The 121,896-nt window shown below is 37.5% G+C and overlaps 1 protein-coding gene, 1 long non-coding RNA gene and 1 pseudogene across 7 annotated transcripts; 2 read left to right on the forward strand and 1 right to left on the reverse strand.

Annotated features, from left to right (window-relative positions):
• Window positions 1–51,153: 51,153 nt before the first annotated feature.
• Window positions 51,154–66,284, reverse strand: LOC141278379 (uncharacterized). 2 transcript variants are annotated; one of them, XR_012331033.1, is made up of 4 exons: window positions 66,201–66,284; window positions 63,456–63,670; window positions 57,234–57,386; window positions 51,154–51,806 (listed from the first exon to the last, which is right to left on the reverse strand). It is a non-coding gene; the product is annotated as an uncharacterized lncRNA (long non-coding RNA). The 2 variants fall into 2 exon arrangements; XR_012331031.1 differs by having other exon boundaries at window positions 57,230–57,386.
• LOC101318043 (small ribosomal subunit protein uS7m pseudogene) lies at window positions 55,788–56,975 on the forward strand (annotated as a pseudogene).
• An 862-nt stretch (window positions 66,285–67,146) lies between the features above and the next one.
• Window positions 67,147–117,435, forward strand: RCOR3 (REST corepressor 3). Of its 5 annotated transcripts, none has more exons than XM_033852999.2 (12): window positions 67,147–67,315; window positions 67,709–67,765; window positions 76,064–76,141; window positions 78,793–78,845; window positions 80,474–80,635; window positions 81,565–81,689; window positions 82,449–82,527; window positions 92,150–92,368; window positions 97,320–97,397; window positions 105,317–105,374; window positions 114,153–114,394; window positions 114,854–117,435. In XM_033852999.2, exons 1-12 carry the CDS (start codon window positions 67,147–67,149, stop codon window positions 115,196–115,198), a joined length of 1,665 nt encoding a protein of 554 aa, XP_033708890.1. In that variant the 3' UTR covers window positions 115,199–117,435. The 5 variants fall into 5 exon arrangements, with proteins under 5 accessions (XP_033708890.1, XP_033708898.1, XP_033708899.1 ...); XM_033853007.2 differs by having other exon boundaries at window positions 67,147–67,312; XM_073802983.1 differs by lacking the exon at window positions 67,147–67,315 and adding an exon at window positions 76,515–76,697 and having other exon boundaries at window positions 67,707–67,765.
• The last annotated feature ends 4,461 nt before the right edge of the window (window positions 117,436–121,896 follow it).

The raw sequence follows: 121,896 nt of genomic DNA on the forward strand, positions 1-121,896 counted from the left end.
ACTAAGTATCTGTAAAATTCATAAAGAAACAGAAAACAATATAAATCTTTCATACACATACACGTGCACATGCACACACATACATATACATACACCATTCTAGAAAAAGTAATTAACTATGGTGGAATATTTGTAATTCTGCCCCCTTAAACATTAAAGTTTATTTGAAACCTAGCATCTGTATCAGACAGTGAAGTTTAGCTATTGATAAACTCTCTGATGAAAAGAGGTTAACATACCAGAAAGGATACCTTTCAAATTCAAAGTCAACCATAGGACCATGAACCTATGATCAAACAGCTGAAATTCATGGCAATATTGTCCAAGTAGTAAACCTGACTATAGAGAGGTGGGAGATAGGTATTACAGGAAAAGTGCCCAAATGTTAGAATAAGCTAAGAAGAGCCCAAGCCACAGTAGATAGTAAAAGAGGAGGATCCCCCCAGAAAATCAAGTGTACTATTTCTCATTCATACTGCAAATAAGACCTATAACTTAAGTGCTCTCACAATATTGAATGCTAAACGGTTCCTTGCAGGTGAACTGTCCAGGTTTCAGCTCTGTAGCTCTGAACATTTGTTTGTTCAGCAGATACTGAGCATCTCGGTGTGCTATGCCCTGTACCAAGGCCAGAGATAATGAGTTAAAAGGTGCTTAAGGGCTCTTGGGCTGAAATAGGAGCAAGCAAAGGAAAAAGAAACAATTAGGTAGTATGCTTGAGCAGAGTTCCACAGAGTACTGAGCGTTGGAAGATAGCATAGAAGACAAAAAAAAGTAGCTATGTTTAGTGTACACTTACATGCCAGGCACTGTTGTAAACCTTTTATGTGCATCAACTCATTAAATCTTCACCACAACCTAAGAAATCCACATTTTATAGAGGAGGAAACAGAGGTTCAGAGGGTTTATGTTATCTGCCCAAGGTCACACTAAGTTTCCCACCAAAAGTTCAGGTTTCTTCCAGAAAAATGTTTGGGTCATTTCCAAGAAAGCAGTGGAGATAATAGTAATAATAACAATATTATTATTACTATTTATAAACTTTTATTCAGTACTCGCTATGTGCTAGGCACTTGTTCTGTTTTATTTATAATAACTCATCAAACCCTCCCAATAACCCTCTTTTTTTTTAAGTAGACTTTCTCTTTTAGAGCAGTTTGAGGGTCACAGGAAAATTATGTAGAAAGTACAGAGAGTTCCCTTATACCCTCCTTTTCCTCCTCCCCCTTCCACCCCACCGTAAACACAGTCTTCCCTATTACTAACACCTTGCATTAGTGTAGTACTTTTATTACATTGATGAGCCAATATTGATACATTATTATTAACTAAAGTCCCTAGTTTACATTAGGGTTGACTCTTTGTGTTGTTACAATCTGTTGGTTTTAACAGATGTGTAATGACATGTATCCATCATTTCAGTATCATACAGAAGAGTTTCACTGCCCTAAAATTCCCCTGCACTCCATGTATTCATCCCTCTCTTCCTAACCCTGACCCTCTGGCAATCACTGCAATTTCTACCTTCTTCATAGTTTGCCTTTTTCAGAATGTCATATGGTCAAAACCATACAACGTGTAGCCTTTTCACAGTGGCTTCTCTTTCATCCAACAGTATGCATTTAAGGTTCTTCCATGTCTTTCATGGCTTGATGCTGAATAATATTGCATTGTATGGATGTCCCAGTTTGTTTGTCCATTTACCTACTGAAGGGCATCTTGGTTGCTTCCAAGTTTTGTCAATTATGAATAAAGCGGCTATCAACATTCATGTGCAAGTTTATGTGTAGGTATAAGTTTTCAACTCATTTGAGTAAATGTCAAAAAGTATGACTGCTAGATCAGACGGTAAGAGTATGTGTAGCTAGGTAAGACATTGCCAAACTGTCTTCCAAAATGGCTACACCAATTGGCACTTCCCCAGCAATGATGAGAGTCTCTGTTGCTTTGCCGCCTCCCCAGAGTTTGGTATGGTCAGTGTCCCAGATTTTGGCCATTCTAACAGGTGTGCAGTAGTAGCTCATTGTGGTTTTGATTTGCAATTCCCTAACGACATATGACCTTGAGCATCTTTTTACACACTTATTTGCTATCTGTCCAAATATTTTGCCCATGTATTAACTGAGTTAAGAACCCCATTTTCAGATAGGGAACTGAGGCACAGAGGGGTTCAACAAATTGCCCAAGGTTACAAAGCTGGGGCTGAGCCCAGCGCAGGTGGGCTCAAAGTCCACAGTCCTAACTACTAATCGGTGAATCCTTCAGCATACAGGTCTTAGAGCTAAAAAAAACCTGGATCTCAATTCTAGTTATGCAATTTATGTGATGTCTAACCTTGGGTAAGTTATTTAATTTCTCCAAGCCTCAGTTTCTTCTTATGTAATAAAAGGATAACTGATCTCAGTGTTGTCGTGAGGATTAAATGAGACAGAGTAGAGAAACTGCTTAACTTGTTCTAAGAACATAGCAAGTGCCAATAAATGGTAACTATTATTCGTCCAATGCCACAGGAGAGTGTGAGAGAGGCCTGCAGTAGCCATAAGAATTAGCACCTGCTTTGAAACTAAAATAGATCAGTCTGGGGCTTTAAATTCTATAGAAACTCAGACATTTCTTGATGAGGTTTTCATAATCAGTTGTCAGGTGACACCTCAAATCCTTATATATAGTGCACATGAATGAATAAAGGGGATTACAATTCTTAAAAGAAGAATAGAACTTTACTGTATTCATTTTCCTTTTCCTATTCATCTTACCCTCCTGCTGTCCCTGCAAAAAAGAAAAAGTCACAGTTGTATTATCCTTGCAACTAATGAAGCATGCCTGTAACCAGATGTGCCCTGCTTGCTTCCACTGAAACTGGGATGCCTGTAGAAAAGAAAAACATCCAAGCACTTGCACCTGATGTGTGTAAATGACTCTCAGAGGATGCCGGTCTCCTCTGAAACCACGGGCGTCCTGGGTTGTGAGTGCCCTTAAGACCTTAATCTTCAGAGAGTGGTTCCCAAACCTGGTTGATCACCAGGATCTCTTGAGGAGCTTTTAAAAAGAACAGATTCCCAAATGCTTGGTTTAGACTTAACTCCATCAGAATCTCCTAGGGGTTGGTGAGGAGAGAATGGGATTCTGATATGTGTGCCTTTAAAAGATCTGAGAGCCTCTAATGATCAGGGAACTGCTGACTAACGTCATTTCCATCTGATGTTAGGATCCTCCTTTTGTGTGTGGGAGGGCCTGGGGGTAGAGAAGAAAACAGGTGAGTACTGTGGGAAAATAGAGCATTATGAGATATGAGCCTCTATCGATAAAAGTAGACGCAAACAGAATGAGCATTTACTGAAACTGTTTTCTAATAAGAGTGATTTAAAAACTAAGGCTATCAGTTCAAAGATGAAAAAATGCTAAAGAAGGAAACTGATCTTCAGACCTCCCACTTTATTCTGATGCTACAGACTCTTTAGAATATCTTAAATAACGACTCCACTAATTTGGATAATTTTTTCCCCACAAGAGTTAACAAAGACAAATAATTTACCTAAATATTTGGGATCAAAATCTAAGTGCTTTCCCTTGGGTTTTCAAGTTTCTAGAACTTTAATAAGTTAATGAGAAAACTGCATTTGGTAAGGCAATAAATTAATTATGTTTGGAAAAAATCAGGTTTCATGGGCTTCAACTAGTATTAAAACTCTACAAAGTACTTTGCTTTTGATTTTTTAAAATTTTACATTTTGATTTTCATTTACTCATTCAACAAAATTTTTTGAGTACTAATACTATGGTATTAGTACATAGTACTAATACTATGGTATACCATAGTATTCATTAATATGAAGATGAGATCCCCATATAAGCAAAGGTGGAAGGGTTGGGGAGCAATTGGTGTGGGAGAGAGAAAAACTAACATTTTGATGAGGACTTAGTGCCAGTCTCATTTACATACTGTATTCTATTTAACACAACAATCTTATGACCTAATTTGATCACTGAGAACAGAAACTAACACACTTCCTAAACCTATGTTAAACAGTCCTGGAAATGGACATACCTTCCTATCCCCATGTTAGTCAGTGCTGAAAAGAAGCAAAAATGACCTAACTACTCGCTCCAGGAAAATAAGAGTATGAGACAACTAAAATAGGTTCATTCTAAGATTAACAACATGCTTGTCCCACTGGGCCCACCAATTCAAAGCTATTATGTCATCATTTCTGCCCAATCTCAGCTAGTTCTCCACCTTAAAAAATTTGCAGCCTAACTCTAAATCCTATAAATATCCTCCCTGGACCGCTCTCTTCTGAGATGTTCCTATGTCTGTCAAGGTGATGTTCACCCTTACCATAGTAAATTCAATACACTTAGATTTGTTTGATCAATAGTTGTTTGTTTCTTCTGGTGGTCTTTTGGGGAGTCACAGTCAATATCACTGTTCTTTGATGAAGACATTTGCTCAAGTTCATGCAGCTACTATGAACTACATTCTTGAAGAACCAGGTGATAAACACAGCTGTGACTGACTCTGAAGTACATATTCTATCCACAGATGTATACATTTAGCCATAAGTGCTAGATGAGATAAAGGACACACAGATTTTTACTGTAGATTCTCAGATGTTTACAAGCAAGCAACTTCAAAAGAGAAGGCAGCATTAAATATGGCAATCCATAAATGCAAGGGAAATTCAAGTCCTTAAATCATGTCAAAATGTACTTACTGCCATCTGCTCTTCACAGTGACATGGCAATAGATGCATAAATAAGTGACTCACAGACGTTAAAAGAATTGCCTAAATGAGTCCCATAAACAGAAGCAAACAAACAAGAACTGAAATCTAACTATTGATTGGTAACAATAATTAAAGCTCAGAATTTTGCACATGATCCTAAGAAAATGACATAAGCCCTCCTCTGTCAGTGTTCCATGTGCTCATAATCTTAGACTTTTTGAGGCCTAAGTTTTTGAATGGGTATTGGAAATATAAAACATCAAATAACAATGCAAAAGTATTTAAGTTTCAAATGCATTGAAGACACTGTGTAGACTTCAAAATGGAATATGGTGAGCCAACAAGTAAGAGCCAACTAAGAAGACTGATTTCTGATTTGAGAAGACTCAAATCAACAGAATCAGAAATGAAAAATGAGAAGTAACAACCGACACTGCAGAAATACAAAGGATCATGAGAGATTACTACAGCAACTCTATGCCAATAAAATGGACAACCTGGAAGAACTGGACAGATTCTTAGAAATGCACAACCTGCCAAGATTGAATCAGGAAGAAATAGAAAATATAAAGAGACCAATCACAAGTACTGAAATTGAGACTGTGATTAAAAATCTTCCAAAAAACAAAAGCCCAGGACAAGATGGCTTCACAGGCGAATTCTATTAAACATTCAGAGAAGAGCTAACACATATCCTTCTAAAACTCTTCCAAAATATAGCAGAGGGAGGAACACTCCCAACCTCATTCTACGAGACCACCATCATCACCCTGATACCAAAACCAAACAAAGATGTCACGAAGAAAGAAAACTACAGGCCAATATCACTGACGAACACAGATGCAAAAATCCTCAACAAAATACTAGCAAACAGAACCCAACAGCACATTAAAAGGATCATACACCATGATCAATTGGTTTTATCCCAGGTATGCAAGGATTCTTCAAGATATGCAAATCAATCAATGTGATACACCATATTAACAAATTGAAGGGAAAAAACCATATAATCATCTCAATAGACACAGAAAAAAACTTTTGACAAAATTCAGCACCAATTTATGATAAAAACCCTCCAGAAAGTAGGCCTAGAGGGAACTTTCCTCAACATAATAAAGGCCATATATGACAAACACACAGCCAACGTCGTACTCAATGGTGAAAAACTGAAACCATTTCCACTAAGATCAGGAAAAAGACAAGGCTGCCCACTCTCACCACAATTATTCAGCATAGTTTTGGAAGTTTTAGCCACAGCAATCAGAGAAGAAAAAGAAATAAAAGGAATCCAAATCAGAGAAGAAGAAGTAAAGCTGTCACTGTTTGCAGATGACATAATACTATACATAGAGAATCCTAAAGACTCTACCAGAAAACTACTAGAGCTAATCAATGAATTTGGTAAAGTGGCAGGATACAAAATTAATGCACAGAAATCTCTTGCATTACTATACACTAATGATGAAAAATCTGAGAAAAAAATTAAGGAAACACTCCCATTTACTATTGCAACAAAAAGAATAAAGTACCTGGGAAAAAACCTACCTAAGGAGACAAAAGACCTGTATGCAGAAAACTATAAGACACTGATGAAAGAAATTAAAGATGATACAAACAGATGGAGAGATATACCATGTTCTTGGATTGGAAGAATCAACATTGGAAAATGACCATACTACCTAAAGCAATCTACAGATTCAATGCAATCCCTATCAAACTACCAATGGCATTTTTCACAGAACTAGAAGAAAAAATTTTACAATTTGTATGGAAACACAAAAGATCCCAATAGCCAAGCAATCTTGAGAAAGAAAACTGGAGTTGGAGGAATCAGGCTCCCTGACTTCAGACTATACTACAAAGCTACAGTAATCAAGACAGTATGGTACTGGCACAAAAACAGAAATATAGATCAATGGAACAGGATAGAAAGCCCAGAGATAAACCCATGCACATATGGTCACCTTATTTTTGATAAAGGAGGCAAGAATATACAATGGAGAAAAGACAGCCTCTTCAATAAGTGGTGGTGGGAAAACTGGACCGCTACATGTAAAAGAATGAAATTAGAACACTCCTAACACTGTACACAAAAATAAACTCAAAATGGATAAAGACGTAAATGTAAGGCCAGACACTATAAAACTCTTAGAGGAGAACCTAGACAGAACACTCTATGACATATATCAAAGCAAGATCCTTTTTGACCCACCTCCTAGAGAAACGGAAATAAAAACAAAAATAAACAAATGGGAGCTAATGAAACTTAAAAGCTTTTGCACAGCAAAGGAAACCATAAACAAGATGAAAAGACAGCCCTCAGAATGGGAGAAAATATTTGTAAATGAAGCAACTGACAAGGGATTAATCTCCAAAACGTACAAGCAGCACATGCAGCTCAATATCAAAAAAACAAACAACCCAATCCAAAAATGGGCAGAAGATCTTAATAGACATTTCTCCAAAGAAGATATACAGATTGCCAACAAACATATGAAAGGATGCTCAACATTACTAATCATTAGAGGAATGCAAATCAAAACTACAATGAGGTATCACCTCACACAGGTCAGAATGGCCATCCTCAAAAAGTCTACAAACAATAAATGCTTGAGAGGGTGTGGAGAAAAGGGAACCCTCTTGTACTGTTGGTGAGAATGTAAATTGATACAGTCACTATGGAGAACAGTATGGAGGTTCCTTAAAAAACTAAAGATAGAACTACCATACGACCCAGCAATCCGACTACTGGGCATATACCCTGAGAAAACCGTAACTCAGAAAGTGTCATGTACCAAAATGTTCATTGCAGATCTATTTACAAATAGCCAGGACATGGAAGCAACCTAAATGTCTATTGACAGATGAATGGATAAAGAAGATGTGGCACATATATACAATGGAATATTACTCAGCCATAAAAGGAAACGAAATTGAGTTATTTGTCATGAGGTGGATGGACCTAGAGACTGTCATACAGAGTGAAGTAAGTCAGAAAGAGAAAAATAAATACTATATGCTAACACATATATATGGAATCTAAAAAAGTAAGTTTATGAAGAACCTAGGGGCCAGAGAGGAATAAATACGCAGAGGTAGAGAATGGACTTGAGGACTTGGGGAGTGGGAAGGGTAAGCTGGGACGAAGTGAGAGAGTGGCGTGGGCTTATATATATTAGCAAATGTAAAACAGATAGCTAGTGGGAAGCAGCTGCATAGCACAGGGAGATCAGCTCAGTGCTTTGTGACCACCTAGAGGGGTGGGGTAGGGAGGGTTGGAGGGAGACGCAAGAGGGAGGAGCTATGGGGATATATGTGTATGTATAGCTGATTCACTTTGTTATAAAGCAGAAACTAACACACCACTGTAAAGCAATTATACTCCAATAAAGATGTTAAAAAAATAAATTAATTAAAAAATAAATAAATAAAAGGAGGTAAAGAAGAGCCCAACATCTTAAAGGCAGAGTCGAATGAAGGAAAACAATGAACCATTTGCCAGAAAATAAAAGATATGTCCTGGATATACTGGCTAAGGGCTCCGAGCTCAGCCAATGGGATTCTAGGATCAGGATGAAAAGCTGGGGTCAAGCCATGTTGGGTACTGACACTCTGCCATTAAGGAGGGACCAAAGGGACACAGGCTGGGGGATGGGATAATGAATTTCCACAGCAGGGAAAGTTTCTCTCAACTCCTCGTAGGGAGATGCACCATGGAGTCAGTGTTATTAATATTGAAGAATGCAAACTGTACTTTTGATGAATGAGTTAATAATAACAACAACAATAGCTAATACTTTTATGTCACTTGTTTTGTTCCGGGCAGTGTTCTAAGCATCGTACACATACGAATTCGTTTAAGGTTCATTCTGTGAGAGCCTACGAGGTAGGCACTATTATACTTATTTTATCTATGAGGAAACTGAGGCACAGAGAGTTTAAGTGATTCGTCCAGATCTTACGCTAGTAAATGGCAGAGCCAGGATGAATCAATCAATCAATTAATTAACAGTGAAGCCACTTGTGATGCTCTGTCTTAGCAGACAGATACACATGCTATTTTCTACTCTAATGATGTAGAAATATGCTCTGCACTCAGCTGTCCACTTTAGCCCCCGGTACTGAGTACTCAGTGTTCCTACGGAATGTAGGCATCTCTCCTTGCTCTGCGGTATTTTGTGATTATTTATCTCTTAGAAGGCACACAGTTTCTTGCATTTTTATCTCCCATTTCATTAGAACAACCTGAGCAGTCCTACTTAAAACTGTGCTCTGAAAATGTCATTAGGTTAGTTGGCTAAAATTGATTTGTTATATTCTATTCATTTTCTGAATTATATTAGCCAACTGGAAGGATTATTTTTATTTTTTATATTTAGTACAAATTTTCTGTCTTGGAACAATCTCAAACTTACAGAAAAGTTGTAAGCAGAATTCAAAGGTCTTTTCTTCCTGAACCATTTGAGAATAAGTTGCCAACCTGATGCCACATCACCCCCCAAATACTTCAGTGTATATTTTCTACAAACAAGAACAGCCTCCTACAGATCCACAATACAACCATCACAGAAAGTTAACAGACACTACACTCCCATTTAATCTCCAGACCCCAACTGTCCCATTAATGTCCTTTATAGGTATAGCTCACAGTCACGTACTGCATTTAGTTGTCCCTTCTCTAGTCTTCTTCAGCCTAGAACAATGCTTCAGTCTTTCCTTGACTTTCATGTCCTTGACACATTTGAAGATTACAGGCCAGTTATTTTACAGAATGTCTCCCAATGTCTGGTGTTTTCTCATGATTAAATTCAGCTGATGCATGCTTGGCAGCAATATTATGAAACAATGCTGTGATCTTCTGATTGCATTCTATCAGGGGTGCAGGATTTCGATTTATTCCTTTACTGAGAAAGTCAGCCTTAATCATTTGATTAAGGTGATGTCTGCCAACTTCTCCACGGTAAATGTACTCTTCTCTTTCTAATAAATAAATAGTTCCTGTAGAGGCACTTTTATTTCAAACTTTATCAAAAGTTTTTATTTAATTAAATCCACTTTTAAAAAATTAAGCAGAAATTCTATTTCCAAGCACTTCAAAGATTATAACAAACACAAATAAAGTATCCTTTCAGAAGTGTCCCAAATTAAATCAAAGGAACATCATCAAAGTAAAACACTTGTGACATTAAGAATTCATTTAGGTTGTAATATTTTCACATTACTTTAAAAAAATCGTTTGTGGGTCTTCCCTGGTGGCACAGTGGTTGAAAATCTGCCTGCTAATGCAGGGGACATGGGTTCGAGCCCTGGTCTGGGAAGATCCCACATGCCGTGGAGCAACTAGGCCCATGAGCCACAACTACTGAGCCTGTGCATCTGGAGCCTGTGCTCCGCAACAAGAGAGGCCACGATAGTGAAAGGCCCATGCACGCGATGAAGAGTGGCTCCCGCTTGCCACAACTAGAGAAAGCCCTCACACAGAAAGGAAGACCCAACACAGCCAAAAATAAATAAATAAACAAATGTGGGTTTAAAAAAAAAATCATTTACAATGTTCTATAGATCACATTTAAACATTGTTTTAAAGACGTGAAATAGTATTTAAAAATATTTTTACTTTATATTGGAGTATAGTTAACAATGTTGTTTTAGTTTCAGGTGTACAGTGGAGTGATTCAGTTATACACATACATCTATCTATTCTTTTTCAAATTCTTTTCCCATTTAGGTTATTGCAGAGTATTGAGCAGAGTTCCCTGTGCTGTACAGTAGGTCCTTGTTGGTTATATATTTTAAATCTTAAATTTTAAATCTAGCAGTGCACACATGTTAATTCCAAACTCCCAACCTGTCCCTCCCACCCACTCTTCCCCCCTGGTAACTGTAAGTTCATTCTCTAAGTCTGTGAGTCTGTTTCTGTTTTGTAACTAAGTTTGTTTGTATCATTCTTTTAGATTCCCCATATAAGCGATATCATATGATATTTGTCTTTGTCTGACTTACTTCACTTAGTATGATAATCTCCAGGTCCATCCATGTTGCTGTAAATGGCATTATTTTGTTCTTTTTAATGGCTGAGTAATAAATATTCCACTGTATATATGTACCACATCTTCTTTAACCATTCATCTGTCGATGGGCATTTGCAAATATCCCATTCTTCATCAGACTTTCCATGTAGGAATTTACATTAGCATGGACTCATGACCTCCTCTTATATTCAAGGGGTTACCACCACTTAGATAACAGATGTCATTATCTTTCTGATGCTCAAATTAATCAGTGGGATCTCCTTTCAGCTGGCTTCTGTGTCCTTTGGACATGGTCCTATCATTCCCAGAACACTTGTACTCTCTGGCTCAATAAGATGTCCCAAAAGTTTTGACAGAGCCCTGAAATCAGTCATCTCCAAAAAGCTCTGATTCTTTTGAGTATAAAAGGATACTTAGAAACTTGGGTGAAAAGGGTGTTCATTGCTATTGGGGAGGGAGGGAGCAGGTGCTACTGCAAGGCGATGGCACACACACACCTTCACATCTATATTTAATTCTATATTTATTTAATTAATTTAATTTATTATATGTATTGAAATCCATGAGTTCACAAATATACAACCACAGTGTTCTTTCTAGTTTTCTCCCTTTCCATTAAACAATGAAAATTCTGATTCCTATTTTTTCTGGATATCTTTACTTTTTTGATCAATCCCCATTTTTAATCCATCTCCCATTAGCATTGCCACATCTCCCCTGCTTAATGCCCTCTTTATTCTGTTCAGGCTCTGGAACCTCTTGCCAGGCTGCCCTACATTGGCACCCTTCTCACACTGCTTGGCTCCAAAATTCCCCTCTGGGATGCCCCCCACGTGAATGCCCTCCTCACCCAGATCAGCTGTAAAACCCACACTGTGCTGCCCCCAAACATAAAGGGCCCCCTCCCATTGGGGCTCTTCACTCCTCACACTGGATGGGAATGGGATCAAGTCCAGTTGGATGCACTTCGCTACTGCGTGGGCTTTGGTTCTACCCTCCCACCCCCGCCCCAGGCCAGGCCCACTTTGCTCTGCATCTCATGACTTTACATCCCAACTCTTCAGAGAGCAGAAGGGAAATAAATTGATAAATTTTCTAATGCTATTTAAATACATGGAAGTTGTTCAGAAGAAAAGGAAATCACTGGAGATGTTGGTTTAAAACTGCTTGAAAAAAGATATTCAACAATTCAAAGCAAGATTTGTGTTTTTTTAAAAATGAAAACAGTTATAACCATGAAGAAAATGTTTATTTCCCATGAAGATCTTATGTCAACCAATAAACAAAAATGTATTCATCATATATGACTTTGTAGAACTTTCCCTAGTATTTGCTCGGCCCCTGGCAAGAGTACTAATGGAGACTCACATACAAATAGAGAAAATACTTGAAAGTTATACAACACATGAATAAGCTTTCAACTAAAATATGTTCTATCCTCTCACCTTGACAAATTGCCTTTCATAGCAACAAAAAACTTTTAATAACTAAAACTATGTTTTCATATGACCAAAAGTCAGCTAAATATCAAAAGCAACTGAAGTTAATTACTACTGGATGTGTCTGGGTGTTGTTCTTTTGATGAGCCAGTGATTACCAATGAAACAGAACAAAGGCATACACAATTCATTAATTACATTTTTTGTATGAAATTTACATTTCTAGTTTTCATTCTAGCAAAATCACTAATTACGTGGTCATAATCAAGATTTTCACATAATTTGCTTTTACTTTAAGTTATCCCAAATTAGATGACCTTTCTTGAACAACAGAAGTTCTTATATAAATTTTGGATTTTTTGTTTGTTTGTTTTTTACTAATTTCAATTTAGAGAAACTTTGCTGAGGTAACAGCACCTGAAGTAAAATCTCGAAAGCAGGGCTTCCCTGGTGGCGCGGTGGTTGAGAGTCCGCCTGCCGTTGCAGGGGACGCGGGTTCATGCCCCGGTCCGGGAAAATCCCACCTGCCGCGGAGTGGCTGGGCCCGTGAGCCATGGCCGCTGAGCCTGCGCGTCCGGAGCCTGTGCTCCACAACAGGAGAGGCCACAGCAGTGAGAGGCCCGCGTACCGCAAAAAAAAAAAAAAATCTCTAGAGCATTACTTAGATTAAGAAACAAATCATGAACTTTATGTATCATGTTCAAACATGATAAATTTGTTAACATAAATATAAATAAAATATAAATAAACTTATTGTAATAAATGTATAATTACAAATTATTGTAATTGTTAAATATTACAAAGTACTTTAATTTCATCACATAAATTATTATCATATAAAAATATTTTACCATCTCTTAAATCAATATTTATATCCGAGCTTTTATGTAAAGGATCAGTATCACACTTCACCCATGTTATATCTAAACCTACATATATATCAATCTAAGAGTAACGTGAATCATTTAATATTACAAAATGTTTCTCAGATGCCATGTTCAATTGTTGTGAGCAAGAAAGTGGATGCTGAGTAATATTCCATTGTATATATGTACCACATCTTCTTTATCCATTCCTCTGTTGATGGACATTTAGGTTGCTTCCATGACCTGGCTATTGTAAACAGCGCTGCAATGAACACTGGGGTGCATGTATCTTTTTGAATTATGGTTTTCTCAGGGTATATGCCCAGTAGTGGGATTGCTGGGTCATGGAGTAGTTCTATTTTTCTTTTCTTAAGGAAACTCCATACTGTTCTCCATAGTGGCTGTGTCAATTTACAGTCAAAAAGGAAATTGTGCCATTTGCAGAGACATGGATGGACCTAGAGACTGTCATACAGAGTGAAATAAGTCAGAAAGAGAAAAACAAATATTGTATAATACCGCTATATTATTATTCCTATAATCTGAGAGTTAATTTGTTTTCTTTCTCTTACTTAGGAAATTTTACTGCTCAAATCCTTCCCTCAGAAATGCTGTTTGATTCTGATATTGGCAATGGCACAACCTGTCACCTTCACTGCACTCAGATATGGTCAACTTTTATTCTGAGGACATTGAGCAGGTTAGTCTTGAGGGAGGCTGTTTAGGATTACAGGTTCTGCTCTGCCACAGCTCAACAAATCACAAGTGACATACTGCCCATGGGTTACTTAACACATTTATATTTTGTGTGTATGATAAATGGAGCCCTCTGAGGCATATGGTCCAAGGCAAAGTCCCCTTTGTTGGAGTCTAAGGACAGTAATGCTATACTGCCTACAGTGCCTTAAGTGCTGTGTAAAATTAAAGATGAAATTATAAGACATGGCATGTTTCTTCATAAGAGTGTGAAATCTAACTGTGGAGGGGGAGAGTACTAGGATCCGTAAGTAAACAAACATAGTAAGACAGAAGTTGCCCAAATGTCCAGAAAGATGACGCACTTTGTACCTATACACCTGCAGTATCCCCATGAGTCCCAGGCTACCTAAAGGGCAGGGACTGTCGCAATAGTCATGGAGCTTTGCGGAACACCTGGTACAAAATCAATACACAAGAAACGCTGAGGATGAAAGAAAGGAGCATACAGCTCCTGAAATAATGAGATCAATTTTCTGATGCCTTAAAAATAAGTCCTTCTCACCCCAATTTTTCCTCCACTTCTTCTCTTTCTCTCATCTGCCCTCTTAATTCATCTTGTCCCCCACAAAGGCATATTCTTAGAAGTTAAACTTATCGGCTCTCAAGTTTGACTCCAATGCGTATTTGATATTTCCCCCCTATTTGATGTTCTTTTAATTAATATTTACCATGAGCATGTTGTATATACTTGTATACATATTAAACTATTTCACTGACATTAGGGAATTTTTTCCTCTGCATCCTGTGTGATTTCTATTTGTGATTTCATTTCTGTTCATGAAGTTTCTGACAAGAAAGTGAGTCATAGTAATCTTTAACTTTGTTAAACATTTTTATAACAAAGTAACATTCTTGAGATGACTTTGTAGACTCATTGAAAACGGAGAGTGTTAATCATGCCTGGTATGGATGAGAAAAGCAATAGCTAATGTGAAATGAAACCAAATCGTTGTTCATCTGTTTTGGAACAAAGAGCTATATGTGCACAAACACTCATATAACCACTTGCGGCTATGCTCTAATTCATTCTCTTAAATGCCTGATATTTGACCCTATCTTGGTTTAGCTCTACTTGCTTTAATTATGATCAAAAGCTGAGAGTCAAGAAATAATCCAGATATTTGTCAAGCACCCACAAAATTCATGGTACCATATGAGGTCCTCGGAACATGGCATACAGAAAGGGCAGTCCTTTTCTTAAAGACCTTATAATCTAGGAAGAAAGGAAATAAGAATATACAATTATAGTAACTACAAAATGAATAGGTCAAAGATTGCATTTGCAAGTTAGAGAATGGGTTGAATAAATTCAATTCTTACCTAAACCTGGGTTTGCACAAAAGTATACACAGAAGGAAAGAAAGAAGCCAACTAAGAGCATGATATACTCAATTTAATTTTTTTAATTTAAGGTACAACTTACAGTGAAATGCATAGGTCTTACGTGCACAATTCAATGAGTTTTAACAAATGTACACACCATGTAACAAAATAACAATTATGATATATAATATTTCCATCACCCCAGATAACATTGTAGAATTTATATAGTGATCTCCCCTCTTTCATTCCTGATTTTAGAAATTTGTGTTTTCTCCTTTTCTTTTTGTCAGTCAATTTTATTACTTCTTTCAAAAAACTAACTTTCAACTGTTAATTATTCTCTATTGCTTGTACTTTTTCTATTTTAGTGATTTCTATTCTTTATTATATTTTTTTCTTGTACTTTATTTGGTTTTAATTTGCTCCTGATTTTCTAACTTCCTAAGGTAGAAACTGAGATCATTGACTTGAGAACTTTCCCATTTTCTAGCAAAAGCATTAAAAATATAAATTACCCTCTAAACATTTTTCATAACTTTAATGTTTTATTTTTTATTATCATTCAGTTTGAAATATTTTCTACTTCCCTCTATGATTTTTTTATGGTTTAGAGAAAAAATGTGTTAACTTCCAAATATCTGGAGTTTCTTTAGATATTTTATATGTAATTAATTTTAATTTAATTCCATCATGTTCTGACAATATACTCTGTAAGATTTCAACCTTTTGAAAAATACTGAGAATTATTTTATGATCCAGCATATGGTCCAGCTTAGCAACCATTCCATATTCACTTTGAAAGAATTCATATTCTGCAGTTGTTGGGTGAAATAGTCTATAAATTTTAAACAAGTCAAGTTGGTTGACCTGTCTTCTACGTCCTTATAGATTCTTGTCTGCTTGTTTTATCCACTTAATTACTGAGAGAGGGATGTTAAAAATTGTGGGGACTTTCCTGGCAGTCCAGTGGTTAAGACTCCACACTTCCAATGTAGGGGGCATGGGTTTGACTCCTGGTTGGGGAACTAAGATCCCACGTGCCGTGTGGTGTGGCCAAAAAAAAAAAAAAAAAAAAAAAAATGTGGGTTCATTTATTTCTCCCTTTTGTTCTGCCAGTTTTGCTTCTCATATTTTGAAGTTCTGTTATTAGGTTTATAGATACTTAGGATTGTTATGTCTTACTAATGAATTAATCCTTTTATCATTATAAAACATTCCTCCTTTACCATATGATCCAGCGATTCCACTCCTGGGCATATATCCAGAAAAGAAGAAAACTCTAATTCAAAAAGATATATGTACCCCAATGTTCATAGCAGCACTATTTACAATAGCCAAGACATAGAAGAAACCTAAGCGTCCATTAACAGATGTGGATAAAGAAGATATGGTATATATATACGACGGAATATTACTCAGCCATAAAAAAGAATGAAATAATGCCATTTGCAGAAACATGGATGGACCTAGAGACTATCATACTTAGTGAAGTGGGTCAGACAGAAAAAGACAAATATCATATGATATCACTTATATGTGTTATCTAAAAAAATGATACAAATGAAATTTCTGTTTATAAAACAGAAAATTTCTGTTTATAAAACAGAAAAAGGGGAAGGGGGAGGAGAGACAAATTAGGAGCTTGGGATTAACATACACACTTCTATATATAAAATAGATAAATGACAAGGATTTATTGTACAGCACAGGGAACTATATTCAATATCTTGCATTATAATAACCTATAATGGAAAAGAATCTGAAAAATTATATATATAAAACTGAATCACTTTGTTGTACATCAAAAACTAATACAACATTGTAAATGAACTATACTTCAATTTTAAAAAATGTTCCTCTTTATCTATGGTGATATTTCTTTAAGTCTACTTTGATATTAATACAATCACGACTCTTTTCTTATGCTTATTACTTCATGGTGTATTTTTTCTCATCCTTTTACTTTGAACTTATCTGTGTATTTATATTCAAAGTACATTCTCTTGTAGACAGTTGAGTCATTTTTTTTTAAATCCATTGTGACAATCTTTTCCTTTTAATTGAAGTATTTAATCCAATTACAGTGAATCTGATCATTGATATAATAGTTGGAATTGAGTTTACCACCTTGCTTTTAGTTTTCTGTGTGCCACATCTATTATTTCATGTCTTCATCATTTCCCTTTTGGCTTACTCTAATAGTTTTAATATTACATTTCAATTCCTCCTTTGATTTTGTTTGTTTGTTTTTGAGTTATTTTCAGTGGCTGTTCTAGGAATTACACTGTACACTTTTAACTTACTATGGCCTAGTTAAGGTTAATATTATACAATGTAAGAAGAGTATACAGTATGATTCCTTTCCTATCCCTCCATATTTTGTGCCATTTTGTGATGTATTTTATTTCTATATAAATCCCAGTATGCAATGTTACTATTTTTGCTTTAAATAATATTCTTTTTAAAATACAATAAGCAGTCTAGTGTGTGTAATTGGAATCCCAGAAGGAAAGAGGACAGTGAATGAAGAGAACATACATTTGAAGGAATAATGGCTAAAATGTCCTCAAATTTTGTGGAAAAAAAAGATGTATTTAGACACATATTTATCCAAGAAGCTTAGTGAACCCCAAGCTAGACAAATTCAAAACACACACACACACGCACATACCCCAAGCTGGAGAAAAAGAGATACATTACATACAGGGGAACAATGATAAGAAACATCAAATCAGCTAAATTGTCACTAGAAACGGTGGAGGCCAGAAGTCAGTGAACAGATCTTAAAGTGCTGAAAAAAAACCAAGAAAATGCTGTCAGAAGAGAATTGTAAATGCAGTAAAAATACTTTTCAAAAATAAGAGAGAAAGTCTGGTTTCCCATATTTGTGGGGTGACGTGTTCAAGCAAATCCACATACCATAATTATGAAATCTGGATGAAATATTTTTTTAAATCCATTATTTAAAGGCTTTCAGAAGAAACCAGATGAGAATTTATGCTTGAAAATCCACAAGTGAAATGAGTAAGAATATGAGTTTCTGGTGTTTTTGTCTTAAAATATTCCCTTAAACTCCATATTTCCAGAAGCAGAAAACTGAAGCCTTAGTCATTCAATATGACAGAGGACAGAGTTCAAGGATGAAAGAATAGCTAGAAGTTTAGAAACAATTCTAGAAGTGCAAAAGTGTCAAAATATGAACATAGGGCTTCCCTGGTGGCGCAGTGGTTGAGAGTCCGCCTGCCGATGCAGGGGACACAGGTTCGTGCCCCGGTCTGGTAAGATCCCACATGCCGCGGAGCGGCTGGGCCCGTGAGCCATGGCCACTGAGCCTGCGCGTCCGGAGCCTGTGCTCCACAACAGGAGAGGCCACAACAGTGAGAGGCCCGCATACCGCAAAAAAAAAAAAAAAAAAAAAAATATATATATATATATATATATATATATAAACATAAATCTGCCCATATTACTGGCCAACGACTAACTTATGAGTGCCTGGGAGATACCAATGGGACAATAACTGTTTTAGCTCAGTCAAGTTAACTGCCTATTAAAATAAAAACCCAACAATCCTTAGAAAACTATAAGAGTATCCAGCATGGCTACAATGTATTATCTACAATCTTCAGTTTTCAACCAAACATTATTAGCTGTACAAAAAAAACAGGAAAGCATGACCCACTCAGGAGGAAAAGAAGTCAATAGGCAATGATCCCAAGTGGGCCCAGATTTTATATATAGAAATCAAAGATATCAAAGCAAATTTTGTAAAGAATTAAACTGTGTTCAGAGGACCTTCAAGATGGCGGAGGAGTAAGAAGTGGAGATCACCTTCCTCTCCACAAATACATCAGAAATACATCTACATGTGGAACAACTCCTACAGAACACCTACTGAACGCTGGCAGAAGACCTCAGACTTCCCAAAAGGCAAGAAACTCCCCACGTACCTGGGTAGGACAGAAGAAAAAAGAATAAACAGAGACAAAAGGATAGGGACGGGACCTGCACCTCTGGGAGGGAGCTGTGAAGGAGGAAAGGTTTCCACACACTAAGAAGCCCCTTCACTGGTGGAGACAGGGGGTAGATGCCGGGGAAGCATAGAGCCATGGAGGAGAGTGCAGCAACAGGGGTGCGGAGGGCAAAGCGGAGAGATTCCCACATAGATCGATGCCGACCAGCACTCACCAGCTTCTCTCCTCACCCGCCAGGGTGGGTGCAGGCTGGGAGCTGAGGCTCAGGCTTCGGAGGTCGGATACCAGGGAGAGGACTGGGGTTGGCTGCGTGAACACAGCCTGAAGGGGGTAGTGCACCACAGCTAGCCAGGATGGAGTCCGGGAAAAAGTCTGGACATGTCTAAGAGGCAAGAGACCATTGTTTTGGGGTGCATCCCAATATTGGATAGTCAGAGCACCACCTAAACGAGCTCCAGAGACGGGCACAAGCCGCAGCTATCAGCGTGGACACCAGAGACGGGCGTGAAACGCTAAGGCTGCTACTGCAGCCAATAAGAAACCTGTGTGCAAGCACAGGTCACTATCCACACCTCCCCTCCCGGGAGCCTGTGCAGCCCACCACTGGCAGGGTCCCGTGATGCAGGGACAACTTCCCCAGGAGAACACACGGTTCGCCTCAGGCTGTTGCAATGTCATGCCGGCCACTGCCGCCACAGGCTCGCCCCGCATCCGTATCCCTCCCTCCCCCCGGCCTGAGTGAGCCAGAGACCCCTAATGAGCCCCCATTAACCCCCTCCTCTCTGGGCAAAGAACAGATGCCAGAGGGCGACCTACACGCAGAGGTGGGGCCAAATCCAAAGCTGAACCCCAGGAGCAGTGGATTAAATCTCCACAATCAACTTGATGTACACTGCGTCTGTGGAATACCTGAGTAGACAACGAATCATCCCAAAATTGAGGAAGTAGACTTTGGGAGCAACTGTAGACTTGGGGTTTGCTGTATGCGACTGACTAGTTTCTGAGTTATATGTTTATCTTAGTTTAGTTTGTAGCACTCGTTATCATTGGTGGATTTGTTTATTAGTTTGGTTGCTCTCCTCTTTTTTTAAATTACTTTTTAATTTTTTTTATTTTAATAATATATTTTTTTATTTTAATAAGTTTATTTTATTTTATTTTTCTTTCTTTCTTTTGTCCCTTTTCTTCTGAACCATGTGGCTGTGGTGCTCTGGCCGGGTGTCAGGCCTGAGCCTCTGAGGTGGGAGAATCAAGCTCAAGATATTGGTCCACCAGAGACCTCCTGGCCCCACGTAATATTGGCGAGAGCTCTCGCAGAGATCTCCATCTCAACGCTAAGACCCAGCTTCACTCAACAACCAGCAAGCTCCAGTGCTGGACACCCTAAGCCAAACAAATAACAAGACATGAACACAACCCCATGCATTAGCAGAGAGGCTGCACAAAATCATAATAAGTTCACAGACACCCCAAAACACACCACCGGATGTGGTCCTGCCACCCAGAAGGACAAGATCCAGTCTCATCCACCAAAACACAGGCAACAGTCAGTCCCCTCCACCAGGAAGCCTACACAACCCACTGAACCAACCTCACCCACTGGGGGCAGACACCAAAAACAGCAGGAGCTACGAACCTGCAGCCTGAGAAAAGGAGACCCCAAACACAGTAAGATAAGCAAAATGAGAAGACAGAGAAATACGCAGCAGATGAAGGAGCAAAGTAAAAACCCACCAGACCTAACAAATGAAGAGGAAATAGGAGAGAGGGCGAAGATGGCGGAAGAGTAAGACGCGGAAATCACCTTCCTCCCCACAGATACATCAGAAGTGTTTTACGTGGAACAACTCCTACAGAACACCTACTGAACGCTGGCAGAAGACCTCAGACCTCCCAAAAGGCAAGAAATCCCCCACGTATCTGGGTAGGACAAAAGAAAAAAGAATAAACAGAGACAAAAGAATAGGGACAGGACCTGCACCTCTGGGAGGGAGCTGTGAAGGAGGAAACGTTTCCACACACAAGGAAGCCCCTTCGCAGGCGGAGATTACGGGTGGCAGAGGGGGGAGCTTCGGGGCCGTGGAGGAGAGTGCAGTCACAAGGGTGCGGAGGGCAAAGCGGAGAGATTCCCACACAGAGGATTGGTGCCGACTGGCACTCAACAACCCTGGAGCCTTGTCTGCTCACCCGCCGGGCCGGGCGGGGGCTCGGAGCTGAGGCTTGGGCTTCCGTCGGATCACAGGGAGAGGACTGGTGGCGTGAACACAGCCTGAAGGGGCTAGTGCGCCACAGCTGGCCGGGAGGGAGTCCGAGGAAAAGTCTGGACCTGCCGAAGAGGCAAGAGACTTTTTCTTCCCTCTTTGTTTCCTGGTGCGCGACGAGAGGGAATTAAAAGCGCTGCTTAAAGGAGCTCCAGAGATGGGCGCGAGCCGCGGCTAACAGCGCAGACCCCAGAGACGGGCATGAGACGCTAAGGCTGCTGCTGCCACCACCAAGCAGCCTGTGTGTGAGCACAGGTCACTATCCACACCCCTCTTCTGGGGAGCCTGTGCAGCCCGCCACTGCCAGGGTCCCGGGATCCAGGGACAACTTCCCCAGGAGAATGCACGGCGCGCCTCAGGCTGGTGCAACGTCACGCCGGCCTCTGCCGCCGCAGGCTCGCCCTGCATCCGTACCCCTCCCTTCCCCCGGCCTGAGTGAGCCAGAGCCCCCGAATCAGTGGCTCCTTTAACTTCATCCTGTCTGAGCAAAGAACAGACGCCCTCCAGCGACCTACAAGCAGAGGCGGGGCCAAATCCAAAACTGAGCCCCGGGAGCTGTGCAAAGAGAAAGAGAAATCTCTCCCAGCAGCCTCAGGAGCAGCGGATTAAATCTCCACAATCAACTTGATATACCCTGCATCTGTGGAATATCTGAATAGACAACCAATCATCCCAAATTGAGGAGGTGGATTTGGAGAGCAAGATTTATTATTTTTTCCCCTTTTCCTCTTTTTGTGAGTGTGTATGTGTACGCTTCTGTGTGAGATTTTGTCTGTATAGTTTTGCTTTCACCATTTGTCATAGGGTTCTGTCCATCCGTTTTTTTTTTTAATTAAAAAAATTTTTTTTCTTAAAAATTATTTTTTATTTTAATAACTTTATTTTATTTTATCTTACTTTATTTTATTTTATTCTCTTTCTTTCTTTCCTTTTTTCTTTCTTTCTACTTTTTCTCCCTTTTATTCTGAGCCACGTGGGTGAAAGGCTCTTGGTGCTGCAGCCAGGAGTCACTGCTGTGCCTCTGAGGTGGGAAAGCCAACTTCAGGACACTGGTCCACAGGAGACCTCCCAGCTCCACATAATATCAAATGGTGAAAATCTCCCAGAGATCTCCATCTCAACACCAAGACACAGCTTCACTCAACGACCAGCAAGCTACAGTGCTGGACACCCTATGCCAAACAACTAGCAAGACAGGAACACAACCCCACCCATTAGCAGAGAGGCTGCCGAAAATCATAATAAGGCCACAGACACCCCAAAACACACCACCAGACGTGGACCTGCCCACCAGAAAGACAAGATCCAGCCTCATCCACCAGAACACAGGCACTAGTCCCATCCACCAGGAAGCCTACACAACCCACTGAACCAACTTTAGCCACTGGGGACAGACACCAAAAACAACGGGAACTATGAACCTGCAGCCTGAAAAAGGAGACCCCAAACACAGTAAGATAAGCAAAATGAGAAGACAGAAAAACACAGAGCAGATGAAGGAGCAAGATAAAAACCCACCAGACCTAACAAACAAAGAGGAAATAGGCAGTCTACCTGAAAAAGAATTCAGAATAATGATAGTAAAGGTGATCCAAAATCTTGGAAATAGAATGGAGAAAATACAAGAAACGTTTAACAAAGACCTAGAAGAACTAAAGAGAAAACAAGCAACGATGCACAGCACAATAAATGAAATTAATAATACTCTAGAAGGGATCAATAGCAGAATAACTGAGGCAGAAGAACGGATAAGTGACCTGGAAAATAAAACAGTGGGAATAACTACTGCAGAGCAGAATAAAGAAAAAAGAATGAAAAGAACTGAGGACAATCTCAGAGACCTCTGGGACACTAAAGGCACCAACATTCGAATTATAGGGGTTCCAGAAGAAGAAGAGAAAAAGAACGGGACTGAGAAAATATTTGAAGAGATTATAGTTGAAAACTTCCCTAATATGGGAAAGGAAATAGTTAATCAAGTCCAGGAAGCACAGAGAGTCCCATACAGGATAAATCCAAGGAGAAACACGCCAAGACACATATTAATCAAACTATCAAAAATTAAATACAAAGAAAACATATTAAAAGCAGCAAGGGAAAAACAACAAATAACACACAAGGGAATCCCCATAAAGTTAACAGCTGATCTTTCAGCAGAAACTCTGCAAGCCAGAAGGGACTGGCAGGATATACTTAAAGTGATGAAGGAGAAAAACCTACAACCAAGATTACTCTACCCAGCAAGGATCTCATTCAGATTTGATGGAGAAATTAAAACTTTTACAGCCAAGCAAAAGCTGAGAGAGTTCAGCACCACCAAACAAGCTTTACAACAAATGCTAAAGGAACAGAAAACACGAGAGAAGGAAAACACCTACAATAACAAACCCCAAACAATTAAGAAAATGGGAATAGGAACATACATATTGATAATTACCTTAAATGTAAAAGGGTTAAATGCTCCCACCAAAAGACACAGACAGGCTGAATGGATACAAAAACAAGACCCATATATATGCTGTCTACAAGAGACCCACTTCAAACCTAGGGAAACATACAGACTGAAAGTGAGGGGATGGAAAAAGATATCCCATGCAAATGGAAACCAAAAGAAAGCTGGAGTAGCAATTCTCATATCAGACAAAATAGACTTTAAAATAAAGACTATTACAAGAGACAAAGAAGGACACTACATAATGATCAAGGGATCGATCCAAGAAGAAGATATAACAATTGTAAATATTTATGCACCCAACATAGGAGCACCTCAATACATAAGGCAAATATTAACAGCCATAAAAGGGAAAATTGACCGTAACACATTCATAGTAGGAGACTTTAACACCCCACTTTCACCAATAGACAAATCATCCAAAATGAAAATAAATAAGGAAACACAAGCTTTAAATGATACATTAAACAAGATGGACATAATTGATATTTATAGGACATTCCATCCAAAAACAACACAATACACATTTTTCTCAAGTGCTCATGGAACATTCTCCAGGATAGATCATATCTTGGGTCACAAATCAAGCCTTGGTAAAAGTAAGAAAATTGAAATTGTATCAAGTATCTTTTCCAACCACAACGCTATGAGACTAGATATCAATTACAGGAAAAGATCTCTAAAAAATACAAGCACATGGAGGCTAAACAATACACTACTAAATAATGAAGTGATCACTGAAGAAATCAAAGAAGAAATCAAAAAATACCTAGAAACAAATGACAATGGAGATACGATGACCCAAAACCTATGGGATGCAGCAAAAGCAGTTCTAAGAGGGAAGTTTATAGCAATACAATCCTACCTTAAGAAACAGGAAACATGTCGAATAAACAACCTAACCTTGAACATAAAGCAATTAGAGAAGGAAGAAAAAAAACCCCAAAGTTAGCAGAAGGAAAGAAATCATAATGATCAGATCAGAAGTAAATGAAAAAGAAATGAAGGAAATGATAGCAAAGATCAATAAAGCTAAAAGCTGGTTCTTTGAGAGGATAAACAAAATTGAAAAAACCATTAGCCAGACTCATCAAGAAAAAAAGGGAGAAGACTCAAATCAATAGAATTAGAAATGAAAAAGGAGAAGTAACAACTGACACTGCAGAAATACAAAAGATCATGAGAGATTACTACAAGCAACTCTATGCCAATAAAATGGACAACCTGGAAGAAAGGGACAAATTCCTAGAAATGCACAACCTGCCAAGACTGAATCAGAAAGAAATAGAAAATATGAACAGACCAATCACAAGCACTGAAATTGAAGCTGTGATTAAAAATCTTCCAACAAACAAAAGCCCAGGACCAGATGGCTTCACACCTGAATTCTATCAAACATTTAGAGAAGAGCTAACACCTATCCTTCTCAAACTCTTCCAAAGTGTAGCAGTGGGAGGAACACTCCCAAACTCATTCTATGAGGCCACCATCACCCTGATACCAAAATCAGACAAGGATGTCACAAAAAAAGAAAACTAGAGGCCAATTTCACTGATGAACATAAATGCAAAAATCCTCAACAAAATACTAGCAAACAGAATCCAACAGCACATTAAAAGGATCATACACCATGATCAAGTGGGGTTTATTCCAGGAATGCAAGGATTCTTCAATATATGCAAATCAATCAATGTGATACACCATATTAACAAACTGAAGGAGAAAAACCATATGATCATCTCAATAGATGCAGAGAAAGCTTTTGACAAAATTCAACACACATTTATGATAAAAACCCTGCAAAATGTTGGCATAGAGGGAACTTTCCTCAACATAATATAGGCCATATATGACAAACACACAGCCAACATTGTCCTCAATGGTGAAAAACTGAAAACATTTCCACTAAGATCAGGAAAAAGACAAGGTTGCCCACTCTCAGCACTATTATTCAACATAGTTTTGGAAGTTTTAGCCACAGCAATCAGAGAAGAAAAGGAAATAAAATGAATCCAAATCAGAAATGAAGAAGTAAAGCTGTCACTGTTTGCAGATGACATGATACTACACACAGAGAATCCTAAATATGCTACCAGAAAACTACTAGAGCTAATCAATGAATATGGTAAAGTAGCAGGATACAAAATTAATGCATAGAAATCTCTGACATTCCTATATACTAATGATAAAAAATCTGAAAGTGAAATCAAGAAAACACTCCCATTTACCATTGCAACAAAAGGAATAAAATATCTAGGAATAAACCTACGTAAGGAGACAAACGGCCTGTATGCAGAAAATTATAAGACACTGATGAAAGAAATTAAAGATGATACAAACAGATGGAGAGATATACCATGTTCTTGGGTTGGAAGAATCAACATTGTGAAAATGACTATACTACCCAAAGCAATCTGCAGATTCAATGCAATCCCTATCAAACTACCAATGGCATTTTTCACAGAACTAGAACAAAAAATTTCACAATTTGTATGGAAACACAAAAGACTCCAAATAGCCAAAGCAATCTTGAGAACGAAAAATGGAACTGGAGGAATCAGGCTCCCTGAGTTCATACTGTACTACAAAGCTACAGTAATCAAGACAGTATGGTACTGGCACAAAAACAGAACTACAGATCAATGGAACAGGATAGAAAGCGCAGAGATAAACCCACACACATATGGTCACCTTATCTTTGATAAAGGAGGCAGGAATGTACAGTGGAGAAAGGACAGCCTCTTCAATAAGTGGTGCTGGGAAAACTGGACAGATACATGTAAAAGTATGAGATTAGAACACTCCCTAACATCATACACTAAAATAAGCTCAAAATGGATTAAAGACCTAAATGTAAGGCCAGAAACTATCAAACTCTTAGAGGAAAACATAGGCAGAACACTCTATGACATAAATCTCAGCAAGATCCTTTTTGACCCACCTCCTAGAGACACGGAAATAAAAGCAAAAATAAACAAGTGGGACCTAATGAAACTTCAAAGCTTTTGCACAGCAAAGGAAACCATAAACAAGACCAAAAGACAACCCTCAGAATGGGAGAAAATATTTACAAATGAAGCAACTGACAAAGGATTAATCTCCAAAATTTTCAAGCAGCTCATGCAGCTCAACAACAAAGAACCAAAAAACCCAATCCAAAAATGGGCAGAAGACCTAAATGAACATTTCTCCATAGAAGATATACAGCTTGCCAACAAACATATGAAAGAATGCTCAACATCATTAATCATTAGAGAACTGCAAATCAAAATGATAATGAGATATCATCTCACACCAGTCAGAATGGCCATCATCAAAAAATCTAGAAACAATAAATGCTGGAAAGGGTGTGGAGAAAAGGGAACACTCTTACACTGTTGGTGGGAATGTGAATTGGTACAGCCACTATGGAGAACAGTATGGAGGTTCCATAAAAACTACAAAAAGAACTACCATATGACCCAGCAATCCCACTACTGGGCATATACCCTGAGAAAACCATAATTCAAAAAGAGTCATGTACCAAAATGTTCATTGCAGCTCTATTTACAATAGCCAGGAGATGGAAACAACCTAAGTGTCCATCATTGGATGAATTGATAAAGAAGATGTGGCACATATATACAATGGAATATTACTCAGCCATAAAAAGATACGAAATTGAGTTATTTGTAGTGAGGTGGATGGACCTAGAGTCTGTCATACAGAGTGAAGTAAGTCAGAAAGAGAAAGACACATACCATATGCTAAGGCATATATATGGAATCTAAGAAAAAAAATGTCATGAAGAACATAGGGGTAAGACTGGAATAAAGACACAGACCTACTAGAGAATGGACTTGAGGATATGGGGGGGGTAAGGGTAAACTGGGACAAAGTGAGAGAGTGGCATGGACACATATACACTACCAAACGTAAAATAGATAGCTAGCAGGGAGCAGCTGCATAGCACAGGGAGATCACCTCGGTGCTTTGTCATCACCTAGAGGGGTGGGATAGAGAGGGTGGGAGGGAGCGAGACGCAAGAGGGAAGAGATTTGGGAACATATGTATATGTTAACTGATTCATTTTGTTATAAAGCAGAAACTAACATGCCATTGTAAAGCAATTATACTCCAATAAAGATTTAAAAAAAAAAAAGAGTAAATAGTCAGTCTACCTGAAATAGAATTAAGAGTAATGATAGTAAAGATGATCCAAAATCTTGGAAATAGAATGGAAAAAATATAAGAAACTTTTAACAAGGACCTAGAAGAACTAAAATGCAAACAAACAATGATGAACAACACAATAAATGAAATTAAAAATTCTCTAGAAGGAATCAGTAGCAGAATAACTGAGGCAGAAGAATGGATAAGTGACCTGGAAGATAAAATAGTGGAAATAACTACTGCAAAGCAGAATAAAGAAAAAAGAATGAAAAGAATTGAGGACAGTCTCAGAGACCCCTGGGACAACATTAAACACAGCAACATTTGAATTACAGGGGTCCCAGAAGAGGATGAGAAAAAGAAAGGCTCTGAGAAAATATTTGAAGAGATTATAGTTGAAAACTTTCCTAATATGGGAAGGGAAATAGTCAATCAAGTACACGAAGTGCAGAGTCCCATACAAGATAAATCCAAGGAGAAACATGCCAAGACACATATTAATCAAACTTTCACAAATTAAGTACAAAGGAAAAATATTAAAAGCAGCAAGGGAAAAGCAACAAAAAACATAAAAGGGAATCCCCATAAGGTTAACAGCTGATCTACAGCAGAAACTCTGAAAGCCAGAAGGGAGTGGCAGGAAATATTTAAGTGATGAAAGGGGAAAACCTACAATGAAAATTATTCTACCCAGCAAGGATCTCACTCAGATTCAATGGAGAAATTAAAACCTTTACAGACAAGCAAAAGCTAAGAGAATTCAGCACTACCAACCAGTTTTACAACAAATGCTATAGGAACTTCTATAGGCAGGAAACACAAGAGAAGGAAAAGACCTACAATGACAAATCCAAAACAGTTAAGAAAATGGTAATAGGAACATACATATCAATAATTACCTTAAATGTAAATGGATTAAGTGCTCCAACCAAAAGATATAGACTGGCTGTATGGACACAAAAACAAGACCAGTATATATGCTGTCTACAAGCGACCCACTTCAGACCTAGGGACACATACAGACTGAAAGTGAGGGGATGGAAAAAAATATTCCATGCAAATAGAAATCAAAAGAAAGCTGCAGTAGCAATTCTCAGACAAAATATAATTTAAAATAAAGACTATTACAAGAGACAAAGAAGGACAGTACATAATGATCAAGGGATCGATCCAAGAAGAAGCTATAACAATTGTAAATATTTATGCACCCAACATAGGAGCACCTCAGTACATAAGGCAAATGCTAACAGCCATAAAAGGGGAAATCAACAGTAACACAATAAAAGTAGGGGACTTTAACACCCCACTTTCACCAATGGACAGACCATCTAAAATACAAATAAATAAGGAAAAACAAGCTTTAAATGACACATTAAACAAGATGGATTTAATTGATATTTATAGGACATTCCATCCAAAAACAACAGAATACACTTTCTTCTCAGAATGCTCATGGAACATTTCCAGGATAAATCATATCTTGGGTCACAAATCAAGCATTGGTACATTAAAAAAAAAAAATTGAAATTGTATCAGGTACCTTTTCTGACCACAACACTATAGACTAGATATCAATTACAGGACAAAACTGTAAAAAATACAAACACATGGATGCTAAACAATATGCTACTAAATAACCAAGAGATCACTGAGGAAATCTAAAGATACCTAGAAACAAATGACAATGAAAACACAATGACCCAAACCCTATGGGAGGCAGCAAAAGCAGTTCTAAGAGGGAAGTTTATAGCTATAAAATCCTACCTCAAGAAACAAGAAAAATCTCAAATAAACAACCTAACCTTACAACTAACGCAATTACAGAAAAAAGAAGTATCAACAACAAAAAACCCAGGGCTCCCCTGGTGGCACAGTGTTTAAGAATCCACCTGCCAATGCAGGGGACACGGGTTTGAGCCCCGGTTGGGGAAGATCCCACAGGCCACGGAGCAACTAAGTCCATGTGCCACAACTACTGAGCCTGTGCTCTAGAGCCCATGAACCACAACTACTGAGCCCATGTGCTACAACTACTGAAGCCGCGTGCCTACAGCCCGTGCTCCACAACAAGAGAAGCCACTGCAATGAGAAGCCATGCACCGCAACGAAGAGTAGCCCCCACTCGCCACAACTAGAGAAAGCCCGTGTACAGCAATGAAGACCCAACACAGCCATAAATAAATAAATAAAATAATAATAAAAAAGAAAACAACAGGCCAAAATCACTGATGAACACAGATGCAAAAAACCCTCAACAAAATACTAGGAAACAGAATCCAACAGCACATTAAAAGGATCATACACCATGATCAAGTGGGGTTTATCCCAGAGATGCAAGGATTCTTCAATATACACAAATCAATCAACGCGATACACCATATTAACAAATTGAAGGAGAAAAACCATATGATAATCTCAATAGATGCAGAAAAAGCTTCTGACAAAATTCAACACACATTTATGATAAAAACCCTCCAGAAAGTAGGCATAGAGGGAACTTACCTCAACATAATAAAGGCCATATATGACAAGCCCACAGCAAACATTGTTTTCAATGGTGAAAAACGGAGAGCATTTCTTCTAAGATCAGAAACAATACAAGGGTGTCCACTCTCACCACTATTATTCAACATTGGTTTTGAAGTCCTAGCCACGGCAATCAGAGAAGAAAAAGAAATGAAAGGAATACAAATTGGAAAAGAAGAAGTAAAGTCATCACGGTATCCAGATGACATGATACTATACATAGAAAGTCCTAAAGATGCTACCAGATAACTACTAGAGCTAATCAACGAATTTAGTAAAGTTGCAAATACAAAATTAATACACAGAAATCTCTTGGGTTCCTATACACTAATAATGAAAGATCAGAAAGAGAAATTAAGGAAACAATCCCATTTACCATTGCAACAAAAATAATAAAATATCTAGGAATAAACCTCCCTAAGGAGACAAAAGACCTGTATGCAGAAAACTATAAGACACTGATGAAAGAAATCAAAGACGACTCAAACAGATGGAGACATATACCATGTTCCTGGATTGGAAGAATCAATATTTTGAAAATGACTATACTACCCAAAGCAAACTACAGATTCAATGCAGTCCCTATCAAATTACCAATGGCATTTTTCAAAGAACTAGAACAAAAATTTTACAATTTGTATGGAAACACAAAAGATCCCAAATAACCAAAGCAATCTTGACAAAGAAAAACAGAGCTGGAGGAATCAGGCTCCCTGACTTCAGACTATACTACAAAGCTACAGTAATCAAGACAGTATGGTACTGGCACAAAAACAGAAAAATAGATCAATGGAATAGGATAGAAAGCCCAGAGGTAAACCCATGCACCTATGGTCACCTGATTTTTGATAAAGGAGGCAAGAATATACAGTGGAGAAAAGACAGCCTCTTCAATAAGTGGTGCTGGGAAAACTGGACAGCTACATGTGAAAGAATGAAATTAGAACACTCTTTAACACCATACACAAAAATAAACTCAAAATGGATTAAAGACCTAAATGTAACCCAGACACTATAAAACTCATAGAGGAAAACACAGGCAGAACACTCTATGACATAAATCACAGCAAGGTCTCTTTTGGCCCACCTCTGAGAGAAATGGAAATAAAAACAAAAATAAGGAAATGGGACCTAATGAAACTTAAAAGCTTTAGCACAGCAAAGGAAACCATAAACAAGATGAAAAGACAACCCTCAGAATGGGAGAAAATATTCACAAAGGAAGCAACTGACAAAGGATTTATCTCTAAAATTTACAAGCAGCTCATGTAGCTCAATATGAAGAGAACAAATAACCCTACCGAAAAATGGGCAGAAGACCTAAATAGACATTTCTCCAAAGAAGACATACAGATTGCCAACAGACACATGAAAGGATGCGCAACATCACTAATCATTATAGAAATGCAAATTGAAACTACAGTGAGGTATCACCTCACACAGGTCCGAATGGATATCCTCAAAAAGTCTACAAACAATAAATGCTGGAGAGGGTGTGGAGAAAAGGGAACCCTCTTCCACTGTTGGTGGGAATGTAAATTGATACAGCCACTATGGAAAACAGTATGGAGGTTCCTTAAGAAACTAAAAATAGAACTACCATACGACCCAGCTATCCCACTACTGGGCATATACCCTGAGAAAACCATAATTCAAAAAGTGTCATGTACCACAATATTCATTGCAGCTCTATTTACAATAGCCAGGACATGGAAGCAACCTAAGTGTCCATTGACAGATGAAGGGATAAAGGAGATGTGGCACATATATACAATGCAATATTTCTCAGCCATAAAAAGAAATGAAATTGAGTTTTTTGTAGTGAGGTGGGTGGACCTAGAGTCTGCCATACAGAGTAAAGTAAGTCAGAAAGAGAAAAACAAATACCGTGTGCTAACGCATATGTATGGAATAAAAAAAAAAAAAAGAAGGTTCTGAAGAACCTAGGGTCAGGACAGGAATAAAGACGCAGACGTAGAGAATGGACTTGAGGACATGGGGAGTGGGAAGCGTAAGCTGGGGCGAAGTGAGAGTGTGGCATGGACATATATACACTACCAAATGTAAAACAGATAGCTAGTGGGAAGCAGCCGCATGGCACAGGGAGATCAGCTCGGTGCTTTGTGAGGACCTAGAGTGGTGGGATAGGGAAGGTGGGAGGGAGACACAAGAGGGAGGAGATACGGTGATATATGTATACATATAGCTGATTCACTTTGTTATACAGCAGAAACTAACACAACATTGTAAAGCAATTATACTGCAATAAAGATTTTTTTTAAATGTGTTCAAATATTAAAGGAAAACATGGTCTTGATGTGTGAACAGATAGATAATCTCAACAGAGATGTGGAAATTATATATATTTTTAAGAACAAATAGAAATAAAGAGTAGAATGATAGAAATGGAAAGTTAGCTAGATGGACTCAACATCACATTTGAGATGGCAGTAGAAAGAATCAGGGAACTCTAAAAAGATCCAAAGAAATTATCCCATACGAAGAACAAAGAGAAAAAAGAATGAACCATTTCAAAACCCTATGGGACCATGTAATTGGAGTCCCAGAGTAAGAGAAGAGAGAGGAGGGGATAGGAAAAATATTTGATGAATAATAGCTGAAAATTTCCCAAATTTGGTGGAACATGTTAACTAGCAGATCCAGTAAGCTCAACAAATCCCAGGCAGGATAAATACACCGAAAACCACAGCTAGTTAGCATATCAGAGTCAAACTGCTGAAAACCAAAAATAAAGAAATATCTTGAAAACATATGTTTTGTCTGGTTTTCTTATTGTAGGTAGGATAGGAAATTCAAGACCAATTATTTCAGTAATGGTTGGAAGTAGAAATCCTATATATTCCTTTTAAGTCTGGTTTTCACAAGACCAGCTGATTAACTTGTACCTATTCTACTTTATTTCTGTTATGCTCGGGCTACATGTCCCATCACTTACTTTTAAGATTGTCCTGTACATCCCATGACTTTAACCTATCTGTATTAATCAGCTCAGGCTGTTATAACAAAATACCATAGACTTGGTGACTTAAACAACAGACATTTGTTTCTCAGAGTTCTGGAGGCTGCAAGTCCAAGATCAAGGTGCGGGCAGATTCAGTTTCTGGTGAGGACTCTCTTCCTGCTTGTAGATGGCTATCTTCTTGCCCTTATGGGGGAGAGAAAAAGAACTCTAGTGTCTCTCCCTCTTCTTATAAAGATACTAATCCCACCATGCAGGTCCCTCTCGCATGATCTCATGTAAACCCACTTACTTCTCAAAGACACCACCTCCAAATACCATCACATTAAATATTTTGGAGAGACAGACATTCAGTCCCTAACACTATCATTGGTCCCTTTAAAACAATGAAAACAATCTGAATTGCTTTGCTATTTTGGTTGAAGTTTTGGTTAAGTTCTTAGCATTAAAAAAAATAAACTCCTAGGACTTCCCTTAAGGCAAAATAAACTCTGTTTGTTTGAGAAACAAGATGCATTCGAGGACTTGAATTTAGGAAGAGCAATGGGAGGAATGCTGCCATCTGACCCAGTTTTCAAACATTCCAAAATCGTTCTTTGGCTGAATCTTTCCTTTCCTTCTTTTATCTCTTTCTGGGTCACTATCTTGGAAATTGGAATAAGAGTATGGCTTAACATATTGTTAAAATAATCACCTAAAGCATTCTCCTTCCTTTCCCCACCTCCATTTCAAAGCATCAGATGATAAGCTGTATTAACAACTTTTTAACTCATAAACATCATTGACATAGCACTTCCCAACCTGCTGTCCCTTTATCAGAAGGAAAAAACTCTTCTCTCAGTGAGACCAAATATAACACAAAAATATTTATTTAACTGGACTCATCCTTTTATTTCTAAGACTGTTTTAATTGTGGCAGCCTAGCCTGACACTGGAACAAAACTGAAACAATTGAAATCTGAAAACAAATTGCACACATTTACTAAATTGGAGCACTATATTTAACTGCACTTCAAATAAACTTAAAAGATTTTAAAAGCACTTCGCTAGTTCAAATTGGAAGTGAGTGTGCAGCTGTTTTTATAAAATTACTAAGTAAATTTGGTCTACAAAAAATATTCTCCAAAACAACCTAAAGAGAAATGATATTCATGTGGTTAAGTTTCTGCCCCTTGAGAAGGGAAGGCAGTGCTTTTAACCTTGAGTATTTTATGGTATATGTCTAGGAGAACTGGAAGTTTTGTTTTGCTTTTGTTTTTATGAAGACATCACCACGTTTAATATAGTGGTGAATGGCAGACGTTAGGGAAGAATAATGGATGGAAAAGTTGAGGGAGAGAAGGGGCCGTGTTTGAACTCCTTGGGTCTAGCCACAGTAGAGTGGCATTTCCCCCAGACCAGAGTCAGCACATTTCAGTAGAACCAGACCCTAGTTTGAGTTTCGTGACTTGTGTTTTCTTTTGTAATTCTAATCACATTTTTATTTGTTCTTCACTCTTTTCTTGGCCCTCTTAATTATTGACACAAGGGACAAATTGGTCAAATTTGTGGCTAAAAATTGGGATCTTTGTACCTGACAGGACTTTGTGTTTATCTTTTATAGCCTGGAGTATAAGACTCCATCCAAAAGTGAGCAAGTGAGATGTTTAAGATGCAATGGGTAGAAATGGAATTTTTCAGCCCTTAAGAAGGGCAAGAGGACAAGAAATATGTATTCTGTACTTTTAGTCTAGGTTTACTTTTCTCAGCACATTTTACCCATGTGAAATACAAGGAGGAAATTACTTTACCTTGGATGGCTGTAAATTTCAAACTCCTTTGGCTGTAATACAAAGAACTTTTGAAAACTGGTCCAGATTGTTAAGTGTCTGTCAGTTTGGTTTTGCTTCTCCACATTGAGACAAACTTGACAAGCTTGTCAGAGGAGCTGCATCTTCCTTGGTTTTCCTCCACTTTCTCTCTCATGGAGTTCCCTTCCTGCATATCCAAGCATTCTCAACATTTCCATCTCCCCTATCCCCCCAAATTATGGTCATTAGTTTCTTCCTTGCTTTTTTCATCTGTGTGGAAGAGGGCATGCAGGAAAACTCTACAAAATTATCTTTATACAAGGGTTTCCAAATGTGGGTAATCATAAAAATTGTCTGGGAGCTGGGCAAAAATGCTGATTTCTAAGCCCCATGTCATGGACTTGAGTGAGCAATAAGGCTTTGAAATTTATTTAATTTGAAAATCTCCCTGAGGGGTTAGAGATCAGTTACGTTCTGGGGATCCACTGCTTTAGTATATTTTCTTACAGCGTATAAAGTAATTATTAAATTAAGTTAGGATGATAATATACCAAGTTATAGTTGAGTATCTACTGACTCAACGCAGTGGTTTTGCATGATGACAGAAAATATTTTGCTTAAGTTATTTATAGATTCATGGCTGTGTGTCAAGCTGGCCTGAATCTGGAGGGCTTTCTCTGCTTACACTGCTCTTCCCTCTCCCCACTATACCCTCACCTGAAAAAATTACTTTTATCCCCCAGTAAAATATCTTTATTGTTATGGTAAGATTATACAAAAGTGTATGGCTGGCAAAAATTTAAACAACACATAAGTAAAAAAAACAAAAAGTAGGGGACTTCCCTTGTGGTGCGGTGGTTAAGAATCCACCTGCCAGTACAGGGGACATGGGTTCGAGCCCTGGTCTGGGAAGATCCCACATGCTGAAGAGCATCTAAGCCCACGAGCCACAATTACTGAGCCCATGTGCCACAACTACTGAAGCCCACATGCCTAGAGCCCGTGCTCTGCAACAAGAGAAGCCACAGCAATGAGAAGCCTGCACACCACAACAAAGAGTAGCGTCTGCTCACTGCAACTAGGGAAAGCGCGTGCACAGCAACAAAGACCCAACACAGCCAAAAATAAATAAATAAATAAATAATTTTTTTAAAGTAAAAACGATTTCAAAATCTACCATGTTCACAAAACTATTAATTTGAGGTCTAGCCTTTCATAAAACTCTTTATGTACACATAGAAATGCATAACTCTAAATATAGATTTATATTTACATTTGTAGATTAGATCAGAATTATTAACTCCCTCTCCTATCCCCAAGTCTAGGCTTAGAGTACACTTCCTCATCCCTTGATTTTGTCACTTTCTTTGGCCAATAAGTGACAATGTGCCAGTGTCAAGCCGAGGCCCAAAGATGCCTCTCACATCTCCTCTTGACCTCTTGAGCTTCTGCCATTCCATGAGAAGAGCCTGTCCCAGCTTCCCCAGGAAGAGGGTGAGAGCCACATTGAGTGATGTCTTCCCTGCCAGCCCAGCTAAGCCACAGATATAGAAGATAAAGAAATGTTTATTCCAATGTCACTTAGAGTTTGCAATTCTTTGTCCATACAACAATAGATAGGAAATGAAAAAAATTTTTTGAATAATAAATTGTATAATATTATCAATGCATACATGGACATCATATTTCTTCAGCTCTTGTTGTTGATTTAGGGTTTTTTTTTTTTGTTTGCTTGCTTACTATATCTCTCCCACTCTTCTTACTGGACCCTCCCCTCTAGTCCCCATGTAACCAATGTTACCAGTCTAGATTGTATCTTTCTATACCTTTCTCCATTTTCATATTATTACACACAAATATACAAACTTTATATAAAGGAGAATATCATGGTTTGTTTTACAAAAATGAGATAATATTACAATTATGATATGTCATAAAGGAGAAGTGTAGGAACATTTATGTATATGTGTGTGTGTGTATATATATAAAACAGAGGGATGCAAACTTCTTTCAGAGTCAGAAAGTGTTTCCCTGAGGAAGTGATATTTAAGCTAAGCCATAAAGGATGGTGTTATGGGATGGTGTTATGGGCTGAACTGTGTCTTTTCCCCAAAATTCACATGTTGAAGTCCTAACCCTCAGTACCTCAGAATGTAACTGACTATATTTGGATATAGGGTCTTTATTAAAGAGGTAATTCAGTTAAAATGAGGTCATTGGAGTGGGCTCTAATCCAATATGACTGGTATCCTTATATAAAGGGGAAATTTGGATATAAACACACAGAGTAGAGACCATGTGAAAACATATGAGGAAGTCAGCCAACCACGAGCCAAGGAGGGAGGCCTCAGAAGAAGCCAATCCTGTAGAAGACCTTGATCTCAGACTTCTAGCCTTCAGAAATGTAAGAAAATAAATGTCAGTTGTTAAGCCATCCAGTCTCTGTGGCCTTGTTATGGCAGCCCTAGAAAACGAAAACAGATGGATAGGAGTAATTTGTTACAGGGATGTAGGAAAAAGGGTACTTATACACTGTTGTGGAAATGTGAATTATAACATTTCCATTATACTCGTTTTGGAGAGTAATTTGCCAATAGCTATTAAAAATTTATTTCTATGGGCAAATTCTCAAGAGTGGAATTTCTGACACCAGATCATTTAAAAAGATGCTTTCCTTGTGGGTTCCCCAGAGTCCCATTTTTCCTGCGATTACACTATAAAACTGCTGCTCTCAAAATATTTCATTTTCAAAAACTCAAGCAGCATACTAAGTATGAAAAACAGTTAGGAAACTCAATATCAACAAAATAAAAGGTATCAAAATTCTGTAACAATGTAGATTGTATTAATTTTCTATTGCTGCCTAACAGATTACCACAAACTGAGTGGCTTAAGGTAACATACATTATTATTTCACAGTTTCTGTGGGTCAGGAGTCTAGGAATGGCTTACCTGGGTCTTTTGCAAGGCAGCAATCAAGGTGTTAGCTGGGCTGTGTTCTCATCTGGAAGCTCAACTGGTGGAAAATTTGCTTTAAAGCTCATTCGAACTATTGGCAGAATTCAGTGTGTTGTGGCTATAAGAGCCCAGATTCTTTTTTTTTTTTTTTTTTTTTGGTACGCGGGCCTCTCACTGCTGTGGCCTCTCCCATTGTGGTGCACAGGCTCCAGACGCGCAGGCTCAGTGGCCATGGCTCATGGGCCCAGCTGCTCTGCGGCACGTGGGATCTTCCCAGACCGGGGCACGAACCCATGTCCCCTGCATCGGCAAGCAGACTCTCAACCACTGCGCCACCAGGGAAGCCCAAGAGCCCAGATTCTTACTGGCTGGAGGCTGGAGGCCACCTGTAGCTTCTTGCCAAGTAGGTTTCCCCAACATTGCCATTTACTTCATCAAGCCAGCAAAAAGAGCTTGTAAGTGAATCTGCTAGCAACACGGAGTTTTACTTAACCTACCATAGTCACAGGAATGGCATCCCATGACCTTTGTCATATTTTATTGGTTAGAAGCAAGTCATAAATCTTGTCTACACTCAAGGGGAAGGGATTACACAAAGGTGTGGACACCAGGAGACAGAGGTCATGGAGTGACCTTACAGTCTGTCTGCCACACAAATTTAAAACCTTCCTTTTCTGTGAGTTAAGACATACCCTCCTTTTTTGTACTCCACTAATCAAATTTATTAGTGTGCCTGACTTCCCAAAACTAGTCAATAATGTTACCTTTTGTTTCTTGCTTCCTTCCTGGGCTTTCTATGGCTTGACGTTGCTTTCACTTGCTTTGTTACAATTAAATTCGAATCAGTAAACATTTGTTGAATATCTTCTAAGCAGCAGTCTTTCCAGAGGTTGTGGGAGGTCTGATGACTTCCATCTTTTGAGGCTACTATTATACTAAAAAATTAGGAAGAATGCCTAATAAGGGTTATAACATGGTTGCATATTTTGAATGGGAATCTTAGAACTGAAAAATATAATATCTGCAGTTAAAAAATTCATGGGTGGACTTAATAGCAGAACAAAGATGAGAATAGAAAGGGTTGGTTAATTTCAAGTTAGATCACTAGAAAATATCCAATCTGAAAACAGAGGGAAAATTATCAAAAAATTAACAGAGCCTTAGGAATCTGAGGGATAAAACCAAAAGGTCTGACATACAGGCAACTGGAATTTCAAAAAAAGAGGAGAGAGAATGAGATAGGAAAAACGGTGAAGAAATGATAACAAACTTCACAAATTTGGTGAAACACATACATTTACAGATTCAAGAAGCTTAGTAAATCCCAGTCAGGATAAACACAAAGAAAATCAGGTCTAGACATATCATAGCCTAACTGCTTGTGGTAGTTTCTGACATGGTTCCCAATGACCCCAACCTCCTTGTATTTATTCCTTTGTGTAATCCCTCCCCATGAGTGTGAGCTGAATCTTGTGACTTTCTTTTGATGAATAGAATACAGAAAAGCTATGCGATGTCACTTCCATGATTAGGTAACAAAAATTATAACTCTTGGTAGCACTCTCTCTCTGTGTCTCTCTGCCTCTGTCTTTCACTCTCTCTCTCTTTCCCTCTTGCTTGCTTGCTTTCATGAGACAAGCTGCCATGTTGTGAGGTGCTGTATGGAGAGGACCATGTGGCAAAGAACTGAGGGAAGCCTCTGGACAATAGTTCATGAGAAACCGAGTCATCTGGCCAACAGCCCATAAGGAACTGAATGTCGGCAACAATCACATGAGTGAACTATGTGCAGGTTCCTCACAGTCAAACCTGAGAAGACTGAAATGTGTGAGAGACTCAGAAAGTTCTGCCCAAATTCTGGATTCCTGACCCATAGAAACTGTGAGATAATAAGTGTGTATTGTTTTAGCTGGTAAGTTTTGAAATAATTTGCTACACAGCAATAGGTAACCAATGCACTGCTGAAACCAAAGATAAAGAGGAAATTCTGAAAACAGCCAGGAAAAAAAACCAAAAAAACCCCAATACATTACACACAAGAGGAAAAGTATTCAATGATTTTGGACTTTTCCAGAAAATATGAGGGCCAGAAAACAGTGAGCAATATTTTTCAAGTGCTTAAAGAATGAAACTATTGATTTACCATGCTGTATCTAACAAAAATCTCCTATGAGAATTAAAGAAAACTAAAAACATTTCCAAGTAAAGTTAAACTAAGAGATTTCACTACCACCAGATGTGCACTAAAGAAGAAATGCTAAAGGGATTTCATCAGACTGAAGAGAAATGACACCAAAGGAAAGCTTAGATCTTCAGGAATGAATTAGGACTATCAGGAATGGTAAATACCTGATAAACATATACGTCTATTTTTCCTATAATTTGTTTAAAATAAACATGATTGTTTAAAGCAAAAATTATAGCATTATCTTTTGGGGTTTATAACATGTATGGATGTAATACACATGACAACCAGAACATAAAGGAATGGCAGATAGAGGGTTAAATGGAACTATACAAATGGAAATTTATACATTTTTTTGTGTGTGTGACATGATACACTAAATCCAAACAGACTGTGAAAAGCTAATGCTATGTATTATAACCTCTGGAGTGAACAACTAGAAATTAATGCAAAATATAGTTAAAAAGCTAGTAGATAAATAAAGGTAGAATTCAAAAAATTATTCAAATAATTCAAAGAGGGTTGAAAGTGACGAAATAGCAAAACAAACAAACAAAACAGAGGATACAAATAGAAAATAAATAATAAAACACCATACTTAAACCATATCAATCATTACATTAAATGTTAATGGACTAAACACTTCAAAAATGGGGAAGGGGAGAGGAATTATCAGAGTAGATAAAAAATCAAGGCCCAACTCAGAAATGTATTTAAAACCATGCTTGTTAGCTATTATCCAGTACTTCTAGATGTTTTTAGCAGAAAGGTTTTCAGGTCTACTATTTTTCAGGGACCTGAAAACTTATTGTCCTCCTTTATAAAAGAAAACTTATTGTCCTCCTTTATAAAAGATTACTAGGAAAAAGAAGTAGAATGACAACCACTACGTACCAACTCACTCCCTAAATTCTATCCATGGTTGGTGATATCCTTAAACAACAGGCAAGGAAGTTTACAGAAAAATGATGTCCTAGGCATATGGACAAGTTAGTGACTCTCAAAAAGGAACATGTTGTACAATATGTCCCCTGTGGGCTTTAGACTTTAAATTATCTTTTTTCCTTCTGCTTCCCATTTGACAAATATTTTTTGACCACCTTTCTGCCAGCCACTGTGCTATGAATTTGAAATATGGAAAGGAACAAAACAGACATAGTCCCTGCCCTTAACAAGCAGCCCAGTTGGATAAATAAACATTTAAAAATTACTCAAATAATTATTTAATAACACATTATGACAAGTGCTAAGTATAAACTACTGTGAAAGCCAGAACTGCAGCTGACTTCAACTGAGTTTCCAAGCCTCATCCATTTGGAGCACTCCATTATCTTCAAGAACCAAAAAAGAAAGCTCAGTGGGGGGCTTCCCCGGTGGCGCAGTGGTTGAGAGTCCGCGTGCCGACGCAGGGGACACGGGCTCGTGCCCCGGTCTGGGAAGATCCCACATGCCGCGGAGCGGCTGGGCCCGTGAGCCATGGCCGCTGAGCCTGCGTGTCTGGAAAGCTCAGTGGGTTGTAACAAACCTCATTTGCCATGCTGTCATCAGTTTTCTGTGTTGGGCTGAATTTATTACGAGAAATTTCCGTGCTATAGAAATCAGTGATTATATACTACCTTGTTCCTGTCTGATAAGGAAAGCTTTATGTAACTGTATATGCTCCTCACCCGGAATCCAGAAGGTATGGAGCCCCATTGATAGGAATATTGGCCACCTTCTATATGCCTTTAGTGTGCCATAAACCTATGGTACTTCTTAGGGAAGAAAAAAGATGGCACATATGCATCAGTCAGGGTCCAATTCAAAAGAGAGAAACTACACAAATTATTCAACAGAGAGAATTTAACTTAAATAGTTGTTAGTCATTTGTAGGACACTGAAAAGGCAAACATGGAAGCTAAGTTTTCACAAAGATAATCATTAAGGGAAGCAAGCACTGCTCTTAGGGCTGTCACTTTTAAGGTGAAGAATCACTGCTTGGTGACAATGATCATAAACAGGAAGGAGGAAGTTTCTTTTTCCTCCAGACTTATAGCTTTCCTCTAGCATCCCCTATTATCAAAGCCTAAGGTGGAGTGGGTCAGCTGGTAAAGCAAAAACTGTAGTTTGCAGGGCCCAAGAACACAAAGCAGAGAATAGAATGGTGGGTTTGGAGAAGAAACTAGTTGATAACTGTCACAAAGTGAAAGAGCAGATTAAAACTACAGAATTAAGGTCAGTGGGAATTTAGGAAGCTGAAAGTGGACTGATCAGCTCATTGAAGAGAAAAGTTGAACAGGATGAAGTTTGCTGACTTTATCCAGTGAGTGGCCTTTCTTTCCCACTAGTCCTTTACCACTTGGGAAATAAAAGCAGAGGCTGCCAAGAATGAGTTAAAAAATTACCCTTAGGTCTGTCCTTATTCATTCATATTATAGTATTTTTTTCAATTAGGACCATCTAAAATATGCCATAGTGCTTGTCTTCCTCCCCAATCTCTCCAACTACATTGTCTGGACTTTCTCTTCATACATATCACCCTATTTATCTGGTACTCAGACTTCCAGGAACCCCCACTCTGGAACAGCCCGACAAAAGGCTTAAAGTAAATGCAGAAAGTGCCTGAAGCTAGTTTGAAATAGATGTCATAAAAGTCATGCACTTTATCTCTATCCAGACACAGAATATTTAAATTAATATTACACTTAATACTTACTTATCTGGTTTCCATTGGCAACCATGCAGAAGTGGCTGAACAAAAAAGAAAAGAAAAAAAGTTACATCATTCTGGCAGCTTCAAGAAGTTACCATGGAGAAGAGAGATGCAACAAGACAGAAAAAAAAAACATTATCACCACCAAAAAGAGAATGACAGCATGCAATGTGGAAACAGCCCTACAAACCTCACAGTTTCAAAAGCATCAGTGATGGAGAAAACAGATCAACTATAACTCAAGACAGTGCAACAGCATGGCAGTATTCAAGAATAAGAGTGGTTAAGTTCTACGTGTTTCAGACCCCTGAGGCATGTCATTTTTGTCACAGACTAGAACAGCCATGTGTCTATTCACCATTTGTATGCTCAGTGCCTGAAACAAGACAGGCATTCAGTTGAGGAATCGTGGATAACTATATGGATGCCAAATCACAAAAAGAGTTTAAAATTATGATGAATATAGTCTACTGGCAAATGCAAAGATGTATCAGTTGCCTTTTGGAAAGTCACTACTATGATAAGCTACTACCTGAGGGCTATAGAAAGTAGGACCAAAGAAAGTTATTTCAAGAACAAAAATGCACTACTATAGGCCACTACCCTGATTCTAAATGGGAAAAAGGCAAGGATTTGGTTCATCATGATTTACTTAAGAAAGAACTGTATTTCTCCTGCTCAGCTAACTATTTGGCCCCTTTTGTTTTGTTGCTATTCAAAGACTCTTCTGTTGGGATAGATGTAATAGAAGAGATAGATAGATACATAATGAACAGTTATATGATTATCTCACAAGGAGAGAACAACTGAAAGCCATCTGCTGTTTGGTGTAACAGAAGATACTAAAAATCTAAGAGTCTAATAAATAGTAATTGGAAATGGTATGGTTCTTTTAACATTAAAAGGCTGCATAGGCTTTAGACTTCCAGTTTTTAAGTCTAAAGTTAAGCTTCTTAAGAGAAGCTCTTCTCAAATTAACACTCCCATCAAGGACAACTATAAACGTAGGTAAAACACAAAAATAAGTCAGTTATTTGAAGACATTGAAGAGCAACCAAGGTAGCCAGGCCCAAGAAGTCAAGATCATAGAGGAAAGGGAAACAAACTGGAATAAATGACGTCCTCCACCAGTTTTTCCTCTGAAGGCTTCTTCCATTTTATAGCTAGGAGATAGAGGCACAGCAAAGAGCAGTGGCCAAGAGCTTTTAACAATCACATGGGGATGGAAAGACCAAAGTTGGAATTCAGACAAGTGGAGTAGCTAAGACTTGAACAGCCAGGATCCCATAGAGAGTGTAATCACAGAGAAATGAGTATGACATTCTGCAAGGATTTTGCCTCAAGGACTATTCTGAATCCTAAGTCTCTAGATAATGGGGGAAGGAAGAGGAACAGTTGCAGTAAAAAGAAAAAGAAAAAACACCTCACAGTTGTTAAGGTGTTTAAAAGGTAAATGGAGATTTGGGCAGTCTCTTGAAGCTCAACATACAAAAACAGGAGTTCAGAGCCTGAAATGGAGAAGGAATCCTAGACAATATGCCAGTTTTCAAGCCAAGACCTCTGAATGACTATTCCCTAGGTTAAAGACTACAACATAGAGATCTGAGATATATAAAAGTAAATCAAGTAGCAATCTTAGAAATTAAGAATAAAATTTCAGAAATAAATACTCAATATATAGGATTAACAACAAATTAGACACAACCATAGAGATCATTAGTGAACTGAAAAATAGGACAGAAGAAACCATACAGATTAAAAAAGAGATAAAAAGATTGGAAAACAAAGAAAATTATAAAACAGACTTGTAAGACATGACAAAAAATCAACATATGTAGTCCCAAAGTGACAGGAGAAAGAGAAGGAGCAAAAATCATGTTTGAAGAGATACTGTCTGAAAATTTTCCAAAATTGGTGAAAGACAAGCTACAGATTTGAAAAGCTCTAAAATCCTCAAGAAAAGCAAATATAAAGAAAATCATAACTAGACACATCATAGTAAAACTGTTACAAGTTAAAGAAAAAAGAAAAAGTCTTAAAAGCAGCAGAAGAAGAGAGGGAGATGCATAATTTTAAAGGTGTAAAAACAAAACTGATGGCTGACTCTTCAAAAGAAAATATGGAAGCCAGAAAACAATGGAATAAAATCTGAAGGAGAATAACAGCCAAGCTAGAAAGTTATATCCAGTTAAAATATCCTTTTAAAGGTGAGGGTAAAATAAAGACATTTTCAGACACACAAAAACTTGTGGGAATTTAATGTCAGTAGACCTACACCAGAAGAAATACCAAAAAAATTTTCCAGGCAAAGGAAAATCATCCCTGGTTGAAGCTCAGTAACACAAGATATAAAAACAGATGAAGGGGGATTCCCTGGTGGCGCAGTGGTTGAGAGTCCGCCTGCCGATGCAGGGGACACAGGTTCATGCCCTGGTCCGGGAGGATCCCACATGCAGCAGAGTGGCTGGGCCGGTGAGCCATGGCCGCTGAGCCTGCGCGTCCGGAGCTTGTGCTCCACAATGGGAGAGACCACAATGGTGAGAGGCCCGTGTATCGCAAAAAATAAATAAATAAATAAAACAATAAAAAAACAGATGAAGGACTTCCCTGGTGGCTCAGTGGTTATGAATCTGCCTGCCAATGCAGGGGACATGGGTTCGATCCCTGGTCTGGGAAGATCCCACATGCTATTGAGCAACTAAGGCTGTGCACCACAACTACTGAGCCTGTGCACCACAATTACTGAAGCCTGCACACCGCAACTACTGAAACCTGCATACCCTGGAGCCTTTGCTCTGCAAAAAGAGAAGCCACCACAATGAGAAGGCTATGCACCTCAACAAAGTGCAGCCCCTGCTCACCACAACTAGAGAAAGCCTGCACACAGCAATGAAGACCCAATGCAGCCAAAAATAAATAAATAAAACTTTAAAAAAGTAAAAAAAAAAAAAAAACAGATGAAAGGGTAGATATATGGTTAAAAGTAAATGAATACTGACTGTTTAAACAATGGTAATATCTTGTTGAGGTTAAAATATATGTAAAATACATGTAGAGTTAAAATACATGGTATTGATGACAAAAATAGATGTGAAGGAAAAACAGAGTTTACCACACTATTTTTCAAGAATAAGTGTAAAATGAAAGCATTTTCAGTCATAAAAGGATTATGAAAGTTCAGTAGTAATAAGTTCTTTGTGAAAGAAGAACTAAAGGATCTTCTCTGTAAAATGAAAATGAGCCCAGAAAGAAATAGTGGAAGCGAATATATTAATAAATTTTTTTTATACATGAGAACTTCCTACAATCCCCTCTTTGGCTTTGATTAATTTATTAGAGCAACTCACAGAACTCAGAGAAACATTTCACTTACCAGATTACCAGTTTATTATAAAAGGATATAACTCAGTAACAGCCAGATGAAAGAGATGCATAAGGCAAAGTATGTGGAAAGGGGCACAGAGCTTCCATGATCTCTTGGCACACCACTCTCCCCCCATCTCCAAGTGTTTACCAGCCCAGAAGCTCATCAACTCTTATTGTTGAAGAGTTTTATAGAGCTTAATCTACGGCTGCCCTTCTCTTCCTCTTCCCAGAGGTCAGTGGGTGGGTCTAAAAGTTCCAACCCTCTAATCATTTGGTGTTTCTGGTGACCAGCCCTATCTCAAGGTTCTCTAGGGACCCCACCCTAAGTCATCTCATTAGCATAAACTCAGGCACTCTCAAAGGGACAGCTAATGAATGACAAAAGACATTTCTATCACTCAGGAAATTTCAAATGTTTTTCTTGGGGACAAAGACCACATATATTTCTTACTATACTACTCTAGTCAATGCAGCTACCTATTATCTATCAGATGAGGCTGTTAGTTTAACAGTGAAGACCTTGTCTCAATGTCCTTTATGCCTTTCTCATATACATATCTCATTGCTCCAGTTTCATAACTAGAGCTGAAACTCAGCTAGTATTACCAGTGAAGCTACACTGGTTGCTCATAACTGGAATCTATTTTGATTAGCTTAGCATCTCCTCTGATTGAATGGTGACCATACCTAAATAGCTGTCAATAACTAGAGTCAGACCATAGTCTATCAGTCTATAGTCAGGAAACAGAAACCTCTCTAGGCATTTCAGGCAGGAGGGTATTTAGTGAAAGGAATTAAGTGTTTACAAAACTTTTGAAAGCACCAAAGAGGGCAATAGACAGGGAAAGTCAACAGTTATCTTTGGAAATCAGAAAATTGCAGGAAACTACCACTAATGATCTCAATAGCCTATTGCACCAAAGCAGATGGTGCTCAGTAGAAAGCCCAGAAGTCACTGCAAAATCTCACATTTAATGTCTGCTGAAGACCACATGCCTGCTTGTTGAGGCTGAGCAATAATAATTTCCATTGTCTTCCAAAATCTAGCATGAATAACTCTTATTGGAAGAATCAAAACCATAACTCTGCTGGCAAGGGGTTCTGGGAAACATAGTTTTCAGATTCTGAAATATAAGGGAACTCTTAGAAGGGCAGGGATGATGCTGAGTTACCATCAGACAATATCTGGCAATGCCAGAAATCCCGAGAGATGATTACAATTTTTCTTATTAAAATATAGTTAATTTACAATGTATTAATTTCTGCTGTACAGCAAAGTGATTCATATATATGAATACATATATATGTACTTTATACATGTATATATATATTTAAATATTCTTTTCCATTATGCTTTATCTCAAGATATTGAATATAGTTCCCTGTGCTATACAGTAGGACTTTGTTGTTTGATAATTACAAATTTAAAACAAGAAGAGAAGGATTACAGTTCTCAATAATTGCACGATTTTGCTAATTTATGCTGGCAGAAGTCTGGAGAGTAAATGTGAAAATGAATTGTGAAGGTGGTAGACCAAGAGAGGAAGAATATAATCTTAGATGCTCACTGAATTTACTTGTCGACCTAAATAAAGAGGTAAACTGAGGTAAGCTCAAAGAGATGAGTTTATTCGAGAATAGCAGAGAAACTGCAATTCAGGACACACAAACTATAGCAAGCTACAGATGAGTCCGTTGAGGGTTTGGGGTAGGCTGTATTTATGGGAAGGGAATGTAAAGAGGGGAGGGTTCTGTTGGAGTCTGTTAAAATCAAAACAAAGAGAGAGCAGCTTTGAAAATTCAAGCAGACAAAACCAGTCCAGTCATACAAACAAAGCTCCCTTCAGCTCCCTTGGCAAGACCAACTCAACCTGGGTCATTTCCCATTCATAACTCTGGAAACCATAAGCAAAAACTTTCCAAAGTTGATATGACATAACCCCCGATTAACTCCCTATCATTTAAGAAAATTCCAACATTTTCAGTTTTCAGTATATCAGGAAATCCGTTTTTCATTCCTTAAGTTTTGTTTTCTGAAGGCACATGAATAAGACTTTCCATTTTATATCCTCTGGCTCCATTTTAGATTGAAATTCTTTCTATATCGATATTGGTATTGAAATAGACATGATACAAACAAATGCTGAAGAGGGTGTGGAGAAAAGAGAATCCTCCTACACTCTTGGTGGGAATGTAAATTGGTGTAGCCACTATGGAAAGCAGTATGGAGGTTCCTCAAAAAACTAAACAGAGTTGCCATATGATCCAGCAATCCCTCTCCCGGGCATATGTCCAGACAAAACTATAATTCAAAAAGATACATGCACCCCTATGTTCACAGCAGCGCTATTCACAATAGCCAAGACATGGAAGCAACCTAAATGTCCATCAACAGATAAATGGATAAAGAAGATGTGGTATATATATACAGTAGAATACTACTCAGCCATAAAAAAAAGAATGAAATAGTGCCATTTGCAGCAACATGGATGGACATATGCAGTAGGGAAGAACCTTTTGTATTTTATTACAAGTTAATCACTAAAGGGATGTTGCCTATAAGCTTAAATTATACATAATGGCCCATCTCTGGGAATCCTGCTTCCCAGGTAATGAACTTTAAGCTAAAATACTTTTGTTTAGCTCACAGGAAATAACATGACCAGGCCCACCTGTGAATGACTGCAGGGAAGAAGAAATTAACACATCCCCTCCAGAGGCTGATGGGAACCAGGAAGTGTTTGACTTTACTCTCTCCCCTTTTAGTATAAAAGAGCCTGAATTCTAACTCAGGAAAGATGGTTCTTTGGGGCATGAGCCCGCCATCTTCTCTATTTGCTGGCTTTCCAAATAAAGTTGCTATTCTTTGCCCCAACAACTCGTCTCTTGATTATTGGCCTGTTGTGCGGTGAGCAGTACAAGCTTAGACTCGGTAACACCTAGAGGTTATCATACTAAGTGAAGTAAGTCAGAAAGAGAAAGACAAATACCATATGATATCACTTATATGTGGAATCTAAAGTATGACACAAATGAACTTATCTACAAAACAGATTCACAGAAATAGAGAATGGACTTTCGGTTGCCAAGGGGGAGGTGGTTAGGGGAAGGATGGATTGGGAGTTTGGAGTTAGCAGATGCAAACTATGATATCAATATATAGAATGGATAAACAACAGGGTCCTACTGTATAGCACAGGGAACTATATTCAATATCTGGTGATAAACCATAATGGAAAAGAACATAAAAAAGAATGTATATATATGTATAACTGAATCACTCTGCTGTACAGCAGAAGTTAACACAACATTGTAAATCAATTATACTTGAATAAAATAAATTAAAAAAAAAGAAATATACAGGATAGGCTGGTTTATGCTCCACAACAAGAAAAGCCACTGCAATGGGAAGCCCGTGCACCGCAACAAAGGGTAGTCCCTGCTCGCCACAACTGAAGAAAGCCTACTCGCAGCAACAAAGACACAACGCAGCCAAAAAATAAATAAATATAAATAAATAAATATAAACACTTTATAAGAAAAAATGTTTAAAAAAATAAAATAATTTTGAAGCTAACTTTGTTGGTGCTTTCAAAGAAAAGTTACAGAGAAAGGTTTCATGCTTGAGCCTAATGCTACAATGAAGGAAAGGCAAATGAGCAAAGAATGCTCTACCTCTCTAAAAACTAGAATCCTAAGTCAGGCGTAGGGCAGCCTGAGGCAGGCCTAGGAACTGTGTCCGGCCTGGTATGAGGAAAAGTTTGATCTAAAGGATCAGTGTAGGGCTATATTTCTGCCTGTAATTTAATGGGGTTTCAAAAACCAGTATCAAGAGTTTGTGTGGTTGGAAATGAAAATCTATTAAGAAAAATTAACAGATTTAGGATGATTCCCTCTGGGGGAGAGAAGAGGATGTTTCCTGTCTTTAACCATGGCTCTTAGAATCTTTTGTGCAGCATTTTACAATTTACATGTTGCTTCCATATACATTATCTTATTTTGATCATGACTAAGCATTTACCAAACAGGTTAGATAATAAGAAAATAATCAAAATGAGTTTTTCCTTTTTAAATGAGATTTAAACACATTTTAAACTTATTTTTATAAGTACAGACTTTGAATATATTAAGTTTCAAAATTATCATCATTATGGCATAAAGACTATAACTTTTTATTACATAGCACAGATGGTCCTCCTCAGTTTTAGACATGGTTGAAGTTAAGGGAAAATAAGGCAGAGCTAGCTGACTGGCTGTACCTTTGGGAAGCCCAGTCTGTCCCAGGGAATGTCCACAACTCAATTTCGTTGTAATATCCAGAGCTGGTGTAGCTTTCAGGTCCTTCCCCATACTAAACAAACACTCAACAAACCTGAAGAGTATTTCCCCATTGTAATTAAGAAAATTACTTCCTGTTTTATAAATATTCAAGGATTTTGTGACACAATAGAGGGAAACAGATAAATACATCATTTCAATGAAGTATTGTAGTTATTATCAACGGATCTGCACAATCTACTCAAGGGAGTAAAACCCATAGTTTTCCTGGGGTGGAATCAGAGATGATCTTATGAGAGAACTTCATCTTTAAAAAAATCATTGCAATACCAGAGAACATGCATAATAGCAGAATTGGGATACTTGATTCAAATAATAACTAACATACTAGTATTTCTGTTTTGAAGCTTTTTAATTCATAAAATTAAAATGTAATACTAGGTATTTAATGCAGTTTAAATTTTAAAATCATACATTAAGTAAAATGAAAAATTACAAAAATTTAAACATTAAATATAAATCATTACCAATATCAGTTGTTGGCCGGTAAAATAAAGTGTTACAAACTAATATACACACTACATGAAATAAAGAAAATGTAATTAATCATGAAAAATATAAGATGAAATATGATATCTCTTTTTAAAGAAAGATGTTTCTTTAAGTGTCAATTGGTTTTTATTAGACAGTGAACTTATTTTTGTGCACATTTTTCCAGTTGCTGAGAAAGCTCTTTCTAATTCTACACTAGTTGGAAGAGGACATATTGGTTATTAGTTAACTCCATATATTTTCTTTTTACTCCATCTCCAAAGATCTCTGTCTCTGTCTCTATCTCTTGTTGACTTTGATGACATATTTTTAATAGCTATCTTTTCCATGGGTTGTGATCTTTTTGTTGACAGCAAGCTGTTGTTCTAATTCTTTTAAAAGAGATATTACAGTTCTCTTTTGGCTTCTTCAGTTTCATGGTGGGATTCCATGCAGAGAGTTTCTTGCCTTAGTTTCAATACTGGCATTTTCATATTCTATTTGTTCAGAAGTTCCTGGAACACAAATAAGTATTATTCTTCCAACAGGAGATTTTCCTTTCAATTGTCATTAATTCTTCCTCTTAAGAATTATGGAGGCAGTGAAGAAGTTTATCTAAATAAGTGAAAGTTTGATTAGAAATTGTAATCCAGTTTAATATGTAAATGACTCAAATTTCAGACATTTTTAGAATAATGGTTTTATTCCAACAAAAAATACTGATCTTCTGGTACCTTAAAATATCATAGTATATGAAACACTAAAAAATTTTTTAAAAACCAATATTGGGGCTTCCCTGGTGGCACAGTGGTTGAGAGTCCGCCTGCCGATGCAGGGGACACGGATTCGTGCCCCGGTCCGGGAGGATCCCACATGCCGTGGAGCAGCTGGGCCTGTGAGCCATGGCCGCTGGGCCTGCGCGTCTGGAGCCTGTGCTCCGCAACGGGAAAGGCCACAGCAGTGAGAGGCCCGCGTAAAGAAAAAGAAAAAAAAAAAACCAATATTGCATTTACTAGCTTAAAAGTGAAATGTAATCCACATAATACAAGGCAGATGTGCGGTTCAGTTCTAGCATTAAAAGAATCACAAATCCAGCAACCTGAAGTAATTAAAATAGAAATTCAGATCTTTACTATACCCTCTGAAGAAAATCCCTAAGGAGAAAACTTACTTAAAACTTCAACAAAATCCCCTTTCTTTATCACAATTGCCTGGAACACATCTGGAAAGTTATTCAAAAGTCTTTCTTCTTTGTTCATTACCAAAGTTCTCAGAACTTTCATTTGAACACATACAGGGTGAATTCTTGTCTTCCCATTATCCTTCACCTTCCAGAATTACCATTTGTTCTTTTACTTGTAACCCTCCCCTCTTTTCCATGAAGGTCTCCTGTGTCCTCAGGTTAAAGATGGAACGGGAGGTAAGGGACTTGAGGTAGGTCCTATATTCCTTCAAGGAGCATGCCTACATTGAGAAAGAGGAAGATAGAACAGTAGCCTGAGGAGGACACAATGTTGAGGGAGGGATTATTTTTTGCATTGCTTTTGAATATAAGAAACATTAACATGTTTATAAGACATGGAAAAGGGGCCAAATGGAAAGACAGAGATTAAAAACACAGAAAAGATGGACCAGAATAACCCAAAGATGGAGGTCCTGGGCCTTTGCACATGCTGTTCCTCTCTTGCCCAATACTCCCTTCTATTTATTCCATCTGGCTGTCTAGTGCTTGTTCTTCAGGACTCAATTCAGACATCAGGTCCTACAGAAAGTCTTATAGGATCCCCCCTCCATGTTTCCATAGCTACTGAAGCTCATCCTAGTGTGGCCCTCACCCCTGTATTTAACGTCCTTGTGCACTCACAGACTCCATCACTAGAGACCAGGTTTACAAAGCAATCTTGAGAAAGAAAGACAAGAGTTGGAGGAATCAAGCTCCCTGACTTCAGAATATATTACAAAGCTACAGTAATCAAGACAGTATGGTACTGGCACAAAAACAGAAATATAGATCAATGGTACAGGATAGAAAGCCCAGAGATAAACCCACACACATATGGTCACCTAATTTATAACAAAGGAGGCAAGAACATACAATGGAGAAAAGACAGCCTCTTCAATAAGTGGTGCTGGGAAAACTGGACAGCTACATGTGAAAGAATGAAATTAGAACACTTCCTAACACCATGCACAAAAATAAACTCCAAATGGATTAAAGACCTAAATGTAAGCCTGGACAGGAAAAACACTCTTTGACATAAACCACAGCAATATCTTTTTTGAACCACATCCTAGAGTAATGAAAATAAAAACAAAAATAAACAAATGGGACCTAATAAAACTTAAAAGCTTTTGCACAGCAAAGGAAACCATAAATAAGATGAAAAGACAACCCTCAGAATGGGAGAAAATATTTGCAAATGAAGCAACAGACAAAGGGTTAATCTCCAAAATATACAAACAGCTCATGGAGCTCAATATCAAAAAACCACACAACCCAATTAAAAAATGGGCAGAAGACCTAAATAGACATTTCACCAAAGAAGACATACAGGTGGCCAAGAGGCACATGAAATGCAAATCAAAACTACAATGAGGTAACACCTCACACTGGTCAGAATGGCCACCATCAAAAAAAATCTACAAACAATAAATGCTGGAGAGGGTGTGGAGAAAAGTGAACCCTTTTGCACTGTTGGTGGGAATGTAAATTGATACAGCCACTATGGAGAACATATGGAGTTTCCTTAAAAAACTAAAAATAGACCTACCATAATGACCCAGCAATCCCACTCCTGGGCATATACCCTGAGAAAACCATAATTCAAAAGGACACATGTACCCCATTGTTCATTGCAGGACTATTTACAATAGCCAGGACATGAAAACAACCTAAATGTCCCAAAAATGAATGGATAAAGAAGATGTCGTACATATATGCAACGGAATATTACTCAGCCATGAAAAGGAACAAAACTGGGTCATTTGTGGAGATGTGGATGGGCCTAGAGTCTGTCATACAGAGTGAAGTAAGTCAGAAACAGAAAAACAAATATCGTATATTAATGTGTATATGTGGAATTTAGAAAAATGGTACAGATGAACCTGTTTGTAGGGCAGGAATAGAGATGTAGACGTAGGGAATGGACATGTGGACCTGGGGGGAAAGGGGTGGGTGGGACTAATTGGGAGATGACGTTTGACATAAATACACTACCATGTGTAAAATAGATAGCTAGTGGGAACCTACCATATAGCACAGGGAGCTCAGCTCCGTGCTCTCTGATGACCTAGATGGGTGGGATGCAGGGGTGGGAGGAAGGTCCAAGAGGGAGGAGATATAGGTATACATGTAGTTGATTCACTTCATTGTACAGCAGAAGCTCAAAATTATGATAGATAAATGTTTGTGGAATAATGAAGAAATGAATTTTAAAGACTCTAGATTCACTGAATGTAGTTTGTGACTTACTTGCTCCTTCAAACTAAGAAATTGTGAAAAAGTAGAAAAAAAGTTAAGAACCAGGAAAGCCATTTCTGGTTTATTAATAAATAGGAAGAAAAATATGAAGACTGAGTTAGTCTGAAAACCTAACAACTTAACACCTTAAAACACAGCGTTTGCTTTATAATAGTTAAAAATTTAAAACATTTGGTTGGTTAAAATAATTGCACGTATATTTATATTTTATTCCATTCCACAGAAATTGAAAATAGTTTTATATGTGTTTGTAGAGAAAAAAAATACACAATTACATAAGACTTGTTTAAAATAGTATTATTCACAGTGAGGTGTTAAACCCCTAAGGATATTCAGTGGTGGGTTCACAAAACTTACAAAGTAAATATGCCATATCTTCCAGAAACAAGAGTGTTACAATGATTTTTCCTCTGGGAGGGTGGGGAAGGAGCAACCTGAGAGGTAGGTTGGGGATGAATACTGTTCTCCTTAGTATACATAGCATAAAGAGGCTGTGATGGTTAATTTCATGTGTCAACTTGACTGGTCCACAGGGTGCCCAGATACTTGGCCAAACATTATTTTGGGTGTTTCTGTGAAGGTGTTTTTGGATGAGATTAACACTTAAATCCTTAGCCTGAGTAGAGCAGATTGCTCTCCCCAAGGTGGGTGGGTCTCATCCAATCAGTTGAAGACCTGAATAGAACAAAAACGCTGAACTTCTTCTAAGTGAGAGAATTCCTACTGTTTGATGGCCTTTGAACTGGCACATCAGCATTTTTCCTGCCTTCAGACTTGAGCTGAATCATTGGCTCTTTGGACTAGAACTACACCATCTGCCCTCCTGGGTCTCCAGCTTGCCAACTCACCCTGCAGATCTTGGGACTTTCCAGCCTCCATAATCACAAGAGCCAATATACATATGATAGATAGATGGATAGATAAATAGATAGATGATAGATAGATCCATCTTCTCTGAAGAACCCTGATCAAAACAGAAGCCAAGAACATTCATACTTGACCTGTTGAATTAGAAATGATTCCTTTCCCAGAGTCTTCACTAGTATTTACTAACTTCGGTAAACAAAATAATAACCATTCCATTTCCAAATTGTTTTTGTTTGTTTGTTTTTTGGCGGTACGCGGGCCTCTCACTGTTGTGGCCTCTCCCGTTGCAGAGCACAGGCTCCGGATGCGCAGGCTCAGCGGCCATGGCTCACGGGCCCAGCCGCTCCGCGGCGTGTGGGATCTTCCCGGACCGGGGCACGAACCCATGTCCCCTGCATCGGCAGGCAGACTCTCAACCACTGCGCCACCAGGCAAACCCCATTTCCAAATTGGCCTCAAACTGAGATTGACATAACATAAAAATAAATTGTAGAATCCAGGTGGTAGGTAAATTAATTCTCCCTGTATAATTCTTTCTACATTTCTGTATGTTTGATGATTCTACTAACAAAATATTGAGGAAAAGAAATTTATTGGCCAGCCAAGTTGGCTGCCGCCGCGGTGAAGGCTGCACAAGGGTGGTCGGGCTTGCTGCTGGGCGTGCGGAGTGTTGTCCTGCGGCTCCCAGGGCTGACCCAGGTGAGGTGGAGCCGCTATGGTCCTGAATACCAGGACCCCCAGATTGACAAGGCATATTACCGCAAGCCCTCGGCCGAGCTGAATGAGGAGGAAAAGTATGAGCGGGAGCTCAGGAAGACTCCGGTTATCAAAGCTGCTCCAGCGACGAAAACAAGCTCTGTGTTTGAAGACCCAGTGATCAGTAAATTCACCAACATGATGATGAAAGGAGGAAACAAAATACTGGCCAGATCCCTCATGACGCAGACTCTGGAAACTGTGAAAAGGAAGCAGTTTGAGAAGTACCACGCTGCTTCTGCAGAAGAACAGGCAACCACTGAACGCAACCCTTACACCATCTTCCAACAAGCACTGAAAAACTGTGAGCCTGTGATTGGGCTGGTACCCATGCTCAAGGGTGGCCATTTCTATCAGGTCCCTGTGCCGCTAGCCGACCAGCGTCGCCACTTCCTGGCCATGAAGTGGATGATTACTGCATGTAGGGAGAATGAAGCTCCGGCGGGTGCTGATGCCGGAGAAGCTGTCTCGGGAGCTGCTGGAGGCTTTTCACAAGCGGGGCCCTGTGATAAACAGAAAGCACGACACGCACAAGACGGCCGAGGCTAACCGCGCGCGTACCCACTACCGCTGGTGGTAAGGGGTGGGCGGAGGAGCTGGGAGGAACACAGCGCGCTCTGTTGCAAGAAACAGCGTGAGCCACCTCCATGTTGCAGAACACCTGTGGGTTAAGCGTATACTTCCCTTTCAAGGGCAGGCGGGCCTCATAAGAAGGATGGAGCAGCATGTTTACTGATGATCAGCAGATGATCTTGACCCTTAATTCATAGACAACAATGATACCTTCAGGCATGAAATACCCCAAATGTCCAGCACCCTCTCCTACAGACTTACCTACCAGTATCTCCTTTTTAGGAGGATGAGGTGTACTGCCTCTTGGTCAAGACCACCTTGTCCTTGTCGCTCCTTCATTCTTCAACGTTTTGCTCCATCAGTTAATCTCTCTCTGCTCTTGTTTCTTCAGCTCCTTTCTCATTACTGGTTTCTTCCCCTACAATATTTATGAAACGCTTAAGAATCTACTTTTCCAAAACATCCCTTCTTTGTCTCAGATACACAAGATAACTATTTCACGGAGATTCCTGTTTAGAAGATTCTGGGTCTTCCTTGGGTAATGCTGGTCTGTGAACTGTTTGTTACTGACCAGAGATTGAGATAAGGAAGTTTGATCAAAGTGTAAAGCAACTACACCAATAAGCACGCAGTTTCATTCAGCGGACTTTTGTTTTTTTAAGTAAGATTTTTCTCAATGAAATAAACAGTGTGTTCGTTTATATTCTGGAACCTTACCTCACTATGGTCACGGTCTAGTAATGAACAGTTTGTGGACTGGCACCCGTCAGTGGACTAGCTTGTTTGTGGACTACACATCGAGTAATACTGATTGGAGTGACAAGAATGCAAATCTCACTATGTCCCCACACCAATATCCTACCCCAGTCAAGTGAGGCTGGAGAGAGAATTGTCAGAATTAACTCAGTTTGGTGTTCAAATTACACTTCTAAGACATAGATCACGTATGTTTGAATCAACATGCCTCTAGAAAACGGTTTTTCAAACTACAGATCTTGACCCAAACTACTTGCTAAGAATTGTTTTATGGAACTTTTGATTCAGTTATATTTATATATTTTTGATAGGTTATTGTTTAAAAATATTCATTCCCCTTATCTCCGTGAGTATACTTTTCTGTCCTTGACTTAGGGCTTGCCATTGGCTTGCTCTAGCCAGTGGAATGTTAGATGTGACATGATCAAAGGTTTGAAGAATATTTGTGCAACTGGGCTTACTATTTTGCACCTCTGCCATTTCCATAAGAACAATATGCTCAGGCTAGTCCACGAGAATCAATAATAGGATGAGAGACACATGGGGCAGAACCACCCAAGCTAGACCCCACCAGCCAGGATCAGTTTATATCAGCTAACCACCCACCAACCCACAGACCCATGAGCAAGCCCTGCCAAGATCAGCCATGACACCCAGCTGAGTCCAGCATAGATCAGCTGACCCTAACCAACACACAACTGAGTGAAAGAAATGCTTGCTCTTGTATATCCCTAAGATGTTCTGGCTGTTTTATTACAAATAGCTGACTGATACACATTTATATGTCTGTATTGGGTTGACAATATAATACGTACTGCAGTGGGTAACAAAAGGTTTGAAAGCCACTGGTCTAGAAAAATACCATGTTTCTCCTGCACTCCTTGCTATTTAATGAGCTTAAAGGAAGTTCCTGTCTGGGAGTGGCTGCTTGCAGTAACAAAGAATGAAGGTAAACAGAGAGAGAATAGAGCTGAGAGATGAGAAATGAGGGGTGTGTGTGTGGGGAGGCAGAAAGAGACAGAGACTTCATAGCAACAAGCCTTTATTTTATATGCTGAGGTCCCTAAAATTGACTGTTTCCTGTTGCTTCTTCGTAGAGAAGCTTTTCTCAAGTTCTAATACAATAGTATTTATTAATAGTATTAAGTCCTGGTTTTCACACTGGCATATATTCATTCTGTTTATAATCCATCTCCTTGCAGTATTCTTAGCTTAAATCATATATAAAATTAAATGTTGGAAACAAAGGTAGGATTTTTCTTCACAATTTAATTCATCCTACCCATTATCATTACATCTCAAACTATAAAATGTTGGATGCTTCACAGAGGCTTAAGTATCTTATAATTAAAACACTTTAGTTTCAAAATGCAATTCATGGCTCAGAAGTAATAATTTCTAATAACTGTCTCAATTAATAACTCCCATTACTATAAATTTTATATTTACCATGTTTTCAGTACTCCATTTAAGAGGGCTGCCCACCAGGTGAGGGTTACAGACCAGTAAGGTGAGTCACCCACAGTAAGGGCTGAGGGACAGTGGAGGAGGTAAAGGCCTTTTTTGAGGCGGAGGGGGATTTATTTTGTTTTTTATTTTTGAATTTTATTTATTTAGTTTTTATACAGCAGGTTCTTATTAGTTATCTATTTTATACATATTAGTGTATATATGTCAACCCCAACCTCCCAGTTCATCCCAACCCCGCCCCCAGCCCCCTACCCTGGTAAAGCCCTTTTGAAGACCAACAAAAACACCCCCAGAATTTGGAACTGCCATAACCAGCGAGTGTTAGAGAAGCAGCAGTAATGACAGAGTGAAGGTTACCACCCTAAGAATAGTGAAGTAAGAAGACAATCTGCCTCCATTCTTCTTCTTCCCTGGACCCACTTCAAAGGGCTGGGGGATGACAGGGGGGAGGGTCCCATACCCACTGCAAACCCCACAAATTTGGCCTATGTTAAACAGAACCGCATTACTCTGATAACCAAAAGTAATGGAATTAGATCAAGATGTAGCTAAGAAACCCTGTATCCAGAGGGAAAGGGGGACTTTTTAACAGTTACTTTTTAAAAATCCTGTTTATATCCTAATAAATCGAGATTCTTTAGGGAACCTCTTTCTTTGTATAGTTATCTCTAGGAATATTTCTATCCAAAAAAGAGACCATTGTATATATTTGGGGTGCCATCTCCTTGGTCAGTTCTGGAGAAGCTTTGATTTTACTTCTAATCTCTATATTTAATAATAATAATTAACATCTGAATATTTACTATGTGCCAATGACTGTGTTTTTGTCAATGTCTAAGTGCCAAATTTATAGATTATTCTATACATTATATTTAGATTACTATCTCCAATCTCCCAGAATTTATTTTAGGAGCCCCTAATCTCATGAGCAGCATGTTTCTGAAACATTTTCAAGTTACTTTCACAAGTCAATTTAATGTTAGTTTGTATTCGTTTCAGAGGTTGACACATCTAATCTTATCCCTGGATCTTCAGATTACCTCACAATTTGGATTCTATAGTTCCCTATAGACTGGTTTTAATGAATATATATATATATATATTTGGCTGCGTTGGGTCTTCGTTGCTGCACGTGGGCTTTCTCTAGTTGTGGCAAGCAGAGGCTACTCTTCGCTGCAGTAGCTTCTCTTGTTGCAGAGCATGGGCAGTAGGCGCGAGGTTTCATAGTTGTGGCACATGGGCTCAGTAGTTGTGGCTTGCGTGCTTAGTTGCTTGGCGGCATGTGAGATCTTCCCAGACCAGGGCTAGAACCCATGTCCCCTGCATTGGCAGGCAGATTCTTAACCACTGCACCACCAGGGAAGTCCCTAATGAATATTCTTGCAAACACCTTTTTTAAGCAAGAAAAATTGATTTGTGAATTCTCTTTTATAATTTGTGAAACCAAGGGAAAGAAATGAATGAGTTGGTATATTCTGTATCGGGGCAGAATTAAAATGTAAACTTTAAACTTTTCACTGTCTAGTCTTTTTCTTTCTTTTTTTAAAAAATTTAGCCAAACAAATCATTATAAAATCATATTTGTATGATTTAGAAGTTTAGCAAAATTGTTTAAATCACCTGCCTACTTTTAAAAGACTGTATACACATTTAAATATAATTCTCCCAGATAAAAGTCTATATTATTTTTAAAGACAGGAAGATTTCATAGTCTTCTTTCACAAACAATTCCAGAACTTAAAAAAAAATTCTTCCAGAAAATGCTCTTTATGTCTAACTGCGTAATTCATTCCTTAAACAAACATCTACTATGCATAGGCATTGTACCCAATGCTGAGAATATAAATTAAGACACTGTTCCTGACCTTAAAGATAAATTTCATTTATCACAGGTAGAAATGCCCACAGCCAAGTCATTTAGTATGTTGGGTAAGAAAGTCAGAATTCAAAAAGTTCTCAAAAGTTTCAGGTAAGCTAAAACAAGCCAGGTGAAATTAAATGGCAATACATTTAAACTCATTTACTGAGGAGAGAGGGGAGTGGGGGGGAAAAAGGAAAATAAAAAATCTACTGGAGTCTAAGTGGGGAGAGACCAGGCAAAACACTAACAAATGTAAAAGCCTGGAGGATGCAGTTGATTCTAGATTTAGTAACCAAGTGCAGTTGTTGCCAAGAAAGCTAATTTTAGGATGGATTAATAAAAATATGGTGCAAAGGGGTCAAAATATTTCAAATTGATTTTGTAGCAATTAGATCTCACACTGTCGTGAGGGGTGTCTTATTCTAAGTATTCACCACAAACTAGAGCATGTTAACAGGACAGTTGAAGAGGTGAAGGGTCTGAAAACAGTATCACTGTCGATTTGTCAAAGAGAATGATGATGTTTACCCTAAAAGAGAAGCTGAAGTGGGACATGATTGCTGTTTTCAAATATTTAAAGGACCCATGTGATAGAGCTTGCTAGCTGCCTTTCAGTACTCATTTTTCCCTTCATCCTTAGCCACAGAGCCTTGATTCTTAGCAGAGCACTTTGACATTTCCCAGCCTCCTTTGAGGTTAGTGGGCCATGTGACTAAGTTCTGAACATTGATATATCAGCATAAATGGTATATGGTACTTCCAGAAAATCTCCTTAAAGAGAAGGGGTGTGCCCTCCTGCATTTCTTCCTCTACCCTGCTGTGAGGAGTGTGATCATGATGACTGCCCTCTAGCAGCCACTTTGGATCATAAGGGCAAAAGTGACACTCCAGGAATGGAGGAGGGGTAAGAGAGAAGAAGCCTGGGTGCCTGACACCTTGATGGCAGTTGTTATTTCAGCCAAGGAGTTTCAACTTCTGGATCCCTTTTACATGAAAAGAAATAAATTTTCATTTTGTTTGACACTGTTATTTGGGGTTTCTCTTACATGTAGTTGAGCTTTGAGTGTCAAAAAAAAAAAGATATTTTCTAAGACCTAGACATCTTTAAAAAAATGAAATGATCTACTTTGTGATGCAGTTACCTATCTCTGTATCTGTTTAAATGGAGGCTGTAAGACTAGCTTCAGAAATGGTAAATATTCCAGGGGGTTAAGAGAAAGTGGGTTACCAGAACTCTGAAGTTTCTTTCAGCTCTTAAGGTATGATTTCCCCCCACCCCACCCCACCTGGGGATCAGGGGCTCTAAAAAATAAAACAAAACCACACAGCTCCTCCTTCCTGTTGAAAACATGCGTGGACTGTCCCCACCAGACCTGGTCCAACATAAGTGGCTTAATGGTGGGTAGTCTCCTGGCCATGCTGCCTGACTCTGTCTTGGAGTTAAACTTATTCCAAGACAGGCACTGCTAAAGTAAAAATAAAGGAGACCCAAAGAGCAAATCAATAAACTCTTCAGCAAAAGTGATGTCATAAAGACACTCACTATGAACCTGGAAATGAATAAAACAGGACCTCTGTGGAGGTCCTTCCTGTGTGCCTATTGTAGTTGGCGAATCAAGGTGTAGTCCACAATCATCACCATGCTTAAATTTTTTTCCTTTTGTAAAATGAGGATAAAACCCCTATCGCCTTTCCATCTTTCCTCTTCCATTCTACTTCCCAGCTTCTAATAACTGTAACATTACTTTGTTTACTTTGTTACATTGTCTTAATATTGTTTTTTTAACTATATTTACCTGTGTTTTGTCTATTAAGTGATTCTTTAAATATTTATTTCCTCGGAACAGTAATACATACAAATTGTAAAAGAGTCCAACCGTGAACAGAACACACAAGAGATAAAGTCTCCCTTTCATCTCAGAGTCTGACACCCCATCCTCTAAGCATGTATATAGGCTGCTATATATATTCGTAAGTATTTTCTAGAGACACTATTATTTTATCTTTTACATTTAGGTCCACAATCTATTTACAACTTTTGCATAAGTAAAATGTTCACATAAGCATCTGTTTGGGAACCCTATTCAGGTCCATTGGTCTACTTTCTAACATCTGGTAGTATAAATCCCCTAACTTTGTTCTTCCAGATTGTCTTGGCTGTTCTTGATCTTCTGACTTTCCATATACATTTTAGGGTCAGCTTGTCAATTTACACAGACACACACACAAAATCTGCTGGGATTCTAGTAGGGATTAGACTGAACCTATAGATCATTTGGGAGAACTGACATTTTTACAATATTAAGTCTTCTGATCCATGAGCATTGAATATCTGTCCAGCTACTTGGGTCTTCTCTAATTTCTCTCAATAACACAATTTTCAGTACAGAGTTCTTGTACCTCTTTCATTAAAATTTATTCCTAGGGCTTCCCTGGTGGCGCAGTGGTTGAGAGTCCGCCTGCCGATGCAGGGAACACGGGTTCGTGCCCCGGTCCGGGAGGATCCCACATGCCGCGGAGTGGCTGGGCCCGTGAGCCATGGCCGCTGAGCCTGCGCGTCCGGAGCCTGTGCTCCGCAACGGGAGAGGCCACAACAGTGAGAGGCCCGCGTACCGCTAAAAAAAAAAAAAAAAAAATTTATTCCTAGGTGCAATGGGTGGGATGGTGCCCCAAAGACATTAGGTCTTAATCCCCAGAAACTGTAAAATGTTTTCTTATTTGGAAGAAGCATCTTTACACATATGATTAAGGATCTTGAGACAGGAGATAATCCTGGACTATCCAGATGGGCCGTAAATGCCAGTAGTGTCTTTACATAATAAAGAAAAAGGGAAATTCAAGACACACACAGAGGAGAAGGCAATGAGAAGATGGAGGCAGAGGTTGGAGTGATTGTGGCCTCAAGCCAAGGAAGGCCAGCAGACACCAGAAACTGGAAAAGGCAAGGAGCAGATTCTCCCCTAAAGCCTCTGGAGGGAGCGTGGCCCTGCTGACACCTTGATTTCAGACTTTTGGTTTCTAGAACTGTGAGAGGATGAATTCATTTTAAGCTACCAAGTTTGTGGTAATTTGCTACAGCTGCCACAGGAAACGAATACACTAGGTATTCAATATTTTTGGTGCATTTGTATATGGTATCACTTTTTAAAAAATTCATTTTCTAATTGTTTAGTGCTGGTACATAAAATATAACTGATCTTTACATACTGACTGTATCAACTTGCTAAAGTCATTATTAATACTAAATGGTTTATAAATTATTATAATTTTATATAGAGACTATCACCCTTTCTCCAAATAACAGGTTTACATATTTCTTTTTAACCCTTATATATTTCTACCTTGCCTTTTTACAGTCGCTGGGAGGTCTAGCACAATAGTGAATTATAAATTCTTATACATTTTGATTTTGTAACTATGAAAATGTACTGTCTGTTCCAAACTTAAAATATAATGAAAATAATATTAGAAAATTTTAATACAATAAAAAAGCAGCCAAACAAAATAATCAACATCCTTCTAGTTAACAAATCCAAAGGACTTTTCTTAAACCCCTCTCATGACTCTGCATCCTTAGATATTATTAACCCTTTTTAATGCTTGCTTCTTCCTTGTCCAGATTCTTTTCTTCCTCTAATCCCTTACAGACATCCCCCAAATTTTCTTAAAACTTTTCTCTTTCTATACTGTCCTTGTTCACTGTTGGGATACCATTTTGAGGCCTATTATTATTCTTCAGAATCCTTTTCTTCAGGGGCAAAACAGAAACTTCCTTCCCTGCCTTTTTTTTTTAAATGCCATACCCCAAGACCCTTTCTTCATCCGAGTAGAATGCAGTCTGGCCTGCTCTGCCTTCTTTGCTATACTCAAGAAAATCGTGAAATCTTCTCACTTTAAGGGTTTTACTAATAAATAAAAGTTACAGAAGTCCCCAAACTTTCACAATGTTTTGGTCCTGATCTATATATGAAAATTCCTTTCTGTAGAAAAGTGGCTGGAAGGTGTTGCAAAGTTGGGGTGTCAGAAAGCTGGCTGGCCAAGCAGCCTCAGAGTGACATTTATCTTTGTGAATTCACTCAGTTCTGGGTCTGGCCTTTGTGTTACATGACCAGAGATGCTGAATCATGATCATTAGAACTTGTGTATGAAAACCAAAGTACCAATGTGTTAATTCACAATGAAAAATATAACTGTCAAGGGAAACGACTATTCATTTCATTCGGCGAAGACATTCCTTGTAGAAAAATTATATGGGAATTAAAATAATATTCAGAACTGTATTTGGTAAGGAATAAAAGGTTTAGTTTTATGATTCAAATATTTAATGGCATCATATCAGGTTTTGATAGAGATGAAATTACCTCCACTACCAGAACCGGATAGGTTTTGTACCTGCTCAGGAGACCTTCCCCTTTAGACTGAGACGCTGTCAAATACTTACTTCCCAGGCTTTTCTTGGCTCAATTCCTGATTTAGACATTCCTGCTTTAGGGATGTTGTTTCTTTCAGTGAACTATTTTCTGGCCAGAGAGGCTTATTTTTGGTTCGATCCATTCTGCATTGACCTACTATAGAAATCTTCCAGGACAATCTTTATTTTTAAGTGTTTGAAGACTACCTTACTGTGGACCCCAAATACCACTCTGCATACATCTGCATACTAGATGTTCACAACAAGTCCTCACTTCTACTTACTGGTGAGCAAAATTCAAAAAAAACCAAAACCCCAAAAAAATAAAAAAAGAAGAAAATCCTAAGTAGCCCCCAATGCCAGGCAGCCTGGCGCAGAGCAGACGTCCTCAAATCTGGTGAACGAAAAATGCAGTTCCTACTCCTGCCTAATGAAATTCAGGAAAGCATTACAGAGCGCATCGCCTGCCAGGCTGGAAACCCTGCCAGACTGCAGCTCTGGCCTCACCTCCACTACGGGCCTCCGCCCTCTCCAGAGTTCTGCTCCAAGGCTCGACCGCAGGTCAGGCGCACTGAGAAAGCACCAACAGGGCAAGGACCCTGTCCTAATTTTATTTAACAACTGACAGCACCCACTCCCCTAATGAAATAGCAAAGACACACACACAAAAAAAAAGGTAAGAGAAGGAAAACGGAGGAGAAAGGTTACCAAAAAAACCCAACAAAAACAACCACCTTTTAGCAATATACAGCTGTATTGCTCGGCACTGGAAACTCATCTCGGAAGCCTCAGTCTCTCCAGGGAATCAGGCCCCGGTTCTGAGGATCAGAAACAAAACTGCAGCGTCTGGATGGTTAGGATCGAGCCTACTTCTCCGGCCACCTCGGCCTCGGGACCCGAAGACCGCCCTGTTACTCCGCCCGACTCCACCGCGGGCAAGCGCACGACCCTAGCTCGACGCTGTTGGAGAAGCCATGAAACTGGGCAGCCGGTCCTCCGCAGCATCTCAAGAGGGCCGCGCTCCTGCCGAGGCCTGTCCTGACATCGCGCCGCGCAACCCCCCCAGAAAAAAGGGGGGCCGCTCCCAGAACTCGGGCGCCTAGGGTCTCACCAGGCCCTTTCTCAGGCCGGCCGCGTTCCTTCCGCCCAGATAGGGCAAAGAGTCCGGATGCCTCGCGTGCGCCTCCGCCCGCGCTCCGAAGCGCCCCCTAGAAAGGAAGCCCGAGAGGCGGCCGCGCCTCTACGGCGATTTTATTAGCGCTCGGTTGGGGTTGCCCGGTCCGTCGGCGAGCGGGGCTTCCCCTCCCCTCCCCCTCTTCCCCGGCGCCCCTCCTGCCCTCCCCCGCCCGGCGGCCGGAACCTCCCTGCGGGGCGGAGTGATACCGGCGGCGCCGTAGAGCGCGGCGCGGCCGAGAGGGGCGCCGGGGACTGCGCGGGGCGGCCGGCGGGCGGAGGAGGAGGGGAGAGAGGCGGGGCCGGGGCGGGTTGTTGTGAGGCGACTGCGCTACTGCCGGACCGGGGCGGTTATGGCGGCTCCATATTAACACCCTCCTCCTCTTCCGCCGCCACCGCCGTCTCCTCCTCCTCCTCCTTTCCCTCCCGCCCGCGCTCGTAAGCCATCTCCCCCTTCACCCTGACGCCTACCTCTTCTCCTCACCTTTCCCCCTCCCCTCTTCTACCATGCCCGGCATGATGGAGAAAGGGCCCGAGTTACTGGGGAAGAACCGATCGGCCAACGGCAGCGCCAAGAGCCCGGCGGGCGGCGGTGGCAGCGGCGCCTCGTCCACCAACGGCGGGCTGCACTTCTCGGAGCCCGAGAGCGGCTGCAGCAGCGACGACGAGCACGGTGGTAGCCTCGAACTCCTCCCAACCAGCCCGCCTGCCCCCCTCCCTCCTCCCCTCCCCCAGCCCCCTCCCCTCGCCGCGCTCCCGCCCTCTCTCCCCTCGGAGCCCGGGCGCTGCGGTAGCCTCGAACTCCCGGTGCAGTGCAGCAGCACCCGCCGCGACCCCCGTCCCTCCGCCCTCGCCCAATCCTCCGCCCTCGCCCCCCCCCCAGCTCCCCGCCCCCATCCGCTGCCATCTCCCGGAGTGCCCGGAGTTAATATCTTCCCATCCACCCGCCGCTTCTTTCCTCCCTTCAGCAATTTTCATATTTTATTAAGTGTCTCTTCCTTTTTCTTTTTTCTTTCTTTTTCTGCCCCCACGCCTTTTTCTTTTTTTCTTTTTTGACCTTGCTTTGCAGATGTTGGGATGAGAGTCGGAGCTGAATACCAAGCTCGGATCCCTGAATTTGATCCAGGTAGATCTGTTTGCTTAAGCAAAATCCTGTCTCCCCTTTTCTGGGATTGGTTTAGGGTGGAAGGGGTAGCGGGCGGGCGGGTGGGGTTGGGGTCCGGGTGTGCGGTTGGGAGGAGATGCGAGGCTGGGATGGACAGGCATCTTTGGCGGGGAGGCTGTCACGCTTGGCAGGGCTGTGACACAGGGCGTGTGGGCAGATGTGTGCATTGCAAGGTTAACATGGTTCCTTTGGAGGCCACTTGCCCGCTGGTGGCATCACCTTTCTACCGCTTGAGCCCAGGGTGAACGGAGGAAGACGGCCCCTCGGCGGATTCGGGGGTCGGAGGCCGGGGGTGGAGCGGCTGCGGGGCCGAGAGCTAGAGGAGAGGGTGTGCGGGCTGTGTGTGGAAGAACCATGCAAATGTCAGTTGCCACACCACCGGCCCCCGGGAGCGGAGGCCCGCGCTCTGCCAGGGCGGCGATCCCCGGGCTGCTGTCACCGGCCGAAGCCGAGGGCGAGCCCTGCCCAACCCGCGCACACACGGGATTTTCTTTTTTCTTTCTTTTTGGCTAGGTGGTGTAGCTTTGGTGGCGACAGCTTTGCGGAGTGTAGGAGCCGCGGAGCGAATGGGATTGGGGGAAGAGGGTGGGGAGAAGCCAGAGGCACACCTCGCTCCAGAGCCAGCCCTGGGAAGTCAGACCACAGGACAGTGACTGCAGCTGCCAAGGAGACATTTTCTCCCCTAGCAGCCAGGTTCCAGCGTCCTCTGCCAACCCAGCTTGCGGGCTCCCTGTCTACTTTTCTCCAAACAGGCTCTCTGGCGGTCACGGGATTTCAGCCTGGACGGGGATTGGGCGAGAGTTCCGCATATGGAGGCGCCCTTGTTGGAGCCTCTCGGAGTGGAGCGTGTTTCCTTCTCCCCCCAGCCCACCACAGACCCTCTTCAGTACAGGCTTTGGGCAGACTTTGAAGGGGCTTCCCCACCCCCTCGCTTCTTGTTTTTGCCCATTGCCCGCGTATAGTAATGTGTCTCTGTCAGACTCTCGAATTCTATATTAGATATTAATAGGGCTTACTTGTATTTCTTGGGGGGGGAAATAGCATGTTTATTTGATAATAGGGTCTCGGTGGGTATTTTCATTCCTCTCCTGCCCATTACTGCAATGCAAAGTGATATTTACCAACCATTTAAAGATTTTTAGGGTTTAGACAGCTTTTCTTGTCCCAAGGGAGAGGGTAAAATAATGTGTGTTAAAAGGATTGTCAGTGCAGGCTATTTTTCAACACGTAAAAACAATGATACAAGAGTGCTCACTAGATCAGAGTTGCCTTCTAAATCACATGGCTTTGATACATTTTATTCAAAAGCTATCAGTGTGTGTGCTGGAGGGCTTCAAATAATTTTAACTGTTGTGAAACTAATTTTCTTTATTAATGTAGCTAGTGGGTGCATGGCGCTTTCATATTACAGTGCTGCCTCAGGTTTTAGCTTGACATTTGGAAAGTGCTTGCTCTGGCTTAAGACAGACTGAATTAATCACTCATGTCTTATTTTTGTGCCCTGAGCAAGTCACTGGCCCTCCCTAAACCTCAGTTTCTCTAGCTGTAAAATGGAAACAAAAATACTTAGGGGAATTCTTGCCAAGGTTGTGTGAGTGGACAAATGGCAGTTACTCAATGAAGATTAAATTTCATAATTGTGAAGAATGATTCTGCATACATTTATTCCTTTCTGATTTGGGGCTTTCATTGGTATCCTGCTTTTTCTAGAATAAACTTATTTCCACATTAGAACTCAGCAGCGTAATAAGCATACCTGTCTTTTTTCCCCATTAGATAGGTTTATATTTCATAGACAACTGTACACAAGTTGATTAGGATCTTGTATTTAAGACCCAGACTTCATGCTAGACCAAATTTATGCATGCCATAGCCTGATCACTGTAGCAACTTTTGGAAAAAATTTCAAGCAAACAAATAACTAGAACAAATTTCAAAGTTTGAAAAATAATTCATTGAAAGCACAGAATACTTTTTATGTGGTTTCACATGGCCACTATTTGTATTATCCAATTTACATTACATTTTGTCTAAGAATATTTGTCTAAGTAGAATATTTGAGGGAAAAATCACAAATATTACAATTTTTAAAGTTATATTCTCAATAATTTACTCAGACTATAGTTGATACTTTTTATTAGAATAAGGACGAATATGATATTCTTTAATTTCATCTACAAGTATGCCTCAGAAATAATTGCAGGTTTGGTTCTAGACCATTGCAATAAAGCAAATGTCACAATAAAGCAAGTTACACAAATTATAGTTTTCCCAGTGCATATAAAAGTGTTCAATAGCATTAGGTCTAAAAATGCAATGTACATACCTTAATTAAAAAGTACTTTATTGCTAAAAAATTCTAACCATTTACTGCAATAGTAACATCCAAGATTGCAGATTACCATAACAATGTAACAATAATGAAAAAGTTTGAAATATTGCAAGAATTACCAAAATGTGACACACACATGAAATGAGCAAATGCTATTGGAAAAATGGTGCTGATAGACTTGATCGACATATCTGTGAAGCACAATAAAACGAGTTATGCCTGTATTCACTTTCTCCTTAATAATCTGCAGAATATTGAACCCAAGGACACAACTAAAACCAGTTATCATTTAAACTTAGGTGGGCTTTTCTATAGTTGTTATAGGCAAATCTTGTCAAGCAAATGTAGATTATCAATTATTAGACACCTTTTACAAGGAAATTTTGAGCCTGTATGCCATTCAACATAGTACCACTGCTCTATCTTATTCTAAGTGTTGTGGTGGTGTGTGAAGTTTTTACTCCACGTCAATCAATATCATTGGGTGAGAACTTAAACATATTTCTTTGGAAGAGATAAAGAGGAAAAGATGTTTATTAATTAATGATAGAAATTGAGAAATGGTCAGCTCCTCTCCTTTTCTCTTCTTCATACTATTTAGTCTCATAAACCACTCAGTCTGTCTTCATGAAGATTGCCCACCCATAGCCATCCAAGTCATTTGGAAGAAAAATTCCTGAGGTATCAAGATTATGATGATCAGAATGTAGGAAAATTAAGAGGATTTTTTTGTGGAGGTTATTTTTATTGGAGGAGATGATAGAAATTAAGCACAGAAAGAATGAATTATTAAAATGAGTATTGTACAAAATATGAGAAGAACTGAGATTTAAATTGGAATTACTGAAGTTAGGAGATTAGGAACAGTTTATGTTAATTGATGGACCATTGCTAAGAATGCCGTTATAAAAATTTACTAAGCGGATTTTTGATTCTTTTTTAGGTGACTCTTTTCCTTTTGATTCTTTGCTAGGCCCTCCCCAACTTTTATTTAGTGCCTACTGACTATGCTTACGTCACGAGGAGCAGTTTTGTGTGGTGATTAAGAGTCTTACCTCTTATTCATATGCCTTTTAGCCACTATGGCATAGTGACCTTGGATGAACTGGGTACCTGATGTGTCCAAGCCTTAGTTTTCTCATTTGTAAAAGGGAGATACTCTTAACTATATGACAAGATTAAGTAAAAATTCATGTATATAAAGCAGTGGCATTCAAAATATTTTGCCTGCATACTCGTAGAAGAAATTTGGAAAAACAGATTCACATATTTTTAAGTTGACATCTGTTATTTGTCACTGAGTTTATTAGTTGAAAAATGTAATCTCCAGTGTACTGAAAATGTTAACACTTTGAAATAAAGTTGTTATATACTTATTTTAAATGCATCCAATTAAATGTAAATACGATAGTAATGTGGTAGTATCTATTTTATAAAATATATGAACAGTCTCCTAACATTGTTCCTTTTGTTTTTGAAATCATTTCCATGCATTTTCCTCACAGAATTTTATAATACATTTTTGTGCTTGAAAGTGCTTTATTGATCACCTATCCAATTTCTCTACCGTCATAGTATGTATTCTTGTGAACATAAGGTTCTAAGTGTTAAATCTCTTCTGGCTTGAGTTATTATAATTAATGTGTAATTAATTAAAACTGTAATAGTCATGGTGCCTTGAGTAAAAGAGAGCTTTGCTGATGTTCGTTTGGCATCATAGAGGTTTTTAAATTTTAGGCAGTGTACTCTTGTAAGATTTGGGATGGATGAGAGACCTGCCTTTTTTTTTTTAAAGTGAGGGAAGGGTGTTTGTGAAGAAGGAGGTCAGAAGTAGAATAAGTGTACAGCTTAGACTGCAGGTGATTTCTCAGGCAGATTGTCTTGGGAAAGAAAACATAGGGAAGTTTGAAGTCCTGAAAATTGATTCCCAGAAAACTTATTAATGCTTGTGTACTGCTTGGAATGTCTTTGTTTACCTTGGTTTGAAATTGGTGAATTAAGTATATTTTTAAAATATTTGGAGTGTCTTACTGATCTCAATATTTAAGTTCTTTATATAGAATATTTGTTCCATGATTTCCATCAGAATCCTTAGTTGGAATGTCTTAAAGGAAATCTTCAAAGAAATAGAAGATTTATATTTTTGTACTTACTTTGAAACTTGCTATTGTATAGAAATCCTAATCAAAATTATACTTTTGTTGTTGGTTTTCCCCAAATTGGTCTTATAAATGTATTTTACCAACTGCAGTTAAGGAGATCTAAAAGTTTTCAGAAGGCTTGAACTTTTGTTTCATTTAATACTTAAAAAAACTGATTGCTCAATAATTTTATTTTCATAGCTGTTGAGCTACTATAGTCTTTAAAATTGTGGTTGCTTGCTGTCTAAGTTTTGGTTTGTTTATTTTTGATCCATTCAGAAGATAGGCTACTTCTAAGGCCTTGGTTATTTTGTTGCTGAGTCAAATTGGATTCTCAGTATTATTTCTGAATATCAGACAGTTTTGAGGTATAATCTTAAACATTGTTATAGATAAAAGCAAAATAAAAATTGTGTTTTTGTGTCCTTTAAATATTTTGGTTTACTTCAACTTTTATGATGGAAAGTGTAAAGCTTTACTGAATGCAAATCATCCTGAGAGGTAAATTGTTTTTAATAATGCAAGTTACTTTCTCCTATTCTTTTATAGGAGAGGAATCAGGTCTGAGTTGTCAGAAAAACAAAAAAGTCATTTCAGCTATTCAGTTTCATTTTCAAAGGGTACAGCCGTTTGAGTTAAGGCCCCATGAGATTTTATACATTTATATTTTTATTTGATTGATAGGTAAGAAGAAGCCTTTCCAGAGTACAGAAAGAAGGGAACTTAAAGAACTGTCTTCAGTAAGCATATAGTAGTAATCATAAGTCTTAGGTAGTGCTTACCACATGCCAGGTATTTTACAAATATGAATTCACTTCATTTTTGAACAACTCTGTGAAGAAGGTGCTCTCATTATCCCTAGTTTTAAAGATGGGTTAAACTGACGCAGAGACAGATGAAGTAAATTTGCTCAAGGTGACAAAGCTAGGAAGTGGCAGAGCTGGGATGCAAACCTGAAGTCTGGCTCTATAAGTGGTTACACTCTTAACCATTATACTAAGCTATCTCTCATTTCCTATAAACATTAGTCATCTTTTGGTCCTAGTGGGACACATATATGATTGAAAATGGTGGAGCCCAATTCAAGAGTAGTCAGGGAAAGAACATTGTGAAATGCCTAATTAGGCATTCTCTATACTCCAGATATATACACCCATATTAGAAGAGCTGTTAGTCTCCACAGTTTGGATGCCAGTTTCTGTCAGAAGATCGGGTCCTTAATTACAGTGCTAAGAATTTTTGAGGAAACTTAACTGTTGTTCTTCATGGGCAAGAATACAAAAAAAAAAAAGTTTATATCTGTTTAAGAAGAGATATTTAATAAAAATATTTTAATTCAGATTTTCTGTAATACAAGAATCAGATGAAAGGAAATATGTCTAAATATTAAGCATGTATGCTATCAAGACTTGAGACTTAATGGAAGCCTTTTCTTTGTTGCATTCCATGTTCTTTTAAGTAGTATTTAAATTATTTTTGTCACAGTCCATAGTGAAAATGAATCAGTCCCATACTAAAGGATTGAAGTTTAGGATACTCACTAGAAATAGCAATAGATTTTATTAATTAAATAAAGGCTTCTGATCAACTTAGATGTCTGTTTTATTTCCACTGAGTGGTTTAGCTATTTTGCTTTTGTGTTTTTATTTTATGTGGTTAAAAATTAAATATATATCTTAATATTTTTTAAAGAAGTTTTTTAAAATTTATTTTTATTGAATATAAATTTTAGATAATGTACTCCTAACTTGCATTTTCTTAAATTCTCAGCTCCTATTTTTATCCTCTTATTAAAGATAGTTATGACAAAATGCAATGTTTTGCTTTTAGGTTTATTTTGTAATTATGCTTTTTTCTAATACTTTTATAGTATTCTGTCAATACTTTTTTCTCCATACCTAATTTTTCCTTATAGTAAAACATACATAACTTAACAATTTTAGCTTCATATTGCACTAACAGTGTGTCATTCTCTAACTAAAATTTGTTGATTGAATATACAGTAGTGATGTGTTACGATTCTCCAAAAATAAAGAACGGCTGAATGACATTAAATTATTGCTTGACAAAGTCTGTAGTTGGGAGTATAATAGTAGTTACTTTTACCCCTGGAAGTGAATATTCTTTATTCTGAATATCTTATAACTTTATAAATGATTACAGTTTAACCTCAGAATTATATTAATGTTTTCTGTGAGTGATTTTGGAATTCTAGGCATTAGTTTCTGGTGGCTATCAACAGCTCTTAGGTTTTTTTCGTTTTTGTTTTTGTTTTTTTTGTTGTTTTTTTTTTTGCGGTATGCGGGCCTCTCCGCTGAGCCTGCGCGTCCGGAGCTTGTGCTCCGTAACGGGAGAGGCCACAACAGCTCATAATTTTAATTAACTTGAATGCACCTAAGAAGTAGGAAGAAGCCAGAAAAGGACCATCGAGTATTTAAAGACAGAACCTACTGGCATTTACTTGGCTCTGGGATAGATGTGTCAGGCCTTTCGTTCATTCTGTCTATTCTTTTTTATTTCTTAGTAATCTTTTTTATATATATAAATTAATTAATTTATATATTTATTTTTGGCTGTGTTGGGTCTTCGTTTCTGTGTGAGGGCTTTCTCTAGTTGCGGCGAGCGGGGGCAACTCTTCATCGCTATCAACTCTCTCGCTATCGTGGCCTCTCCCGTTGCGGAGCACGGGCTCCAGACGCGCAGGCTCAGTAGTTGTGGCTCACGGGCCCAGCCGCTCCGCGGCATGTGGGATCTTCCCAGACCAGGGCTCGAACCCGTGTCCCCTGCATTGGCAGGCAGATTCTTAACCACTGCGCCACCAGGGAAGGGTTAACTTACATACAGTTTCAATAGAGCTTGATTTTTCTGACTTTTTAGATTATAACAGATTAGAAATAAAATTAGAAACAGCAGGCTTCCCTGGTGGCGCAGTGGTTGAGAGTCCGCCTGCCGATGCAGAGGACACAGGTTTGTGCCCCGGTCCGGGAGGATCCCACATGCCGCGGAGCGGCTGGGCCCGTGAGCCATGGCCGCTGAGCCATGGCCGCTGAGCCTGCGCGTCCGGAGCCTGTGCTCTGCAGTGGGAGAGGCCACGACAGTGAGAGGACCCCCGTACCGCAAAAAAAAAAAAAAAAAAAAAAAAAATTAGAAACAGCAATAGTATGCTTCTAGATGAGAGGTAGACTCAGATTACATTAAGGAGAAATAGCATTATTAACTTTTCCATGGTTTGACTTTGTTTTCCTCTTACACAGAGTACAAACTTTCATAAATATAAAAAGTAATAAATGAAATTAAAAAGGAATAACTGGCAGATTCCTAGCAAGGAGAACAAGATTAAATAAAAACCATAAAAAGCATATACAGGTATTTAAAAATTATAATAATCTTGGCCCATTTAGATATGGGCAAAACAATTAACTCATCACCTGAGGTATTTGCTCTAGTTTTAAAGCCAGAGTTTTTAATGACTCCTAAGTAACGTATAGAAGGTTAAATCAGATTTACTACCCGTTAAGAAGTAGGGATATAAAATGTACTTAATAAAGTCTTTCTTTTTAATTTAAAGAGGGTAAGCTTCAGTGTTTGTGAAATTTCGTTGGTATCTATAAGTGGTATATTTACTATATTTAGTGTATATCTGTTTTCCTTCCTTTGTTTTCCTGTACTTTGTTTCTTTGTCCTCTTTTGCAGGTACTGTAATAAAATAGAAATAAAACTTACTTTGTTTATACTTATTTTGAATGTAAAGTTCATCATATTCAAAATAATTAATTTTTTCCCCAGGTGCTACAAAGTACACCGATAAAGACAATGGAGGAATGCTTGTATGGTCTCCATATCACAGTATCCCAGATGCCAAATGTAAGTTTTCTGAAATTGAATGTTTATGTCAGTAGGGAATCTATCAACCAATTCAAAATGCAACTTATATTTGTTTTTGAGTCTTTTAGATTCTCGTAAGAAATCAGTTTGTCTTTGTTTTGTTTTGTTTTTTTGATGGAGCTTGTTATGTTAGAATGTTTTTCCTTTTGAAAGATAGTGGGTTGATCATTCCAATTTGTGTCAGGCCCAGGAAGACTGAAAAAACCTAGGATCTGATGGCATTGCTGCTTAAATCCTCAAGCAGGGGAGGGAGTTACTATGTAGACATCTGCACAGGCTATTCCTCAGTATATGAAGCTGTAAAGAAATGCCTTCAAACTTCCAAGAGCCCACTATCATTACCATTTTAAAGAGGAAAGGGGAAAGAACTGACTTCAGCAGCCATCAATCAGGTCATCTTTGTGCTCTCCATTTCTGGACGGAGACCTTCTGGATCATTGACCATGCACTTCTTGAATCATGGTGTGGCTTTAGACTTCAATGTGATGTAGCGGACCTGATCCTTTGCGGCACATCAGATATAGGAAACGTGCAGGTAACAAAACTAAGATCCCCACCCCTCCATTCAGTTATCATTTGATTTATTAAAACAAACAAACAAAAAACACTGAACAGCTATTCTAGTGGCTGTAAAATAAGCTTGTCTTTTAAAAATATTTACTAAATCTTAAAGATGTCCCATGATGGTTTATTTAGTTTCATGAAAATTAATGATGTCCTATATATCATGTGCATAGTAAGTCTAGTCATACTTATTGATGCAGTAAGAGAACTAAAAATTGAAAACGGGGTATTATTCTGCATACCTGATAATTCTTCCTATTTAAGAGCTTCAGAATACCAGCAAAAAGTCTAACTGGTAACCTAGGAATTATATACCCGTGAGGTATTCCTAACAGAAAACACAAAATTGTACATTTTGTGTACTGAGAAACCTGAAAGAGACGATCAGGTTTTTTGGTTCAATCTTCATTATAGGCAGAGGTTTTCAGTCACAAACTGAGCATTAGGGTGTCATTGGCGTTTGCTGTTTTAGCACTGTTTTATACAATGGTGCATTTCTTAGCAAAATGGAAAACAAAATTCAGAAAGCCAACATGTCCTGGTAGTGGTGTGTCCATGTGGAATATCCAACTGAAGGTACAGGGTAGTGACTTTCATCCCTGGCTGTGCTTGGAATCACTTAGGGGAACTTTAAAAAAAATTCTGTTGATGTCTGGCCTCTACCTCAAACTGATTAAATCAGAAATCTTGGGGGTGGAGCCAGGACTTCCTTTTTTAAAGCTCCCCTACTGATTCTAATGCATAGCCAGGGTTGAGAACCACAGGGTGATTGGTATTGTTCAGCCTTCTATTTATAGGACTCTAAGACATTTTTGTTAATCAGCATGTGTTTAGACCTGTCATATGTTTAAGTACTATGGGTTCTAAATAGAATATAATATTTGGATTTTCTTCATCAAAAGCTTCCAGTCTTAGGGAGATATAATAACACCCATAAAAATTAGTTAATCTTAACAGCATTATTGTTATAATAGCATATTTATATATTAAACTGTACTGTACTATTAATAACAGCAAACTCTTAGAAAGTACTTAAAATGGGCCAGATGCTGTTTCAAGCACTTTACATATATTAGCTCATTTAATCCTAGGAGGAATAGTATTAAATATAGTACCATTTTTATCACTATTTATAGTGAGGAAACTAAGGTACAAAAAGGTCAAGTTAATTGCCTAAAATCCAAAAACAAGTGACAGGGCTGGGAACCAAGTCCAGGTAGCCCAGCTGTTCTAGGATCAGAATTCTCAACCACTGCTTCTCAAAAATGTGCTTAAAGAATTTATATATATATATATATATATATATATATATATATATATATATATATATAAAATATAGGATCAAGAAGGACTTCATGTAAAACTGAGTCCTGCTGAATGTGAAGTGGCAGATTTCTTAGCAATGAAGCCTTGAAATAGCCAGTATATATATCATCATAGAAACTGCTTATTTAAACAACTCTACTGGCTTGATTACAATAATTGAGGATGAAGAAAAATGGAATATTCAAACATCTTTTGTATAGCTAGCCGGAAGAGCTGAAGAAAATTTTAGGAATACTGAAGTATATATAAATTGTAATTATGTATAGTTGGCAAAACTATAGATAAACCATCCTTTATACAGTAATCAGAAACGGGAAGGTAAAAGCTTTGGGAAAACTCTAAACATGAGATGGGGTCTTAAGTAATTGTCTCTTCAAATAAAGACTGCAATAGAAGTTACCTAATATTTTATACTGTAATTAGGCTTTATTGGCTAACCACAGATTGGTCTTTTTTTTAATACAAAAATAATTATAGTAATGTCAGTGAATTTAATAAGTAGATGCTGTATGGTCACAGAGATAACTCATACTAAGTAAAATTTTAAACCAAGTGAACTTCTGATCCTGGTCACAGAAGTGAAAGTCTTTTTTATAGTATTTCATGGAAAATGACTTTGGCTATTCTTTTACCCCTAGAGTGTAATTGTTTTTAAATTTTGCTTTGTTAAAAAAAAAAGAGTCAACCGGGCAAATGAAGTAAATGAGAATAATTAATTATATAACATTGTTTCATTACAGTGGATGAATATATTGCAATTGCAAAGGAGAAACATGGCTACAATGTGGAACAGGTATGTAGAGAAACATTTTAATATTAAAGTTTGCCTCAGTATTTATCAAATCCAAAGAACATCTCATGATAGTTTCTGTCTTAAGAAACTGCATAAGTTCAACCAACTTTATAGATACTACAAAAGTCCTAGCAAAGTCTGACCTTTCATCATCAAGGATTTTGCTTTTATAAACATTATTTATCTCAAGGACTTGAACATTTTTCTCTCGACACCTCTGTTTCTTATCTGTTTTGAGTTCTTCAAGTATCTGAAAGCCTTCAGGATTACTCTAGCAGATGCTCAAGAAAAAGGGAAAATATTTCTAAGTAGAGGTAATTCTCTTTGACTTTTTAACCTAAAAGTCCTAAAAGTTAAACTTTTAATTTAAAGAAATACTTAAGATTTTTAGATTTTGCAGGAAATCATTCACAAAGGGCTTTAAAAAAAATTAGATAACTTTAAAAAGAGATATATATGGCATATGGTTCATTATCCGTAGTAATAAGGGAATGGAGAACATGGAAAAGTAAAATAGAAATTCTTAAATTTCATTTTGACTAAGTAAAAAATCAACCTTTATCAGAATTAATATAAAGTAAGTGAATTTTCTGTAACCTGGATTATTAAGAGCTAACTTTATAGTTAGTAACATGATTAAATAATAGAAAGTCGTTTCAGTGAAACTGAGATGTTTATCTAAATGTAGTTAACTATTCTGTGGATTTTGAAGACTTTGATTACGTATTTTGTTTTTAAGCCTCGGCTTGCTTTTTAATATTTGTTTGAGAAGGTTAATCCTTCAAAATGTGACTATACATATTTTCGTTTTCAAGGAGTATTACCAAAGTACAGAAATTTAAAACTCACTATTTAAAAAGTTGCTGTATCTCTTCTTAAAAAATAAATCTTTATCCCCTAAATGATACTCTGTACCTTATAGTAAAGATAAAGACCTACCGCTTACTTACAATAGAGGGGAAAGTTGTTGAATTGTTAGAAATTATCCATTTCAGTCTTTCCTATGATTTGGTAATAAAGTCATTGAAGTAATTAATATGCCTCATAATAATTCTTTGTGTATATTATGATAATAAAGAACATTAAAAAATATATGTGGTAAAATATTGTTAAAGTTGCAGTTGAGGTACTCTTACTTCTTAGAAGTATTTAGCCCATGATACACTTCTAACAGGTTAAAACATAAATATTTCTCTACTGAGTCTTGACTGAGCACTTCTAGTTTTGTGTTATAATTGATAGTTTCATTTAAGTATTGACTTACAGGTTATTTTTCCTTTTAGCATATTTTTCTCTACACATTGACAAATGAATAAATGTGAGTGAAAGTCTTGATATGAGCCTACAAACCTGCTTTAGTAATTATAGCCACTCTCCTCAGCTCACTTTTTCTAGATTCTACAGCAAATATGGTATGTAAGAACATTTACTGTTCTGAGGCCCTGATTAAAAGAAATAAATAAATGAGGTATGCTACCTGGGCACCCCTGATTAAAAGCCCCAAACTGTGAGTGTATCTTCAGTTGAAGTCATAGGCTTAAGATTTTAACCTAATTTGTGTTTAACTCTCTTAAGTGTGATGGAACATAAGTCCATTAAAACCAAAGGGGAATGATTTCTCTTCAAAGGCACTTGGCATGTTGTTCTGGCATAAACATAACATTGAGAAGTCCCTTGCTGATCTCCCTAATTTCACTCCCTTTCCGGATGAGTGGACAGTGGAAGATAAAGTCCTATTTGAACAAGCCTTTAGTTTTCATGGGAAGAGCTTTCACAGGATTCAGCAAATGGTATGGTAATTTTGCTCTTACTGTGATTCATACCTGAGTGATAACCTTATTCTGTTGTTAAACACTTCCTAATTATTAAAAACAAAAAAGTTTTCCAATCTAATTTTAATTTTTAAAAATATTTTTAAATAAGTATATTTACATACAGTCTTATTTTCTACTATTCTAATGCATGATCATTATGTGTCATTTCACTGTAATAAATTAACATTTATTATGACTTAAGTATATGTTTAATAGAGTTATTAAATATGTCTGTCATTTCAGGAAAAAAATTTCAATTTTATTTTTAAATGTTTCATTTTTCTAACATTAAGATTTCATTTTCAAATTTATATTCCTTTGGATATGAAAACCAATTTTTAGAAATTCTGTATTATTTCAACATTGTTCAGGTGCTGTTGCTTTTTTTTTTATTTAAAGAAGAGCTATTTCTAGTTGTTAAATTTCTAGTATTGTGTCAAAATAATATAAATCTGAGAAGTTGCTACACTAAACTCTTTTAACTTGAATGAATGGAAATTAGATAATGTTTGCAAATATATCTAAGTGTCTTCCATAATCAAAGAGAACATTTTTAATTGGAAGTGTGTGTGCTTGTTTGCCAGTATGACAAAGCAGTGCATGATCATTAGTCATTTTGTAGCTTAAGTCTATTTGCATCATTTATCATTTTAATTTTATCTCTCCTTTCCCTGCTCAGAATAAATAGGAATATTTATTTAGAAATGTGAGTGACATAGGTGTGGTGGGGTGCTATGACTACAGCTGCATTTTTTAGCTCTATAATTCATAAAGGTACCTGGGAAAATATTTTTTGTCTATGCTTTTGTTTGCTAAGTATCAAAGAATAATAGAAATATTTTTCATTCTGTTAATCAGAGTTTATGAATAAACTTGCTTGATATTAACATGATTTTTTTTTCAAGCTTCCAGATAAGACAATTGCTAGCCTTGTGAAATATTACTATTCCTGGAAAAAAACTCGATCTAGGACAAGCTTGATGGATCGCCAGGCTCGTAAACTAGCCAATAGACATAATCAGGGTGACAGGTGGGTTGAATGCCTTTATGTAGTTACCGGTATTGCTTGTATTTCCTAAGGCAGAACAATTATCACAATACAGTGTAAATGCTTCTTATCCTTACATTCATGTTTCCACTCTGACGAGAACTGAGTGATCAGAAATCTTAACAGTAAGAACTCTCTTCAACTCTTTAACTGTTAATCATAGCCAGCAAACCTTGCAACTGAGTTATATGTGAGTTGTATTTAACTAATCACAAATGCTTCCTTTCAGTACTGATGTATTCAATACATACATTTAGAATATATTAAGAAATATATTCTCTGGCAGATGGTCTTTCCACAGTTATCTGAGTAACTGAGGTCCACATTATTGTAGCTGTATCTTTCTGGTAGTATAAAAGATCATTTTTTCAGTTCTCCACTTGGAACACATTTATTAATTTAATATAATAACTTATTATTTCAGTTCTCCAGTTGGAAAATAAGTATTATATCAAATTAATAAATGTGTTCTTTTTCCCAAATGATATTTCTTTCTAAATATCTTTCCTATTGGATCTCTGTTTTTAGCTAGAAATGTTTGCTTAAATGATTCTATATACCTAAAAGGGTAAACGTTTCTAAACACTACAGAAATCTAAACTATAAAAGCTCATCTTCCCAAGGACAACTCCTGGGGAATATTTAGTAAAATTATTAGCCAGGTATATTGCAGTTCGATGAGAGCACTGGAACAGAATGAAAGGAAGTGAATTAAGTTTATTAATCTTTGTTTTTTCTCAGTGATGATGATGTGGAAGAAACACACCCAATGGATGGAAACGATAGTGATTATGATCCCAAAAAAGAAGCCAAGAAAGAGGTAATGATAATCATTAGGGTGCTTATAATTGTTCTACAAATCCACTCCAAAAAACGAATAGTACTTCATATTAAGAAAAACATTTTTATATAATGGGTTAAAAGGTAGTAAATTTCAATGTTAATTGGAGGTTTTTGGAAAAATGATAACATCTAGAACTCCAATTAGCCAGTGAGTTAAGTAATTTTGGGGTTATCTCATCCACTCCGAAGTATAAAAGCCCTGCTACGATGTCTACTCTTTTTTTTTTTAATAAATTTATTTATTTATTTATTTATGGCTGCATTGGGTCTTTGTTGCTGCACGCAGGCTTTCTCTAGTTGCGGTGAGCAGGGGCTCCTCTTTGTTGCAGTGTGTGGGCTTCTCATCGCAATGGCTTCTCTTGTTGCAGAGCACGGGCTCTAGGCTTACGGGCTTCAGTAGTTGTGGCTCGAGGGCTGTAGAGCACAGGCTCCGTAGTTGTGGTGCACGGGCTTAGTTGCTCTGTGGCATGTGGGATCTTCCTGGACCAGGGCTCGAACCCATGTCCCCTGCATTGGCAGACGGATTCTTAACCACTGTGCCACCGGGGAAGTCCCCATGCCTATTTTTTTTTTTTTTTTTTTTTTTTTTAATTTCTGGCTGCCCCAAGTAGCTTGTGGTATCTTACTTCCCCGACGAGGGATTGAACCCAGGCCACAGCAGTGAAAACCCGGAATCCTAACCACCAAGCCACCTGGGAACTCCCCACGATGCCTATTCTTCACGCAGGCTCAGCGGCCATGGCTCACGGGCCCAGCCGCTCCGCGGCATGCGGGATCCTCCCGGACCGGGGCACGAACCCATGTCCCCTGCATCGGCAGGCGGACTCTCAACCACTGCGCCACTAGGGAAGCCTGATGCCTATTCTTTAATCCATAGAAAAGAAGTAGAACCACCCTCAGATAATACAATATTAGGTGTAGAATATTCTTGGAAAACATTTAGTTTATTCCATGTTATAACAAATTATTAATTAGTACCGGGTATACTGACAGCAGTGAAAATTGAAAGCTGCATCAAAGGAAGAGATGGAAGAATCCCCAACTAGAAGAGCACTCATATTCCTCAATTTAATGATAATAACGGTGACTTAAAATCATTAAAAAGAAAAGTTTTAAATTGATATGCATGCTCATTTATTAAGGCAAGGAATTACATAATTGTAAAAAAATAGACCAAATGTTGATGGGTAAAGGCTTGTGATGTATTGGCAGCTGTGGAATAGTGAAAATAACATTGAAAATTGGAGAATGTGACTTCATCCAATATGACTCCCATTCCTCCTCTTAAGGAACTCAATGCCATGGCCCATTCTGGCCCTTGTCATCTTTCATCAATGAAATTTAATAAATCCTACCCTTAACTTGATATTTTACTGATTTTCTTACTACTGCTAAATGTTCTCAAATTCCTTGATTCCTTCATTTCTTTTCCGAGTCTCCTTGTTTCCCTAAACCATAGACCAAATGACCAATTACTTAAGTTGCTCTCTTCCCAGTATCTTTGACTCCCCATTTCTCTCACCCTTCTGCTATTCCTTCTCTAACCCTATAAACCCACAATGCTGGATCAATTGCTATTCTTGGTCTGGTGTAGCAGGAGAAAATTGCAGGATCATGTACATTGTTGCTACTTACAAAAAGTAGTTTCCAATCTCAGTGTAGCCCTTAGCACCTCTCAGTTTTTAACCTGTAATTTTCAGTTTTTTCCATTGGTAAAAGTAAAAGGTTCTGACAATCAAAGAGGTAATATGTATAAAAGCACTTATTACAGTACCCAGTACATAATAAATCTTGAATAAAATTTATTATGTAAGCAACTGTTTGAACATTCATCCTTTGCTACACATCACCTACCACCTCTCCACTCCCCTAAAAAAACTTAGCAGATAACTTCACTTTCTACTTCATGGAGAAAATATCAAGCAGGAACACCCTTAAATTCCAGCCCTTCCTCTGTGCTACCATACTAGCCTTTTTATCTGAGTATATTTACACTTAGGATGTTATACTAAAATTATTGTCTTTTGCCCACTAAGCTGTGAACTCTTTGAAGTCAGGCCCTCAGTAACACTGGAACATCTGGTATCCCCTAGCACTTCACATAGTACTCATTGTCCACTTCCTTGCTGGTACTTGATAGGATCAGATTTTTAAAATGTCACAAATTCAGTAATATGAAATTACTGAATGAACAGTCTGAGCTGAATGCCTCTCTCATTCAAGATAGGCCCCTCCCCTTGTTCTGTATAATTTCACTGCTTGTTTGACCTATCTTATCCCTTCATATTGCCTCTAGGACCTTCTGTTTGCCATACTTTCAACCTTTTCATTGCAGCCCAGAAGTAAGCTCCAGTCTTTCGTTTAAAAGCATGACTATCTCCCAACCAGTCTAGAAAGAATTATCCTCCTTAGCATGACTTCACTTGAGTTTGCTTCAGTCAGACTTCTGTCCCTTTACTTCACTGAAACTGCTGATAGGTCAGCAGTGACCTCCTAACTGCCACATCCGAGGACTGGTTTCTCAGTGTACTCTCCTTGTGCTTCCTGTATTATTTCAAGTTATTGACCCCTCCCTTCTTCTGAAAATCTCTTTTTGAGTTTTCTAACACCATTCTCTGATTCCTGTCTACCTTTTTAACCACTGTGTCTCAGTTTTAGTGACTTCTTTTTCTCAATTACTCTGTTCATTTTGTCATTACCGTTTTTAATTCTCTCTCTCAAATAACTGTAAATTTTGTTCTTTTCTCTTTGGTCTTTCTAGGTGACTGCCTTTTTTTAGGTTCTCATCTCTTCTCTGAATTACTGACATTTTCTGTCTTATCTTAATTTACCTTATCTCCATGCCTCCAGACTCTGCACCACACCTTCCAAGTCCATTCTTCACCCTGCTGCCAAAGCAATCTTTTTAAAACCAAATTTACTGTTTGCAGCCCTTCCGTGGCTTTGTCCATAGGATAAAACAGTCTTTCTAGTTAGGCATTCCCTGCCCCACCCCACTTATTTCACATTCCTAAGAGAGTTTCAGGTAAGTGTTTTAGTTCCCCCAGCCTTTGTTCTTTGTTGGTCCATTTTTTTTCTAGAATTTCCTTTCTTCTCAAATCTGCCAGGCAAATTCCTCATAACTCTGCAACATGTAGCTTGTCTATGAACTCTCCTGTGCCTTATGTTGAATTGACCACCTCCTTAGTTTTCTTTAAATCCATTGCAGTACTCATTGAGCTAAGTGGTACTTGTTTACATCTGGTTTCCCCTCACCTGCCTACCTATCCCTGGGTGGTAAGCTCTTAAAGAGCAAGAATTGTGTCTTAACTACAGGGCCTGGTAGATAGTAGGCTTTCAGTCAAATTTATTTTAACAGATGAGAATATATGTTATGAATTCTTAATTACTGTACAAATATGAGAGATTAGGGATTTGGGTTTAGTTATGTAGGAAATGTATGTATGTGGAATACTGTTTTTTCCAACTATGTGAGATGGTACTTACACATTTGGTCTTTTGTTGGCCTGTGATCTCATCCTGTTAGCAAATGTAGTGAGGGGAGTAAAAGTTAAAAAGTGTTAAAAACATACTGCAAGGTTGTGGTCCGAGGCTCGTACTGTTTGTCAGCAGCTTCATTCATTTCTCTGTTCTTTCACAGATGATAGGGACACCACTCAGGGAATGATACTATATCATTGCCTTTAACACATCTTTATAGCTGCTTCTGCATGTTGTTGACACATTATATGGAAAGGTTTTTATTTTTAACTTTTAAAAATTATGAACTATACATACCATAGACTATGTACAATTTAAAGAATAATAATAAAACAAACACCAGTGTGTCCATGACTGAGCTCAAGAAACAGAAGTCCTTTGTGTATATTTTCCTTATTGCACCCCTCCCTTCTTTCCAGTGGGAACATCTATCCTGAAATTTATCAATTATTCACTCCCTTTTTTATAGTTTTATCACAAAGTTATGTATCTCTGAGCAACTCACATTTACTTTTGTACATTTCAGACTTGATTTAAATGGAACCATATTGTATGTGTTCAGCTACCCGCATTTTTTTGTTGCTGTCCAACATGTTTTTGCAGTTCATTTTCATTGCTGTATTACAGTGTTCCCTTGCATGCATATGCTACAACTTAGCCACTCTCTAATTAATGGACATCATTTGTAGCTTTTTATTATTATGAACAATACTGATAAGAACATACCCTGGATACATATATATCAGAGTTCCTTTGGGACAGTGGTTCTCAGCTAGGTTTAGTATTACTCACATAAAGGGCATTTAAAAATTATGGACGTGTTTTTGGTTGATGGGCACCACTGGCATATAATGGGAAAGGGATGCCAGCTCTCCTGAAATGCACAGCACAGATTGTTCCACCAAAATGCCAGCAGTGACTTAGTGAGTAATAATACCCTAGGATTGTTTGGAGTGGAATTACTGTATTTTAGGGTATAACCATGTTTAACTTTCCTAGGTAATGGCAAATCATTTTCTACATTTGATGTACTTCTGTTGGGCTATGAGAGTACTCATTATCCAGTTCCTTGCCAATACTTTATGTGGTAAGACTTTCAAGATGTTAGAAATCTGATAACCTGAAATGGTATCTCATTGTGTTCTCAATTCATTCATGAGATTACTAATAAGGCCGATTATTTTTCCATCTGTTGTCTATTATTGTGTCTTTTTTTAATGCTTATTTGTGTTTGTTTTTTATCTATTGGTTTGGTTTTGTCTTTTTCTTAAAGACAATGTATAAAATTTTTAAGTTTTAAAGTTTTGTTTTTTACATTTAAGTCCTTGATCTTTCAGTAATTAGGTTTTGTTTATGTTGTGAGATAGAGACCCGTTTTTATTTATTTGTTTTCCAATATGGAAGCGAGTTCATTTCTTTCAACTGGTCTGCCATGTCAGCTTCATCATAGATGAGGTTTCTATATATGTATGGCTCTCTAGTCTGCTTCTCTTGTCAGTCACACAATGTCTTGATTACTATAACTTTATAATAAGTCTTGATAGCTGCTAGGATGAGTCCCATTACTTGGTAGTGCTTCTAAAGGTGAAAGTCCTTGGCTATTTTTGGACTTTTGCTCTCAAACTTCAAAGTAGGAAAGTGCTACTTGATGTTCCGTTGAATCTACATATAAACTGGAGAGAAATGAAATCTTTAATTGTTTGTAGATTAGTTTGCATTTCCTATATAGAGGTTTATATTATCTGAAAATAACAGCAGTTTTATTTCTTTTCAGTCCTTATAATACCTTTTATTTCTTCCCTTACTGAACTGGTTAGAATCACCAGTATAATGTTGAATGAAGTTATGATAGCAAATATTTTTATCTTATTCCTGACTTTAGAGAGAATGATTTTTATGTTTCAGCATCAAGTAGGATGTTATTAAAGGTTTTTGACTTGCTCACATGACTGGTAGTTGATATACTAGCTGTTAGCTAGCATTCCTCTCTAGCCTGGTGGTCCCTTAGTAATTTGGTTTCTGACCATGGCTGGTTGCCTCCAAAGTAATCATCCCCAAATCTACTGCATTCTGTTGGTTTTAAGTGAGTTACTAAAGTTGGTCCAGAATCAAGGAAAATGGGAGAGGGTCCCACTTCTCAGTGGTTGGAATGTTGAAGAATTTGAGGATATGTTTTAAAACCTCCAAGTCTAGAATGTCAAATTTTCATGAATGTTTTTCCATGTGTGCTTGAGAGTAATACATACTCTAATTATTGGTTACAGGTTTTTTATGTGTCTTAATTGAAGCTTGTCAGTTATATGCTTGAAATCAATATTCTGTTACTGCTTGCCTACTTGCTAGGGTTGTTTAAGTGGGTGTTTATGTGCTTATCTGATGGATTATTGAGAAATAATACTTTTTATATTTTGAAGCTATTGTTATTAGGTGTATAGAAATTGTTTTATCTTGTTGAATTGAACCTTTTATCAATATGTAATGACCCTTTCATCTCTTTTGATGTCTTCTATTTTTCAAGATTATTTTGTCTGATATAACTCTTATCACCTTTCTTTTGTTAAGTGTTTGCCTGGTATATCTTTTTTTTTTTTTTTTTTTTTTTGCGGTACATGGGCCTCTCACTGTTGCGGGCTCTCCCGTTGCGGAGCACAGGCTCCGGACACACAGGCTCAGCGGCCGTGGCTCAAGGGCCCAGCCGCTCCACGGCATGTGGGATCTTCCCGGACCGGGGCACGAACCCATGTCCCCTGCATCGGCAGGTGGACTCCCAACCACTGCGCCACCAGGGAAGCCCTGCCTGGTATATCTTTATTGCTTATTTTCAACATTTCTGTGTCCTCACATTTTAAGTATGTGTCTTACAGGAGCATATAGGTTGGGTTTTATATTTTATCTAGAGAGTTTAGCTCCTATATACCAGTCATGATCATTGATATTTGTATTTTTGTTCTTTCTTATTTTTACCTTCTATTTGACTTGCTTTTTCTGGTTTTCTTTCCCCTCCTTTATGGCCTTCTTTTTGGATTAAGAACCCATCTCTTGTTTGATTTTTTTTTTTTTAACTGTCTACTAGTCTGGAATGTTTCTATATTTCTATTCTTACTGTGTATTCTGAAAATTTTATCCTGTATATTTAACTTAAAGCCTAATATTGGTGTTTTTAATGGGATTCTAATTAATATAAGACCCTTAGGCTGCTTTGACTTCAACCACTATCCTCTTGATTTATATGCTATTTTTGCCAAGTTTTACTTACATCTTATTTTTTAAAGTATCTCATATTAAACACATAGTCGGGGTTAGTTTAGATTTACTCACATGCTTAAAATTAATTTTGCTTATCATTCTTTCTTGAATCTTAGAACTTTCTTTGAAAATAATTTTTCTTTTTTCTAAAGTGTATCTTTTACAGGTTAATTTAGTGAGAGTCTATTGATTATAAATACAGTCAGTTTTGGAATGTCCAAAATGTCCTTCCTTGTTCTTGAACACTTAGTTTTGCTGGGGTTAGACTCCTAGGTTGACGGATATTATTTGAAGATATTATTCTACTGCTTTCTGATTTCTGTCATTGCTTTAGAGAAGTCTGCTGTCAGGCTAGTTACCATTCCTTTGGAGGTAATTTAGCTTTTCTCTTTGTCTGCTTTTATGATCTCTTCTTTGTCTTTAGTGTTCTGTAGTTTCATTTTAATGTATCTGGGTATGGATTTCTTTTTTTAAACTTGCTTCGGATTCATTTGTACTTTCTGAATCCTGTCTTAAGTTCTGTAAAATTCTCATTTGTTGTCTCTTTGAATATAGATTCTCCCTCATTCTCTCTATTCTTTCTTTTGGGAATTCTTTTAGAAATGTAATGGACTTTTCACATGTCTCTTAACCACTCATATTTTCCATCCTTTTGTCTTTCCATACTTCTGTACTATGTTTTGGGCATTTTTCTCATATGTGCATTTGAAGTCACTAATTTTCTTTTGAGCTCTGTCTGATCGGCTAAGTAACCCATCCATTGAGTTTCTAATCTTATTTATAATATTTTTTATTTCTAGGTGTTCTATTTGGTTCTTTTGCATATCTGCTTGGTCAGTTTTGATACACTCACTTCTTGTAAGAATATTCCATATTTTCAGTTCTTTTATTTCTTTGTACACATATAACACATGTATTGTATTCTCTTTACCTAGTAATTGTAATATTTGTCATCTTTGCAGATATAATTCTATTGTTTGCTCTCTGCTGTGTTTCACTCATGAGGCTTGTTTGGCACTCTGTGGTTGTGAGCTCATTTTCCTTGGAACATATTTGTTGAAAATTTTTGAGACCTGGTTTTACAGTGCATTCTTCTGAGGATAGTTTCCCTTTACTCCTGCTAACTGTCTGAAGGCCCTACCAACCTGAGACACTTCAGAGTACATTTTCGACTTGGAGTTTTTCAGGCCAGACATTCCTGTAAATTTAGTCCCCAAACCTGCCTGAATATAGGCCTGTGGTTAGGGATTCTTAGGGAAGACTTTTTGGTTTCTTTCCTTTCCTTTCGGCCAAAGATGAATTAGGCATGACTTTCTTTAATCATCTTCTCCCTCTGCAGGGCAGGGGCACTTTTCCTACTTTGCACAATGATGGAGTCCCCTTCCAGAGTTCTGGCTTTATCTCCTGTGCCCTGCACCTGTTGTCCATTGAAGCCTAGGCAAATGTCAGCTCCTGCATCCTTGCTTATCCCTCTGGTTTCCTGCTTTCTCATCATTTCTGGTCTCTGAGGGATTTCCTCACCTCTCTGCCAGCTCAGAAATTAATTTAAAAGATTTAAAAAATATGTTTGATCTAGGGACTTCCCTAGTGGCACGGTGGTTAAATATCCACCTGCCAATGCAGGGGACACGGGTTCGAGCCCTGGTCCAGGAAGATCCCACATGCCACGGAGCAACCAAGCCCATGCGCCACAACTGCTGCGCCTGCGCTCTAGAGCCCATGAGCCATAAGTACTGAGCTTGTGCACCACAACTACTGAAGCCCTCGTGCCTAGAGCCCGTGCTCCGTAACAAGAGAAGCCACCACAATGAGAAGCCCATGCACCACAACAAAGAGTAGCCCCCATTCACCGCAACTAGAGAAAGCCCGCACGCAACAAAAACCCAATGCAGCCAAAAATAAATAAATTTATTTTTTAAAAAAATACTTGATCTAGCAATTGTAGAAGTGCTATACTGGGAGGAGTTTCCCTGAACATCAAATCTGCCATGTGTTGCTTTGAGTTGCATTTTAAGCAACAAGGTGGATTATACTTCACTATACAATTATTTTGTGACTTTTCTTGGAGTTTCTTTTCTAAAGAATTGGATTATTAAGTCTATTCAGTGAAATAACCTTCAGCCTAATGGACACAAGTTTCTAATGGATTCCTGTCTCAGAAGCACAGAATAACATTGTATTTTTACATCACACTTTAAGAATATTGTAAGTAATAATGAAATCCTCCTTAAGAGTTCATGGTGATCATTGTTAGAACTTTTCTATCCTCTTCCAAAATGCAAATTTGAACTTTATTTTATTCACAGATAAATAGACTTGGAGTTTAGAAATGTTGTTAGGATTAAAATAATCCTGTGCCCTTTTTAATTTTTAGAAGGCATAGTTCTCTTTCACCAACACTAAAGTGAGAATGAGATGTTATCTCTTTTTTACCAGTTGTCTAATTTGCCACTTGTCATGATTCCTAATTTGCCCCTTTTTTTTACTTTCTTTAAAACTTTGCACTTAATAAGTTATAGCTTCCCCCTCCCCTTTATTGCTGAGGGAAAATATATCCCATCTTGAAATCTTGAAGCAAACAGAAATAGTTTAGAGTCCACCTTATTTTTTCATTTGTTCATAGTCCTCTAGGCATAGAAACCAAACATTTTATTGAGTGGATTAATCAAAGATACGTTATGGTATATGCTCATTTCCTCCTAATTGATGAGTTGTTGTGTGTGTGTGAATTTGGACTCGTATGTAATATAATTGGTTAGAAGTATTTTGTAGGTGTACTTAGTGTAACAGATGCTTCTACTAGTAATAGACTGTTTTCAGTTTATACATTTGTAAAAACCAAATGACCTATTTTTCTGTCTTTATTCTTCCAGGGTAATACTGACCAACCTGTCCAAACTAGCAAGATTGGACTTGGGAGGAGAGAATATCAGAGTTTACAACACCGCCATCATTCTCAGCGTTCTAAGTGCCGTCCACCTAAGGGCATGTATTTAACCCAGGAAGATGTGGTAGCTGTTTCCTGTAGCCCCAATGCAGCCAACACCATCCTGAGGCAACTGGACATGGAGTTGATCTCTTTAAAACGTCAGGTATTTTATAAAAATCATATTTTCGATGATTCTATCTATTTTGCTTATATACTTTTATCTCCGTAAACTCAAGTTTTTTTGCAGATTTTCTCAGCCACCCGTTTACATAAGTTTTGTTTTTTTATTTACCTTGTTTCCAAGTTATAAGATGCCTCTGTCTTTCTAGATTTGAATCCCAGCATTGCTGCCTGTTAGCTTTGTGATGTTGGGAAATACTAGTCTCTATAAGCTTCAATTTTTTATTTATAAAATTGGGCGCAATGATCCTACTTCTCTCACAGGTTGTTGGGAATCATTTGAGATAACACGTGTAGATTGTTCAGCAGTGTTTGGCACATTTTGAATGCTCAGTGAATAATGGCTGCCCTCTTCATTATTATCATTATCACCAGTAGTAGTAGCAGCAATATTATTTAAAAGTATCATTATCATAATCAGGTAGTGGTTAAGTTAGGTTTTAGAGTCAGTGATCCTATGTTCTAACCCTAGCTACACTGTCTACTTCCTGCGCAACCATAGAGGAGCTTGTTTAACTTCTCTCAACTTCAGTTTTCCCATCTCAAAATGAGGATAGTAATATTTTTGCTTGGGGGGAATTAAACAAGATAGTATATGGTAAGTGCTTACAACATTACTGCCTTGCACATAATATGTACTCAATTAATGGTTGTTATTAGGACTCCGGTCTTTCTCAGTCATGTTTTCCTTTATTTATTTGTTTGTTTCTCTTGTTTTAGGTACTCTTCTAAGTCTGTACTTTCTTGCTCTAAATTAACCAGCCTTACACTATTTGCCAGAGACTTCTGAGTCTACTTCTCAAGCTGTGGCTTTTCTCCCAAGCTCTGTAGCTACATTTCCAGCTACGAGCTAGACATCTCATCTAACCCCCAAAAGATTTCTTTCTGTGTTCCTTGTCTATTGAAACATCTGAATCATCCTTGACTCATCCCTTGCCTTTATCACTCCCCCAACACACACAAACATAAGTGGTAAGTTATGTGAGTTTCATCTCTGAAATTTCCTTTAAATCAATCCCCTTATTTTTAATCTCATCCCTACTACCCTTGTTCAGGCCCTCATCACCTCTTATCTGACAATCCCTGTCTTGTTGATTCTCCTTGCTGTCCATCTCTCTTCAGCTCTATGTTACACATTGTTATCAGTGTTATCCTTTTAAAATTCTGGTATAATCCAGATGACTCATCTTAAAACTCTTCATTAATTTCCACTTGCCTTTAGCAGGTTACAGCAGAGCTAGGCAGGAATTTATAGGAAGGTCATGTTAAGAAATTTAAAATTCATCATGAGTTAGAGAACCACTGAAGGATTTAAAAGAGGTATAACGTGGTCATATTTACGTTTTTCAGCTTTATCTCTTCGTATTTTTTTTCCAGTAGTTGCTCTAGGGATGATAATATGCATGCTTAGCTTACAGTGTCATCCTCGCTTAGATATTACAATGTGCATCCTTAGAGTTACTATTATACCACTTCACATATAATGTAAGAACCTTGCAACAGGGTAGTATGGACCAAGATAGTTTTTCTCTATACCAAACATTCAAATTTCTCTATCCCTTGACCCTGGTTACTCACCCAAACTGCTTTTATATTTCTCTTTTCTTCTCCAGCAAACTTCCTGAATAAATATCTATCACATTAGCTTACCCTGCTTTCTTACCACTTATTCTCAGAGGCTTCCCAATCTAATTTCTGCCCTACATCCCATCGCAATTCTGCCACTGAAAAAGCTATCTTAAGATTGTTTATGAACAAGTTGCCAGGTCTAATGCCCTCTTCTTCGTTCTTATCTCTTTTGACAATCACTTCTTCCTTCTTAGAATTCCTTTGTTTTGACTTATATGACCCTGGACTCTCAAGTATGTATATAGTATATATTTGATTGAATGCTTTGCCTTTAGTCAAACCATACTTGTGTGCAAGACTCCCATCTTCCAACCCACAGCACTCCTTCTCTTTAGAGAACTTCTGAAACACTTTGCCTGTGATATTTTTAAAGTGCGCAGAATTTTTTTTTTGGCAGTACACGGGCCTCTCACTGTTGTGGCCTCTCCCGTTGTGGAGCACAGGCTCCGGATGCGCAGGCCCAGCGGCCATGGCTCACGGGCCCAGCCGCTCCGCAGCATGTGGGATCTTCCCGGACCGGGGCACGAACCCGCATCCCCTGCAACAGCAGGCGGACTCTCAACCACTGCGCCACCAGGGAAGCCCTCGCAGAATTTTTTTAAGTAATGAAGGAATAAAATGTACTCAGTCACCTGTAATCATACTTAATCCTCAACACTACTACTTCACTACTACCTCACTTAAGACTATTTTTATTGATTTTTTAAATTAATTTATTTTTTTAATTTATTATTTTTGGCTGTGTTGGGTCTTCGTTGCTGCACACAGACTTTCTGTAGTTTCAGCGAGCGGGGACTACTCTTCATTGCGGTGTGTGGGCTTCTCACTGCGGTGGCTTCTCTTGTTGCAGAGCACGGGCCCTAGAGCGCGCAGGCTCCAGTAAATGCGGTGTGTGGGCTCAGTAGTTGTGGTTCATGGGCTCTAGAGCACAGGCTCAGTAGTTGTGGCACACAGGCTTAGTTGCACCGCAGCATGTGGAATCTTCCCGGACCAGGGCTCAAACCCATGTCCCCTGCATTGGCAGGCGGATTCTCAACCACTGCACCACCAGGGAAGTCCTATTGATTTTTACAAAGGAACTTTTTTAAAGCTTTAAGTTCCTTTCTTGGATATTCGTTTGATGTGTAACATAGTAAAGATTTGCACTCTTGGATTTGCAAATTCTACCACTTTTATATCCCAGACGCATCTCATAAGCAGTGTCCAGACTGAATTCTTCCGTGCCCACAAGGTATCTGTTCCTCTTTTTGCATTCCCTGTCTGGGTGAATAGCACCACGTACACTCAGTTACTCAAACCAGTGACCAAAGAGTTATCCTTGATTACTCCCCCTCCCTAATTCTCCACAATCAGTTGTTTACAAAGACGTCTTAATTTTGTTTCCAGGTTATTCCTTAACCCATCTCTGTGCACCACAGCCACCGCCACCCCTTCATTTCTACTGTTTAAATCGAAGTCCTCAACGTTTCTCATTCGGATTGTTACATTAACTTCTATCTTCTTCACCCCATTCTGTTCTGCAGATTACTACTGGAATTATCGTTATAAAAGTGAAATATGGTTGTGTCGCTCCCTTGCTTAAGGTTTCCTTCAATCTCGGCAAGATTCAAATTCTTTGGTCTGGCCCCAGCCTAACTGCTTGCTGCTGCTTTAGGGCTGTCATGTCTTTCTAATGCTATTCTGCCTGGAAGACATTCCTTCCCCACAATCTTGTCTACCTGCTTCATTGTTATTAATCCATTAAAACTCAATTTAGGTGTCATCTCCTCTGGAAAACTTTCCCTAATCTTCCCCATGATCCACACCTGCTAACACATGCAAACACACTTACTCTCTTCTTTCTCTCTCCAAGACTACGGTGTTTTAGCACTTATCATACTTTTATATTTATTTATCTCCCCACTAATCTATGAAATCCCTAAAAACTGAGACTTCACATTTTATCTCTTTATATCTATCTAACATGGCTGATCAATTAACTTCATTTGAACCAACCTAGATTTATACATTTTAGCTTTGTTTTTAAGATCTCAGGTGAAAAAAAATTTTGCACATCACTTTATAAATATCAGATTGTCCGTACCGGAAAAACAAAAATAGAAAAAAAATAAACAAATGAACAAACAAAAAATCCTAACCCTTAATATTCTAGGTAGAGATTAACTAAATTGCTAGTGGAATAGTAGTTTCAAACTTGGCATGGTTCAAAATCAGGTTCTACCTCCTATTTCTATAGCCTTGGGAGTTTCTTAATTTCTCTGTACCTTACCTTCCTCATCATTAAATTGTTACAATAGAAATAGTCAGTTCTGCTATAATGCTTGTTTTGAAAACATGAATTTTTTCCAACACAGTTGATATACTAGGGAACAGTTTGAACATAATGTGACTTTTGCATTTGCTTACATGTGATTTTTGTTAGGGAAAAACTACATCTTGCTGAGTACATGCCCACACACTTCAGATGTATACCAGCTACCTCAATTCACTGTGTGTTACGTGCCATCCACATCCACATCTGCTGTTAAAACTTTTAATCTGTTTTCAAATAACCCTTCTTCAACCACTTCCCAATGACTCACAAATTGCAGTTATTTTGACACCTACTTACGTAAGCAACCTTTTAAGGTAAAGTATCATCTTTATTGTAACGCTTGTGAATTTCTTTATTATTTGAATGTATAAAAACTGTGCTATCATTTTTATTAGGTGTCTGTCTTACGTGTCACTGATGAAGTTTTTGAGTGTTGTGTCCCAAGCTCCTTTTCCCCATAAGCCCTGTGGTTTTTATTGTGCAGTTTTGCCTAGTACAGTGGCTTTTGAGAATGCATATGTCAGGTTATAACAGAACTGATTGTACTTACTTCACAGAGTAGTTATGAGAATTAAGTGATTTATTACATATGATGCACTGGCAATGATGCTTCACATAATAAACACCTAATAAATATTATCCACTGTCATCATTACTATTCTTATTAGAATAATTGTTATTTGACCAAAGCATTATGGTAATGAGAAATATTGGTGGAATTTAATCCCTATATATACCAGTTGTCTTGGATTATAAGAGACATTGTTTCAGATATTCAAACACTATCATTTATGAGTCTGTTAGATATGTATATAGTTGATGTGTATATTACTTGAATGAATGTTGTATCACACACTAAGTGTGATAAGTGTCCTATCCTCACGAACTTCAGTTTAACAGGGTGTTGATATATATCCTTTTCACTTATTGAATACTCAAAAATTCACCTAAGTAGATGATCTGATTCATATTTTGGGTTATTTTGTTGAAGGTTCAGAATGCTAAGCAAGTAAACAGTGCACTTAAACAGAAAATGGAAGGTGGAATTGAAGAATTCAAACCTCCTGAGGTATGTTATTGAGGAGTACATGTGCTAAGTACAGTGAAACCTTGTTCTTTGAGTTATCCAGTGTTCAACTACTATTTTGGTTACATGTTAATACTTTGAAGGTTTTATAATATGGATAATTTATTATGTCTCTATTTTGTCATTTAGATAGTTACTCTCTTGAGACTTGGCTAATGATTTACATTAAATCATTTCGTCCCTGTCCTTAGCACTTCTTATCAAGCAAAGTAATTAGGGAAAATAGCGATACTAGTAGGCCCAGTGCATGTGAAACTAGAAGGTCATTAATGAACAAGCCAGGGCATTTTTAGGTCTAGAGCAGTGTTTGTTCAAAGCCCTTTCCTACCTGTGTAAATTGGTAACAGGAAGAAAAGATCACAAGAAAAGGAGCTCATTTTAACAGTTTTAACAAAATTTTACTTTAATTTTGTGTATTTGGATTTTGGCTCAGGTTTCCAATTAGGATTTTAGTAGGTGGACTTACATTCTTGTACTCATATCCTGGAAAATATAAAATCCAAAAACAAGATATAGATTGGCCATTTTCTCAAGTCTTACTTGTACTTCAGCTAAAATTTAATATGTTTTTTATATTTGTGATGACTAAGGATGTACTTAAATGCTCATAAAATCCAATCAAATATTTTTACAGAAGCTTCTATTATAAAGTCTTTTCTCTTTTCTCTCTCTTTTTTAAGACTCCTGTGTTATGCTTCATATCCTGGACTTGCTTTTCTATGTATGTAATAATCAGATAATCCTACTTGGTCTTAATGGGATGTTTTTTCCCCCAAATCACAGGTTGACTGAAATATCTACAAAGGAAATATGTATGAGGGGATGGGGGGAGGCAGAAGAGTAGTACTTCCTATGCCATCTTACTCATTAGAATCTTTCAGAAAGGAAGAATCATTATGAAGGAAGTTGTTTTTGTTTGTTTTGAATAGTCTCTTTCAAGAAGGTCAGGCAATGGAAAAGAATGAAATATATGTAGACTAATATCTCATTCCAAACCCCCAGGTAAACTGACAAATATTCTAGTGATATTTAAATAAAGATAGTGTAATACAAAGAATACTGCTTTATTTTATGTTATATTATTGCAACAAAAATTAAATTTTGTATTGGAATTAATTTAATATTTAATTATGCATTATAAAATGCATAAAAGCAAAAAACTTTAAATGCCTATGAGTTTATAATTTAAAATTAAATAAAAAAATATAGCAGATGTTGAAATGTTGAAAACATTATGGGAATATCTTGAAGAACTTTATGCCAATAAGTTTGAAAATTTAAACAAAACTTAGAAATTCCTAGGAAAATATGGCTTACCAAAAGTGTCTTAAAAAGAAAGAAAACTGAATAATTTATAACCATTAAATAATTGAAGGAACAATTAACATTTTTTCTCATAAGAAAACAGCAGGCCAAGAGAACTTTACAGAAAAAGTCTACCAAATTTTCAAGGAAATAAAATTCTAATCTCAAATTTTCCAGAAAATTGCAGAATAGTCTCATTCACTAACATTATATAAAGTAAGATGTGAAAGTACAATAGCATTTATAACTTTCCTGTATGCTGCTTCTTTTGATAATCGCATAAGTCCAAAGAAGTAGATGAAGTAAATGCTGTTATTTTACATGAGGAAGTTGGGCCTCAGAGAGATTAACTGACTTGATCAAGATCACACATCTAGTAAATAGTGAAACTCTGACTGTATTTCAGATGCCTAGAGTCCAGTTTAATGCCATGCTGTCCTAGATTAATGCCATGCTGCCTCTTACTTTTGGAAGTTTTCATATAATAGTAAAAGTGTATATTAGATTCTCACATTTAAATGCAGTTATTGGGGGACTTCCCTGGCAGTCCAGTGGTTAAGACTTCACCTTCCAATGCAGGGGTGCAGGTTCGATCCCCGGTCGGGGCGCTAAAATCCCACATGCCTCGTGGCCAAAAAACGTAAAAGAGAAGCAATATTGTAACAAATTCAATAAAGAGTTTAAAAATGGTCCACATAAAAAAATATATTAAAAAAAATTAAAAAAAATAAATGCAGTTACTGGTTTAGAAGTTATCATTTATTATATCTCTTGGTTTATTGTAAAAATAATGATCAAAATGAAACAATCAAAATCTTAACACACTACAATCCATACACTGAAGTTTATATATTACTTTGAGGTTGATTTTGAGCTCACATGACTTGAAAAATGTATATATGTTTTATCATCTAGAAAATGCCCAGGATATATTTATATTTATCATATTGTTCCTATTCCTTTACAGGGGAGAGCAACCTGAATAGATATATTTCAAAACACTAGATTAACAGTCATATTAAAGACCTTGAAAAATCATGTAATCTATCCCCTTACCTTTAGGTTAGCTGGTACCTAACCTAAAAAATTTCTCCCTAATACCTAATAAAAGGATTTTATTAACCTTTTAAACAATAGGCTACTAAATTATGTAACTCAACTGGAAGTAAACAGTTACTAAGATGCTTACTTATTCATTTGGTTGTATTTGTTATTTTCACTGATTTAGGGAAAATATTGGTGAAGAAAGTCCATTCACTTCCCTAAGTATTTATGATCACCTGTTTCATGTAAGGCACTGCATTAAGCAGTGTGTGTGGGGGGAAGAGGCGACACCTAAAAAGGAGGAAGGATAGATTTTTTCCATCTACTTCTTAAAAGAAGAATTTATAGTCTAGATATTATAAGACAAACTGATTAAAGTTATAGATTTATAAGTAAAGATCTTAGGAAAACAAGTGGCTATTATTCATTCCAGCTAGGGTAATCAGGGAGGACTTCCTAGAGGGGGAAGTTTCAGCTGAAGTTTGAAGGATGAGTAGGAGTTTTGCACATACAAAAAGGGCAGGTGAAGGGAATAACGTGAACAATGGTTTGGTGTTGAGCAGTACATTCAAAATATAAATACAGTGGGGAAAAATAAAAGCACTGGATATTCCCTGAGCACTTCTTATGTGCTCATTATTGTGCTAATTACTATTGAGAATTCAGTGGAAGTATAAAACAATGTTTTCTCAAGAAGCATATTGTCTACTTGGGAAGGCAAACTTGGTTGCAGAGGATGAATGCACAGGGTGTATGAGAGATGTTAATGAGGTTGAGTTTAACAGGGACTTCTTTGTGATAGAGGTCAGTGGGCAAGAACACTGTGAAAACAAAGTCTTTGTGAAAGCTAGGAAGAGAAGTTTGCCTTTTAAATTAAGTCAAATGGAAAGGCCCTATAGCTTCTTCAATTTAGGAAGGATGTAATGCAAAATTTTTATTTTGGAAAAGGTATCCTGGCAGTGTTTTACAAGATACATTAGAAACTTTAGAGCTGCTAAAATACCAAGCATGTAAGTGATAAAGTAAATGGTAAACGGGTACTGGGTAGTGTCAGGTATTAGTTGTAGGAATGGACAGCAAGTGATAAATCTAGAGAACATTGCAAAGTAGAGGTTACTGTATCTCCTGGAAAGTATGTGAGAGTGTTGTGGGGAGCAGTGGTATGTTTGGTTATGCTTTGATTTGTTGTGGGAGGAGGTAAGTGGGGGGCAAGGAGATTAATGAATCTAGGAAGGAAGAAACTGAAAAAGGAGTGCTTTTTGAAGCTAAAAATTTCCCAGTCTGGGTATTTTCATGCATAGGTGTGTGACATCCTTTCATTATGGATGTTGGATGGAATTTTCAACACTGAGTAGCGGTGACCTTTTCTAACTCTTCCAAGTCAGAGGTAGTATGAATCCACTACTGACAAAAATGGGAAAGATGTGAAGACAGTTTAGCAGGGGAAGGATGTAGTAAAGATGCTGAATTCACTAAGGATGTCATAGATTGTTCTAGATGGCTCTTTGGGGCCTTCTACATTATCATCGTTACTGTTATATACTGGATTGTTTTATATTAATATTTTATTATTTTTAAAACAACAGTATTTCAGACTGGGGTTTGCTGCAAAAGAATATTCTCAGTGGTACCTCATAGCTCACCATTACTACCACACAGTTTTAGATTCCTAGATATAGTCTAGTTGTCCTTTCCTTAAGTTAAACAAATCTCTACCAAAGTTTCTTGGGTCTAAAATATAAAAATCAGTAACGTAAAGGAATCCTTTGTATTTTTTAAATGTTGATTCTCTTTCTCCTATAATGTTCCCTTTCTTCCACTGTTTCCATTTTGTAACACATAGACTTCTAAATTCCATACAGTTTCAACTCCCCCTCTGCATTTTTCCACTGAAGCATCGTCTTAAAGATTCATATTGGTGCTAATGACCAAATTCCACAGCTCTAACTCATTTCCCTTGCCTTTTTCTGAGCCCTTCACATAGTGATGACCTCCTTCTTCCTCTAACTTTTGAGAAGTTATGTTCTCTTTTATAACTATTATTTTCCCTTCTCAGCCGTAATTTTTCTTTCTCTACATAAATAAAGACATTCTCCAAATTTTTATCCTCAGAATGCATTTCTCTTCTGTTTGGAAATATACAGTCTCATCACTTTGCTATATTAAAGTCATATCATATGTACATTTAAATGACATAAATTCAACCATAGCTATCAGCCAAATAAAAAAGAGTATGTGTAGTAATAGCGAATGCAGTAGTACTGGCAATTCTGCCTAAACTCCATTTATTGAGTGTATACCCCAGAGCGAGCAGTTATGAGCTGGAAACTGTAAATCCGCCATTCCGTTAGTCAGTTTTAGCTTCCATATGCCTCCTGAGCATTTCCTTGAACTGAGCGATATTCTAGTATTTAAATAAGTATTTATATTTTTCATTCAGTACTATCCTAAATTCGAGCCACAGGCTTCATCTGGGATTTAACTGAGAAACTAGTGGCCCATTCCAATGCTGGAGGAATAATTGGCTATGTGGACTTTTTGAGAGACTGTGCCTGTCTCCGTGGCTACCTTTGTAAGAACATTTCAAGAGTAATTTGGGGAGGGAAAAAAAAAAAACAAAAAAATTCACAGGCTGGTTTTAGTAAGATGACTCCATTGTTTTCCCTCATAAACATTTTCCAGACACTTAAAAAAAAAGTGTTTGAATAGATGAATCTGTTTTAGCCTCCTGCCTAATACCTTTTTTCAGTGTATCCCAAGTTAAATTCCTCATCTTAGCCTTGCCTTCCCACATCTCCCAAATCCTAAATCCTTAACAGCATCACCCTTCTCCCAGCTTTCTAGGCTTAAAGTCTTACTCTGCTCATAATCCTACCCTTCTCCCCTTGCTCCTTACTGCCCCACCCCCCGCCCAGCACAACTGCTTATTAAATCTAGTATGAACTCATCAACCTTGGTTTTTATGGCACTTCCAAAAGTGGTCCTTACCGTATTTTGGTTTAGTTAAGTATCACCAACCTTCCAGGCTTATTTATCACTTCTTCCTGGCAAAAATCCTCTTGTTCCCTGTCATGGTATGCCTTCTCCTCATTTTTGCCTTTCAGAAACTTCTCCTATTCTTAAACCCACCTCAGACTCCAGTCCCTTCAACTTCCCATTTTCCCTATTCTAATCATTTTGACTTTTCCCTCTCGTCTTTGAATCCCCAGTATACTCTGTACTTTTTAATTTTAATAATAGTTATTCGTCTTCATCCCATCTCCTGATATGCTTGTAAACTGATAAATAAGTCTTCATAGTGCTTGTTATTTCTCTTTCACCTTTTATTCTCTTTTCACTAACGACACCTTTTCCTCCAGTTTATGCCTTTCAGGTTTAACAAATGTCGATTGATCAATTTCTGCTGCTAAGGCACTGTGCTAGATGTTCTACATGTATCCTAACTTTAATCCTAAGAACAACTTGCAATGTAGTATTACAAGAGATCCTTAGTATCCAAATGTTCATTAATCTAAGGGATACATGGAGAAGCAAAAGTTGCCAAATAAAATATTCACTAATGAATTGAGCACCTATAAAATTAGGCTCTATTCACCAATTCTCCCTAATTAACTCTAGCTGTTGTCCTTCCCGTCCTTCACAGCAACATCCTTCTCTGTTACTCTCTTGCTAATACAATGCAAATACAAAATGAAATTGTAAGCCTTGCAAAAGATGTGAAACTTCATGAAGTCTATGAAAGTACACGAGAATGACTTTAATCATTTGCAAAATTGTTGACAAATGGGTATCTAGCAGAATTAACAATGGAAAAAAAAGAGGATGGTGACTGAGACAAGCACTTTAAAAAAGAATAATTTGAGTAACAAAGAATTAAGAGGGGTTTCAAAGAATTAAGAGAAATTTGTTGAAGTCTTCAAAACAAAAATGGCCTATATGCTATGCTCATGTTGTAAATTGCAAAGCTAGAGAATGTTATACCATTGTATAGTCAGAAGAGGTATGCCAAAAAATAAAATTAAAGCATGTAAGTGGAATCGGTGACTATGTTTTAATGAGCTAATTTTCCTAAGTTTTAGTTTCATATTTCAGATCAAGTTACAATCAACCCTTTATTTTTTAACCATTTACTCTGAAATACTTGGACCTGTTTTAAATAGGTTCCAGTACCAATTATCCTTGGGTACCAAGGGCCTCTTCTGTCTACCTGTCACAGCCACGGTAGCATCAGATTGCCTGGGTATTAACTCAAATATTAGCTCCTACTTCATTCTTGTTACTCCTCTTGGGGGATTAATTGCTAGTTTTTCCTCTGTCATCTCCTTTTTCTTTTCACTTTTTTAGCCTTGGTTCACCCTTATTACTGCTTCTGTATGTCCTATTTCCCCTCTTTCTCTTTGCCTGTTTACTGTTATTCCTTTACCTTATCACCAGTATCCTAATCTGGAGGCTTATCCGGGCTTTGCCTGGCCTGCCTTGCTATCCCTTTATAATCTCATCATCTGGAATTCAGTGCTTTGTGTTTTAGGTTTTTTCCTCCTTTACTATAGGTGTTTTTTTTTACTTTTTTCTTTCTTCTCTCCTAATTTTTTTTTGAATTTTTGTTTCATTATTTCTTCCAAATGCTTGCTTATACCTCTTCACTCATGGTGAGAAAGTTGATGTTACCCAGAACTGCTGTGTATTGTGGAAACTTATTGCTAAGACTACAAGTGAGATAAGACCTAAACACCCTTCTCAGAGGAAGCCTTTGTTACTGTTTTGCCCAGCATGTGCGTGTATTACATTGGCCACTTTATCTGGGCAGTTTCTACTGCAAACCTCTGTAAGCCGGTATACTTATTTCTGTCCCTCCATCTACTGCCAAAGGTTCTTGATTACTCAGCAGCGGGTATACACTAGTGAAATTTGGTTAGCTGTTTAATTGATATTGTAATGCTGCCATAGTAAAAATCTTAAACTTAGAAATTTGTTAAACAAAAATACTGGAAAGAATGTAGGAGGTCTTGGGGGGAAAATATTCTTACAGTGGGTCACTCTGCTTTAGAAATGAAGTATTTTAGGGCATAGGCCTGATCTACAGTTTTATGGTAACTTACGCAACACTGTTTTTGATGGAGTGAGGATAGGTTTAATCTAAATATGAAGAGAAGAAATTTTAGAGAGAGTCACAGATCCTTCTCTGAAGAAAACAAAGTCTCTTAAATGTTTAAAACTAGGCTAAAATTAACATCTGCAACGTATGATAGGAACATTGTAGTTGGAAAATAAGCGATTAATAGATTTTCTCAGTTTTGATATCTCTGCCTAGAGTATAAGTGCGAATGTTGTTCATTCTCCCAAAATGGTACATTTCCCTTTCATTATCTTTTTGTGTTGGTAAAAGGTAATTCAGAATATATTTTTTAATTCTTATAAAAATGAAATCCTCATAAATCAGAGTTTTAGTAATCTCTTGTCTGTGATTTGGTGAAAAGTTTAAAAAAAATAAGCACTTTGGAAAAATGTCTGTCTTCATATCCTCATTAGGAAACTTCTCTTTAATTTTGTAGTCAAATCAGAAAATTAATGCCCGTTGGACCACAGAGGAGCAGCTTCTAGCAGTGCAAGGTATATTAAAGATAAGCAGTTACTGTTGTTAATAATTATTTAACTTGTCATGAAAGGTGACTACCATAGTTCTTCCCTTCCTTTAGAAATGGATCAAGAAAGGGGTCTTGTGTTCACCACAAAGTCCTGGTGACCATGAATTCTGTTTTGTACTTGTGGATGTGACATACTGAGCCTGTGTGCATTTTGGGTCCTGAACAGCATGTAATGCATTCTCAGCACTAAATAAATGATGGTGGTGACAAGCTTGAACAAGTCATGGTCTCTCCGTGCCTCTACTTCAGTATTCCTGCAGTTGGGTTCATTCTTACTGTATCAGTCAATAACTCATTACTTAAAGCATAAACTAATTTATGTTTCTGGTTTCCCTGATTACTCTGTATTTGATAAATGTCAGGTACTGAAAATATTAATGATATGCTTTACCTTCAGTGTACCATAACTTAAGAGATATGCCACTGAATGCTTCAAAACCTGACTTTAAATATGTCTATTTATACAAAAGAGAGACTTAAGATATATGTATATACACATACAATTTTAAATGCACTATTTATAAGACTGCTTTGTTGTATGAACTGTATGGCAGAAAACTTTTTGTAATATGAATACCCATGGGCAAATTGGAAACACTATAATCTTAGATTTTCTTGTATTTGAATTACTTAAAGAAGGGCATATTGTATGTTTTAATTCAGTGTTGTAGGTTTTTTTCCCTTTCAAGATGAACTATCTGCAGGACTGATTGTGTGATTTAAGTTTGGTTTACAATTTGTTTCTTCCTGGCTGAGCCCTCTGTATTGAGTACTAATAGCTTTTTTGTCTAGGTTAACTACTATAAGAGGGTTGGGCCCCAGTGAAACATATACCTTTAAAAATAGTTCCAAGTATTCAAACATAGAGAAAATATTTAACTCAAAAATGTTGTGCAAGTATCATTCGGATATGAGAATAATGTAGTTAAAGATTGATTAATAGATGACTCTGCAGTTTGAATTAGAGTAAGAATTACTCACCCAGTGTGACTTGAAACTGTCACAGGAGGGTGCCAACAGGATAATGTCAGCCTTCCCTTTGGTATACAGTCATTTCATAAATAGAAATACTTGATTTGATGGAGGCAGGGTGCTGGATGTGCATTGAGCACATCTGTAATTGTAGAATTAAGTTTCTGAATGAGTCAGAACAAAGTTTAATTAGTTTATAATGTTCAATAATAGCTGTTTTAAAACTAAAAACTGACAATTTAAATTTTTGATTAAAAAATTAGTATTTTCAATGGCTGTCTCATATTTATTTAGAATTATGTCTTATGGCTCTAACATAGTTATTTGAGTAGGCATTGGTTTGACTGATGGTTTGACTGTTTCCCTTCATCAGAGTAGCCTATAGAATTTAACCCCATCTTCCAGTATTTCGTTGCTTAAAGGTTAGTATACTAATCCTGTACTCTTCATATAAGAAATTATCCCAGTGAAATGGTTTTCTTAAGAGAATCGGCTAGGAAGTCTGGGTTAATCTTTCTCTATATGTACAGAATCAGGATTTGATATTGTTCTACAGTACTCCTTTAAGTGGTAGGATCCATTGAATCTTATGGCTGGGTTGGATATTATGAAAAGCTGCATTCAAGAGAAGGACAATGGAAAGATTTACATATGGAGTTGAGCTATATATGTGGACATTATTTCAGCTTGTAAATATTACAAGAATGGAGTATTTATAGAAATAATCAAACATTTCCTCTCTCCTGAGGGATATTCAGTGTCATATTTTTATGCTCGTTTAAAAAGTAGTCCTTAAATAAATTACACTAATGGAGCAATTTGTATGGAAAGATTCATGTTCTTAGGATTTTGAAAGCACTCTCTTAGTATGTTAATGTCTTCGTTTTTATTTAAATATTTATTTTGACTCTGTGTGGGAAATTTTTATTTTCACTTTGAGTTTTTAGGGTTTTTTGGGTTTTGTTTTGGGTTTTGTTTTTGTTATATAAAATAAAACAAAGCTAAGCTATTTGTGTCCAACATAGTTATTTTAGGGAGAATTAAAAAGTACCATCTTTGCTTCATGTGCCCATGTATTTATATAATACTCAAAAGTGTGTCTTATAAACAGTATAATCGTATAGTAATGTCACCTGTACCTGAGTCTCAGTGTGGTTAAGGTACATAATTGCACTTTTTATTTTAACATGTGTAATCCAGAAGTACTTATCTTAGCAGGTAATTGTTTTTGGTTTTTTCTTCTTCTTTTTAATCTTTATTTATGATAAGCCTTTATATGATATTATTCTTCTGGCCACTTCAGTTTCAAATCATTTATGTTTTGATACTAACATGTTTTAATTTATATAGAACTGTCTATTCAAGACATTTTACATATAGATTCTGATTTGACATTCATTTGTTAAATGCTTTATTTTATCTTGCTCATAGTTGACCATTACAGTGACCTAGAGAGAGAAATGTTGACTCTAGTGTCACGAGTGAGATTTATAACTCTACTATTAAATAAACTTTTTGTTGTAATTCTGAAAACCAATTAAGTATATTAAGATCATTTCCTAGGGCTTAAATATATATTTCCCACTTCCATCTGCTCATATTGTTGTTAACTAAGTACTAGCCATTTAAATTGTAAATAAATATTATTTTAACAACAAATATTTAAATAAATAAATAAGCCATTTCCCCTTCTTTCTCCCTTATTTGGAAGGGGGGAAAATCATGCTCAGACCAGATAGGAATGTCTGCTTTTACTTGTGTAATCTATCACTTTATTATGTTGATTTTAGTTCTAACTATGTTACAACTTCAGTAGCATTCTTCGAGAGTCCCCAAGTGGGATATTATAAATGCTGCTTTAATTTAATTTAATCCTCTTAAAATACTTACCAAGAATGGTATTTCTACAATTTCTGTAATCTGTTTCAGCTTTGAGTATCTAAATTTTCTATTATAACAAATTAGTTAACAGTAAGACCAGTTATAGTCTTCACATATTTGTGTTAATGGTGAAATACCCCTGTTTGTAGCTTATGTCATATATATAAATATTTTTTTCTAATCTATGGTGCTTTTAGAAATTATCCTAAAATCAGTCTTGATATTCATATGATAAACATTCCTTATTAAGCAAGAATTAAGAAAAGAATTAGATTCTAGGTGTATTTTTTTTCATGTAAAATGGAACAATTATTATCTGTTTTCAAAAAGTAACAACACATTTAAATGATAGTGCAAAACATCTGCTTTTTAAAGTGTATAGGGGCAGAAGCATGGTATACAATGTTTGACATTTTTATTTTATGTCTCCTCTTAAATGTATTCATTTCTTAGTCATTAGTGGTAAAAAACTAAAAAACAAACAAAAAAATATGCTTCCCAACTACAATATTTGTGCTATATTAGGATAAACAACAAAAAATTTTTCTAATTTTATCAAGGCATCAACTTTAATTTTTAGTTTTTTTTTTTTTATATATTACTTGCCTTCTCATATAAAATAGGAAATGACAGAACTGTGTTCAAGTGAGTTATGCTTACAGTTAAATTTTACCTTCTCAAAAAAAAAAAAAATTTTTACCTTCTCTCCCTATAGTTTATACATTCATTCCTTTTTAGGAGCAATGAAGTTGCAAGTCTAGAAATTGTCTTCTTCCTAATTTTGTCTCCTACTTTAAAAAAAGCTAGAATGGTCCCTAAAGTAGGGGGGGAAAGAGATTTGGCTGTTGATTAAGGCATAAGGATTGTAACGATCCTTACATGATCCTCAGTACATGAATGATCAAAAGGAGGTGGAGATAGATTCATACTTTTCCATCTAAAAGTTATCTGTTTGCATTAGAGAGTTTCTTCTGTTATAACTGATATCACAAGAATGGAGGCCCAAAAGTATAATTGTCAACCCTCTGATGCACTTGCTTCAGATAATTAATGATTCAAAATTCCCAGCATTTTGGGGATGGAATTTAACTTGTAGCAAGAAGATGGGAAGCTTCAGAAGAGAAAGGCTAGACATTGGAAAGAGAATATATGATTTTGACTTTTAGCCATTGCCCAGATGCACCAATCACTGTCCCACTGCTGTTGATATCTTTTTTACCTTCTTTACTAGGAATTCTTGACAAGATTTACAGGAGGTGAAAAGAAATGCATGTTCCTGAATGGTTTGAGTTAAAAATTAACCTCTTATTGATAGGAAAGAACCATATCCTTGGAGTTTCTAGATGTCACTGTATTCTTACTTCAAAAATAGATGTTTGAAAAATTAATATTTCCCAATTATACTAAGTACATGCTCACTTTAAGACATTTGTGCAAGAAGCAGGAAAAAATCTCCCCCAAATTTTCATTACCTATATCTAGAAGTAGCTTGTCACTGTAATATTGGCTTTGGGTTTTTTTTGGAGTCCAAAATAAGATTTTAAAAATAACTTTTTAAACGTACTGAAAGCAGATTTATGATATCCTTTCTGTCAAAGTAAAAAAACGTCTAAATACCATGTCTAGAATTGGGAAACACCATATTACAAATGCTCCTGAACTTACTATTTTACTATTTTACTACCCAAAGCTCTAAAAATACAAATTGTTTTTTGGTTGGGTAATATAGAACACTGGTTGGAAAATAAAATAATGATAACACAATATCCTAATGAGTTATATTTTTATATTAATTCCCAAACAAAACTTTAAAAGTATATATTATAAAGATTATACGGTTTCATCTGCCAGTGTAGAAGCCATGTTGTTTCACTGTAACTTTGAAATGAAATTTAGAAATTTTACTGAAAACAATTTTTTCCTCTCCCTGGGAAATATTTAATTTCCCTCTTCTGGGGTTCTCTTAAGTTTTTTCCCACTAACCTTTGAAAACTGACCTCTTGCCCTAAAGGTCACAAATTTAATTTAAAACCGTGGTTCAGATGGACCTAAGCCTTTTATATCTTCAGGAGGAGTGAGAGAGATTTAATCTTTGTTTTGTTTTGTTTTAGAGAGATTTAAAAAGTATTCTACATTTATTTGTTATTTCATGATGAGATAATGAGTGATTAGATGATTTAACTTGTTTACTTTTTGATACCTTTAGTGAATTGTCAATCAAAAGTGATAGAGATAGTATATCACATAAGGAAATAGAGTTACTAATTAGGAATAGTTGTGCTATCTTATTGTCTCACAGTATTACTTTATTGATTCAGCCTGTGATATGGGATATAATTCAGACCATAAAAATCTGTTTATTGGGCTTCCCTGGTGGCGCAGTGGTTGAGAGTCCGCCTGCCGATGCGGGGGACACGGGTTCGTGCCCCGGTCCGGGAAGATCCCACATGCTGCGGAGCGGCTAGGCCCGTGAGCCATGGCCGCTGAGCCTGCGCATCCGGAGCCTGTGCTCCGCAAGGGGGGAGGCCACAACAGTGAGAGGCCCGCGTACCAGAAAAAAAAAAAAAAAAATCTGTTTATTGAAGAAATCCATGAGAAGTTGATCCTTCACTAGAATACAAATTTGGATTTTCAAGGTCATTAATATTAGCATTCCCATTTTATGTGTTTTTTGTGCCTAGAATTTTTATCAAGGTGAACATTCTTTAAAGGATAGCAAAATTCTCATACCTGCAGTATTTAATGATGAAAATGAAGGAGAAATTTCAAGTTTTGTAGTAAGAGCTTCCTAAGTCATTCTAGCACCAATTCTTATGAGGGATATAATATGAGATATGATGGACCTCATTTTTTATAAACTGTGGAAAAAGAATGGACCACCCTTTCCTCAGGTACGAGTTGTAACAAAGTAGCTCTGATATCATAGGTTGTTAAAGATGGTTGCTCAGCACCACTACCTTGCGAGGCTGACCTCCAGAAGCCTACCTGGGGATTCATCGGAAGGAGTCAGTCCCATTAAGTCTTCATTTGGTGTTTCACTAGAGTTTGACTAGTTATCAGCCATAGTACAGAGCTTAAGAATTCCACCTTCTAGCCAAAATGTGCAAGGTCACTGGGAATGTGAAAGTGATAAAGAAGTCAGCCATATGTGACTCTTGTAGCTTGGGAAGAATAATAGAATGAAGCCCTATGGAGGAGAAAAATCAGTCGTATTTCCTGAGCACTTCCTCTGTACTCTGCGTTGTAGTAATGCTGTTGGTGCTTTGTATTCCATAGGACAGTACTTTCCAACTTTTTTCACATCACGGAACACAGAGAAAATTATGAAAAATTTCATAACACACTGAGGCAGACAGATGAGGCTGTTGTTTGTCCAGAGGAGACTGCCAAGGAGCTCTAGCTCTTCCAGACCCGGCCCAGCCATCCTGCAGGTTAAAGACATTAATATCTGGACCCACTTATTCTCAGGACATGATTGAGATCCTTAGCCAGACTACAGAAGTCTACAGTGTGGTCTGAGCCTTAAGACTTTGCAAAGTAGTTGATATGAGACTAGCATACACAAGTTAATGATAAACTTACCTAGGTGACTCAGAACCTAGGTGAACTGAAGAAAATCCAAAGTGTCTGGGTAAACTAAAGTTCTTATAGGAAGTAGTTTTGGTTTGGGGGCATGCAATTCTGGAAATGCAACAATATTAGTGACAAGGTCTATGGAGCAAGAGAAAATAAAGTGGAAGACCAAAAAAAAAAAAAATAGAGTCAGAAGAAGAGGGGACAGTTATATAGTGGAGTTAGACTTGGGGACAGCTTAGTGGTAGGTTTTAGAGTATATTTTGCTAAACAAATGGGTGTTCGGAGGGTTGTAATATTGTCAGACTTGGAGTCAAGAGTTACTCTTAATGTGACTTCTTGCTATGAATATAGCAGATCTAATCCTAGATTTATTTAAGGTTTTCATTTCTAAGCTCACGTATTCAGTAGCATTGGACATTTCTAGAATGTAAATTAAATATCCATCATGAAAATTAGTACACTGGTAGAACACTGTGTGTGATTTCCAATTAGTATCTGTTTTTCAGTGCAGTCATCTCAAGTTGAGTTGCTGTTTTCCAAAGTACAAGTAGTAGAGAAGTACTTGAGTATGCAGCAGTAATTCTTCATACGAAATGACCTTGGGTTCTTATTGCCAGATAAACCCTTGGTGGAACCTAGTCACCATTAGAATTTATACTCAGTTATGAAGTTCAAACTGGAAATCAGCTCATGGATTTAAGAGAATATAAATTCATTTATATTGTAAAAGAATATAAAATAAAATATTATCAGTAGTGTTTAAGTATCATTATTACTTTGTTGTCATGCATATATGTCTTTCCCTTTGAGAACAGAGCAAATGAGCATAGTTTATAAACCCAAAACTCTGTATTAACAATGGGATATGGTTATAGCTTAATAATGTCAGGCCTCCTACCCAAAATGCTCTAAGAGAAAGGAACTCCCCATAGAGTCAAGCCTAGCAAGTTGAATGTAGCAAGAGATACTTACTCCCAAGTTTTCAATAAAAAATAAGCACAGAATTTAAGAACAGGAGTTATATCATGCTGGTGCTTTAGGTAATAGGTGTATCACCCAAATAGCTATCAGTAAGAATATGTCTAGCATTTCTGCTGGGGTATTAATATGTCCTTATATTATTCTCTTATGTGTGATTGTATACATGTTAAGTTTATCTAAATTCCTGTATTTCTGGCTGCTTAGGTTAAACTACAGACTTTAATATCATAGACATCAATATTTTTTTTCTCCTTTCTCATCTCTAATTAATGAGTTACTGTTTTCTGGTATTTTAAAAAACAGTTATCAAATTGTAAAATAAAAATTTTGACAGCTTTTATATTTTGAGCTAAGTGCATCTCTTTCTAGAATGAGTCAGTGAATTTCTTTTAGAATTCCCTTAAGAGCAAATTATTGTCCATCTGAGTATATAAACTCACTTTAAACTCTGTAGCGTAATTGACTATCTCAAGTTCATAAATCAAATATTATCCCTCATTTAATAAAATTTCCATAATTTTATGGAAGTTAGGTTTTTTAATAACTGAATGTACAATCCTTCTTAAATTTAAGGTAGTGATGATAAGCACAAGTATCTACAAGTAGTCACTATTATACCCTAATTCTTTAGGCTACAGAGCATATCTAGGAATCCTTCATATATACAGTCCTTAGAACTGTTAGGTGAGTTAAAATCCAACAAACTCTGAAAAATAGTTTCCCCTTTTTTTGTCCATCAGATTGTGATGATTCTCCTGCTTTTTATATTTAAATTCTTATCTCATTTCTCTTCATTGGTACCTGGTAAGATAGGCAAGTAATTATGTTGAAGTTGGTGTTAAGACCAAAATTACAATGCTTTTCTTAATGGGGGAACCCTAAGACTACTCACTCAGTCCATTGAGGGGATAAAAGAGATGGTTCGTTCCCATCCAGTTTTGTTTACAAACGGTGTTGCTCAAATTTAGGTGACTGGCTACTAGGGAAATAAATGAATGTGGAATTGAGGATGGAACAAAGAATTCAATGCTTTACAATAAATGGACTGTATTTGAGAGTTCAAGAGAGGATTGGAGAAAATAACTGAGTATGTAAAAAATGGTAAGTTTCTGATTGTTCAGTTGAAGGCAAGTGGCTGGCTCGATGAAATGACATAATTGATAGTTTTCATCTGTGACCCTGATATCTTAGCCTCTATCTCAGAATTGAGAAATGAGCAGAGTTTATCAGAAAGGATTTTCATTGCTGGTATCTTGTGTGTGTGCATGATGTATAGTACACACAGCTCTCCTTATTGATCCTTCACAGGTGTATTATTTACTTTGCCTTCCAGGTGTCCGCAAATATGGTAAAGATTTTCAAGCTATTGCAGATGTAATTGGCAACAAGACTGTTGGCCAAGTGAAGAACTTCTTTGTAAACTACAGGCGTCGGTTTAACTTAGAGGAGGTATTGCAGGAGTGGGAAGCAGAACAAGGAACCCAGGCTTCTAATGGTGATGCTTCTACTTTAGGGGAGGAGACAAAAAGTGCTTCTAATGTGCCATCAGGGAAGAGCACTGATGAAGAAGAGGAGGTGTGTTTGTGTATGGAATTTGAGCTAATATGAGTTGAGGAATCACCATTTTGTGTGGTGTTCTGTAAGGTTAATTTGTCAGAGGACTAGCAAAATGAGCATGAAAGGTTGACAATACACTTACTCAGTGGTGCATCTCTCGTGACTCTTAAGTCATAATGACATGCTAAGTTCTGATCCTTGAAGAATGGAGAGTGTATTGTTCTTTCATAGTCTTATTTTTATTTCCAGTGTTAAGCTGTTTACTAATAAAGATGCCTGTTTGGTAGCTTCGTTGCTTTTTCGGTTTTTGGTTTTTTGTTTTGTTTTGTTTAAAATAAAAGAAGCTTGTGCTTCCAAAAAACACTGGTGTTATGTTTTTGTTTTGTTTTGTTTTTCCTGTGACAGCCCAAACTATATTGTGTTAAGTTCATTAGGAACTGTCATCTCATACGTGTATTTTTGTTTCTTCACCTCTAGGCACAGACCCCACAGGCTCCTCGGACTCTGGGTCCATCACCTCCTGCCCCATCATCCACTCCAACACCAACAGCCCCCATTGCCACTCTGAACCAGCCTCCACCACTTCTTCGTCCAACACTGCCTGCTGCCCCTGCTCTTCACCGGCAGCCTCCTCCACTCCAGCAGCAGGCTCGGTTCATCCAGCCCCGGCCAACTTTAAATCAGCCTCCACCACCTCTCATTCGCCCTGCTAATTCTATGCCACCCCGTCTAAACCCAAGACCAGTGTTGTCCACAGTTGGTGGTCAACAGCCACCATCACTTATCGGAATTCAGACAGATTCACAGTCCTCACTGCACTAAGATTAAATTGGACAGAGCTGCAGTAACTTTTCACCCCATCATTATACCAGTGCTCACCTGACTGATGCAAAAGAAGAAAGAATAATCCTTCCTAGATACTGAGGCTGCAAACTAGTTCTGTGGCAGTGGGCTAGCATAAGTAGATGCCTAAGAAATTTTTTAGTTCACGCAACTGAAATGTTATACAACAGAAAGCCTACAGTTAGCCTCCTTTCTAGAGTATACATTCAGCGACATGATCTCATTAAAGGAAAAGAGATTAAGTATTCTATATACCGAGGGTTTTTGTTTTGTTTTTACTGTATTTATTTTATTGAGAATCTTTATATTCCTGCCTCTTCATAGTCAAGGCTCTTAGTACAGGAATATTGACTTAGGAATTGTGAAAACTCCTTAAGTTTCATAAGTTAAGGATGTTCGACTTTTTCTCTTTTTTCTTTAATTTAACATTTTCCTATGTTAGGAGTGCAAGAATAGATAGCCTGCATTTCAGATTTTGACATATGTTCATTTAATGCATATTTAAGAAATTATAGCTGCATATCCCTTTTTTCAAAAACTCTTGCTTTTTTTTCTAAAGGAATTTAAATATATTCCTTTAAAAGAAAGCAATTTAATCAATTGCAAAGCAATTATATGAACCCACAAAGAATGTACTGAACCTGCTAACTCTTTAACACACAGTTTAGGGGTCCTAGTGCAAAGTCCTTGCTTAAAGGTCATTGACTTGCCGTCTTGCAGTAGTAAGAGGATCGGAATAATAATTTTACATATAAATGAGGATTTAATCTGTTAAAGTACAGTGTCTTTAAGTTCCTTGAAAATGGAGTTAATTTTGATTTTTTTTTTTTAATCTTTCTAAATGCTATCTGCTTTTAAGTAGTAGTTGCCTACATTGGGGACTTTAGAAGAGAATTATATTTTGTCAGTTATGTGGAGATAGTGATTATGGAAGCATTTATTTACAGTACCCTTTTTGTGTTTAGGTTCTGAACTTTAAATTGCCGTCAGACTTATTAATATGGTCTGTATTTAATATAAAGGATGTTTTCTTGATAAATCTCTATTGTACTATTTGGATGCATTTGTGTATTCCTTGCAGCTGACCTGTACTTCTGGGTTTGGTTTAGGGTTAAATCATCAACATTATTTCATAAAATAAATTTAAGAATTTGTTCTGTGTTATCCAAAGATGTATCAGTATATTGTCACAATTGTGCTGTTAACTTAAAATGCTGAGACCCCTTTTATAAAGAAACAAATAATTTCAAGTCTTCTTAATTCAACACATAATCATTAAGCACCTACAAAGAATATTTTACAAGTGATAGTATTTCAACAATGTATTACTAATATTTTTGATACAGTGATTTCATATTGGAATCATGACCTGTGCAAAGGGACAGATCTCTTAGATTGCTATACTAGTGGAACTTAAGCTAAATGTTTGCACATTCACATTCTCACATTTAGAACTATTTCACGAAATGGTCAACATCAAAGGCCCTAGTTTATATTTTGAGATGTCATATATTCCCCAAATATTGGGTAGTCCCTACCTTTGGCTCTAAAGTGTTAACGAGCTATTGACTTAAATCCATTGATTAGTTTTAATTTTGAAGTTTAGACCACTTCTTTCCATAAGGACCTTAAGTTCTGGCGTAATCTAAAACTTTTTCCAGGATGTGTTCTTTCTCTCTCATTGGATCGCCTTATGATTTAAAATTCCTAATATTCAAGAATTTATACTTATTTTTACTTTAATAGCCATGGGGACACATATATCTTAAAGGAAAATATCTAAAGCATTTTTTAAAGTATTTAGATTGTCTTGCATATGTGCATACTATACAGCTTCTATTGTCTTGTCTCTTGTCAGTAGACCTTCAGTATACAGTGTGTGGGATATGTGAGTCAAGTTGGTCAGCACCAGCGTCTGTCCAGCTGTTAAGTATATTGTGATTCATTTAAAATCCATTCTATCCCAACCATGGGCAAAGGTGCTGTATCTGAGGGATGTGCTGTAATTTGATTTACGTACACTAGAGCACACAGTAGAAAAATCTTAGCTTCATTAGTAATATGACACATGTATATAGTGAGATGTCTTTATTGTGTGCTTTGCATATTTTGTAAATATTTTGCACGTCATTATTTTTCTTTTTTGTTTAAGCAGTGTTTGGCCTGGAAGAGTGATATGCTTGCTGCTTAATCAAAGGATTAAAGAGTTAAAGATGTGTATGTCTTCTATTTTTATATAATTTCATGTTGTATGAGAAATTTAGGACCTCTTCACTGTGAAATTCTAAATACTGATTTTTATAAAAAGGAAAAAAAAAAGCAAAACCTGAAAATCTTTTAATGACCATTTCATTAATTTCAAGTTTATCAGTTTAAAAAAAAAATCTACACCCAAGTATTTTTTTCATTACGTAACTAAAAATAAATCACGCTGTTGATACATCTGGTGATATTAATAAAAATTATTTTTCTATATGATTTAATTCCAGTGTAATACGATGGAGGTAAAAGTAGGTTATGATCAAAACTTTTTCTTAATAGTCTTATAATAAAGTGAGTAAAATATAATGTAAAATAAAGGTGAAAGAACGTCAAATTCTGTCTTAATATAGGCCTACATTCTTTTTAGGAATAGATGTAGAGAACAAGCCAAAAAAACCTGGCAGTCATGATTTTCAACTATACTAAGAATGTTGCAAATACTTTGGTTAAAGTACCAAGTTTAGTTATTAAATATGTTGTATTCTTTTAATGTTTCTTCCTGCTATCAAAAGAATATTATCCATGGATATTAATAACTGCTGATCACTTAACACTGGGGTGTCAGTGTCTCCTCAAAAATAATAATCTGACTTAGAATTCAAAGGAGGATCTCTGTGCTTTCCTGAAATAAATGATGAATACATTCTGATAATAGGAAACAAGAAAGTGTGTATTAGTTTTTTAATTTGGACATTCATTATAGATATATCATTCATAAGATTACAGAGTAAGTGAATACAGAAGGAATCCAAGAACCAAGTTTGAGAAACCATGCTATATTATAAAATGTCTACAAGAAGGTACCTCACTTTTTGATGCATTTGTGGGGGTACCTTAACTGCCCTCTCTTAGGAGAAAAAATAGGTCACATGTAACTCCTCCCAAGTTAAATCTTGATTAACTGCCTTAGTGAAGGAATGTTCTGCAACAATATATTTTAGTAACAATGGAGTTTGGGAGTAAAACATTAAGAGGAATGTTCCTAAATGTGTGACTGTGTCTAAGAGGCCATGTGGCGTTATCTTCCCTTCTTCTGTTATCAGAAGAACACTTAAGAGAGAAACAATGAAGATCAGAAATTAGTGTTGGATTGAGATGTTTGCAAATTGTCTATACCAGATTTAAAGTAGGCTATTGATAAGGAATGGGTCTTTCTTTGCATTGTGGTGACTTAAACTTTACAATCTTAAAGCTGGAATTTGGGTGAGCAGTCTCAGAAAAAGATGCTGGGAAAGTGAAGTGGAGAGATCTAGGAGCAGTCTCCACACTGTAAATGGCATGAAGGGTAATCTTCCAGAATGCTTTATAGAATTATCTTTTTTTTCTGGATTATTTTAAGAAAGGTTAAATTTTTATTCTACTTAATTTAATTTTATTTAAATATATAAGGTACAATTACCGATAACTAAGAAGATCCTGAATAATACCACAACACAAGATATCTATCTCTTGAGGTATCTATCTAGCTTACTGCCCAGAGCAGCTTTCATAATTTGCAGGATTTGGCTTCAAAAGGCCTTTATTCCCAAGACCATTTTTGTTCACATGCTGTGCCCTTTCCAAAAGAGAATTTGAAAACAATCAGAATTGTTGAGGGACTTGTCACTTGACTTATATATAAAAAGTTCTCCCTGTACCATGGTGACTCTTCCTGCTCCACTGAAGTTACTTCACCTCCCTGTGCCTCAGCTTATTTATTTTTCTTCCCACCCCAAAGTTTGGTGAAATGACAAGAAATACAAAAACAGAAATAATGCTTAACAGTGCTGGAAAGCCAGAGAAGGTGCCACCAGCAGATAGAGACAGACTTATGGCAAAAACCTCATAGAATTAAAGAAGCTCCAACTCCGCGAAGGCAAAAGAGCGGGAAAACACTGACATTCTCAAAAGGATCCCATAATAACCTCAAATTCGAGGGATATGGAGCAGCTTCCAAGGATTCCTGCTTCCCGGTATTCATGCCATTGTGTGCGAGCTGGACTTAGGGACTTGCTTCTGACCAAGAGAATACAGCAAAGGTGATGAAATGTCACTTCTGTGGTTAGGCTAAAAGACTGGGACTTCTGTCTTGTTAGTAGATTTCTCTGCTTGCATGCTTTGATGAAGCAAGCTGCCATGTTGGAGAGGCCCATGTGGCAAGGATCTGAGGCAAGCACCCTGCCAACAGCCAGCAGAAAAATTAGGCCCTCAGAATAACAACCTGCCAGGACCTGAACCCTGCCAACAACCACGTATGCTTGGAAGTGGATCCTTCCCCAGTTGGGCCTTGAGATGACTAGAGCTCAGCCAACACCTTGATTGCAGACTATGAGAGACCTTGAGACAGAGAACTCAGCTAAGCTGTGCCCAGATTTCTTAACACCACAGAAACTGTGAATTAAAGAGTGTTCTTTTGAGCTGCTAAATTTTGGAGTCATTTGTTATGCAGCAATAGAAACAAATACAATGAACAAATGTATACCATCTTCACAATTAAAAGAAAGTTGGAGTGACTGTATTAATGTCAAAGATTTCAAAGCAAGGAATATTGTCAAAGAGATGTTCACTGCATAATGATAAAGGTGCCAATTCATCAAGAGGATCCCTGATAGAACTGCAAGAAGAAATAGGTAAATCTGCCATTAAAGTCAGTGACTTAAATACCCATCTCTTAATAGTTGATAGAACATGAAAACCCAAAATGAGTAAGAATATAGATCTGAACAACACTATGAACCACTTTTACCTAATTGAAATTTATAGATCATTCCACCCAACAACAGCAGAGTAAACATTCATTTCATGTGCACATGAAATATTTCCAAGAATAGACCATATTCTGTTCCATAAGCAAGTTTTAATAAATGGAAAAGTGTTCAAGTTACCCAGAATATGTTCTCTAAGTACAATGGAACTAGAAATCAGCAACAGAAATATGGAAAATTCTCAAATATTTGGAAATTAAACAACTCATTTCTAAATAAGTTATGGGTCAGAAAATAAGTTACAAGAGAAATTAGAAAATATCTTGAACTGAATATAAGTAAAAACAGTATATAAAAAATCAATGGCTGTAGCAAGTTGTGCCTAGAAGGAAGTTGATAGCTTTAAACGTTTATATTATATAGGAAGATAAAATCAATCATCTAAGCTTTCTTCTTTAAAAGCTAGAAAGAAAAGAGTAAATATAACTTAAAGTAAACACAAGAGAGGAAATAATATTATAATTAAAATAAATGAAATAGATACCAGGAAAACAATAGAGAAAAATCCCTGAAACCAGTAGTTGCTTCTTGAAAAGATCAACAAAATAGAAAATCCATTAGTTAGAAAATTTGTTAGATCAAGAAAAAAGTTGTGCAAATTATCAAAATCTAGACTGGAAGATGGATTATCAACTACATAACCTACAGAAATTAAAAGTATTTGTAAAGGAACCTTATGAACACTTTACGTCAACAGATTTGTAAATGTTTTTAAAATGGACAAATTCTTACCACAACTGTCTCAAAAAGAATAGAAAATCTGAATCAAGTAAAGAAATTGAATTTGTGATTAAAAGCCTTCACACATAGGGGCTTCCCTTGTGGTGCAGTGGTTAAGAATCCACCTGCCAATGCAGGGTACCTGGGTTCGAGCCCTTGTCCAGGAAGACCCCACGTGCCACGGAGCAACTAAGCCTGTGCGCCACAACTACTGAAGCCCGCTTGCCTAGAGCCCATGCTCCGCAACCAGAGAAGCAACCGCAATGAGAAGCCTGCGCACCGCAACAAAGAGTAACCCCTGCTCGCCACAACTAGAGAAAGCCCGCGTGCAGCAATGAAGACCCAACACAGTCAAAAATAAATAAATTAATTTTTAAAAAAGTCTTCACACATAAAAACGTCTTGGCCCACATAGCTTTATTGGTGAATTCTATCAAACCCTTTAAGAAATAACGCCAAGCCTACATGAACTCAGAAAATACAGGAGGAAGGAACACTTCCCTATTCATTCTATAAGAGCATTATTACTCTGATTTGAAGCCAGATAAAGACAAGAAAGAAAAAAAAAAAGAAACTTCAGACTAATGAACAGAGATGCAAAAATCCTTAACAGATATTAGCAAATAAAATTCAGCAGTAAAAGGATTGCAGAACATAACCCAGTGGTGTTTATCCCAGGAATGCAAGTTTGGTTTAACAAAAGAAATCATTTCATGTAATATACCAGAGTTTCACAACCTCAGCACTTTTGACATTTTCGGCTAGATAATTCTTTGTTGTGCATTGTAAGATGTATAGCAGAATCCTCAGCCTTTATCCACCAGATGCCAGTAGCATCCTCTCCCCCACCTCCAGTTTATCAAAAATATTTCCAGCCATTACCAAATGTCCCTCAGGGAGCAAACCCCTCAGTTGAGAATCACTGCAATACATCATATTAATAAAATAAAG

The sequence above is a fragment of the Tursiops truncatus genome, chromosome 1 (assembly GCF_011762595.2).
Source record: "Tursiops truncatus isolate mTurTru1 chromosome 1, mTurTru1.mat.Y, whole genome shotgun sequence".
NCBI classification, from domain to species: Eukaryota; Metazoa; Chordata; class Mammalia; order Artiodactyla; family Delphinidae; genus Tursiops; species Tursiops truncatus.

Excerpts from the sequence above, each read along its gene's own strand:
- RCOR3 (XM_033852999.2), top strand. The coding sequence starts at position 67,147 with ATGCCCGGCATGATGGAGAAAGGGCCCGAGTTACTGGGGAAGAACCGA. Across the intron at positions 97,398-105,316 it reads AAGAATTCAAACCTCCTGAG|TCAAATCAGAAAATTAATGC; the intron begins GTATGTTATTGA and ends TTAATTTTGTAG. Across the intron at positions 105,375-114,152 it reads GCAGCTTCTAGCAGTGCAAG|GTGTCCGCAAATATGGTAAA; the intron begins GTATATTAAAGA and ends TTTGCCTTCCAG.